At 32.9% G+C, this 144,179-nt stretch overlaps 13 protein-coding genes, 2 long non-coding RNA genes and 1 pseudogene across 22 annotated transcripts in view; 10 read left to right on the forward strand and 6 right to left on the reverse strand.

The window, feature by feature from the left end:
* Positions 1-2,206: 2,206 nt before the first annotated feature.
* Positions 2,207-3,586, forward strand: LOC132172406 (UPF0481 protein At3g47200-like). Its single transcript, XM_059583904.2, has one exon. The coding sequence runs from the start codon at positions 2,207-2,209 to the stop codon at positions 3,584-3,586; it is 1,380 nt and encodes a 459-aa protein (XP_059439887.2).
* A 4,029-nt stretch (positions 3,587-7,615) lies between these two features.
* Positions 7,616-9,016, forward strand: LOC132172400 (UPF0481 protein At3g47200-like). Its single transcript, XM_088512532.1, has one exon. The coding sequence runs from the start codon at positions 7,616-7,618 to the stop codon at positions 9,014-9,016; it is 1,401 nt and encodes a 466-aa protein (XP_088368658.1).
* A 5,292-nt stretch (positions 9,017-14,308) lies between these two features.
* On the forward strand, positions 14,309-15,670 carry LOC132172389 (UPF0481 protein At3g47200-like). The gene has a single exon (XM_059583881.2). The coding sequence runs from the start codon at positions 14,309-14,311 to the stop codon at positions 15,668-15,670; it is 1,362 nt and encodes a 453-aa protein (XP_059439864.2).
* A 10,677-nt stretch (positions 15,671-26,347) lies between these two features.
* On the forward strand, positions 26,348-27,847 carry LOC132172380 (UPF0481 protein At3g47200-like). The gene is made up of 2 exons (XM_088512533.1): positions 26,348-26,434; positions 26,501-27,847. The coding sequence occupies exons 1-2, from the start codon at positions 26,348-26,350 to the stop codon at positions 27,845-27,847; spliced, it is 1,434 nt and encodes a 477-aa protein (XP_088368659.1).
* A 6,924-nt stretch (positions 27,848-34,771) lies between these two features.
* On the forward strand, positions 34,772-38,412 carry LOC132163156 (uncharacterized). Of its 2 annotated transcripts, none has more exons than XR_009438274.2 (4): positions 34,772-35,256; positions 36,199-36,562; positions 37,392-37,699; positions 37,774-38,412. XR_009438274.2 is itself a non-coding variant. In XM_059573345.2 (4 exons), exons 2-4 carry the CDS (start codon positions 36,224-36,226, stop codon positions 38,194-38,196), a joined length of 822 nt encoding a protein of 273 aa, XP_059429328.2. In that variant the 5' UTR covers positions 34,772-35,256; positions 36,199-36,223; the 3' UTR covers positions 38,197-38,412. The 2 variants fall into 2 exon arrangements, 1 of the variants encoding a protein (XP_059429328.2); XM_059573345.2 differs by having other exon boundaries at positions 37,392-37,451.
* Positions 38,413-40,869: 2,457 nt separating this feature from the next.
* Positions 40,870-43,427, forward strand: LOC148587281 (uncharacterized). Its single transcript, XR_015911560.1, has 5 exons — positions 40,870-41,097; positions 41,539-41,653; positions 41,824-41,886; positions 42,848-42,981; positions 43,150-43,427. It is a non-coding gene; the product is annotated as an uncharacterized LOC148587281 (long non-coding RNA).
* Positions 43,428-49,293: 5,866 nt separating this feature from the next.
* Positions 49,294-52,329, forward strand: LOC132167423 (UPF0481 protein At3g47200). 2 transcript variants are annotated; one of them, XM_088513240.1, is made up of 3 exons: positions 49,294-49,424; positions 50,219-51,148; positions 51,590-52,329. In XM_088513240.1, the coding sequence occupies exons 2-3, from the start codon at positions 50,245-50,247 to the stop codon at positions 52,153-52,155; spliced, it is 1,470 nt and encodes a 489-aa protein (XP_088369366.1). In that variant the 5' UTR covers positions 49,294-49,424; positions 50,219-50,244; the 3' UTR covers positions 52,156-52,329. The 2 variants fall into 2 exon arrangements, with proteins under 2 accessions (XP_088369366.1, XP_059434374.1); XM_059578391.2 differs by having other exon boundaries at positions 49,295-49,424; positions 50,206-51,148.
* On the forward strand, positions 49,373-62,703 carry LOC132162644 (UPF0481 protein At3g47200-like). Of its 3 annotated transcripts, XM_088513242.1 has the most exons (4): positions 49,373-49,393; positions 59,977-60,002; positions 60,708-61,551; positions 62,005-62,703. In XM_088513242.1, exons 3-4 carry the CDS (start codon positions 60,747-60,749, stop codon positions 62,562-62,564), a joined length of 1,365 nt encoding a protein of 454 aa, XP_088369368.1. In that variant the 5' UTR covers positions 49,373-49,393; positions 59,977-60,002; positions 60,708-60,746; the 3' UTR covers positions 62,565-62,703. The 3 variants fall into 3 exon arrangements, with proteins under 3 accessions (XP_088369368.1, XP_088369367.1, XP_088369369.1); XM_088513241.1 differs by lacking the exon at positions 49,373-49,393 and having other exon boundaries at positions 59,799-60,002; XM_088513243.1 differs by lacking the exon at positions 49,373-49,393 and having other exon boundaries at positions 59,799-60,002; positions 60,721-61,551.
* A 2,985-nt stretch (positions 62,704-65,688) lies between these two features.
* On the forward strand, positions 65,689-67,316 carry LOC148587282 (uncharacterized). The gene is made up of 2 exons (XR_015911547.1): positions 65,689-66,209; positions 66,379-67,316. It is a non-coding gene; the product is annotated as an uncharacterized LOC148587282 (long non-coding RNA).
* Positions 67,317-72,115: 4,799 nt separating this feature from the next.
* Positions 72,116-85,830, reverse strand: LOC132172371 (uncharacterized). Of its 3 annotated transcripts, none has more exons than XM_088513246.1 (10): positions 85,698-85,830; positions 83,765-84,093; positions 83,400-83,684; positions 83,064-83,324; positions 81,493-81,906; positions 81,145-81,294; positions 80,782-80,883; positions 79,720-79,765; positions 74,402-74,792; positions 72,116-72,839 (listed from the first exon to the last, which is right to left on the reverse strand). In XM_088513246.1, the coding sequence occupies exons 2-10, from the start codon at positions 84,084-84,086 to the stop codon at positions 72,198-72,200; spliced, it is 2,613 nt and encodes an 870-aa protein (XP_088369372.1). In that variant the 5' UTR covers positions 84,087-84,093; positions 85,698-85,830; the 3' UTR covers positions 72,116-72,197. The 3 variants fall into 3 exon arrangements, with proteins under 3 accessions (XP_088369372.1, XP_088369373.1, XP_088369371.1); XM_088513247.1 differs by lacking the exon at positions 85,698-85,830 and having other exon boundaries at positions 72,116-72,355; positions 72,455-72,839; positions 83,765-84,148; XM_088513245.1 differs by lacking the exon at positions 85,698-85,830 and having other exon boundaries at positions 83,765-84,147.
* An 8,786-nt stretch (positions 85,831-94,616) lies between these two features.
* LOC132168224 (StAR lipid transfer-like protein) lies at positions 94,617-99,181 on the reverse strand. Its single transcript, XM_059579346.2, has 2 exons — positions 98,877-99,181; positions 94,617-94,832 (listed from the first exon to the last, which is right to left on the reverse strand). The coding sequence occupies exons 1-2, from the start codon at positions 99,090-99,092 to the stop codon at positions 94,758-94,760; spliced, it is 291 nt and encodes a 96-aa protein (XP_059435329.2). The 5' UTR covers positions 99,093-99,181; the 3' UTR covers positions 94,617-94,757.
* A 1,768-nt stretch (positions 99,182-100,949) lies between these two features.
* Positions 100,950-102,272, reverse strand: LOC132172361 (UPF0481 protein At3g47200-like; annotated as a pseudogene).
* Positions 102,273-107,255: 4,983 nt separating this feature from the next.
* LOC148587283 (UPF0481 protein At3g47200-like) lies at positions 107,256-109,220 on the reverse strand. Its single transcript, XM_088512534.1, has 2 exons — positions 109,169-109,220; positions 107,256-108,788 (listed from the first exon to the last, which is right to left on the reverse strand). The coding sequence occupies exons 1-2, from the start codon at positions 109,218-109,220 to the stop codon at positions 107,419-107,421; spliced, it is 1,422 nt and encodes a 473-aa protein (XP_088368660.1). The 3' UTR covers positions 107,256-107,418.
* A 6,947-nt stretch (positions 109,221-116,167) lies between these two features.
* LOC132165809 (UPF0481 protein At3g47200-like) lies at positions 116,168-117,690 on the reverse strand. The gene is made up of 2 exons (XM_088512535.1): positions 117,654-117,690; positions 116,168-117,519 (listed from the first exon to the last, which is right to left on the reverse strand). The coding sequence occupies exons 1-2, from the start codon at positions 117,688-117,690 to the stop codon at positions 116,186-116,188; spliced, it is 1,371 nt and encodes a 456-aa protein (XP_088368661.1). The 3' UTR covers positions 116,168-116,185.
* A 7,110-nt stretch (positions 117,691-124,800) lies between these two features.
* LOC132166948 (UPF0481 protein At3g47200-like) lies at positions 124,801-126,855 on the reverse strand. Its single transcript, XM_059577815.2, has 2 exons — positions 126,754-126,855; positions 124,801-126,296 (listed from the first exon to the last, which is right to left on the reverse strand). The coding sequence occupies exons 1-2, from the start codon at positions 126,779-126,781 to the stop codon at positions 124,966-124,968; spliced, it is 1,359 nt and encodes a 452-aa protein (XP_059433798.2). The 5' UTR covers positions 126,782-126,855; the 3' UTR covers positions 124,801-124,965.
* Positions 126,856-143,419: 16,564 nt separating this feature from the next.
* The window catches only part of LOC132172152 (secretory carrier-associated membrane protein 4-like), a 4,163-nt gene continuing 3,403 nt past the window's right edge, over positions 143,420-144,179 (forward strand). The window contains exon 1 of one of the 2 annotated variants that reach the window (XM_088513777.1): positions 143,420-143,617. The gene's annotated coding sequence lies outside the window, so the exon portion shown is untranslated. The remainder of the gene's footprint in view (positions 143,618-144,179) is intronic. The other variant, XM_088513778.1, reaches the window with a different exon arrangement.

Below are 144,179 nucleotides of genomic sequence, written 5' to 3' on the forward strand. Positions count from 1 at the left end.
CGAGTTGCGGCATTGCATTCGATAAATCAGACATGGAGTGATACACCGCCTGTTTGGTTGAGGGATATCATTAATTTGGAGCACACTGCTCTAGGAGAATAGGTGTAATTTTAATTTGAGACTCTGTCCCGGCTCCAATTTCGCAGAAACTAATGGGGACAATAGGAAGGTGTAGCCTTTGTGGTGGCGCTACCTATTGTCTGTCAAGGCCATTAGGGAGAAGTTGGAGTTTGTTTGGACGGATGGTTATCCAGTCTTGTATTCCTTCTATTATCATCGATTAATACAAGTGACTCTTTTATCAAAAACACGTGAAGTTCTTAATTTATATTTATATATAATATAAATAATATATAGTAGGAAAAATATAAATGATTTTGAGCTTTTTTTTTAGAAAAAAAAAAAAAGAAAAAATCAACTAAAACACTCGATTTTCTGTTTAATTACCTGATTAATTAATTCTTCTAAAGACAATGACTGAGTGAACATGTTTGCTAGACCTAGTGTATAAAATATACACGACTAGAGATACATAGAGAAAAATATATACTATTTTCCTTTATTTATAACTATAATAATACTATTAAGGAAAACTTAAATTAGCGCCCGAACTGCCATGCATGACTTTTGCAATGCTCCTCTCAAAGTTTAAAGGATTGCAATATAAGTTTTTAATGTATTAGCCCCTTTCAATCACTCATACCGTAAGTATTTTCTTGTGTATAGTAAACAATGTTACTCTAACTTTTCTTAAAAACCTCAGTTTATAGGAAAAGATGAATTTAATCATTTAATCAATGCTTTAACACTCATCCTCACATGCAGACTCAAACTCCATTTTATTATATGAGGCCCAACATATAAAACATTTAATTGAAATGAGAGGTAAATGATGAAGTCAAGATTTAAACTCAAGACCTTTGGCTCTGATACCACTTAACACAAAGGCCTAATCTCTTCCTATAAACTTAACTTTAGGAAAAGTGATGATTTAACACTGTATAATACTTACAGTTTTTATCTTTTCTTGTTTGATAAATCCAGTCTCATGAGATTCAGTGTTTTCAGCAGGAAAGAACCAATTCTATTGTAGTACTATTGATGATAAAAATGTTAAAGTAATGGTTAAGTGATTAAATTTTTCTCTTCCTATCAGTTTAAGCTTTTGAGATAATTAATAATTAACATGGTATAAAAGTCAAAGATCATGGGATCGAACATTGACTCCGTTAGTTCACCCCCATTTCAATTAAATATTTCACGTGTTGGACCTAGGTGCCCACACATATGAAAGTGTTAAAGTAATGGTTAAGTAATTAAATTTACCCCTCCGTCTCCGTTTAGAGTAAGACAAAATATCAACATTTTTTTATGATTAGAATTTTCTGCTCATTAAGAATGATCAGTTAGTTTTAAATTACCAATTGCTCTAATATATAGCAAGGTTTAAATATTTTTTTGTTTATTTGCGCCCAAAAGATGGTTCATATATAATATTAATTGGTAGACAGTTCATATATAAATAGTAGTACTATTGAAATCAGTTTGGTAAATTCCACAGGTTCTTGCATTAATACTCTCTCTCCCTCTCTCATTTTTGTTTTTGTGTTTCTTTTTTTTTTGGTCCTCTTAATTTCAAGTTCAAGGGTTAGGAGTTTTGCTTTTGGGTGGCTTTATATGAAAATTAATTAATGGCTTTATAAATAGGATATAAATTTCTTCTAAACCAGTCTAGAATAAATATTCTCTAATCCATTTAAAATAGTGTCAATTGTCTATAAACATTTAAAAAACACATTAAATTTAGTCTAAGTTAATAAACTACTATTAATGATGTTAAAATTTTTTGGAAATTGATCTTCTCTATTTCAAATCCTCTCATTTTCTTCCGGTTGGTGCATTTAGAAGGGTAGTGTTGTCCAAAAATTTTAACCTCAAAAAAATTTGGACAATTTTGCCATTCTAAATGCGGTAACCGGAAGAAATTGAGAGAATTCGAAATGGAGAGGATCCTTTTCCGATTAATTTTTTTAATGTGCTTTGACAAAATTAAAATAAAAAGTTCATAAGAAGTATATGGGGTGGATAAAGAAATCGTTGCTAATATTGCTGCCTATTGGCTGCAGATGATTGGATTCTATTATATTCCCACTGATTGTTGCTTGTTTGTCAATAGGGAAATACCAGAAATCGAGAGTTAGAAAATATGGCCTGCCTCGACGCTTGTGATTGCATTGAAATACAACATGTACTTGGAAGCAAAGATGTCGTCATTGATCTTCCACTGGTAATGGAGCCTGCTCTGTGGCCTGGGTGCTGTATTTACAGGGTTCCCAAGAAACTGCGCAAGGTAAATAAAGAAGCCTACACCCCTAAGTTTGTTTCAATAGGCCCTTTTCATCATGGCCGAAAGGAATTGAGGGACATGGAAATGTATAAACTGAGATATTTCAAGGATTTCTTGTATCGGACTAAGAAGTGCCAGGAGGATTTTCGAAATATCATTGCAGAAAACGAAGTACAAATCCGTCATAGCTATTCAGAGGGTTCTAGACTCGACAGTAAAGATTTTGTGAAAATGATTTTATTGGATGCCATCTTTATAATCGAGGTCTTACTGAGGAGATCAGGGAAAAATGACGAAAATGAGCTCTTCCGTGAAAAAAAAAATGATTACATATCAAGTCAACCATGGCTGGAAATTGGTATAGCACATGATTTAATATTACTTGAGAATCAAATTCCTTTTTTTGTTCTTGAGGAAATATATACGTTCGCCTTCAATGAGCGAATCCAGAACAAAAAAGCTACTTTTCTGGAGCTTTCACTCATTTACTTTACTGGTGAGAATCAACCATGGTTCAAAATCAAGGATGTAAAACACTTGACAGATTTGTTAAGATATTTTTTCTATTCAGCATCGGACCTGAAAGAAACTAGAGGAGAAGTGCGTAAACTATCTTGTGCCACAAAGCTTGACGAGGCAGGATTGAAATTCAAACCAATTAGAAATGGTCGCTTACTTGACATAAAATTCAAAGGGAATAAGTGCTTGAAATACTGGCCATGCTTCAATTTGTCATGGCTCTTGGCTTGCTTGCCATGCTTGAAACGCTTTTCCCATTTGGAGCGTATGCAGTGTATCTTGGAAGTTCCACCCTTTGAGATTGACGACAATACCGAAGTTCGTTTCCGAAACCTCATGGCCTTAGAGCAGTGTCATTATCCATTTCAAGCATACATTTGCAGCTATGTTTGGCTATTGGACGATCTAATCGACAGTGAAAAAGATGTGGATTTGCTTGCTGATAAAGAGGTAATTGTTAACAATATCGGTAGCAACACTGCAGTGGCGACTCTAATTAACAAGCTTTGCCTTGAGATTACGTTATCTGGATCCTGTTACTCCTCTAAATTTCAAGAGATTCATGAGTACCTTGATAATCCATGGAACCGTGCTATGGCAACCATGAAAAGTGTGTATTTTCGTGATTTTTGGAGAGGCACTGGATCTGTGGTTGGACTAATTCTCCTAGGTTTAACTTTCTGGAATTTCGTTAAGCCTTTTGTCATGAAGAAGATTTGAAGTATATATGTGTGTTTAGTGTTCATTGGAGTGCTTTACTTTTAGTTGCAATGGATGCATGTGAAATTTGTAATCTTGTTTTGCTTGTGATTTCTGAACTTTGTAAATGGTTTATGATATTTCAGCAATAAAAAGTGTGAAGTCTGTGTGTTTTCAGTTTTGTCATCCAACCAGCATCATATTTCCAAACGAATAATTCTATACTATAATTTAAAAGCCACATCATATTGGATCTAATTAAGGATGATTTAAAATTCACATCATCTTTCGAGATAAGAAGAATGAAAGTCCTACTTACCTTTTTTTTTTTCTTTTTTTTTTTTCTATTTTTTCTTTTTTAATCTTTAACAACTAATATATAATAAACGGCCTTTTGGCTAAGCACAAATATAATTACTCTCTTCATGAGCATTCACATTTTTAGCTATTTTGTTGAGCCAAATATCAAAAAAAAAATTGCATCTCATCCAGCTCAACGAAGCGGCCATCAAATTGTTGAGCAACTATAGTGCTCAGCAAACTTGTTGGGCACTGTAGCTCAACAATGTATATCATATATAAATAAAAAATTCCTTCTTTTATCTCTCCTCTAATAAAAAATTATTTTATCATCTCTCTTCTATAAAATGAAAAACCAACATTCTTCTGCTCCCCCTTTCTCTTCCAACATTATTTAAGAACCTTTATTGTTAATAACTTGCTATTGAATGCTTTATTTTAGAACAATATGATGGTTAATAAAAAACTTGGTATCAAATGCTTCATTTTTTTTTTTGCTTTCTTAAATATGACAATTAGAAAAAATACAAAATTTTTAAAAAATATGACAATTAGGAAAGTAATTTTTTTAAAAAATATATAATCATTAAAAAAAGACAAATTTAATTAGAAAAATATGACCGATAGGAAATGACAAAGTTTAAAAAATATGATTGTTGAAGAAAGAATATAGAGAATATATATTTAAATGGAATAGTGAAAATGAATAGCTAAAATGCTGAGCGGGATGTAGGTACTTTAAAAAAGTTGATAGTTAAAATAGAAAAGAGTGATATTTTGGCTAAATTTAGCTAAAATTTTATTGAGCCGGATGTGAATGCTCTATCTGGCTAAAGTTTCTTATATGTCAAAAAAAATCACATCATTGATGGTTGATCTGTTCTATGATCAAAAGAATATTACTCTCCTTATCTGAGAAGGAATCTAAAATGGGAAAAATACTTCCTTGTGAGTAATAGGAGTCTCTCTCTCACTTTTCTTTCATTCTCTTATTACCTCCAAACAAAGTCATCCTCAATAGAGGAACGAATCACGTAGCTTTTAGTAATAGGTGATTTTTTTTTTTTTTTTTTTTTCAAAATATATATGAAATAGCTAAGGTAAAATTATTAATTGGTTTTTGAAATTAGTCTTAGATTAATCGATTGGAAGGATCTAGAAATTCTAAAACTATGGCTTTTAAACAATTTCAAATGAAGAACAAAATAAAGATACAAACCATACATCTCTTCTAGCTTCAGAAACAAAAAAAAAAAAAAAAAAAAATCAGTAGATACTAGCAGAGTTACAACTTACAAATACTATCAGTAGCTGCACATGAAATGCTCTTCTTTCCAAAAATGGGTGCCGATGAATAAAGAGTCAACATCAAACGAAGTCACCATCAATAGAGTCAGGAAATGATCCCCTTTTAGCAATAGGTGAAAGCTTTGATCAAATAGATGAAGATGCTTCAAAAGAAATTCAAAACTTTTGGAACTTGTGAAATGCTTTTGTAAAACTATTTTTCCTGCCCAAATTAGTAGAAAGTGAGTCTTACATAACTACGTAAATACATTTGTTGATGGTTTTATTAAGGGAAGGGTTATGATTAACCCAATCCTAAATATTCCAAGGAATGATATTGAAACAATGGAGGATTTTGAGAATGACGTCAAACTTAATTGGATTGGTTTTCATACATGTTAGTCTAATTTTTAAGATCAACCAATTATAAATAAATAAAAAAAGTTCGTGTAGTCGTGATTTTCCTATTGAATTTTTTTTTTTCTTGCCGAAGAAACTGAAAAGAGATAAAGAGTGAGGAGCATGCGTAAGATTATTTACTAATTTACTATATATTTAGTTTTTATAAATCTTTCATAATCTCTGATTTTTAGAACTGTTGGAAATGAATTGCAGCTTCCACGCAAAGAAAGGAATATTAAATTCTTGCTTGAAAATGTTTTTGATTTTGTGAGAATGACGATATTGAAAGCATAACGTGTTTTGTGCTTGTTATTTGAGAGAGAGAGAGAGAGAGAGAGAGAGAAACTATTATAAATAGGAACAAGAGCTAGCGCCAAGGAAGTGAACAGGAGGGCACAGGAAGTGTGGGAAAGTCTATCAACGTGGCATTTAAGAGGTGCTCCAAATACGTATAGGCATTGCTTTAAAGCGAAATTGCAGGTTCTTTCCTCCATCAATCCACTTTATTTTGTTAGTTTGCTTAATTAATTATTATGTGGGTGTCAATTTAGTCCTCTATAATCTTTTAATTTGAATGAATATTTAGTCCATATATATTGCATTTATGACAAATCAAAGTGTCAATTCAACCATGATCCATATGGATCCTTATGTCTATGGACACTTAAAGTGTAACTTAGAAGAAATGGATGGAAAACTTAAAAAAAAAAAAAAAAAAAAAAAAAAAAGGCTACAAGTGAAAAAAATAATAGTCTTAGAAAAAATTGAAACTATAATGGAGATGACTTAGATCTACCACCGGAAGTAGCAACTTATGATAGCAGTTTGACCGTATGATCAAACGTGCGAGTAAGAAGGAGAGACAAAGATTTTCTTTATTTAAAATGAAATTGATAGTATGCATTTCGTGATAAAGATTTAATGTTGGTACATTTAACGATGTACATAATTCTACATAATTAAATTTTTTTAAAAGGTGTGACAACTTTTACTTTATATACAATGTTAGATGCACTTAATTTAAATCTTGACCAAGAAATGAATACTATCCATTTCATTTGAAATTGAGTGGATCTTATAGTATCTTCTCAATTTCAAATGAAATGAATAATAATCATTTTATAGTCAGGATAGTCAGGATTTAAGGTTAATACATTTAATGGTAGTGTATATGATTCTATATTATTTAAATTTTTTAAAAGGCATGACAATACTGGCTTTCTCTTAATAAATAATTTCAACATATGAAATATTTAATTTAAATGAAAGTTATAATATGAAATTAGAATTCAAACTCGAGATTTATGTTGTGATAGTAGGTTAAATAAAGAGAAAAGGAAGAGAAGAGAGTGACAATGAGTAGAAGGGTTTTAACCATTTTTAAACTTTTTCTAAAAGTGCGTTTTAGCTATTTTTAGAATAAAAAGTCAAATAAATACGTTTGGATTCTTTTACCAAACAAGCCAACTTTTCTGTCAGCACTTCTTATGTACTAAAAGTAACTTTTAATTAAGCACCCTAACGCAATCCCAAACACGCTTATAGATACCTATATACCTATAATTTAATGAACATATGTTTGGTATGTAGACAATGTATACAACATGACTAGTGATACGTACGGGGAAATATATTTTATATATAACTATAATAATAGTATTAAGTAGCAATGAACTAATGTAACACCTAATTATTTTTTAAAATTTAATCTAGATTTCTGTCTTTTAAAATATACATTTTTTTTTTTCAGTTTATAACAAATTGCTGTGGGTTGAATATGAAAATTTATGACTTTATAAATAGAGAGATAAAAACTTAGTTCAAAATTCAAGGATCTTGGTATATATTTAGTGGTTCTGCTTTCAGCTGTGGTAATATCTTATAGGAATCACTTGTATCATTAATAATGATGAGAAAAATATATATTTAAAGAATAATAGAAAAGGAAATAAACAATAGAAAAGGAAATACCCATTATATTGTAATTGATTTTCATACTCTGCAGCTGATATATTGCCACTGATTGTTGCTTATTTGTCACTAGGAAAACAAACTTGAGGGATGGAAAAGAAGGCTAATCATGATTCAATAATTTCCATTGGAAAAGAAGTTGAATGTATGGAATTTGTTATTAACATTCCCCCTGTGGATTGGCCGGAATGTTGTATCTACAGGGTTCCCAAACAATTGCGCAAGGTAAATAAAGATGCTTACACCCCTAAGATAATCTCAATAGGCCCCTTTCATCACCACCGAAAAGAACTGAGGGGCATGGAAATGCACAAACTGAGATATTTGAAGGATTTCTTTGATCGGACCGGGAAGAGCCAAGAGAATTTTTTAAAGATCATTAGAGAAAACGAAGTAAAAATCCGCCATTGCTATTCAGAAGACGGTAGGCTCAACAGTAAAGATTTTGTGAAAATGATTCTATTGGATGCCATCTTTATTATTGAGCTCTTCTTAAAGTGTGAAGACGAAGAAGAGGCTCAGAGAAAAGGAAAAAAAAGGGAAGAAGAAAAAGATTATATTCTACGTAAAATATGGTTGCAAAATGCTATATATAATGACTTGATATTACTTGAGAATCAGCTTCCTTTTTTTGTTCTGGATAAATTATATACGTCTGCCATGTGTGAGCACTCTTCAAGCCTCAGCCATCACCGAGAAGGCCACCAAATCAAGGACTATATTTCATTTCTTGAGCTTTCCCGCCGTTACTTTTCTTGCTATGATAAACGGCTAGATTCCATCATGGAAGTGGAAGTAAAACATTTCACAGATTTGCTAAGACACTTTTTCTGTTCACCAAATTTGAGACCTTTAAGATCTCTGCATCATGTATATAATGCAAGAAAGCTTGACGACGCAGGATTGAAATTCAAAGCAGTTGAACAAAGATGGTTACTTGAGATAAGATTATCAATGGATAAGTGCTTGAGACGCTTTCCTTTTTTGAATTCGTCATGGCTCTTGGCTTGTTTACCTTGCTTGAAAAGATTTAAGTGCTTGAAGGGTATGCAATGTTTCTTGGAAGTCCCACCATTGGAGGTAGAGGACCGTACTGAATGTCTTCTCCGAAACCTCATGGCCCTGGAGCAATGTCATTATCCATCTGAAGCTTTCATCTGCAATTATGTTTTACTATTGGACGAACTTATCGACACTAAAATAGATGTGGATTTACTTATTGATAAGAAAATCATTATCAACATGTTTGGTAGCAGCGATGCGGTGGCGACTCTAATCAACAAACTCTGCATTGAGATTGTTGTAGATGGATCATGTTACTCTAATCTATGTAAAGAAATTAATGATTACTGTGATAACAATTTGAACCGCATCATGGCAACCCTGAAAACCGCATATTTCCCTGATATTTTGAGAGGTACTGCAACTGTGGTTGGACTAATTGTCTTGGGTTTCAGTTTCTGGGGTTTCCTTAAGGATTTCGTGTCGTAGATTTGAAGTATATATGTGTGTTTAGTGTTCTTTGGAGTGCTTTGCTTTCAGTTGTAATGGGTGCATGGCATCTAAACTTTGCAATCCTCCCCTGGCTTTCTTAATAACTTGTAATCCTGAACTATGTAAGGGGTTTATGATATTTCAGCAATAAAAAGTGTGGGAAGTTTGTGTGTTTTAGCATTCATGGGCTGTCTGTATTTTGGGCAATAGAGTTAGTTTTATGCTTTGTGTTTACTATTGAAGTGTATCACGTTTATACCCATATAAGTTTTCTTATGCTGGTAGTGAGTATAGATTCTTTAATAAGAGTGTCAAATCTTCCTAGAGTCCATATATATTGGCTTAAATATTTAACTTGGCTCTTATTAAAATTAAGCTTGACCTCTCATTCATGTTTTAGTGATGCAGCGTAGGCTCGTGATGAACAAGAATTAACAGCAAGTAGAAGGGATAAATACTCTTATGATTTTGGGACTATCAACAAATCAAAAAAAAAAAAAATCTTCTTAAAACAATAGATACTATCTAAGGTTTAAGGAAAAACATAAAAGAAACTCAACTTTGAATATTCTTATTGAAGAAAACCATATAATAATAAAAGCTCCGTTTATGGAGGCTATAAGCATGTATTTATAGACCCTCAAAACCCTAAATTAACCTAATAAAACACGAAATAAAGTCAGTTTTCAACAAAACAAAGCTATAAACCATTGTCTCCAATTATGTGATTTTCGGCCCATGGTATAACTATGGGGCAAGAAAGCAACTCGCATGTATTTCAATAGTTTCTACCAATTATTGATCTTCAATTTGCCTTGCCGCACTCTAGTTTGCTTCAGTTCCTGCCACTATGCCGCAACTCTTCCCCGGAATGTGTTTACCACCAAAGAGACTCGTCGTTCATCAGGCACCCCTTTGAATTCAAGAACCTTTTCAACAATCACGACCCAATCCAGGTATTCTTCGGGTTGTAGATCCCTTTGGACTTTTGGAATATTGAGTTTGAACCCGTTCACCCACCGATTGGCATGAGCTTGCGAATGGTGCTGACGTCCATGCGTTCGGCACTCCGCAAAAGGGTTTTGGGATCCATTCTCATCGTGACCACCCATGTCGGATAATCGGGTAGTGAGGGCTTTAATTTGATCCCTCAGAGCCTCGAATTGCTCCTCCATGTATTGCCAACGTTCAGCGATAGATTTGCCTTCCGCCTCGACCTACCATGGTCTTAGTTGGCGACGACGATCGTTAGGCCCACCACCCATGTGCTGCAGATGAATCGTCGATTCCTCCTTATGTGTTGCATCCGTGCGCACGTGCACTTCGTTCATATATGCACAACAGTTGCCCCTTCTCATTCATGGAAAGTAACTTGGGTTCGGATACCAACTGATGTAATGTAGGCTCATGATGAACAATAATTAACAGCAAGTAGAAGAGATAAATACTATTACGATTGTGAGACTATCAACAAATCAAATAATCTTCTTAAAACAATAGATGTTATTTAAGGTTTAAGGAAAAACATAAAAGAAACTCAACTCTGAATATTCTTATTTAAGAAAACCATATAATAATTAAAAAGCTCTGTTTCTGGAGGCTATAAGTATATATTTATAGACCCTCAAAACCCTAAATCTAATAAAACACGAAATAAAGTCGGTTTTAAAGAAAACAAAGCTACACGTTCGAATGACACAAACCACCTTTCAAACGGGGACTGAACTAGAACATAAAAATACGAAAGTTAACATAAGCATTCGAACGGGCATCGAACGGAGCCTTCTGACCTCTCCGAATTACTCATAATAAAGCTAAGCGTTGGAACAGGCGTCATTGCCATCCAAACAGTCGGAATTAGCCAACTCTCGTAAAATATGACTTTGTAGATCTTTGCGTTAGTTTTCCAACGCCATAAATATTGCTCCAATCCAAAATCTGGATCTCTAGATATAGCATTTTTAGTAGAACTCGTCAGGTGCGAGTTTCTCCTTAATTATCGCTCTTCTTTATGGAATCCTTAGCTTTTCGGTCTACATCATTTAGCCTCTTAAAATTTTTTGGTTTCAAAAAACTAAGCAGGTAGGCTTTTCAAATGGTTAGGGATGTGTTTAAGATATATCACTTGAATTTTGAAGGTGATATTCAATTAACAAAATCTATGTTGAAGACTTGGCTTGGATCTCCTGAATCTCTCTTTCTTCAAACTTGGAGATGTACGTTCTCATGGAAAACAAAAAGTAACGAAACATGCGTTGTGTAACCCAATTAAATACGAAAATCGCCAAATAAAATAAAATAAAATATATAGAATGTGTTCGTCAATAAGAGAAAGCGCTTTAATTGTTAGCACTCCTGACATGTGAAAATTATAGTAGTTTTTGTTCCCTAATTAGTAAGACTCATATATGTTTGATAATTATTGGTTGTTTCTTTTTGGAACAAGATATTGCTACAAGCCTACAAGGAACATAGTGAAACTAATTAAAGAAAAGGAATATCAAAGCCAAATAAAGCTTATGTCATACTTCTTTCTTTTTCTTTTTTTGCCTCTTTCACTTTTCTGTCTCTCTCTTTTCTGCAAAAGCACAATGAGATATGTATTATGTACTTTTTATTACCTCCAAACGAAGTCATCCTCAATAGAGGCATGAAATCATGCACCTAGCTTTTAGCAATAGGTGAAAATTTTACCAAATTGAAAATGCTTCAAATAAATGCTTGTGTCAAATTATTTTTCATGCCCAAATTGATAGAAATTTAGTTGTACATATACATGTGTTGATGATTGTATTAAGGGAAGGGTTATGTTAACCCAATCTTAAATATTCCAAGGAACGAGATTGAAAAATATGAAGATTGTGAGAATCATGACGTCAAAATTGGAGTGGTTTTCATACATTTTAGTCTAAATTTTGAGATCAACGAAGTTACTAAAAAAAAAAAAAACAGCCAATCCCAAATTAAGATATTATTCTATTAATTATGGTTTGTGTGATATTATGATAATAATTCAAATCTCTTGCAACTTCATGCCAATTTTCGAGAAGCTAAGGCAATATGATATAGTTGAAAAAGATCAAACAATTTTGTTTTGACAGAAATAGATAAAAGGTGAGGAGCATATATAATATTATTTACTAATTTACTATATATGTAGTTTTTATAAATCTCTCATAAACCCTAATTTTTACTGCTGGAAATCAATGGTAGCTTCTTCGCAAAAGATGAGGAATATTAAATTCTTGCTTGGATTTTTTTTTTTGATTTTGTGAGAATGACGATATTGAAAGCATAACGTGTTTTATGCTTGTCATGACTTTTGAGAGAGAGAGAGAGAAAAATATATAAATATGAGCACAACAGAAGTGAGGGTACATTAAATATTATAGTGATCAGAAACTTATAAGATTTGCTATCAGCGTGGTATTTAAGAGGTGCTCCAAGCATTCTTTAAAGCAAAATTTCCAGGTTCTTTCCTCCATCGTTTCACTTTATTTTGTTATTATATTTTTTTCTCGTAAGTGCATTTTTTTTTTCAATATTGATCAGAAAGTTTACTGAATATTATTTTTAGGGACAAATACAAATATTACCTATAGCTATAGGGTTTGATGTAGGTGTCAATTTAGTCCTACACTTTTAATTTGAACGATTTAGTCCATACATATTGCATGCATTTATGAAAAATCAAAGTTTCATGAGTTAAATTTTTTTTTTTAATCTAATTAATGTTTTATTGAGTAAGTTGAGCATCCGGCCATCATAATTTATTTTCAATAAGTAATGCAACCATGATCCATGGATCCTTTACTTACCCATTTATTTTCAATAAGTGGCATTGAAAAATATTACCTATTTATAGTTGAATGAGGCCAAGAATACAATAAGTACGTAATCAATATGTAACCTATGAGAATTAGAAAAGTTACATAATCAATATGTAACATATAAGAATTATGAGAGTTATATAATCAACATGTAACTTATGAGAATCATGAGAGTTACATATATAATAAATATGTAACATATGAGAATTATGAGAGTTATAATAAATAGAGTAAAGTACTCCACATATCCCGACTCATCAAACTACCACTCAATTAACAATGTCTCACCCAAACTTTCAATTGTAACAATATTCCCTCCAAACTACCAAAACATTGTCAATATTGTCCCCCCCAAAACTATCAATAAGACAAAAATGCTCCTATAGATTTCTCAATAAGACAAAAATACCCCTATAAATTCAAAAAAAAAATGATTTTTTTAAAAACAAAAAATTTTAATTTAAAAATTATATTTTTTTAAACGAAAATTTTTAATTTTAATTTTAATTTTTTTAAAACGGAAATTTTTATTTTTTTTAAAAAAAAAATTATTTTACTAAACGAAAATTTTTTACTTCTTTTAAACGTAAATTTTTATTTTAAAAAAATTATAAAACAAAAAAAAAATTACCAAAAAAAAAAAATGGCCACTATTTGGATTTTTTGGATTTTTTTTTTTTTTTTTTTTGTTAGTTTTAAGTTTTTTCTAGAAGTTTTAGTATTTTTATTTTTATTTTACTAAGGATAATTTCATCATTGGGAAGAACATTGACAATTTTTGGCAGTTTAGAGGGAACATTGTCACAATTAAAAGTTTAGGGGGAATACTGTCAATTAGGTGGTAGTTTGAGGAGGGTATGTGAACTTTTTCCTAATAAATATGTAGTATATGAGAATTAGGAGAATAAATAATACATTAATTGAATTCAAAACAACTATTGTACGTTGTCTTCATATGTCTCAATATAGAGAGATAAGAACATTGATCAAAACTCAAGGATCTTAGAATCCAGTGGTTGTGCTTTCAACGATGGTAGGAATCAGTTGTATCATGTATCAATAATGATGAGAACAATATATTGAAGAAACTATTATTGTAATTGAATTCCATTCTGAACAAAAAGCTTTTATAAAATAAAAGAAAAAAGAAAAATAAATATCCAATGTTACATATTGTTATCATGCTGCATGCATGGATGTTCCAGTTTGGTTGAAATATTATTGTCGCGCCTCCAATTTCTTTTACAAAATGGGCCTATATTTCAAATCAGAAAGGAACAAAAAAAAAAAGGTTCATAATTAAGAAGTATGGGGGTATGGGATGGGGATTCAGAAATGGATGCTAATACTGCTGCCTATTGAAATAAGCTATTTGCAGCTGATTGGATTGTGTTATATTGTCACTAATTGTGGCTTATTTTGTCGATCACTAGGAAAACAAACTCGTGGGATTGAATATATGGACGCTAGTGAATTGGTGATTGACATTCCATCGGACTTGCCCCCTGCGGAGTGGCCGGAATGCTGTATCTATCGGGTTCCCAAGCTACTACGCAAGGTAAATGAAAAAGCCTACACCCCTAAGCTAGTCTCAATAGGCCCCTTTCATCACGGCAACGATGACTTGAAGGACATGGAAAAGCACAAACTGAGATATTTTAAGGATTTCTTTCAACGGACAACACTGAAGAAGAGCCAGAAGGATCTTGCAAGTATCATTGCAGCCAAGGAAGAGACAATCCGCCATTGCTATTCAGAAGACTGTGGACTTGAAAGTAAAGATTTCGTGAAAATGATTCTATTGGATGCCATATTTATAATTGAGCTCTTCTTGAGGTTGACTGAGAAAAGAGAAAATGATTACATTCCAAGTAAACCATGGCTGGAACATGGTATATATTATGACTTGATAGTACTTGAGAATCAGCTTCCTTTTTTTGTTCTTGAGGACTTGCATAAGTCTGCCTTCTTTGACTCTTCCAGCCTCAGCCATCGCCAAGGGGATACTCCATTTCGAGAGCTTTCCCTCCTTTACTTTTCTCGCAATGGTAAGCATAAAAACTCCGACATCTATGGGAATGTAAATCATTTCACAGATTTGCTAAGATACTTTTTCCTTCCACCAAAGCTGCTAAGAGACTCTTTCCTTCCACCAAAGCCGAGCCATCAAGGACCTTTGGATCATCTATATAGTGCCACAGAGCTTGACGAGGCAGGATTGAAATTCAAAGCAATTAAAGATGATAGATCTTTAGTTGACATAAAATTCCCTGAGAATAAGTTTTTGAAATGTTGTCCGTGCTTCAATTTGTCATGGCTCTTGGCTTGCTTGCCATGCTTGAAATGCTTTCCATGCTTGGAGGGTATGGAACGTTTCTTGCAAGTCCCATGCTTTGAGGTTGACGACAGTACTGAAGCTCTTTTACGAAATCTCATGGCCCTGGAGCAGTGCCATTATCCATTTCATGATTACATTTGTAGTTATGTGCTGCTATTGGACTTTCTTATCAACACCGAGAAAGATGTGGCTTTGCTTGTTGATAAGAAGGTCATTGTTAACCGGCTCGGTAGCAACACTGCAGTGGCGGATCTAATTAACAATCTCTGCACTGAGATAGAGGTAACTGGATCCTATTACTCTGATCTCTGCACAAATATTAATGTGTACCGTGATAACCCTTGGAACCACGTCATGGCATCTATGAAAAGTGTGTATTTCCCTGATTTTTGGAGAGGCACCGCAGCTGTGGTTGGACTAATTGTCCTGACTTTTACTTTTTGGGATTTCCTTAGGCCTTATTTGAAGAAGAAGAAGAAATGATTTACTGCATGCATGTGGTTTAATTTATTGGTCGTTGGAGTGCTTTTTTTATTTATTTTTATTATTCAATAAGGGAAAAGGGGGAGGAGTGATTTAATTTGATTAATTTAGTTGCAATGGATGCATGGCATTTGAACTTTGTAATCCAATTTGGCTTCTGGTCTTGAACTCTGTTTCAGCAATAAAATATGTGGAAAGTCGGTGTGTTTTAGCCAATAGCTTACTACTGAATTCTATCTATTATGCCAATATAAGTTTTTCTTATTATGCTGGTAGCTAGTGCCCATGTTATATATCTTGCATTTGTTATATAGCTATGAAATTTCATACAATATATTTTTAAGTATACATGTTTCTATTTTAGTAAAAGAATTAAAATGTAAACTTAATTCAAGAAACAAAATTTGATGTAAAAATAAAAAAATAAAAATTAGTAGACAGTTTTTCAAGGATTTAATCTTACTGGTATATATATACATGTTAATTAATTATTATCAGCAGCCAAATCTATTGGATCTCAATATTGTTTTAAAATTTTCCCTTTTTTCTCTGTTGGCAAAAAAAAAAAAAAAAATCCGTTTTTAATTAGTAATGAGTTGGTACGTGCGAGAGCATTTCATATAATAATTTTGAAATAAACCCAATATTCTAAAGCTTTGATTTATCTGAAATTTCACGATTTGAAATTTTAGTTTGTAGGGACTCTTTTGTCCACATCTATGTAATTACAATTTTGATGAGATTTCAAGTAACATTATGACAAAATGTATATATATATATATATATGTTTTTCAATATCATATATATCTTGAATGCGAAATAAAACAACTCAATTAAAATATTAGGCCAATCAACATGCATGTATATATGCATAAATATATGTCGCACAATGTTTAATTTGTTCCCTGATGGCTTATATATACACACTAAACTCTAAATAATCATAAAATTATGACAAAATAAAGACGAGAGATAATTGTATCTTAAAACCATGGCATTAATATAATATTGGTAATCACAAAACTTACTTTAATTTGTTCCCTGATGGCCAGGGCAGTTTCAAACAGTTGTCTTAACTTAAAAAAATAAAATAAAAATAGAAACGATTGTCTTCATATTAAGGTAGGGTAATGGAGAACAGTTTTGGTTTGTCATTATAACATGCATATGTGGGAAAATGGTAGAAAATGATTGTATAAATTATTTTATGCCTTATGAATATTATTTTTCTTGATAAACTGAAAATATTTTAAAGTCGATTAATATTTTATGTTGTGCCAACCCCTTAAAAATCAGAAAATTGTTTTTCAAAAAATATTTTACGCCAAAATAAACTGGGCTCAGGTGAGTTCAAGGTGAACTTCTAATCTCGAACCTCTAACAATGCTGCTCATGACTACCCGTTGGACTTTGAATGAATATGTTTCAAGTTCCCTTTCTTCTAGCTTGGTGCGCGCCGACCTGATCAGTGGATGTACGTATAGTTGTTGTAGCATAAGCTCCAAGCTTGTTTACAGCTGGTTGTTTTTCCTATTATTTTCTTTATTGTTAGTGAATCTTTCGCAAAAAGAGTTATCCAATGTTGTTTTCTGAAATCTAGTGAAATTTTCTTTGGAAAAGGATGGTACTTTACTCTTTTATCTTGCATACATAATTAGCTATATTGTTTTAGTTTTAGAATAGAATTTGACACCAATCTCAGATCTCGAAATCTTGTTGTAGCAAAGTAGATAGAGGAATCCTTGTTCAACGTGTAAGCCTATACTTTTTGTTCGAAGTGTCTTATTTTCTGCGGAAAAAAAGAAAGGATCCAATTGGTTGTTTGAAGACCATGCTTCCCTAGTCTATTTAAGGGCCCTTCATGCACAAGTTTTAGGGGGGACTTTAAGACATTGTTGTGTACGCTAAGAGAGGTTTCATTGAGCCTAGAGTTTTCATGTCTTTCCACTACTCTTAGAAATTTAGTTAGTTAAAACCAAACAACCTTTTCTTCATAAAAACCTTCAGCCACCTGAGTTACAAAATTGCAAGAGGAAGCTAAGCTGAGGTTTAACTTGTTATTCTACTACATACCAACCCAAGTTTCCCAGGTGCCATCGATTGTGCCAAGTCATACAATGCATGGTCATCATGGGTCTAACAACGGAGCATTTGGACCAAATCCGTACTTTCCAAACCACAAATTTTCCTTCTTCCTCCATTAGACAACTCATGGGCTTAACTCATTGGTTGCTACAGTATTTCTCAATATGTAGGGAACCAAAAGTGGTTTTCTATGCATTATTTTAATATAAACATTTCAATTTCTTCTCTCATCTTTTATCTTTTTGTCTTTAATTGAGAATTGTGTTGGAATTTTGTGAAAAAAGTGAGAGTATGTAGAGAATTTGAATTTTGTAAAGAAATAATATTTTAATAGAATAGGAAAAGATAAGAGAAGTTATTGTAAAATATATTTTCATAACAAAGCAAAAAGTAGTTCCCTAATTGGCAGGACTCATATAAGTTTGATGATTATTGGTTGTTTCTTTTTGGAACAAGATATTGCTACAAGCCTACAAGGAACATAGTGAAACTAATTAAAGAAATGGATTATCAAAGCCAAACAAAGCTTATGTCATACTTCTTTCTTTTCTTTTTTTGCCTCTTTCACTTTTCTGTCTTTCTCTTTTCTCCAAAAGCACAAATGTATTATGTACTTCTTATTACCTCCAAACGAAGTCATCCTCAATACAGGCATGAAATCATGAACCTTTTAGGAATAGGTGAAAATTTTACCAAATAGCCAAGATAAAATTTCTAGTTGGTTTTTGAAAGATGAAGATGCATGCTTCAAAGAAATGCTTTTGTAAAAAAAATTTTCATCCCCAAATTGATAGAAACTGAGTCTTCCATGTACATGTGTTGATGATTGTATTAAGGGAAGGGTTATATTCTGTGTGTTTTAGCATTCGTGGGCTGTCTGTATTTCAGGCAATAGCGTTAGTTTTATGCTTTGTGTTTACTATTAAAGTCTATCACGTTTATACCCATATATATCAGTTTTCTTATGTTGGTAGTGCGTATAGATTCTTTAATAAGAGTGTCAAATTTTCCTTGAGAAATAGCCTTCCAACTTGCACTAGATTTGTGATTTTTCTAAACTTTTGAAAGGTTAAAATCGACCCATTTTAACTACCTAGCTCTTTCAATTAGTTCTCTATTATTTTAAAAAATGTGTCATCATGCTATATATGCGTGTGGCTTAAATTATCCATTATACATCTATTTATTCATGTAAAAATAAAATTACGTTCTTAGATTTTTTTTAAAAAAAATCATCAAATCTCTAGCCGTGGAGACCCACAACCAACCGTAGAGACGCATGACTAGACCGTAATTGTGGATCTTTGGTCTTGGAGCTATATATGGAGACCCATGGCCAAGCCGGGGATCTCCTTGTGCATGGTATTTGTTTTAAAATTCTATTTTATCTACATAGGTATACTGGATAATTTGAGTCACGAGAAGGTCACTTGACTCATTTTCTGTCAATTTTAACAGAAGATGTTGATAAATGAAAGGACTTAGAAATTTGATGGGGTCGATAGTATTAACTTTTCAATGTTTAGGGGTGATTGGAAATAGGGTGTAAGTTTGAGAGGATTAAGTGCAATTTCCTTTTTCTCTTTTGTTCTCAAAATCAAATATGTAAAATTAAATTAGATCTTTGATTCATATATACAACTTTTTACATAATCTATCTATCTCAAAATTTATAGGAGATATTATATGTGCATAACTCAAGCTGTCAATTCACTTTAATATAGATTTAAGATTCTTACTACTTACGAATGATAAATTAAATCACCACAAGATAATTGTTAATTCTTGTGTTGGCTTAATTCAGTTCCAAAATGCAGAGACTACTGTTTACGGGCTCAAACATTGATATAGAATATTCAGAATCCGATCTCCACCATTCATAATGTAGATTCATGTGTTATGAACGTCCCCGCAAAATTTCAGCTCAATCGAACCAGAAACGCCCCTCGATCGGAGCTGTTGATCAAGGCTGAACAGCATTTCCAGAATACTGTTTCACCCGGTCCGGACACGCCTTCCCCGGGTCCGGACCGTACTTCTAGAAACTCCATTTTTGCTCCGCAAGGCCGTGTCCGGACAGCCCATTAACCTGTCCGGACACCCCGTACCTATTATGCCCAAAAATGTGTTTTTAGTGGGCCTAGGTCTAGGGTTTGATGTACTGATATATATACATCATTATAGAAGAGAAAGACACGAATTTTCACCCCTAGAGAGTTCGTGTGAGGTTGTGCTTGAGTGATTATTTTGTTGTGAGCCAAATTGATTCCTCTTAGAGAATTTTTGTTAGTTTTGATTGTGTGCTTAATTGAAGTCTACCGGAATGGTCCGATAAAGGAGAATTACGTTGAAGAAGATTGTGAGCGAGGAGACAAGTTGGAGGCTTGTCGATCTTATAGAGTCAAGGTCTTGCAAAGGGTTGTAAGTGTTCCTAGTGTCTGTAATCTCTGGATAATCTTTTGATAGTGATTTCCTGGGTTTGGCTGCCACTGAGAGGTTTTACTTTTAGAACGTTTTCTAAAAGGTTTCCTCTTCGTCACCAAAATCTTTGTGTGTGATTGTTCATATTTTGGTGATTGTTTGCTTTGATAAATATCCGTTAATTCCGCATAAAATTTTGATATTTATCTGTTTAGACTTTTTCAATAATGAAAAATAAATAATAAGATAAAGAGGTATATACATCATTATAGAAGAAAGAGGCACGAATTTTTGCCCTCAGAGAGTTCGTCGAAGGCTGTGCTAAAAGAGATCATATATGGTGAGCGTTAAATTGAATATCTTAGAGTTTTAGTTATTCCTTTGATAAATCTACGGTTGAGAAGTCTATTGGAAGGGTTCAGTAAAGGAGAATCACGTTAAAGAAGATTGTGAGAAAGGAGACGAGTTGTAGACTTGTCGATTTTATAGAACCAAGGTCTTGCAAAGTGTTATAAGTGTTCCTAGTGTCTGTAATTTCTGGATAATCTTTTGATAGTGATTTTCTGGGTTTGGCTTCCCCAGAGAGGTTTTACTTTTAGATCGGTTTCTAAAAGGTTTTCTCTTCGTAACCAAAATATCTATGTATGCCTCTTTATTGCTTTATATATTTTGGGTTATTGAATTGTTTATTACTTTATTAGCTGCCCCGAATAGGTTTTACTTTTAGATCGGTTTCTAAAAAGTTTCCTCTTCGTAACCAAAATATGTGTCTACCTCTTTATTGCTTTATATATTTTTGGTGATTGAATTATTTATTGCTTCATAGTATTAATTTCGCATAAATTGTGATAAACAAGTTTTTGGAGTCGGCATAGCATTTTTCATTTGTGACCATCGCAATCATGTTTGATTGGCGAGTCACTATAGAACGTACATCATTAATAGCGTAGGTCACCTAAGGTCGGATTTGGTCGGGTTACTAGTGTTATGAACGGTAACGTGCAATGTCTGAGGCATCGGTATTGTATTATAGGTCTTAAAGCAATTTGGATCAATAAAAATAAGATTAATCAATGATATTATTAGTGTGGTAATAGTATGATAACAATGTTGTTTAATGATTATATAAATATAATTGAAATAGAATGAGGTGAAGATAATGTGAATGGGATTAGAATAATACAATAGTAATAAGAAGTCTTAGTGTGGTAAATAATAGACTGTAAGAATAAGTTGTAGTTAAACTAAATAGAGGGATGTAATATCAAATTAAGAAAGAAGCAATTAAATGAGCAAGGGTAATAATGCGGTTTAGAAAGTTTGAGGGCTTTAATGGGCGATTCCCTCCGTCAATTACTAGGTAACTACACTGGAGGAATTGCCATTGACCTTACCAAAATACGTGAAATTAATCAACCTGATTTTGGGGACGTTACACATAGTGTTGTGTATAACTAAGAGAGGTTTCATTGCATGAGCCTAGAGTTTTCATGTCCTTCCACTCTTAGAAAATTGCTTAGTTAAAATCAAACAACCTTTTTTTCATAAAATCCTTCAGCCACCAGAGAGCTAAAATAGGCCATGGGAGGATTTATGAAAGCAATCTCTATTTTGGTGAAACCCACATGAACCACCCGTGCATGCTGCCATGTTTAAACTTACTATGTTGGCTTTGATACCATTTTTAACAGCCTAGAGAATCGCTAATTATATATGCATTATTACGCTAAAAATATTAGTCAAAGTTACGATTAGAATACACTAAAAGTCAATTATATAGTTTAGTCTCACACAGTATATATATAATCAATATTATAGAACTCTATAATTCATCCACTACTCAATGTGGGAGTTTTTCAATCTAGAATTTCATGCGCTTTCTTTTGATTTAATCGAGAAGGCTTCAATAAAATGCCTATCATATTATTTCTTCATTACATGCACCTTCTTTTTTTTAACCAATTCATGTTGTCAATGTAGAGCCCAAGAAACTCGACCCTACGCAAAGCACATTTTTAACATAGATATAAGAATTAACTACTTTGATATATATATATATATATAAAAGAAATGTTCTTTGACTAGCGATTAGGGTTTAGTATCTGGTATCTCACTTTTATATCATATATTGATCAGCTTAAAATAGGTTCTAATGTCTTATGCGTGGGACAATAAGGTTTGCTACCCCTAGACTTTTTTCTTTTGGTTGGTAGAAGCTTGCATGGAAAACAAAAAGTATCGAAACATGCATTGTGTAACCCAATTAAATACGAAAATCGCTAATATATATATATATATATATATATATATATATATATATATATCTTTGTTTCAAAACGGTGAAGATGGAAAGTCAGTAAATAAGATTTTTGTGTGTATTTGAATTGCAAGCTCATGTATACTTTAATTTGCTCAGCAGTTACAATGTTAAGCATATATACAAGAAGAGGCTTTCTCCTTAATTATGAACGTGTTCGTCCATTAAGAGAATAAAGCACTTTCTTTGCTAGCCTACGAGCTAATTATTCGATTCGCCTCTCTTCTGACCCGTGAAGAATCCTTATAGTAGTCTGTGTTCCCTAATTAGCAAGACTCATATACGTTTGATAAGTATTGGTTGTTTCTTTTTGGAACAAGATATTGCTACAAGCCTAAAAGGAACATAGTGAAACTAATTAAAGAAAAGCATTATCAAAGCCAAGCAAAGCTTATGTCATACTTCTTCTTTCTTTTCCCTTTTTTCCTCTTTCACTTTTCTGTCTTTCTCTTTTCTGCAAAAGCACAATGTGATATATATGTACTTCTTATTACCTCCAAACGAAGTCATCCTCATTAGAGGCATGAAATCACCTTTTAGCAATAGGTGAAAATTTTACCAAATAGCCAAGATAAGATTACTAGTTGGTTTTTGAAAGATGAAGACGCTTCAAAGAAATGCTTATGTAAAATTATTTTTCATGCCCAAATTGATTGAAACTGAGTCTTACATATACATGTGTTGATGATTGTATTAAGGGAAGGGCTATGTTTACCCAATCCTAAATATTCCAAGGAATGACATTGAAAAAAAAGGAGGATTATGAGAATCATGACGTCAAAATTGGAGTTGTTTTCATACATTTTAGCCTAAATTTTGAGATCAACCAAGTTGATTTTTTTTTTTTTTTTTTTTTTTTTTAAAAAAAAGCCCATCCTAAATTAAGATATTATTCTATTTATTACGGTTTGTGTGATATTATGATAATAATTCAAATCTCTAGCAACTTCATGCCAATTTTCGAGAAGGCACTATGATAGTCCTAATTTTCTTTTTGAAAAAGATCAAACGATTTGTTTTGACAGAATTGAAATAGATAAAAAGTGATGAGGAGCATATATAATATTATTTACTAATTTAATATATATGTATTTTTTATAAATCTTTCATAAACCCTAATTTTTACTGCTGGAAACCAATGGTAGCTTCTACGCAAAAGAAGAAATATTAAATTCTTGCTTGGAATTTTATTTTTATTTTGTGAGAATGACGATATATATTGAAAGCATAACGTGTTTTGTGCATGTCACTTTTGAGAGAGAGAGAGAATTATATAAATATGAGCGCACCGGAAGTGAGAGGGGAAAATTATAGTGATCAGAAACTAAGATTTGCTATCAGCGTGGCATTTAAGAGGTGCTCCGATCCAAGCATTCTTTAAAGCAAAATTCCCAGGTTCTTTCCTCACTTTATTTTCTTATTATTATTATTATTATTTTTGTAGGTACTTTATTTTGTTATTGATCAGAAATTTTACTGAATATTATTTTTAGGGACAAATCCAAATATTACCTATAGCTATAGGGTTTGATGTAGGTATCAATTTAGTCCTACACTTTTAATTTGAACGATTTAGTCCATACATATTGCATGCATTTATGAAAAATCAAGGTGTCATGAGTTAATTTTTTTTTTAATCTAATTAATGTTTTATTGAGTAAGTTGAGCATCCGGCCATCGTAATTTATTTTCAATAAGTAATGCAACCTGCATGATCCATGGATCCTTCTTTCTATGGATACGAAAGTGTTACTTAATTAAAAGAAATAAATGGAAAACTAATTAAAGGCAAAAAAAATAAAACGAGTTACAAGTGACAAAAAAAAAAAAAAACTTCAAAAATAGAATTTTCTATATTTTCAAATCGCAATTAGTAGTATGATCAACCGAGTAAGTAAGAAGGAGAGTAAGGGTGTAAGCCGCACTAGTACTATATGGGCGGAGACTAACCTTATTTTGCATCCGTATTCTACGAAGGGCAAATTTAGCAACTTCCACTCTTCCAGGGAGGGCAAAATCCTCCCAGAAGGGCACATGGTCCAGTTTTCATTGTACTAACAGCTGGTGATATCTGCTTTACATTTATTTTTATATTTTAATTTATCTGGGCCTTTTTCTTAATAAGTTTTATATGATCTTTTTTAGATGGGCTTATTAAGTTTTATATGATCTTTTTTAGATGGACTTAATCCAATTTTTAGATGAGATTTTTTAATCCAATTTTTAGATGAGATTTTTTAGATTAGCTTAATCCAATTTTTGGATGGGCATTTCCCTAGACGAAACGAAATCATTTTGAGATTAAATCCTAAAATGAGTCATTTTATAAGATTTGTATTTCTATGTAAATGGGTTGGTGAAGTAGATATTAATTATTTGCCTCCTAAGAGCACTAGGAGCAGCTTCCCTTTGATTTTTCCTAAGTTTAGGGAATAAAACTACTTTTTGCTTTCCTATCAAAATATATTTCAGAATAGCTTCCCTTACATTTTCCTATACCATTAAAATATTATTTCTTTACAAAATATAAGTTTCTTACCTACCCTCACATTTTTTACAAATTTCAACACAATCCTCAATGAAAGACAAAAAAATGAAAGAGGAGAGAAGAAAGAGAAATGTTTATATGAAAGTAATGTATATGCAACTACTTTTGGTTCCTTACACATTGAGAAATATTTTAGCTACTCAAGGGTATTGATTAAATTTAGGAAAACTGACGTGGGTGAGTTTTTGTGATTTTTTTGAAATTTTCCCTAAATATAAGGAAGGTAATGAGCTATAGGGTATAGCTGCTAGTGTTGTATCAGAAAGTTGAGTGAGTTGAGCGGGATATACATGTAGGCTCATGCATTATAGATATAGATAATTAGATACCTTTATGGACATGTTTGGTAGACATTGTAGACAACATGACTAGAGATATGAACAGCAAATATATTTTATTATAGTTATAATAATTGTATTAAACGGCAATGTACTAATGTAACACCTAATTCTTTTTAAAAATTAAATCTAGAAATATGTATTTTTAGTATTGGCCCTCATAGCCTGCTGGGATCCACCATTCAAGCATGGAAGTCTTTGTTTCATCCATCATGGGTGCTGAGAATTTTTTAGATTTAAATGTTCTTCCACCATTTGGTAATATATATAATATTGGCCTTAATCTTTATTTATGTTAAGTAGATTGATACTTTGGAGAGTTTTTTTAGTAAGCCCATAATATAGTATGTTGCGACACCACACAACCCAAAAACTAAAGTATATGAGTTTGAGCCCAACAATGTTATATTAATCACTCACACTCCATACATCTTTCTAATGCGGGACTTTACCTTTTTACACTCACAAATATATACTAAATAATTTATTCATTAATTTCAACACTATGAATGGAATTGACATGTAATTTTGTTAGCTACCCTAACTATACAAGAGCCAGCTTGTTGGAAAACTAAGGAATATTTTTTTTTATTTTTTTATTTTTATTTTTTAGTGAATATCAATTTCATTCCATACAAAGAATTACAATCTCACTCTAGCAAGACAAACCAAGCTGAAACGCTTACAATTGCTTAAGCTACATCAACAACCACCCATCTATATATACACAGGAAAACTTTGCTACAAAGATAAATAGTTATTACACATTGTTATAATATTAATCTAGTTGGGTTGAATTTTCACATCTCCAATTGTATTGCTAAAATTGCTCTATAGTCAACTTCTGTTTTTTAATAATTAAGAAATATGAAGTATATGGGCTTGAAATAAGCGTCAGCAGCTGATTGGATTCTATTATATTGCCACTGAATGTTGCTTATTTTTCACTAGGGAAACAAACTTGAGGGATGGAAAAGATGGATAATAATAGTGATTCCATAATTTCCATTGGAAAAGAAGTTGAATGCGAGGACTTATTTGCCATTAACATTCCAGTAGAGCGGCCACCTGCGGAGCAGCCTGAATGCAATGAATTATTTGACATTAACATTCTAGCAGAGTTGCCACCTGCGGAGTGGTCGGAATGCTGTATCTACCGGGTTCCCAATAAACTGCGCGAGGTAAATATAGAAGCTTACACCCCTAAGCTAGTCTCGATAGGCCCCTTTCATCACCGCGGAAAAGAATTGAGGTACACGGAAAAGAAAATGCATAAACTAAGATATTTGAAGGCTTTCTTAGATCGAACCGGGAAGAGCCACGAGGATCTTCTAAAGATCATTCAAGACGACGAAGAAAAAATCCGTCATTGCTATGCAGAAGACTGTGGACTCAAAAGTAATAATAATTTTGCGAAAATGATTCTGTTGGATGCCATCTTTATAATTGAGCTCTTCCGGAGGACCAAACCATGGCGGCCGGAAAATGGTGAAAATGATGAAAATGATGAGGGTGATTACATAGTAAATAAACCATGGCTAGCAAATGGTATACGACTTGACTTGATATTACTTGAGAATCAACTTCCTTTTTTTGTTCTTGAGAAATTATATATGTTCGCCGGTCCCGACTATCACAAAGCACAGAAAGGAGGCAAGAATAAAAAGGTTACTTTTTTGGAGCTTTCCATCAATTACTTTTCTGTTTACTATAGTAATCTTGCTGATAAGCAGCTGCCAAACGAGTTCAACATCGAGGAAGTCAAACACTTCACAGATTTGATAAGACATGTGTTATGCTCAGGACCAAGCCTGACTATGAAACATAAAGGAGATTTGGATAGTCGAATTTGTGCAACAAAGCTTGATGACGCTGGACTCAAATTCAAAGCAGTTCAAAATAGACACTTACTTGAGATAACAATGTACTCTAACTTGGGAGGTTGTCCGTGCTTCAATTTGTCATGGCTCTTGTCTTGGTTACCATTCTTGAACAAGCCATTTCCAAGGTTAGAGCGTATGCAGTGTATCTTGGAATTCCCACCCATTGTGATTGACAACACTACTGAAGCTTTTTTTCGAAACCTTATTGCCTTGGAGCAATGTCATTATCCGTCTAAAACTTACATCTGCAGTTATGTTGCGCTACTGGACTATCTAATCGACACTGAGAAAGATGTGGATTTGCTGGTTCAGAAAAAGGTGATTGTTAACAATATAGGTAGCAACCAAGCAGTGGCGGATGCAATTAACAAACTTTGCCTTGAGATTGTTGTAGATCAATCATGTTACTCCGATCTAGGTACAGATATTAATAAGTACAGTGAGAACCATTGGAACCGCATCATGGCAACCATGAAAAGTGAGTTTTACTGTAATTTTTGGAGAGGCACTGCAACAACAGTTGCACTTGTTATCATGCTCTACCAATTCTGGGGTTTCCTTCGGCCTTTTATCTTTAAGAAATGAAGCATCCATCTGGGATTAATTTGTGTCTGTTGAATTGCATCTAAACTTTAATTTTTAGTCCGATTTGGCTTGTAAGTTTTGATTTCCTCACCATCTTTCGAGGTTTTACCAATTATTTTCATTTTGTGTGTTACATATTGTTTCAACATAAGTGGAGAGTGTGTACTTTAATATGACTGAGATTGTAATCTAAGTCAAATATTAAATGTTAAAGTTTGATTGATTTAATTTTATTTTTACTTTAAGCCGAATTTGAACTTAATTATAATCGAGCAAATTTATATATTTAAAAATAATTTATTTATTTTTTGAACAAAATTAAGCTTCTTTAGAAATTGCTTGATTAACTTATTCATTTTTCATATAAAGTAAATATCGTCATTGTTTAGATTTTTTTTCTTAAATCCATATTGATCATTACTTATTTACTTTTTATTAAGATTGTGTCATTTGAATTAATTAAATAAAATAATTTTATTTATAAATTTATAGCTTTTTTTTTGTATTGAAAATTTATAACAATTAAATCTGCAGTCATAAGCCATATATGATTTTGTATAATGAATTGGACTATGTTTATTATATAATATATATTTCCTGTAACCTTTTTTATAATCTTAAACAATCCAATCTTGAGTTTATATAAGTATGTTTCAAATACATACATTATCCATCAATCAATTGATCCATCCATACATACATACATAGACATTGAATTGTCTTTTTTAACACCGAATTAGCCAATCCTAAGAACTAACAATATCTAGTAGCATCATGTGAAAAATCAAGATATTTTCCGCTTTCAGCTTGTTTTATAAGCCAGGACATTACACTCTTTGTATGGGTGTCTTCACATAATATAGGGGTAATTATCTTTTCTTCTCATCTACTACAACGCATTGTCACTTTGCCTCCATGAACTGACAATATTACTGCCCGACCCATCAAATTACCATTTTGTGACCAAAACCCCCATTTCATCAGTCAAAGAAGTTAACTCAGATGGGGAAAAACATAATTACCCCCATAAATAACGTTGAATCCTGTTACTTGTCTATGAATGGCAATCCATCCAAGAAGCACTCAAATGGCGTTTAAACGCAGAATCCCTAGCGTAAGGTATGATAAAGATTTCTTAACGATTCCATCTCTCTCTTTCTCGATCTCTCTCTCTCCAGCCATTTTTTGGTAATCAATTTAATTGCTTACAATACAAAGATGGAAACCATATTACGACTTGTACCTACAAATAAGACTTTTCAACTTTTATGTATTTCTTGGACATCAAAATAATATTCATTGTGGATTATTTATATTCATCATTACAAAATTTTGAACATTGTTTCTTCTTCATAAATCTCAACACGTAATAAAAGTTCATTTTTAACCATTTTTCTAACTTATATATGCAAGTATGCAACATTTCGTAAGTAACATCAATACATAAAGTAATATCAAACAAAATTTTTATCATTATCATAACCATATATTGACTGTCAGAATTTCTTTCTACATACCAAAAAAACGAAAAATATATATATAGATTGCCAACTACTTACTAAAAATAATAATTTAAATTGAATTTGAAGTAATAAGATCTCATGTTAGTGAATTCCAATGATAGAAATCGTGAATATTTTAAATCACCTTGTATATGAATTTGTAAATTGAATTGCAGGATATAAATTATGGTCATAGAAGTCACTTCTTTAGTACTCAACTAATTTTTTATAACTTAAGTATAACAAAATACCCATACCATAATTTTTTTTTTCAAAAATTGTAATCCTTTTGTTTCTAGTTGACATTTTACAAAATTCATTTTATTTCTACCTCTTCCAACAACCGCTATTTCATCTTACCCTGGCCTTAATCAATAAAAAATCATTACACTTAAAAAATCATTACACATAAACATTGGTTCTTTGGGTATAACAATTCTATCTGTTTGTTGTATACTCTATTTATAATTTAGATTTTTCGTTTTTAATAATTGTCATTAAACCCCTTAATTTGTGGTTGCATATTAAAATGAAATTGTAGTTTTCTTATTAAAAATAAATGAAAAGGAAAACATGCAAGTCACATATCATGATTAGCTATGCTAATCATGATATAATGCAACACCCTAAAACAATTTTGGCTTCAACATATATAGAAAATATTTTTCTTAAATATATGCTATTAGATAAAGAAGCATCATATTACAGTTATAATGGTTAATATGAATATAGGTGATTTTATGATTACTTGATGGCTTTGGAAATTCAGTAGCCATGCATGGTCGTACAATAAGAATAATAAGCTTTTATATTTTTTTGCTCATCAGTTGTGTATTAAGCATAATTTTTCTCGAATTAATTAGCATTTGTACTTACTTAAATGTTTTTCCATGTTCTTTAATTACTACTCACTTTATTTACTTAGGTTCACTTTACACAAAACGTATGCTTTGATTACATATTCATTTGGAGGCTTCTTAGGAAGGTGCGAGAGCAAGACTTGCTATAGTTGTCCTCAATTAATCATTGTTTCAAATAATATTGTTTTGATTTGTGGAATAATGTATATTAGGGATATTGTACTACCTTATTTGATGTCGTTATGTTTTATATTTTTTAGGTTGGACCATTTTGGACCCAAAATTATGTAATTTGGGAGTTAATTTTATATGAAATTCATTGATCTTATTTTATGTTTAGAGATTTTAGAGTTACCGGTTGGCTAGTCTATTGACACCTAAAAGTAATATACTTTTGAATATAGAATAGTACATGCAAATACATCTTATTATTACTCAAAACTATGTTATATATGAATCAATAATTAAATGTAATATTATATTTAAGAGAAAAATGCTAAATTTGTCTATATGGTTTGACCTGGTAACCAATAAATCCCTATAATTTCAAATAAACTTGTCAATCCCTACGGTTTGCCCCAGTAACTAAATGATCTCTCTCTACAATTTACAGTCATTATTGTGATGCTTCAGCTTTATAGGCAAGTCGAAAACAGATTATAATCATTATATCTTGATTTTCTATGTAACATTTTTTTTTTTTTAAGCAAATGCGGGAAAAGGTTACAAGGGATATGTAACATGACTACATAGAAATACAACTCATACAGCGGAAATAATCACTCATAATTTTTTATTTCTTCAAACCATATAATCAACATAAAAGTAATTTACTAGAGCTTCTAAAAAAATCTCAAGTTAAATAAATATTTGGAAAAAGTTTACCAGGTGAAAATGCAATTTTTATTAACCGCTTTTAAAGCAGTCAGTAAAAACTGCTGACCGCTTTTTATATATATATTAAACCCATCTTGGATTTGCTTAGCAAGATTAAACCCATTTCGGTAATCATGATCAACACCATCATTAGACAAAATGCCAGACGAAAATCCAAGTCCAAGAGCATTCATCTGGGGTTGGAGTTTTGGAGATCATACCCAGAAACAGTTTCACTGGAAACTCTTGGAATATTCAACCTGGGAAATGGAAGTGATCTCACATCAGAATTCAGAACCATAAAACAGAGGACTCATATGATTTGATGTGGAAGCAGGATTAAATGGAAGTGTCATTTATCTCAAATTTTGAGCATAGTTTTCTGTTTCTCATGGACAATCACTCACAAATACACGAAGTAAGGTTCTACTTTTGCTTCTTGGTCTTCTTCTTCACCACCTTTCTCTTCGTTTTCCCTTACTCTACGCACAGAAGATTGAAAACTGCTAAGCAAAAGCAAGAAGAGGAACACTTTTATCTAAAATAGTTAATCAGATTTATAAAAAATTCTTACATTGGATTACCTTAAAAAATGCAAAATTGATATTTGATTAAAAAATTAAAAAAAAATTAAATGTAGCAGCACTTTTCAAATGAATTATTTTATTTTTTATTATTTCTCTCACTTAGTTTTCTCCTTTTTCCTAAAACGTTTCCCAATTTTTCTCAATAACTTTTCCCAAAACTTTTTCAATTAAGAGTTAAAAAAAATATTTAAATGATATAGATAAAAATCTAGCTAATCGGATATAAGGTCTTTTAAAAATTCATTAGTTAAACTAGATAAAGTGAGTTTTGATGAGCTATTTTGCATAAAAAATTGGCTCCTCCACATGTGAATGCTCTAAGAGCACTCACAATGGCTTAGCCATTTTTTATTTTTATCTAAAATAGATAAGCAAAATACTACAAAAACTCTATACATTGGACTATGCATCTCAAATACAAATTATTTTTTCTTTATTTTTTTTGCATTTGTGAACAGTGCACCGCTACATGTAACAAAAACAGTTCATACATCCATCCCATTAATATAATATTTATCTCTTCACATCTCTTTTTTCCCAAAATTTTTCCATACTATTTCTCTCTACATCTCTTTTTTCCCAAAAGTTGAAAAATAATATATTTAGAAGAAATACAATCCTTATAAAAATAAAATAAAAATAAAATAAAATTTAAATGATATAGATAAAAAATAAAATAAAAAGTAGATAATCGGATGTATGGTATTTTCACTATAAGAAATTGAATCATTAGGGGCAACGACCTTATTAGCGTCCACTCAGGGCCGGTTCAATATACTTTGGGGCCTTAGGTGAAACTTTGAAATTGGGCCATTTTTTTTTTCTTTTTTTTTTTTGTAAGTAAAAATAAAATATTTAAATAATTTTTATTTTAATATTTTTATTATATTTTTATTTAAAAATCAGTCTTTTCGCTTTTTGGGATGCAAAATTACTGATTAAGTTTTTATATTCAAGATTTTCTAACATCATTTTTTTCAATTGATAATATGGCTAATCCATTTAATCTCTCTTGTGACATTGTTGATCTTAGGTAGGACTTTATCAATTTTAATTTTGAAAAATTTCTTTCTGTAAAAGCAACTATAACAAGTATTGTCAATAAAATTCCATAAGCGATAAAATTGTTTTATTTTTAATAATCTTATTCTAAATCAACCTAATTATTCATGTTAGTAATATGTTCATTGATTGTTTCATAACTTTTAAGTTTAGCACTAAGATTTTTTCAGTCATTAATTCATTCATTAGCTAGTTGCATTCTATTAAGTTTTGAATTAAACAAGTTGCAACAAAAACAAAATACGCTATCTAAATCTATTAAGTTTTGAATAGATTAGTCATTTTTTATTATGCTGCTCCTCATTTGATAATTTTTGTATATAATATGTATTAGAAAAATGCCTAGAGTTCTCATCTTTAGGAAAATTTATATTATTATATCTTATTGGACCATTTTCTACTAATAAATCTCTTAATTTTCCATCAATATATCTTTCATTGGCCTGGTCATTAATAGTTGTAACAACAGAGTTAGATACATCAATAGTATTTTCATTATCTTTTAATTTTTTTTTTTATGAATTTTTTGTTCATTTATGAGTTTTTTACCTAAATTATCCTCAATATTTTGTTTATTACTAATAACAAGTTTATTTAGATCCTCTTTAAGATTCAATCGGCTTTCCCACTTTTTTTTTTTTTTTTTTTTTTTTTAAGTTTTTCATATTCCAAATACATATTTTCTAGTAGACATGTTTGATTCAAAATATTAACAAATTAAAAAAACACGATTTACCAAAAAAAAAATTCTGATTTTAATAAAATAAATTATAAAAACAAAAGAATAGAACTTGATTTGTTAAAGGAACAATGGAACAAATTGAACAGTAGAACTTAGGCGGGAGAAAAATTTGAGCTTGAAGAAGAAGGTTTTGGAGAGGCAAGAAGCTGTTCTGTACAGAACTTTATCATTTTGAAGAAGATGAAGGTTTAAAACAACCTGTACAACAAGTCAACAATCACTATTATCTCTAGTCTAGAGACTTTAGAGTCTAGAGTTGTGCTTGTGTCGGTTGTCCGGCAACTTGTGCCTATGCCCCTAAACAAATAATATTTTATTCTCTTGTGCAGCTGTGCTCTACAGCCAAGAAAAGAATATAGGAGTTGTACCATTGTCGTATACCACTTACCCTAGAAATAAAAAAAAAAAAATTAAATTAAAAAAATTAAAAAAAATTGCAGGCTTTCAGCATAGAGACATGGGTGGCTTTGTTAGATTTTTTTTTTTTTTTTTAATTGTTCTTATTTTATCATGCGTCTTGTTAAATTTTGGGCCTTATTAAAATGAGGCTTTTTAAATTACTTATTTATTATGATTAAATGCCTTAAATTTTGATGAATTTTGTTTTTTGCTTTAAATTTTTTTGAGATTTTTTTTTAAAAAAAAAGAAAAAAATTTTGGGCTTTATTAAAATTTTTTTTTGGTCTTAATAATTTGGAGACCCTAAGCAACAGCCTAAGTTGCCTTACCTTTGAATCAGCCCAGCAAAGTGGACGCTAGTCAACTATAACGTCCAATATACTATAGAAGGTAATATGCTCACAGGAACTTATATCACCTGTGGCTTGAGGTAGGAAAACAATTAGGGGCAACAAAATAACTATTAGTGTAATAATTATACATCAACATCTCATAGCGCTGATATAAACCCATCAGCGTCGACCCATTGGAGTTGCTCAGAACTGTTAGTAAATAAATCATATTACCAAAGACTTGTGCGAAAAATTAGAAAAATGAAGAATAACAAAGATAAATAATCACACAAAACATAAAGATTTAAGTGATTTGATTTAACAAGCCTACTACATTCACCGGCAACGACGACATGGGGTGACAAAAGCCACCCTCATGTCTCAACTAAGGTGGCCGGTCACTTCTTACGGCAAAAATGGGGTGTTTGGCCACTTTATATGTTTTTATTATTTTATTTTTATTTTTTTTTTTAAATTTAAATAATATTTTATTATATTTTAATTAGTATCACAAGTAGCAACTTATAGCCAAAATTTAAAAAATTATTGATGGATAATTTCTCAGCCATTTGCCCGGATCCCGATCCATTCTTGAGATCTTGTTTCTTTCTTTTTCGCATTTTTCATTTTTTTTTTACCTATGCAACATCATTTCATTTCTGGTTAATAGCAGTAGTTTGAGTTGGAATTTTATGACTACTGTCAATCTGTCATGTTGAAGTGAAGAAGCATTAGGAGTTGAAACTGGATAATAAATATCTTTGCCTCCCAAGGCTCGAGAACAATTTATTGTAGATTGTATGAGGATGGACATGGGACTGGATTTGAATTTTGAAATGCTGAAACCGTGCGCAGGAACCACGTGATCGTGTGAGCTGCAAAAGTAGAATTCTTTGCCAGACACCTTTCAAACCCTGAACCCCCACGACAGATTTTCTTTCTCACTCTCTCTCGGCCGCACCTGCATTTTTCGCAAAATCTTTGGGTTCCTCGATTTCAACTGAATTCTTCTCCATTTTCAAGCATACTTCAATCTCATTTCATTCAAGGTATGATACCCATGATTTAATCTTGTCTCATTTCATGTTTTTGAGAAGATAACCTAGGGTTTTGAGGTTGGATTGATTTTTCAAAGTTCAAAATTTTGAGAGTCTTGTTAATTGTTATGCTTGATTCTGGTTGCGGTTGTGTTATACACATTGTTTGTGATGTATTTCGGTATGATTTTCCATTATCCATGAGTTTTTTTCACATGACTAAATAGTTGTGCACACCACATGTCTGACAAAATGCCTAAGTGTGAGGGACATAAGTGTTTGTTTTCATTTTTGGCCTTCCTCAAACTTAACACGCATCACATGTTTGATGTTAATATCTCAAACATTATAATGACAATTGCTCTTGTTTATTGTCATTATGGTTTAAGCTTTGATTGTTAGGGACATAAGCGTTTGTTTTCATTTTTGGCCTTCCTCAAACTTAACACGCATCACATGTTTGATGTTAATATCTCAAACATTATAATGACAATTGCTCTTGTTTATTGTCATTATGGTTTAAGCTTTGATTGTGAGGGACATAAGCGTTTGTTTTCATTTTTGGCCTTCCTCAAACTTAACACGCATCACATGTTTGATGTTAATATCTCAAACATTATAATGACAATTGCTCTTGTTTATTGTCATTATGGTTTAAGCTTTGATTGTGAGGGACATAAGCGTTTGTTTTTATTTTTGGCCTTCCTCAAACTTAACACACATCACATGTTTGATGTTAATATCTCAATGATGTGTAGTTGGTCAAATTTCCTTTGTTTTTATTGAAGTGATTATTGCTCACATGTCTAACGGTAATGAACATCAAGTGTTTGATGTAATGCTTTAGTGATATTTTTAAGCCTTGGTTTCACATGTTCTTTGTCGTTTCGCATACATAGTTACCTCATGAGATATTCTCTGCGATTTCCACTCATTTTGGGGTTAAGTGTGTAGGTACCATGGAAGGAACATCCAAGAAATGCTCTCTCGGTCACAGAAATACTACTCCAACACCTTCAAAACCAAAGAAGTGAAGAAGCTGTATGCAAATAGGTTCAAGCAGAGAGCTGTGCTTGCTGAGCGAGGAGTGACATGCGCAGATTTTTCCGGGGAATTTGCCGATAAGCGAGGATTGAGGGGATCCAAATACAGTGCACGGAGACCTTGCTTGAAAGGGCACCCAATTTCTACCGAAATCCCATATCTTATGTCTTCCGACAGTGCACAATGCTGTTCTTCCTCTAGTTCCCACTCCCCTACCCGCAAGAACCCTCGTAGGCAGACCCTCCTCAGCAGGCCAAGAACACGTTCTTCGAAGGTATACTTTCAAACCCTTTTACTCCTTGCTTCAATTGTAAACTGTTATTTATGCCCTTTTTTTTTTCTTTAATCTTTTTCTTTCTTTTGGGGTCTTAGTACCTCTTTTCAGGTTAGAGATTGTTTATTTTGATCATTTCTTTTATGCTTTGGAAAGATATTATTTTCAAGGTTTTAATGTCAATCTTGGTTTTTCTCTTAAGGAGTTCTATATAAGAGAATAAAAAGGAGAAGAAGAAAAACTAGATTGTTAGTGGTAGGTGAACTCGTCAATCCCTATGAACAGAGATCCAATTTAGGCATTAATAAACACTCTAAAAAGCGCATAGGAATAAGTGAGAATAGGGGGTAAGAGAGAGGATTGGGGAAAGTTTGTTCTTGCTGCATTTGATCGTCCAGAGAATGGTTGTCGAATGGACAACACTGACCTCTTCAGTGTTATTTGTAGCGGTCGAACAGCCAGAAAACGGTCAAGCGAACGGACAGCACTGTCCCCCTGTTAAGTGTTACAAATACTCCAAAAACATATGGGGATAACTTACAATAGATTTAATCACCGAATTTGGCCAATCAAATATTTAGACAAAAATATCGAACAAACATAAGTGATGTCTACGTATTACCATAAGTACAATATGTGCACTAAATAAACAGGTAACATTACAGTACTAACTTTTCCCACTATCAAGTTTGTTCATTCATGTGTTTTTTTGGATATTGTATATTCATTATTGTATTCTTGAATCTTTTAAATAAATGGTTCCTGAGTGGTAGTTTTCTTTTTAACATTCACTATACTTTGACTGACCTATTACATTCATGATATGCAGCCCTATTTCCTTAGAAGCAGCACTCAAAGGTATTGCATGCAGCAAACCAGCACTCTAAAGGTAAGACACAAAATATACCTTCTCTCTGGAATGACTGATTGTTCTTGATTGCATTGATTGCTGTACTCAGCCTCCGATTTTTTATATGCTCATAATGGTTGCAATGCCTACTACGTTTTCCATGTTACATGCCCAATGGTTATGTACGTTTCATTTTTTCGTACATAACGTGACAAATCCGGATTTGGGTGGATCCCATCATTAACACTGTTGATGGCACGCCAATTATGTGGGAGCGTATTAAATTGGTAATAGTTTCAACACTTTTAATTTGTACGATTCTAAGGCTGGTCTGACTACTTTCTAACAACTGGAATTTTAGGTAAAAAAAAGCTTGGGACGATCGGCTAGCAGGGACACAAGCAGTCATAGTGCCAAAAGTAAGGAAAAACGACCAATGTTCGATGAGTCGTCATTTAAGGGTAAGGCCGATGGTGACATTTCTATGGGGCCTAGTAGCAATATGCCCAAAGAAGTTCAAGAAATAGTAGAGGCAACGAAAGATCTCTCAAGTGTCGACTCTTACCACTATACCTTGCTTTCTTCGACCATACATAGCACATGCACATCGGCTAGGCCCATGGTTGTATGTATGAAACTTCTCAATAATGAGTTTGACAAGATATCAGTTGATACCTACTTTAAAGCAATACGGTCATTTTATTCTCAGCAGCAATTCCGATGGGATTTCATAAGGATGTCCGACGACCATAGGAGGTCGTGGTTATCGCAGTTGTTGCCTTAGAATATTGTTTTCTTTAACTTCTCTGTTGTTTTTTTTCTTTTTTTGTAATAGGTAAATTTAGCCACGTGTTTATAATTCAATCGCAGTTGTTGCCTTAGAATATCCGTTTATGTAAGCTGGTATCAGTTCCAAGAAACTAAACTTTTTGTTATATTCGTGACTTCAAACTACAACATATAGGCAGTGAAAGTGAATCTTAAAAGGAACAATCAAGTATCGCAAACCTCAATATTTTCATTTCTGAATTTGCTCTCCTTTATAAATGTTATAAGGGCAAAGCAAGGCTAAATCCTCAGATATGAATTCAGTTCCATCTATATCTATGAGAGTTTTATCATCTTTATCAAAGACATTATTGCCATCTCTGTCCTGAAATTCACCCAAAGAGGAAAAGAAAGAAAGAAAAAAATATATGTACAATGCATGTTCATGGAATTAGTAAAAAGAATTGAACATAACTACATTCACGGGAAGCAGGAAATCTCAATGGAAAAGTAATTCAAAGATCACACCTTGCAAAGTACATCTTCAATACTAGCAGAAGCTAAATCAACTTCTAGCTTTACGGTCTTGGACAAGATAAGAGAAAACCTAATTTCGGAATCAGGATAATTCACTAAGCCTTGAGGGAATGCTCAGATATGGTTCTGAAAAGGAGATGCTTTGAATTGTTTTACATACCTAGCCATAAAACGGGTCACATTAGACCAATAACCATATTAAGAAAGTATTAATTATGCTAGGTCTTTTAACAAGCCAAACTAATAAAAGAAAATTAGGTTTATCAATTTACATGTCGTTGGAAACCAAATTATGACTCAAATACGATAACAAGCAGTAGAAAAATATAGGATCTGACCCTTTGGCTGGGGGCTACAAAATTTGTATTGGTCACACTAGACCAATAAACATTCATTAAAAATTACTCAATGGCCAATGACATCGAAGACCGTTCCTCGGGCGGCGCATTCTCACCTTGCTGGATCTGGATTCCCTCCCATTACTAAGGCCTTGTTCGGTAAACAACATAAACTTTACAAGGCAGTGTTTATGTTTGATGAGGAAAAAAATGAATGTAATAATTAGTAAAAAAAAATAAAAAAGTAGTATTAAAAAGTAAAAAAAATTTATTTTGCAGTGATTTTTAAGTGGTTATCCTTCTTATCTGCAATCGTATATTCCCGTCAGGAAAAAAGTGGTCATCTCCTTTAGTTTTAGGATTCCTCTCTGCTTTCCATCTCTTCCTCTTCTCCTCTTCCCCAAGTCTAGCTTCTGTGACCATATCCATTTTCAGAGATTTGCTGCCTTGTCCTTCCTCTCTCTCTCTCTCTCATTAGTGTAAAGGATAAAAGTGTGATTTTACCTCTATAATTTCAAACGAAAGAGACTCGCTATAGCTCTTCTGTCATGTTTTACCAGAGAAATAAATAGAACTAACTACTCATATTGAATAATGTCCAGTTGTGTGGACGTGGTATGTTGCTGGCCGTTAATGTCAAAATTGTTGACACGCAGAAACTTATTAGGCACTTGATCCTTTACGAGTCTACAAAAATATCTCACTCTTAGAATTTTTATGGTGTTTTGCTTGCATTTTTTGATTGGTTGGATTCAACGATAATGACCGCAAATAATGCATTATGAATTTTGATTGACCAACTTTTAAGGACTGCCATTTAAGTCTGCACGGCATTGGTAAAATAAGCTTGGTAGTCTGTCAAGCCTATGCATTATGGGATGTGCACCACAGTGCATTGTCAAAATTCATAATGAATTGTGGAACTTTAATAATCAAAGCATCGAAGCATCTTAATAGTGTTCTTAGGATATATCCGAGAAAATGATAAAATTCCCATTATCTGAATGTCTCGAATAAATGGAATTGGAGGTAACTGTTAGGGATATTGTCTGTCTCCGGGAACTGGGTCATTAATCGGCCCAAGATGTAACAACTAAGTTGTAAGGAAACATGATCCGTAAGTATTAAGCCCAAAAGATATAGAGCATGTCCGGAAGATACACGCCATAGAAGATCATACACAGAATACGTATGATATATCCAAAAGTAGGATTATTGTGACTAATTTTAATTAAAAATTTGAAAAACGTTGATGATAGGTCATCAACGTCCACTAAAATAGTCCTGTATAAAAAAAATAAAATCGAAAATAAAATATCATTAGCGTCCACTAGCTAATAATCTTGTATAAAAAAATAAAAAATAAAAAAACAAAATTGAAAATAGAAGATCATTGGCGTTCATCCAAAAATGGACGCCGATGATAGGTCATAAGCGTCTATATTTGAAGTGGACACTAATGACTTATCATTAGCATCCATTGTTACTAGGCATTGATATTTGATAATCCCGTACAGAAATAAAAAAAATCAAAAAAAAGAAAAGAAAAAAAATCAGAAGTAGAAGATCATTACCTAAATTTGGATGCTGATGATAGGTCATTAGCGTCCAAATTTTCAGTGGACGCTAATAGTCCTATATAACAATATAAAAAAAAAAAAAAAATAAAAAAAAAAAAAAAATGAAAATATAAGATCATTAGTGTTCACCCAATTTTGGACGTTGATGATAAGTCATTAGCGCCATCTACTGTTAAAAATAATAAAAAAAATTAAAAATAAAATTTTAGAGTGGACTCTTATGATAGGTCTAATAGTCTTGGGATTCAAATTGTTCTGATTTGGGATTTAAATTTAGGGTTTAATTTGGGGATTTCCATTTTAGTTTAAGTCTTTTTATTCTTTATCTCGTCATCTCCTTTGTTTTCTTTCATGTTGGTAACATGCTGCGCAGAGAGGCTGTGAAAGACAGTTGAGGAGAGGAAGAGAGAGACCCAGAGACGGAGCTGTGAGAGAAATTGCAGAAAAATGGGTTCTTCAAAGGTATAAATCGTTCCCTTTGTTCTTAATTCTTGATTATAGTCGGGTTTTCTTGTGTTGATTTTAGTAGCCTTGGATTCTTGTGCATATTTGATTATAGGTCGTAATTGTGGAGGATTTTGTGTTGATTTTTGGCCTTAGCCGTTTGGTTATCAAAGGTTGGGAATTGTTGGATTTTAGAATGCAGTCTTGGTTGGATTACAAATCCAAATGTATGTATGCTCAGATAAGGACAGTTTTCCACTGCTAGAGTGTTTTACATCTATATCACATGTATTTTCACTCTTTTCTATTGATCTTGATTTACTTTATTGGTTTCTTGAGGGATCATCGGAGTATCTAGAGTTGGTGACAAATTATGGAGTAAATCAATGGTATCCTGGTATCACATCCATATAATTTTTGAAACCTCAAATATTCTGCATTGTTGTGTTTCTATTGCAGGTTGATCCTGTTTCAGCAGGGGTTCAATATGACAAAGAGTTTATTGTATGCTTTCTTGATCTTCTCTCTGGACTTGCAGAGGGTCTTGGGCCTTGGCAGTGGGATAGAGAGTCTGGTATTCTCCTTTTGCTGAAATTTCTTGATCAAGAAAATATATGAAATAAAGCGTGTTTGCTTTCTTAGCTGCCTGTTTTGGTGCTTTTGTTCTGAATTTTTTTTTTTAAATAAATTTGTTTTGTTAGAGCAACTTCATGCATATCAACATCCTTTGATGATTTTGATTAGGTATGCCCTGTTCATTTGCACCCCCGTTTGTCTGCAATTCTTGATGTTGCAGCAAAGCAACTGGTCAGTGAAACTTATCTCATAGCTTTTACTTTTGAGCTGTAGTCTTGGTAGTTTTTTTATCTACCTTACATATGTGCTGTACAGAACACTCCTAAACTGAAGGAAACTGTTTCGGTAGTAAATAATGCATGTTGGGCCATTGGGGAATGAAAAGCTTTTGAGGGAGGATTTTAATTTTATTGAAGTTCAACTATTATTTTTGGTTCTACTATGGAAATAGTAGCTTTTCATATGAAATTGTGAACTGCTAGATTGTAAATTGTTTGGAACTTCTTTTGGATGAGGGCTGCTTAGGTTGACTATTGCAGTATTGTATTGTTCATATGAGTTGATTTGTTTGTTTTCTTCTTTCTTTTTATGCGTAACAATGTATTGATCATATAAGTTGATTTGTTTGTTTGTTTTTTTTTTTTTAGCAAATGGTGGTTGGTTTATTACTTTTCCACCGTTTTGTTTCCAACTCTTGGTGTGCATGACGTTTCATGCATCAACAAGATCAATATTTTCTTTGCCTCGGTAATGCCTAGATGGGTTGTTGATCTTCTAGCTTGTTGGTGGTCTTTTGGAAGGTGAGGAAGTGCGGTGGTCTAGAAGATGGTGCCTATATGTCTGTTTTGGTGTTTATGGCAGGAAATGAACAATAGATGCTTTGAGGATTTAGAGAGGTCATTGGAGGACATATTATCCTCTTGTTTTTGTACTTTGTATCTATGGATTGTAGTACATTTGTCCCCGTTGTCGATTAGTTATGACGATTTTCTTGCTCGCTTTTCTTTTTCTAGTTAGGTGATCGTTTTGTATACTCCTTGTGTACTTTGGGGTGCTTTACGCTTTTAATAAAATTGGTTATTACTTATAAAAAAAAATATTTTCTTTGCCTCGTATTATAGTGATAGCAAATTCATAAATGTTCTTAATCATTTTTTGCCTCGGCATTCACTTGTGGTTTTTTTATTTGCAGCAAAATACGATGTTGCTATATCAACAGCATGTGCTGGACTTGATTATATTGTAGTGGAAACAACCAGTGTTGCCCAAAGATGTGTTGAGCTACTCCGGAGGGAGAATCTTGGTGTTGCAACTTTCATTATATTGGTAACTTTCAATTTCATATTATATAATATTCAGGAACTTATACTGTCCAAAAAGTTACCTTAATGTTTTTAGAACTTGAAAGACCTTGTTTACTTAGAAGTTGGGTGCTACATTGGTCTAGTTGGATCCTAGGACACATGACTGAAAAATATCAGAACTTGATGACAGGATTCTTTGGAGCTCTTGGATTGAAGCTTGGACAAAGCTGTGTGCATGATTTTGATTTCTCCAGTTTATATCACTTCAGTTTAGAATTACCAAAATATAGATCGTTCCTATACAATCGAATCTACCAACTTGTTTGAGATGGTAAAAAGCGACATTCTGCAAACTAAAGAAAATTTTTACATAGTGTGAGATCTATACGATTTACTCACTCTAGGTTCATGTTGCAAAATTTTGTTCTTAACATTCTGGAGATGTGCACTTATCAAAAAAAAAAAAAAAAAAAAAATTCTAAATTCTGTCTAAACTAAATGGGGTTAGCATTTAATTCCTCATTTTTTGTGTGGTGTAAGTATCATCATGGTGTTCCATCATTACCACTTTACATACTAATTTTTACCATCTCCTTGATATTATTATTGAATTTAGAGTAATTGAATATAGTGTTCACTTTTATACATGGGATTCCAATATATATATATTTGTATATCTGTAAGAGTAATTGAGTATAGTGTTTGATTTTTATTAGAATCATTTATATATCTTTTGAATATGGCCTCATTTTTTTAATTTTTTTTTTTAACAAAACATTATTAGTGTCGAATTGACCCTAATAATGTTTTATTTTTTTTTAGAATGTAAGACCCATTAGTGTTAAGGTGCAACCATTAGGTCCACTTTCGTTTGAACGCTGATGGTTGGTTTATTTTTTATTTTTTGGGACCATTAAATAGTTGCCATCCTTGTGTATTCTAGTTACAAGAGAATCCTCTAATTCCATACTTTCTCTTAATTTATATCGTATCTATACATTAGTCTATATAATCTTCTTGCCTCCTAAATATTCATCAAAACATATTGTTCTAATTCAATTCAATTTTATTCATCTTACTAGCAGCTGGTTAAGATGGTATTTCGAATGAGACACATTGGTTACATATCGTCTACACAGGTGTACTGAACGAGACACATTGACTTCTGTTGATGCATCATGTCCTGTAGTACCCCAAGTGTTTATTGAGGTTGTAGTTAGCTTAAGAAAGGCTAATGAGTCAGCAAATTGTAAGTTCATTAAGGGTTTTGACTGAACGTTTGAAGCTGTGTGATCGAACATTTGAGTCAAACTCTAGTGAAGAACGTTCGAATGTTTGTGTATGAATTACCAAACGTTTGATCAATCGATCTTAACTCTATCTCTTATCGTTTGAGCATGAAACATCGAACCAAAAGAGTATTTAACTGAGAAACATAATGCAATCTTGTTTTTTTAAAAAAGATAAGAGTAAAGGATTTTTTTTTTTTTTTTTTTTTTTTAGGAAAACTTCATTGACGTGCTTTTGATGTAAAACACCAATGTAAATTTAAGACACGAGAGACTTTGATAACGCCAGTTGGCTAGCAATTTCTCAAGCAGCCATTAATGAATGTTTTTGGAGGGATTGAGACTAGCTTTCCTTTAATCTTTCATTGATCAGGTGAACACGTTTAAAATGCCTTCTAAAAATCACAAATATTGAATTAAAAAAAAAAAAAAGATTACATTAAAAAACCCTGAGATGTTGAATCATGATTGCCATTTCCCAGCTACCAATTTCCATCTCCGTTGTGCTTGTCTCCATATATCAAGCCGGCGCCGGCGGTACCAGGTTTAGTTAATTAGCGTTAGATGACGTCATCGGAATGAGATCACCCCGGATACGTCATTCACGACATAATTAATACTATTATCAGCTTATAGGTTGTCGGTCAATTTCTAGCTACCTAACTTAATTTTTTTTTTTCCCCCTACCTAATTTAATTACGTGTGTCATCAATTTTCTTAGATTTTAGTAGAAGATCGTTTCACGATAAGGAAAAGATTGAAGAACAAATTTATTATTATTAAAATATAAATTAAATCATTAATTTCTTTTAATTGATTTAAATTTTTGAAACAATAAATAATTTAGTATGATATAAAGCACATATCATAATCTCAACTTAAATTTTCGGAATAAATAATAATTTGACAATCATCATATTAATGTTATTCAATATATAAAGTTTTATTTTTTTATTTTATTTTTTTAAAAAAAATAACTCATTCAAAGAGTTTAGTCATTTGATTTGAACTCTAATATTGTACAACAATATTATAAAAAGTTCCGTAGTATTTTTATCGCACTAGGCCGATAAATAAAATTTTGTGAAATGATACATATTTTAATAAAATGAAATACACATAATTATCTCCCAAATATGCTATTAGAATTTGGGTCATATGTATTTAGAGTAATTTGGCATCATCACTAACTATTATATGAAAGGGTTAAATTTACTTTATCCCCTGAAGTTTTAGCAATTTTTCAATTTGAATCCTAATGTTTAAAAGTTGACAATTTTAGGTTTTAGTGAGAATAATTACGTAATTTCATAGGTTTTAATGATAACAAAATTGAAATAGAGAGCATCAAAATTTCACGTGAGACGCACGTGGAATGATCTTCGTTCAATTTGACGGAAATTAGTAACGGAGGGTTTGAATTGAAAATTTTTAAAATATTAAGAGAGTACATTGTCAATTTTTAAATAATAAAATTCAAATTAAAAAACTCTTAAAATTTTAAGAATAAAGTAAATTTTTCCCTATATGAAATTTCGTTAGAGTATATGTTATTTAATTACAAATTTCATATATTTGAGACAAAGAGAGTGTCAATAATTATAAGTTCTATACTTTAATTGTTGCTTTATGTCAATCACATCTCTTTCTATCGAAACAACCCTTAAGAAAAAGATATACAACGTACAAAAAGTTGATTGCTGAATCAGATAGCACTGAAATTTGCTTTATTTGGTTGATGGGATACCATAATTTGATTAAATAAAACTGATGCAAGAACTAATAAAAATATTATTGTATTTGAAGAAAAATACTATTCTAATTGTTATCACAAATTATTTGAGTTTACTTGTATAATATGTCACATATATTTTAAACACATACCAATTTAATAAATTAAATTGATTTTCATACTCAGAAAATAAAAGGAAAGAAAAAAAAAATTATATCCATCAATTATATGCTCTTTAACATTCAATGCAGCATTCTGCCCACCTTTTGTGCTCCATATTGACTGGCATGTGGCTCATGAAAGTTAGATGGTGCTGAAGTGGGTAGAATTAAATCTCCACCATTAAAAAAAATTACACATAGATTATAGATTATAGATTATCATTAATAAAAAATTTTAAAAAAAAAATCAGTAAGTACAATTTTACAAAAAAAATACAAAACGGAAGTCTTCTATTCAAAGACTGATAAATAGTCATGTTTGCTGGAGTCTTCATTGACTAATGATAAAATTGAGAAGTGTTGAACATGTGATGTATTGTCGTATCCAAACAAAAGAGTCCTATTATTGTGTTTGGGTCAACTTCAATCAATATCAAACCAACTAGCCATATCACTATTTTCTGGATCATGCAATTGAATAAAAAATCTTCATGAGACCCCACTAAAATAAAAGTAAAGAATATATGTAAGAAACTATTCAAAAGATTTACATTAATTTAAGATATTTACATTAATTAGTGAAAGCAGGAATATTCTATAAGATTCAAATATTATGAATAAAAGCATGGTATTTTTCCATTTAAATTTGCTCTAATGATTGTTGAATAGCGGCCCTCGCCAAAGAGCTGTTGTATTTACTTCTATTTTGATGTGATTCACGTGTCATTAATAAAGGCTATTTAGTAACACCTTGGAAGCTAGGTGAGAAAAGACTAGGCCGGAGTGCTGATTGATGAAGGCTATTTGGAAAGTGCACACACATTCAACTTCTGCGTCTCATTCTTGCAAACGTTCGAGATTTTTTACACAAGAAAAGAGATAATAAAACAACCACTGTACGTGAGTATGGGTAAAACATTTTTTAAACGTATTTTTGCACCTAAAATAAAAACTTGAAGACTTGAATGTGAAAAAGGTATTAAAATAATTAATCAAATCTCATCAGATACATTATTGATTCATAGAAGTTTAATATATCAAATATATATATATAGTCTTACTGCATAGTGCTGATTTTTTGGTTGGTGCATGTCTTTTCAATGTATTGAAGTTTCCCGATGTAATATGATAATGAACTAACCTTAGTTTCATTCATGTGTCAATATATGGAACACATGGAATCTTTCTTGCTTTGCAAAAAGCAAATGTGATGTCTACTTCTTACTTCCAAATTCCAATAAATGGCCGGGATGAATTTTTATGTGCATGCCGGAGAGCTAAAGGAGTAATAGTAGAGTAATGTTAGGTACCATCCTTTTATTTTTATGAAATTTTTTTAAAGTTGATGTGTCTTTCAAAATTGTCATTAATCCAATTTAAGTATAATTTATTTAAAATTTAATAGTGATTTTAAAAGCCACATCAGCTTTATAAGGATTTTAAGAGAATAAGAAGATGATACTTAACATTACTTGTAATAGTAACGTACCTTGAAATCTCTCCTAATATTTAGGGTAGAGTAGTGATTAACTGAACACTGTCATGCATGAACAATGCGCACGCCAGTGTTCATATATTATAAAATATTATTAAAATATTGTTTAAACAGTAAATAATAATAATAATGATATAAAACACTGGCGTATACACTGTTCATGCACGCCAACGTGCAGTTAATTACTACTCTTTAAGGGATTGCACTAATTGTCAATTGTCATATCCTCGAATAATTACAAAAAAAATGAGAAATGTTTGTTTTTGGTTTTCCTATATTTCTTTGGAAAAATGTTAAACTTCATTTATAATCAGGAAACTAGTGCTGCTTGTTCTTAATAATGTAAAGTCAATGATACAATATTACAATTAAAAATCTCTTTAATCTAAATTAAATTCAAAACTTATTCAAGTGCTGCTTTGATTCAATCATGATCAACAAGTTTGCTTCTCGATCGCCTAGTCTTGTGGACAATATTATTCTTCCAACGTTGTATTTTATATTCAATACACCACGTGAATCCCCATTCAGCCATTTTAAATGAAGGGCTCCTTCATTCTGCAGATCTCATTTAATTTTCTGCGACAAAACAACATTAACGTACCTCGGTGAAAGTTCTGGCAGCCACGATTGATTGATGCTCAACAACCAAGAGAAGGTGAGCAGAGACACATGAATGGTTATAAACAGAGACACGTGACACATCATTTAAACTTTAAATGATCGTCAATGGGTAGGTGAAATATATCGCTTTAACCAAAAAAAAAAAAAAAAAGAAAAAAAATCATCCTAATTCACTTGTAAATTTAAATCATAAATCACTGCAACTGAAACTTATAAATTATACAAATATTTTTATTAAAAATTCATTTAATTAATTTACACCCACCCACCCCCCTACTGAGAAGAGGTGTTAGAGCTACCTCCAAACTCCATAAAAAATTGAGGGTAAAAAAAAGATTCTAAATATTTAAGTAGTTTATAAATTCGAGTTGCAAGAGAGTTATAGTTTCAAAGAGCTAGTAAAATTAGGATGATAGTTTGGAGAGTAAAATATATATTTTACCTAAAAAAAAGTACAAAACATAATGATGGAGAGGGGATGGTAAACTATTTAATTGAACTAACTTATTCTTTATATTTACTTATTTTACTTATTTTATTCTTTAAATAGCTTTTCGTATCATGTACTAAAAAAACAAAATGGAACAATTAAAACACATTACTTTAACGAAAATAAAATAATTGTAAAAAGTAAATGTAAAAACTAACATTACTTCTATCAAATTATGTGTCGTCATGTAATGATACGAGTTATTTTAATGAATTTGGTGAAGAAATAAACAGTTAAAAAGATAAGCATATGAGACAAAAAATGTCCATTTCTGATTAAACAACCATAAAAGTTGAACGAATTTGGCGTGGGTAAAAAAGAGAATATTGACTCTCGGGCTGAGTGCTGTGTTCTTATCATAATCCTTTTTCAACAATCTTTTATACAAGGGATGTGAAACAGTAGTTTTCAGTAAAGCTGTTTATATGGGATATTCATGGTCATGGTTGGTGGCCTTCTTTATTTTGATAAAGCATTATTACTTTAATCTTTTTATAATAGAGCGGGAGAGAGAGAGAGAGAGGGAAAGAGAGAGGACAGCAGATATTATTATCAGTGAGAAAAGGAGAGAAGAGACAGCAGATGAGTGTGGCATTTAAAAGGAGGAGAGGAGCTCTCTGCTCAAGCACTGAAGAGTAGTGAAGACCTTTCTTGGCAGCAGCTAGCATTTGCAGGTTCTTTATTCTTCATCTCTCATTTCATATATTCTACTCCTGGTTTTAGAACACATGTCTTCTCTCTTCAATCCTATACTTTTTGAATTCATATACTTGGATTGTTATATGAACTCTGTATTTATAGTCCTAGAAGACTAATTGCATGATTTTTATATGGTAGTGGGTTTATACCAAAATAAAGGTGAAAAATATGACCTTTAATAGGCACTAGAAGACTAATTGCATGATTTTTATGTTTATTTATTTATTTATTTTTGTTAGGGAGAGAAATACCAAGGGAAAACAAGAGAAAATTAATATAAATATTACGACACCACTTTTAGTCCAAAAATTTAAGTTAATTGGCTTAGATTCGCTTAAGCATATTAACTACTCTTATTTTTTATATTTTTAATTTGAAACATAAATTTCACAATTACATGCCCAACAATTTTAAATAATAATAGAGTACTCGGGTTAGCTACTATAACGGTAGGCTTGATCTTCACCATGGATATATCAAAATTGGAACCGTTGCAAATTGTGCATGCTATTGAAATTGCTTTGTGGTCAGAAAAAAAAAAAGCTTCGTAGATTTTGATTCAATTCTATGGCTAGTGATGGTTAATTGTTTGTCACAATATTTATAAAATATTTTATATATTAGAATTTATTTCGTACCTTATTTTGTATCTCATGGGCATTCACAATACTCATTCCATACATTTAAGTTGATGAAAAATAATAAATTTAATCATTTAATTAATACTTTAACAAGTACTTATGTTTCATTGTTTAGAATTTGTCACTAGGTAAAGGAATCTGAGGGAGAAAGAAGATGGCTTGCCAAGATGTAACTCATGTTCAGAAAAAGAATCCTAAATGCAAAGAGTTGGTGATTGACATCCCATATGTTCTTGAGCCACCGGCGTGGCCGCAGTGCTGCATCTACAGGGTTCCAAAGAAACTTCGCAAGGTAAACCAAGAAGCTTATACTCCTAAGTTAATCTCAATTGGCCCTCTCCATAATTACTGCAGGCAAGAATTCAGGGAAATGGAAATGCAGAAAGTGAGATATTTGAGGGAGTTCTGTTTTAGGACTGGGAGGAGCCAGGATGATCTTGCAAGCATCATTGAAAAGAAAGAAATAGAAATCCGCCATTGTTATGCAGAGACCTCAACACTCAGCAGTAAAGAGTTTGTAAACATGATTCTATTGGATGGCATATTTATACTTGAGCTCTTCTTGAGGACTTCTGAAAAGAAAGAACACGAAAAGAAAGAAATGGAAAAGAAAGAACACGAAAGGAAAGAATATGAAGATTATATATTAAGCAAACCTTGGCTGAGGGATGGTATACAGCATGACTTGCTTCTACTTGAAAATCAGCTTCCATATTTTGTTCTTAAAGATTTATATGAGTCTGGTGCTGAAGGCCAGCAAATGATCAAGAAAGTACACAAAGAAGACCTGAAAACAGTGCTCAAGGATATTCCCTTTCTTAAGCTTTGCCGCAAGTACTTTTCTAAATATGATCGGCAGCCCGATACCAACATTGTTATTGGGAAAGTAATTAAACATTTCACAGATTTGCTGAGGTATTTTTTCTATCCATCACACCTGGAGGAAAAAGAAAAGAGGGCCATTGATCGACTATGCAGTGCAACAAAGCTTGACGAGGCTGGGGTGAAGTTCAAGGAAGTTAAAGAAAGACACCTACTTGACATACAATTTCAAAAGGGTAATGTTACTCCCTCTTAATTAGTCAGGCCTAACACTTGTATTTGGGTATAACAATGTCGTTCTGCTCACAGAGATGGCTCTTAAAATATGTCTTGTGGGTGTGATTTTGAATGCTGAAGTTTTGGCTTTCTTATTTGACACTAATTGGTTTTTAAATAAGATTATCAAATGTCTGATCCAACAAATGGTATCAGAGTCAGGGTCATATATTCGAGTCACTAGAGCCTTTCACTTTAAGGGAGGAATTGTTGAGGAGCAATAGTGCCTTACTCACGTGGACGGTTCTTCTCTCACCGATGTGAGATAAATCCATAGAGTTAAAGTTTGAATTTAGAACTTTTTAGATCTCATACCATATTAAATTACTGTTTATTTCAAAACTTTTTTTTAAAAAAATAATAATAATAATTATTTAATTATTTAATTTATATTTTGTCAGATAAGTGCTTGGAGCAGTGTCCCTACTTGAATTGCTCATGGCTCTTGAATTGCCTACCATGCTTGAAATGCATATTCTTCTTGGAGCACATGCAACCCTTCTTGGAACTCCCTGCATTTGTAGTAAATCACGAAACCGACTGTGTTTTCCGAAACATCATGGCCTTGGAGCAGTGCCATTATCCGACAGAGGCATATATCTGCAATTACATTCTGCTGTTGGATTGCCTTATTAATACTGAAAAAGATGTGGATCTGCTGGTTGATAAAAAGGTTATTGTTAATCAGCTCGGCAACGATGAAGCACTGGCGAGACTTGTTAACAAGCTTGGCCATCAAATTGTAGCAGAAGATTCATGCTACTATGAACTGTGCCAAACGCTTAATAAGCACTACGACAACTTCTGGAATCGGAATATGGCAACCTTGACGACAACATATTTCCGAGACATTTGGAGAGGCACTGCAACGGTTGTTGGGATTATCTTCCTGTTATTAACTTTCTGGAATATCTTCCTCAGGCATTTCGTGAAAATGCCCAACAGCTCCTCTCGCTCTGGTAATTGAAGTTAGCTTTGCTTTTTGAGTTGTTTTTTGCTACTGTTTTTCTAATTTTCGAAGGTTGATCAAATGTTTGTTCCAAGCATCTATGGAGTGACACTATACTCACTGTTCACAAATAAGAAGGTTTTATCGTCTGTAATTGTACATCAAGTTTGGAAATAATAACGTATCTTTCATCAGACAAAACAGCCTTGTTTGTCGTATTTCTTGAGCATGTTACTTTCTCCAAAAAGTGGGAGCAACTTTGTCATATGGATCAACAGCTAATTAGATAAGGTTGCATTAGGGTAATTTATTATTATTATTTATTTATTTATTTTTCTACACAATAAAAAGTCAAAAAGAGAGAAATGACAGTGACTTAGATAAATAGGAGAGATGCTTAGAAACGGGATTCACTAACGTACCTCATCCACATAATTGCTTACGACGCTTAAGAATACACTCTGCTCTTTGGCCGATGTGGGACTAATTAATCACATTTCTTTTGCTGCACAACACTGGAAGAGTAGAAAATGAATAAAAAAGGTGCATTATTGAGCAATACTTGGTGACTGAGAGTTGCTGAACGTCATTATTGGTGCCATACATCTCATTTTCCAACTCAAAAAAAGGAGCACTTTAGGCTTAGCAATTAGGAGCGCACACCTGTACCTCAATCATTGAGGGCATGTCTTACTGGAGGGTGGCTAAGAGAACAGGACCATCCTCTCAATATTGCTCTGTGCTAATGTGTGTTTTTTGTTCTAAGCAAAAGTAAAAAACACACAAGAAACTAGGTGAGGATCACTGGGGATCCTTGAAGATATATGTCGCAGAAAAAAAAAATTTCGGAGGTAAAGCTAGAGAAAAGGGGATGATCCCGAGCTCAAGATCTTGCTTGTTGGCCTTCCGGGGTAATTAATGCATGCTAATGTCTATGAAAAATATTTATGATCATTTCCGTTTTTTTGCTGACCTTGAAAGGACATTGTTAATTTCGGGGGTGGTTAATTTTAGGGGTGGCCGATCCATCCTTGTAAAATTCAGAAATAGCCCAACCACCCCAAGCAACTGTTGGGGTCTCAAAATTGTATCTGTACTTAGTTCATATATGTATCCTAATGTGACGGGATAGCCCAGCCACCCCAAGCAACTGTTGGGGTACCAAAATTGTATCTGTACTTAAGTTCATATATGTATCCTAATGTGATGGGAGTGGTCGAACCACCCCCACATATGTTCACCTGCAACATCAGTGAAATTACAACAATTTTACAAGCAAATGTATGAGTCTACTGACCATTTATAATATGAGCCCCCTTTTTGAAATACCTCTAACTTGTGTTTATAATAACAACTATTAGTACAGAGTTTTTCGAAACAGAGTTTGACACAAAAATGTCATAGTTGATAGAAAAACCATAATATGGAGCAAAAAAACATTTCATAACATGATAATGGAAACAACATATAAAACATAATAAATCTTATGTGCACATGTAATAAAATGCTCACGCAACATTATTCACTTTCCTTTACACATTGACAAGTGTATCCATACTCCCGCTTGACCGTTAGAGTTTGCTAAGTATATTCCCCCCCTTAACCACCGGTTGTTACAATTTGTTCCCTTTATAACTCTGAGGTGTAAAGTGTATAGCTCCACTTCTCCGCTTAGTTATTACGAAACTTTATTTCTCTCTTCTTAACATAGGGGTGCTAGGCATATAACCCTCCCCTAACCACTAAGTTTTCACATGCAATATCATGAAATTTTTGAAAAATTGATTTCCTTCCAAATGTCAACTTTTTCATAAACAATATTTTACTTTAAAACATTTGAAACTATAATCAATCTCATATACAAAATAACCGGGCTCAAAAAATTCATAAACAATTCATGTTTTTGTAAAATGACGTGTAGTCAATAAGTTTATACTTACATCTTTAGCTTAATCTCCGGAATTGAACATCTGATTCCATACTTTTTCTTAATTTATATTGTATCCATACATTAGTCTATATAATCTTCTTGACTCCTAAATATTCATCAAAACAAATTGTTCTAATTCAATTTGATTGTATTCATCTTACTGGCAGCTCGTTCAAACGATATTACTCCGAACAAGACACACTGGTTACATATCGTCTACACAGTTGTATCGAACGAGAAACATTGACTTATATATGTTGATGCATTATGTCTTATAGTACCCCAAGTATTTTTAGTACCCCAAGTGTTTATTGAGGTTGTAGTTAGCTTAAGAAAGGCTAATGGGTTTGCAAATTGCAAGTTCATTAAGGGTTTTGATCCAACGTTCAAAGTTGCGTAATCGAACGTTCGAGTCAAACTCTAGTGAAGAACTTTTGAACGTTCGTGTATGAACTACCAAACGTTCAATATTAACGCTATCCCCTAACGTTCGAGCATGAAGCATTGAACCAAAATGCCTTCTAAAAGTTTAACAAAGTTCTTTCATTCAAATGAACACATTTAAAATGCCTTCTAAAAGTCACAAATATTGAATTTTTAAAAAAAAAAATTAAAAAAAAATCTTAATTAACATCTTAAAAATTTGACAAAGAAAATTACATTAAAAAACCGTGAGATGTTGAATCATGATTGCCATTTCCCAGCTACCAATTTCCATCTCCGTTGTGCTTGTCTCCATCAAGCCGGCGCCGGTGGTACCAGGCCAGTTTAGTTGATTAGCATTAGATGACGTGATCGGAATGAGATCACCCTGGATACGTCATTCACGACATAATACTATTATCAGCTTATGGGTTGTCGGTCAATTTCTACCTAACTTTGGTCTATCACCAATTTTGGGTGTGTTTGAGGAAACCATCTCATTTTATGAAGAAATAAAATTAACTCTGTTAATTTTAGACTCTCACGCCTTCAATCTTATATTATATATAAGATTGTGAAATAATAGACTATCACTGAAACCCTATTGTAAGGTTTCCTCTTATAATAGTTCTCATTTAGATTAGAATTTCTATAAGCAAGAAAGATTCCATGTGTTCCACAGTTTGCTCTCACTTCAACGATGATAAGATTGAAGAACAAATTTATTATTATTAGAATATAAATTAAATAATTAAAAAAAAATTATTAATTTAAATTTTTAAAATAAATAATGATTTAACATGATAACAACTTAAGCTTTCGGAATAAATAGTTATTTGACAATCATCATATTAATGTTATTCAATATATAAAGTTTTATTTTTTATTTTTTATTTTCTATTCAATATATAACCCATTCAAAGAGTTTAGTCATTTGATATCAAAGAGAATTTTTTTTTTTTTTTTAAAAAAAAAAAAAAAAAAGCACTAATATTGTACAACAATATTATAAAAAGTTTTGTAGTATTTTTGTCCCACTAGGCCGATAAATAAAAATTTGTGAAATGATACATATTTTAATAAAATAAAATACACATATGGGTCATATGTACTTAGAGTAATTTGGCATCATCACTAAGTATTATATGAAATTTCGTTAGTGTATATGTTATTTAATTACAAATTTCATATATTTGAGACACAGAGTGTCAATATTTATAAGTTCTATACATTAATTGTTGCTTTATGTCAATTGTTGCTTTATGTCAACCACATCCCTTTCTATCGAAACAAAAAAAAAAAAAAACATTTTGATTAAATAAAATTGACGCATGAACTAATTAAAAATATATATATTTTATATACATGTTAATTTAATAAATTAAATTAAAAAAAAAAATTCTTATTAAATTTGAAGAAAAATACCATTCTAATTGTTATCACAAATTAGTTGAGTTTACTCATATAACGTATAATATATAACATATATTTTAAACAGATGTCAATTTAATAAATAAAATTAATTTTCATGCTCGGAAAATAAAAAGAAAGAGAAACAAAAATTCTATCCATCAATTATATGCTCTTTCACATTCAATGCAGCATTATGCCCATCTTTTGTGCTCCATGTTGACTGGCATGTGGCTCATGAAAGTTAGGTGGCGCTCATAAGGTGGGTGGAATTAAATCTCGGCCGTTGAAACATCGTTTAAGTTAAATCTTATCAGATATATTTTTTTAAAAGAAAATATTGTAGATTATCATTAATAAAAAAATAAAATAAAATAAAAATCAGTAAGTACAATTTTACAAAAAAATACAAAACAAAAATCTTCTATTCAAAGACCGATAAATAGTCATCTTTGCTGGAGTCTTCATTGAGTAATAATAAAATTGAGAAATTTTAAACATGTGATGATGTATATATTGTCATACCCAAACAAAAGAGTCATATAAAAAAGGACTTCTGATGGACTCCAAAAATGTTTCTGAGGCAATTATTGTGTTTGTGTCAACTTCAATCAATACCAAACCAACTGGCAACATCACTATAGGGAAAATCTTCATTGTACCGCATTAAAATAAAAGTAAAGAACAAGAAACTATTCAAAAAATTTACATTAATTTTAAGATATTTACTTATGTATCTCTTTTTATTTTTAATTAGTGAAAACATAAATACTCTAGAGCATCTCTAAAAGTCACTTTAAAATAGAAGTTTTGTTTAAAGTTAGCTAGTATAACTATTTTTGGAGCTCTAGTAGACACTTTTAAACTAAAGCTTTCCTAAAATTTACTATAGTAAACTTTCATATTTGAAAATTCAATGTAGCAATTTGTTAAATTTTTTTATTCTTTTTTCTCTCTCATTTCTCTCCCTTTCTCTTTCTGTTCAATGTAGCCAAATTTTTTTATGGCATTCAAAATCGCACCCTACAAGGTATTTAAGAGCCGTCCAAGTGAGCAGAACAACGACATTGTTGAATCTCAACAAAAATAATATTTTATTAAAGTAGAGAGTTAGAATAGATATTCTGTTAAAGTGTGTAATGAGAAACTAATAGCTAAAGTAAAGTGGTATTTTTAATAGACAACCTTTATTGGAGATACTATTAAAATATTATGAATAAAAGCATGATATTCTTCGATTTAGACTGTTGGATAGCGGCCTTCGCCAAACGAGTTGCTGTATTTACTTCCATTTTGACGTGATTCACATGTCATTAATAAAGGCTATTTAACGCCTTGGAATCATCAATTAGATTACTATACCGACTTTATGATTTTTTTTCTGCTTAATTTGGATGAGCACATCGTTTCCATAACTTTTCCCTCCCGATCTCTAACAATTATGCCCACACTATTATTATTATTATTATTATTATTTGTCAATCGCCACATTTCAGTTAATTTTGATCACACCACATCGGAAACCATCTAAATGTACAAGTGTTTGGGCTACGCGCCGGACTTCTCTTAACCTTTTGTTCTGCTGCATAAAATTCTTTCATTGCTTCCATCACATTTCAAACAACTTGGCCGGGATGGAAGAATTATTCACCAAACACCACTGAATTTTTACGAAGCCAAATTTTACTAACAAGAAAATAGATAATAAAACAACCACTATGAGTATGGGTAAAACATTTTTTTAAAATATTTTTGCACCCAAGATAAAAACTTGAAGACTTAAATGTGAAAATGTTATTAAAATAATTAATCAAATCTCATCATACACATTGATTCATAGAAGTTTAATATATCAAATATATACATATAGTCTTACTGCATAGTGCTGATTTTTTGGTTGGTGCATGTCTTTTCAACGTATTGAAGTTTCCCGATTGATGTAATATGATAATGAACTCACCTTTGTTTCATTTATGTGTCAATATATGGAACACATGGAATCTTTCTTGCTTTGCAAAAAGCAAATGCGTTAGCGGATGCTTACTAATTAAAAGAAGACCAATTAAATTTAAACAATTGCAACCTACCTTGAAATCTCCACTCATATTTAGAGTATGACACTAATTGTCACATCATCGGTTAATTTCAAAGAAAAAGAAAAATATTTGATTTTGGTTTTTCTATGTCTTTTGTCCATTTTCGTATAAGAGATATGCAAATTTATCATTAAATTTGTAGAACTTATGTATGGATATGGATGTCACATATTCATACACATCTAAAAAAAAAAAAAATCTAATTTTTACTTATCACCTATACAGTCCGCCTCGACCATCACAACCACTTCATCTCCTCCTCCCAGTCCTTCAGAGTTCAATCATTTGTGATTTTTTGAAAAAATGTTAAACTTCATTTATAATCATGAAACTAAGGGGGTGTTTGTTAAACCCCTTGGCACTGTTCATTTTTCACCGCACTGTTCATGGATAAAAAGAGTAAAAAAAAATTAATAATGATTGATATGGAAAAATGAAAAAATGGTATTGGAAAGTAAAAAATTTTGTTTTGTAGTGATTTTTTTATTTGAATAGTAATAAAAAGTAAATGATGTGATATAAAAAGTGAATGATTTGATATAAAAGTGAAAATGTTTTTTTTTTGAAAAAAATGAAGTGAATAGTGTAGAATGAACAGTACCAAAGAGTTTAACAAACAAAGCCTAGAGCTTCTTGTTGTTCTTAATAATGCAAAGTCAATATACAATATTACAATTAAAAATCTCTTTAATCTAAATTAAATTCATAACTTATTTAAGTGCTGCTTTGATTCAATGATGATCAACAAGGTTGCTTTCTCGCCTAGTATTGTGCACAATATTATTCTTCCAACGTTGTGTTATGTTCAATACACCACGTGAATCCCCCCCATTCAGCCATTTTAAATAAAGTGCTCCTTCATTCTGCAGATCTCATTTATTTTTCTGCGACAAAACAACATTAACCTACCTTGGTGAAAGTTCTGGCAGCCACGATTGATTGATGCTCAACAACCAAGAGAAGGTGAGCAGAGACACATGAATGGTTATAAACAGAGACACGTGACACATCATTTAAACTTTAAATGATCGTCGATGGGTAGATGAAATATATAGCTTTAACAAAAAAAAATAAAAATGAATCATCTTAATTTACTTGTAAATTTAAATCATAAATCTCTGCAACTGAAACTTATAAATTATACAACTATTTTTATTAAAAATTCATTTAATTAATTTACATCTCGCAAAAAAAAAAATCAAAATATTTAAGTAGATTATAAATTCGATCGCGTAAAATTAGAATGATAGTTTGAAGAGTTTAAAAAAAGTACAAAACATAAAGATGGCGAGGCAAAGGATGGCAAATTACTATTTAATTGAGTTAATTTATTTTTTACATTTATTTATTACACTTATTTTATATTGACTAACATAATATTTTTTAAATAACTTTTTATGATATGTGCTAAAACAACAAAATAGAACACTAAAAAACACATTACTTTAACTAATATAAAATAATTGTAAAAAATATGTGTAAAAACTAACATTACCTATCAAATTATGTGTCGTCATGTAATGATACGAGTTATCTTAATGAATTTGGTGAAGAGATAAACAGTTAAAAGATAAGCATATGAGACCAAAAAAAAAAAAGTCCATTTCCGATTAAACAACCATAAAAGTTGAACGAATTTGGCGTGGGTAAAAAAGAGAATATTGACTTTCGGGCTGAGTGCTGTGTTCATATCATAATTTTTCAACAATCTTTTACACAATGGATGGGAAACAGTAGTTTTCAGTGAAGCTGTTTATATGGGATATTCATGGTCATGGTTGGTGGCCTTCTTTATTTTGATAAAGCATTATGTACTTTAATCTTTTTATAATAGAGCGGGAGAGAGAGAGAGAGGGGGAAAGAGAGAGGACAGCAGATATTATTATCAGTGAGAAAAAGAGAGAAGAGACAGCAGATGAGTGTGGCATTTAAAAGGAGGAGAGGAGCTCTCCTGTGCTCAAGCACTGAAGAGAAGTGAAGACCTTTCTTGGCAGCAGCATTTGCAGGTTCTTTATTCTACATCTTTTTTTTTTTTTTTTTTTTTTTTTTTTCCATATATTCTACTGCTCGTGTTATAACAGATGACGGAAATTTTGTGTTATAGTAGTGAGTTTATACCAAAATAAAGGTTAAAAAGATGACATTTAATAGGCACTAGAAGACTAATTACATAATTTTTATGTGTTTTTTTTAATAATAATCGAGTACTCATGATGATGTGTGCTACTTTTACACTCGACCCGACCTTCACCATGGATTTTGATTCTTTTCTATCGCTAGTGATGGTTAATTGTTAGTGTTACATTATTTAGAAAATATTTTCTATATTAGGGTTCATTTTTTATCTTATATTTAGTCTAGGTTTATTTGGTTAATATTCTTAACATTTTTATAAATAAAACTAGTTTAATCGGAGCATTTTGGCATAAGTAGGTAAAATCGTTATTGAAAAAGTATAAATTTTTACTTTAATTATTATTTTTTCATACATATTCTAACTTATGCTTTACTTTACTCTATATTTTCTTTAAATATTATTTTATTACTATTATATTTGAATGAAAAACTACAAAATGACAATATCCCATATATGAAAAAAATTGCTAATAATAGTCGAATCTAAGTATATTATGAAGGATTTGCTGGAAGCTTTAATACAATTTAATATATATACTTGAATATACCCAACACTTTATCGTTTATCTCCCCAGAATCTTTCCATAGGAAAAGGAACCTGAGGAAGAAAGAAGATGGCCTGCGAAGATGCAAGTGATGATCAAAAAAAGGGTCTTAAATGCGAAGATTTTGTGATTGATATCCCATCAGATCTGGAGCCTGCCGAGTGGCCGGAGTGCTGCATCTACAGGGTTCCAAAGAAACTTCGCAAAGTAAACAAAGATGCCTATACCCCTAAGTTAATTTCAATAGGCCCCCTTCATCACCGCAGGCAAGAATGCAGGGACATGGAAAAGCAAAAACTGAGATATTTGAAGGCCTTCTGTTATAGGACTGGGAAGAGCCAGGAGTATCTTGCAAGCCTCATTGAAAAGAAAGAAGTAAATATCCGTCATTGCTATGCGGATTCCTCAAAACTCAGCAGAGAAGAGTTCATAAAAATGGTTATGTTGGATGGTATCTTTATAATTGAGCTCTTCTGGAGGAATTCTCAAGAGGAAGAATCTGAAAAGGATTATATTTTGAGCAAGCCTTGGCTGAGGGATGGTATACAGCATGACTTGCTTCTTCTTGAGAATCAGCTTCCTTATTTTATTCTTGAGGATTTATATATGTCTGTCTGCCATGGCTCTTCCTTTCTTTTTCTTTGCCGCAACTACTTTTATAAATATGATCAGCAGCCAAAAACCGTCATGGTTATTGGGAAAGCAATTAAACATTTCACCGATTTGCTGAGATATTTTTTCTATCCATTAGAACTGGAGAAGAAAGATAAGAAGGCCATTGATCGACTATGCAGTGCCACAAAGCTTGACGAGGCTGGGGTGAAGTTCAAAGAAGTTAAAGAAAGACACCTACTTGACATTAAATTCCAAAAGGGTAATGTTACTCTCTCTCTCTTAATTAGTGAGGCCTAACATGTATGTTAAGTTGCAACAGTGTCGTTTCGCTTACGGAAACTGCTCTTAATTAAAACATGTCTTGCGGGTGTGCTTTCGAATGCTCTAAAATTAAAGTTTTGGCTTTTTCTTAGTGGACATTAATTGGTTTTCAAATGTCTGATTCAATAAATAGTATCAGAGTTAGCGTTATGGATTCGAGTTACGGGAGCCTCACGTTAAGGGAGCAATTGTTGAGAAGCAATTGTGCCCTGTACACACGGACGTCTATTCTTTGACTGATGAGATGTGAATTGATAGAGTTTAAGTTTGAATTTAGGACTTTTGAGCTCTGATACCATGTTAAATTATCGTTTATGTCAAAACCTTTTTTTAAAAAAAAAAAAAAATTAATTAATTAATTAATTTAATTATTTAATTTACATTTTAACAGATAAGTGCTTGGAACATTGTCCTTACTTGAATTGCTCATGGCTCTTGAATTGCCTACCATGCTTGAAATGCATAATCTTCTTGGAGCACATGCAACCCTTCTTGGAACTCCCTGCATTTGTAGTAGATCACGAAACCAACTGTGTTTTCCGAAACATCATGGCCTTGGAGCAGTGTCATTATCCGAAAGAGGCATACATCTGCAATTACATTCTGCTGTTGGATTGCCTTATCAACACTGAAAAAGATGTGGATCTACTAGTTGATAAAAAGGTTATTGTTAATCAGCTCGGTAGCGATGAAGCACTGGCAAGACTTGTTAACAAACTTGGTCATCATATTGTAGCAGAAGATTCATGCTACTATGAACTGTGCCAAACGCTTAATGAGCACTACGACAACTTCTGGAATCGGAATATGGCAACCTTGACGACAACATATTTCCGAGACATTTGGAGAGGCACTGCAACGATTGTTGGGATTATCTTCCTGTTATTAACTTTCTGGAATATCTTCCTCAGGCATTTCGTGAAAATGCCCAACAGCTTCTCTCGCTCGTAATTGAAGTTGGTTTTGCCTTTTGAGTTGTTTTTTACTACTGTTTTTCTAATTTTCGAAGGTGGATCAAACGTTTGTTCTAGCATCTATGGAGTGCCTATATATTCACTGTTCACAAATAAGAAGGTTTTATTAACTGTAATTTTACATCAAATGTGGAAATAATAACGTAAGATCGATTTTCATCTTTCATAAGACAAAACAGCCTTATTTGGCGTTTTTCTTGAGCATGTTACTTTCTCCAAAAAAGTGAGAACAACTAATTATTGGGAAACTTTTGTCATATGGATCAACAGCTAATTAGATAAGGTGCCTTTAGTGTAATTTATATTATTATTATTTATTTATTTTTCTACACAATGAAAAGTCAGAAAGAGAGAAGTGACACTGATAGAGACGAATAGGAGAGATGCTTAGAAGCGGGATTCACTGACTTACATCATCCAAATAATTGCTTAAGAACACACTCTGCCCTTTGGCTGACGTGAGACTATTTACATTTCTTTTTCCGCACAACACTGGGTGTGTAAAAAAGAAAAAAAAAAAACTGGAATAGAAAAAGAGAGACACAAAAGCGAGACCCACTAATGCCTCGAGGGTAACTTTATTTGAATCATTTGATCAACTCTGATAGGAAGATGCATTATTGGGCAATATATGGCGACTGAGAGTTGGTGTACGTCATTATTGGTGCCATCTCATTTTCCAACTCAAAAAGAGGAGCAACTTTAGGCTTACCAATTAGGATGTCAAACTTATATCTCTATCATTATCTTATTATTTTTGCATTATTGTTTTTTTCAATCTTTACTATCTTATTATCTTCCCATTATTGTTTCTTTCAATCTTCACCAAACACTACTAAATTTTTAGTAAGCCAAATTTTATTTGCAACTTCTGCGTCTCATTCTTTCTAACGTGCGAGATTTTTTACGAAAAAAAAGAGATAATAAAACAACTGCCATGAGTATGGGTAAAACATTTTTAAAAAATATTTTTGCACCCAAAATAAAAACTTGAAGAGTTAAATGTGAAAAAGTTATTAAAATAATTAATCAAATCGATCTCATCATACACATTGATTCATAGAACTGTAATATATATATATAGTCTTACTGCATAGTGCTGATTTTTTGGTTGGTGCGTGTCATTTCAACGTATTGAAGTTTCCCGATCGATGTAATATGATAATGAACTCACCGTTGTTTCATTCATGTGTCAATATATGGAACACATGGAATCTTTCTTGCTTTGCAAAAAGCAAATGTGTCGTCTGCTTCTTACTTCCAAAAAATGGTATGAACTTTCTGTTACCAAAAAAAAAAAAAAAAAATGGTATGAACTTTTACATGTATGTTAGAGCTAAAGAAGGTAATATTTATTAGTGGATGATTACTAAAAGAAGACCAAATTTAAACAATAGTAACCTACCTTGAAATCTCTCCTAATATTTAGAGTTGTTAAATTACCACTTATTCCAAAAGCTTACGTTTATAGGAAGACGTAAATTTAATCACTTAATCATTAGTTTAACACTCCTCCCACGTGTGGGCTCAAACTTCTTTTTAATAGGTGAGGCCCAATACGTAAAATATTTAATTTAAATAAGAGTAAATTGAAGGAGTCAAAGTTTAATCTCAAGACCCTTGGCTCTGATACCATGTTAAATCAACAGTTAAAAAAAAAATTAAGGATAATTTCGGTAAAAAAAAATTTAAAATATTTTAGTAGTTGATAAATTCCAAGTGAGTTGTAGTTTGAAAAACATGTAAAATTTGGGTGATAATTTAAAGGGTAAAATATATATTTTACCAAAAAAAAAGTACAAAACATAAAAAGGAGGTCGGGAGGGGGTGATAAGCTATTTATTTGAGTTAACTTATTTATTACACTTATTTTATAGGGGTTGACATCACATATTTTAAATAACTTTTGATGCCATGTATTAGAACAACAAAATAAAACACTTATAAAACACATTACTTCAACGAATGTAAAATAATTGTAAAAAATGAGTGTGACAACTAACCTTACTTCTATCAAACTATGTGTTGTCATGTAATGATATGAGTTATTTTAATGAATTTGGTGAAGAATTAAACAGTTACAATAAGATAAGCATATGAGACAAAAATGTCCAATTCTGATTAAACAACCATAAAAGTTGAACGAATTTGGCATGGGTAAAAAAGAAAATACTGACTTTCGGGCTGAGTGCTGTGATCTTATCTTAATTTTTCAACAATCGGTCAAATATTCAGCAATTCTTTACACAATGGATGGGAAGCAGTAGTTTCCAGTAAAGCTAGCTCTTTATATGGGATATTCATGGTGGCTTTCTTTACTTTTCGTAAAGCATTGTGTACTTTAATCTTTTTATAATAGAGCGGGAGAGAGAGAGGGGAAAAGAGAGAGGACAGCAGATATTATTATCAGTGAGAAAAAGAGAGAAGAGACAGCAGATGAGTGTGACATTTAAAAGGAGGAGAGGAGCTCTCCTCTCCTGTGCTCAAGCACTGAAGAGTAATGAAGACCTTTCTTGGCAGCAGCATTTGCAGGTTCTTTATTCTTCATCTTTCATTTCATATATTCTACTCCTGGTTTTAGAACACACATATGTCTTCTCTCTTCAATCCTATACTTTTTGAACTCATAGACTTTGATGTTATATGAACTCTGTATTTGTAGTCCTAGAAGACTAATTGCATGATTTTTATATTGTAGTGGGTTTATACCAAAATAAAGGTGCAAAAGATGACCTTTAATAGGCACTAGAAGACTAGCTAATTGCATGATTTTTAAGTGTTTTTTTTTATAAACAATAATAGAGTACTCAGGTGTGCTACTATGTCTATAACACTAGGTTTGATCTTCACCAAACCTAGATATATCAAAATTTTGATCTTCACCATGGATATATCAAAATTGGAAACCGTTGCGAATTGTGCATGCTATTGAAATTGCTTTGTGCTAAAAAAAAAAAAAAAAAAATTTAGACCTTTGAATTACTGTAGAGATTGAGAAGACTTTTCTCAAAATTCAAACACTCCCAATTTACACATCTGAATGAGTAATGCTTGGCGCAATGGAAAAATCCAGAGGAAATCCGGAGCTACCTACGTGGCCGTAGTTAAGCCAACTACAGTTAGGTTTTTTTATTATTTTGTTTTTTAAAGAAAGGATACTCAGAAGACGCTCTCTCTCCTTCCCTCCCTCCCTCGCTCTCAGACGCTCTCTCTCTCCCTCACAGATGCTCTCTCTCTTTCCCTCTTTGAGCTCTCTCTCTCAGACGGTGACGGTGAAACTCACTGGTGTCGGTTGACTGGGTTCGGAAACGAAAGTGGTTTGGGTCCGATGGAGGTTTTGCTTAGAAGGCGCCGGCGGTTTGGCTCTCTCTATCACAGATGCTCTCTCTCTCTCTCTCTCTTTGAGCTCTCTCTCTCTCAGACGGTGTTAGTGATACTCACCAGCGTCGGTTGACTGGGTTCGGAAACGAAGTTGGTTTGGGTCCGACGGAGGTTTTGCTCTGAAGACGCCGGTGGTTTGTCTCTGGTAACAATGATGGTTTGGGTTCGGTGGGGGTTTTGCTTAGAAGACGCCGGCGATTTGGCTCTAGCTCTCTCTCAGACCACTCTGTTAGATCTGGAGGTTAGGGTCCGTTAGGGGATATCGGACAGTCACTTTCCTTTTTCCATGTTTCCTTTTGGTTTTAGTTTTCCGATTTCTCTTTATTATCCTTTGAGCTTTAAATAGAGGCTGTTTACTTCTCCAGTGTGAACTTTGGTTTATGCTGCTTACTTATCCTACTTTATTGCAGGTGGGGATGAAGGGCGAGCAGCTGGTTTGTCTTCAATGGATTCTTCACGGCGGAGAATATCAGGACCAGCTTTAAACCTTTGAAATTTTTCGAGGCAGAGAAGTCCAGTTGCTATTGTCTGTTAAAAGAAGTTGTTTGATTATATGCAGATCTTCTGTGGCTACAATTTGATGTCTCCTAGTTTCTCAATTATTTTTTGTTTTCTCATCAAACGTTTTCAAGATTTTTTTTTTGTTGATGATTAGATTGCTGTCAACGTAGGAGATTGAGATCCCAATCTTCGTAGCTTTTGTGCATGCCTATTTGCTCGTTTTAGATCTAAATAAATGAACCAAATGATATTAGATCTAAATAAATTAACCAAAATGACCATGTTTGGATAGAATGGAATTATAGTTTCAGTCCCTTGAAAAGTTGAAAACACCAACAAAGAAGGAAGATAAAAAAAGCGATAGATTTTGTTGATTTCTCTGTTTGAGTTTTAGAGTTGTACCAGCAAAAGTCATTTGCTTAGCTAGCCTTTGGTTTGCTCTCTAGTGTTTAAAAACTTGGTTTTGATCTAGATGTTTGTTGGTTGCTCTGTTTTTGGCTTACTCTTGATTTGGTAAGTTTTTTTTTTCCCTGGGTTTTTGTTTTGATTTTCTTATACTACTGCGTGTTTTGCAAGTCATTGACTTGTTTGCAGAGATATTGACAGAAGTACTTAGAAGAGAGAAGACAACACATTTTGCAGAGATATGGAGTATTCAGAAGAGAGAAGCCAAATCCTAAAGCATTTAGAAAGAAGAGAATGCAACATTTTTTTATTTTTTTTATTTTTTATGTAATACTTATTGAGAGGTCATATTTGTAGTGGAATGGAGGTCAATTCTTGATCCAAATTTCATCCATATACAACATGCCCAACAACTTTCTAATGAATCTCTTCATTGTGTTGTTATTGACTAATTGCTTGAAATGCCAATCTTTGTAATCTGATGCATGCCAATTCCCATTAATGTACGAAGTGCACGTTTCAAATTCATTATTGACTTGATTTTTAGTTAAATTCAGAGCATAATATCAGATTGAATTTCGGCATAGACTTTTGCTACAAAGGTTCCATTCCCTCTACAAGTTTGCTGAGATACAAGCAACAAAATAAGTCACATAACTCAATCCTTATAATCCTCACAAATTAGAATTTTCAAATGGGAAATGTCAATTGGATTTGTTAGGATCATTACATTTGATTGAAACAAGTGGGGACATTCATTGATACAGCTTGTCTCAGCTGAGTCCGTTGTGAAGCTCTACCTTTGATCCCACTTCAACCTGAAAAACACACCTAAGACATCATCTATAAACACACCCAAGATTATATTTTGAGTCACTTGAATCACACTTCCTTAAATGTGAAGTGATAAAATTTTTTTTTTTAGTGATAAGGCTCTATGCACAAATAAATCACATTCATTTGTCAAATGCTTTTGTGCAATGCAATGGATATCAATAGGTGGAATCAAGATGCAAAAAAGTCAAAATTACTATAACCCCACAAGACATTGTACTTCAATGCAGCAAGGAACAAATATCAACGTGTTGAATCAAAATATCTAATTAACATCTCTATATGAGAACTACATCTACATGTTACAAGTTTCAACATGGAAAAGAATCACTCCTTTGAATATAAAGTTTTCCTGTTAGAATGAAGGAATAACCTAAAAAAACAAACATGGAAGGTAAAAGACAATTAGGTACATAGTGTAACAGAAAATTGTTTTCTCCTTTGCTATTGCTTGGGTTGCCTTTCCAATAACCACGGTGTGTCAATACTTCCATCTCTTCTACCTCCAGCAAAATAAGTGCTTTTTTTTTTTCTTTTTTTTTTTTCTTTTTTTGTAAAATTTCACGTTAAGCAAACTGCAAACACCTGCTCACAGTGGTGTAGCAACATTTATATATAATAGACACAAATGCTTGAAACCAAAGGGAATGGAGAAAGAATTGATCCAAAGGAGAATTAGTGGGAAACCTCACTTCAGTAAACTGAAGGCAGGGGAGAACACTTACCAAAACATCAAATTTCATTTCAAAATCATAACTTAAAAGCCCTAAAATTCTTACCCATTTTCGAAATCAAACAAAGCAGCCACCAATTGTAGATAAACAAACAAATCCAAACCCAAATTAAAACAAAAACCGAAGCAAACCCATTTAGGCAATTAAATCATAAATAAAGAAAAACCTAATCTTCATATAAAGGAAAAACCCATTTTCTTGCATTTACATGGGGAAAAAACTTGGTGGTTGAAGTGAGTTGGGTTGATTTTCTGTGGGTTTGTTTTGATCTTTCCTTTGATTTTTTTTGTGAACTGAATGGGAAGCAAAAACTTTTCCTTTGGACCAAAATTTTCCAACCAATTCAGTGAAGCAAAATAGAACTAGTGGAGCAAAAGAAACCCAGCCCCCCAAACTTGCCCATTCGGCCATGGCAGAAAGAACAGAAAGTTTCTCCCCATGCCCAATCGGTGCTCAACCGAAATACAAAGGAAAAAGCAAACCATAACTAACTAAAATTTCATATCCATTTTCAATTTAGCAAACAACCCAAAGAAAACCTATTCAGTTCTTATAAAAAATCAAAGGAAAGATCAAAACAAAACCCACAGAAAATCAACCCAACTCACTTCAACCACCAATTTTTCGCCCATTCAAACAAAGCATAATAATATGATAACTTCAACAATTAAAAGAGAAGATAAGCTCACCCAGCAAAACCTCCGTCGAACCCAAACCCACCTTCGTTTCCGAACCCAGTCAACCGACGCCGGTGAGTTTCACCGTCACCGTCACCGTTTGAGAGAGAGACCTCAAAGAGGGAAAGAGAAAGAGAGCATCTGTGAGGGAGAGAGAGAGCCAAACCGCCGGCGTCTTCTGAGCAAAACCTCAGTCGCACCCAAACCACTTTCGTTTCCGAACCCAGTGAACCAACGCCAGTAAGTTTCACCGTCACCGTTTGAGAGAGAGAGAGGGAAAAAGAGGGAAAAGAGAGAGAGAGAGAGAGAGAGAGAGAGAGAGAGAGAGAGACAGAGCATCTGTGAGGGAGAGAGCATCTGAGAGCGACGGAAGGAGGGAAGGAAGGAGAGAGAACGTCTTCCGAGTGTCTTTTCATTGAAAAACAAAATAATAAAAAAACCTAACTGTAGTTGGTTTAACTATAGCCACGTAGGCAACTCCGGATTTCCCTCGGATTTTCCCATTGCGCCAAGCATTACTCTAGCGGTTAATACGGTTAAGCGGTTATAGCGGTTAGCGGTTAGAGGGCAGTTTTTAACCGCCCGCCTTTGTACCCCTAGAGCCAACCATCCATGGACCGAGGCAATAATATTTTAGCCCATTTATATGTTTTTTTTTTTTTTTTTAATCGGCACTGTATTGACTATACTTAGATGACTGTTAAGGCCATTGTATTTTATTTCCTTGTTTTAATTTTGTTTTATTCTTTGTTTTCATGTATTCCTCATAGAGTAATGCTTGGGTTTACCGCCCTCTAACCGCTAACCGCTATAACTGCTAAACCGTATTAACCGCTATAACCGCCTAGCAGTTAGCGGTTATTGGGTTTACTAACCGTAACCGCTAACCGTCTTTTTATATAATATATTTTTATAATTATAATTATAAAAATATTTATATATATAACATAATCACTTGATCATTAAATCACAATTTTTTTAAAAAATAATTAAATCATTATTTTAGTATTAATATATTATCACTATAATTTATATGATTATATTATATCACATGAGATTGATCATTAAATCATTTGATTATATAATAACCAATTATACATATATAATATGACATAACTCATAAGTATACCAATTCATACTAATACAACAATTAAATATCTAGAGATTTATTTCCAATATATATTATAAACTTATAAGTCTATATATTTTATAAGTCTATATAAGTCTACATATGCATATGAATAATATAAATGTATAATATCAATACTTAATCATATGATTCAATGACAATTCAAATACTTTATTCAAGACTTCAAGTGAATCATATTATTAATATACAATGATGATATGATTCGTATAATATCAAATTAAGTAATTGACATTAGATTAAACAATGACCAATGTGTTACTTATAAACACAATTTAAGTATTAATGTATTATCATTATAATTTTAGTAATTTATATATTATCACTATAATTTATATGATTATATCACATGATGACTTGATCATTAAATCATATGATTATATAATAAGCCCAAATATTTGGGTCAAATATTTTTTATTTTTTTGTTTGACCCAAATATTTGGGTAAAACATTTGCAGATGAATTTGTAGTCAAAACAAAAACAAGAACAAATGTACAAATTTAGGATTGTGATCCTAAATTTTGGGTCAAATATTTTTGATTTTTCAATATGGGCTCTTTTTATAGAAATTGGGCCAAAGAAGATATTAAAAATACAAGAAAAAAAAATAAGGGTAAAAAATAAGCCCAAAAAGCCAAAAAAAAAAAAAAAAAACACAATTTTAAAAAAGCGGTTAGCGGGCGGTTATCTATTTCGCTAACCGCTAACCGGCGGTTACGGTTAGTGAAATCTACTAACCGCTAAGTCGGTTTCGGTTAGCGGTTATTGCCACTAACTGCTAACCGTAACCGCCTTTGCACCCCTAGTTGGCTACTAAGCCAAGAAAAGGGTTGTACAAAAAAAATAAGGGTTAAATACTAAATACCCCCATGGGGTTTCATTACTTTATTTTTTTCCTCTAAGGGTTTGATTTTTATCACAGGAGGTTCCTGTGGTTTTGATAATAGACAAAGTTAGTCTTCCGTCAGTTGACTTAACGGAATTCCATGTGGACCAATCAAATGTTGACACGTGGCACCTACTTAAATTTTTTTTTAATTAAATTTTTTTTTAAAAAAAAAAAAGAAAAAAAATTGGGGGTGGTTCGGCCACCCCTATCTGGCCAAGGGCCACCCCCAATTTTTTTTTTTTTTTTAAAAAAAAAAATTTAAGTAGGTGCCACGTGTAAACATTTGATTGGTCCACGTAGAATTTCATTTAGTCAACTAACGGTCAACTGACAGAGGACTAACTTGGTATATTATCAAAGCCACAGGGATCTCCTGTGATAAAAATCAAACCCTAAGGGGGAAAAAATAAAGTAATGAAACCACATAGAAGTATTTAGTATTTAACCCAAAAAATAAAGAAAAAGAAAAGGGTTGTTAAATCCCAACAATTAAATTGAGATATATAGTTGAGTATCATTTTGCTTTCTATAACAGTTTAAGGATTTAATCTTTTTTTTTTTTCTTCAAAATATTAAATTCAATTAATTTCATTTGCGTTAAGTCAAATACTATATTTCACGAAAAAATTTGACAGGAAATAGTTCAGATCTTCAAATATTTTCTTCATTTCTACTTCGAATTAAGATATGGAATTTATTCTTTTATATTAACCAATAGTTATTATTTATTTATTCTAATAACCTTTGTGGCCTAATGAAACTCCTTTTTTCTTTTGAAGGTAAAGTCCCAGGAATAGGTCGAAACTTATTTAGAGGAAATATATTGGATTAAGAAGTAGTATATCTTTTGTCAAAGTGACCAAAAAATTTAGAAAAAAAAAAAATATAGAAAGTGTAAAACAATCTAATGGATTAGCCATGAGCAACATGAGCCAGTCATCCGTCTAAGAAAATGAAAATAGAAAAATCATCACCTCCAATTGTTCGTCAAACATTACTGAACCCCAGTAAGGGTTTATATTTTTAACCATATGTATTCTTTCAGGAGCAGCATGACGATAAGGAGGTACATAATTTCGAGCGCTTCATTATTTTCTTATTGACGACACCTGGTCCGAAAGTTGAAATGGCCATCTCGACAAGAAGTGGGAATTGCATCCACACGAACAGGGAGACAGGAACACTTGCCAAACAAATGGCTGTAATGTAAATCCATGAATATTCATGTAATATAATTAAAAGAGCAGCAGAAAATGCTATCATCATGGTTGCTATTGAGAAGAAGAGAGTGGAAAGACCTATTATCATCTTGGATGGCAAGGATTTCAGGAAATCTTCTTCTAAGTAACGTGACGTAAGAATTCCCAAAAACATTAAGACTGAGGTTGAAGAAGAAAAGAGCGATATGGAATCGGATATTATGAAGAGCATAAACAGTTTGTCCTTCAAGAACATTGGGTATCCTGTATTTTGGTTATTACCGCCTGGAACGGTAAAGGCTGCAGCAAACATAATGGTGACAATAAGAGCGCCTACTACTGTACAAGAAGTTGCTGTGCTCTTCATCCATTTCTCTCCCTCTTTCACCAATTCTTTGTGGCTCTCCGTAAACAATTCTCTAGGAGTTTTACCATCTTTGTTTTTTTCTTCCTTCATGTAGCGAGGGGCAATGCTCTCCACCGCCTACATTTGTTAAACTAATCTTATAAATAAAGGCTACCAAAATATAAATAAAATTTCACGTGAGTCAATATTCATTTCATATTATGAGCGAGAATTTTATTCCTCAATGGAAGGAATAAATATAGTACTATATTAATTGAAGGTCCTTAACATAACCTATAAATAAAGAACTTTTGTATGAGAATAAATGCATAATTAGACATAATGAAAAAACTTGTCTCTAAAATTTAACTTCAGCATTTATGTTGCTAGGGATTTTGGTTTCAAATCAAGAAACAGCATGAACAAAAATGAGTAAAGGTATGTCTAAATTATTCTCCACTGCATATTCATATGAATTTATGTTTTAATAAGATGTATCACCTTCATTCACTCTCAACCGATCTCCCCCGCCCAATAACCCATTCTCTCTCCCCTCTACAACGTCGCTCAAAGTACAACTGAGTAAAGGTATGTACTACCATTCAAAGTCCTAATGTTTCCAAATCACAAATTTACTTTCCTACGTGCACCCCACATGCGTTTGTGGCATTCTATCTTGTTTCCGAATCAGATTGGGTGGAGTGGATTGGATTTTGAAGCCATTGTATGTGTATGTACTAAGTTTCATAGTTGATGTTTATATATATTAGTGTGCAGTTTTAGAAAGTTCCAAAACAATTTGTTGGAAAACTTCACTTAACTTCTCAAACTTCCATCATTTTTACAATGTCTCCCAAAATTCAAAAACTCATAATTTTGTAAAACAAACTTTAAAAAATTTGCAATCTCGCTCATCTGTTAAATACTAACGGATGGATGCGAAATTTTCAAAATGTCTTTTTATTAATAAAATTTTAATTATAATTTAAGAGTAATTTTGTAATTTTATGCAGTTTATAGGAGTATAACAACAATTTTAGTGTTTGACGTTGTAATTTAACCCCAAATCGAAATGCGAGGGGTGAGATTGCAAAAAATTAAAAATTTGAGAAATTTCAACTTGATGAAAAATATTGCAAAAGTGATAAAAGCTTAGGATTGTTAAGTGAAATTTTCTATAATTTGTTCTTTTACGGTATAATGCAAATATGACCAACTTAACTAGGTCGTGGCAAATGTTGAGCTAATCTAAAATTCCTTGTGGTGCTGGGAGATGTAGCATATTATGATACTTGGGATTTAGCTAAGTTGTGAAGATTTTGTACGAGCATTTGCTAAGTCAAATTTTAGTTGTATTTTAGGCCAAACTACGTAATAATTGTAATATAAATAAAATTAGTGAGCTCTAATAATTAGTCATTTTGAGGCATCACGTAGATGTGTTTAACGGAGTCATCATATATGGTTTTAGAATCAATATAGTAATGCTCTATGGACAATGGTACTGTACCGCATCATATTTAGCATGAACCTTTAAAATGGCCTCAAGCATTTGTATGGGAGAGATAATGATACCTTGGATTAGATTGTACGGGTTTTGTATTTAGGGGTACATTAATATTGACTTGTCCTATGTATACCACAAACAAGATTAATATAAAGTGAAAATGTACAAGAAAATTATAAAGTGAGGGAAGTACCTTATACCATTGTAGTTCGCTTTGCATTTGAAAAGCTGCACCAGCGGTACGATTAACCAAAGTGGAAGGTGGTAGCTTTCCCGTCATCTGTAATATGTTATTGCCTTGTTTATCATAGCCATATACTAGATTATTATTATTCTCAACCCTACACATAAGGCTAAATATTTCAGCTTGACGATGAAGGATAGCTGCCCATAATGCATTTGGAAAACGTCCATCACCACTCTCGCTCCAGTTAAGTACTTGTGGACTTTCTTTGGCTATTTTATCAACAAATTTTAAAATCCCATTCTCGATAACATAGAAGATGGCATCAGAACCTTTACTGTCCTTCCATTTTTTATGACTTGACTTTGAAAACTGCTTGCACATGCTGCCCAGAAGTTCATTGCACCACAAAAAAAACAAGGTTTAGCGACATGGTTATTTGGGGCATTTTTGGCCAAAAAAATGTCCCTATTGATTTCGCAACGCTTGATTAGGGGCACTTGGGACACGTCGGTTTTTATGGCGACTAGAATTTAAGATTGAGACGTTTTTTTTACTAAAGAGCGCCTCAAAAAGGGGATGTTTGGAACAAAGCGCCCCCTTTTTTAAAAGGGGGCGCTTAGTTGTGAAAAATGCCCCCTTTTTTAAATAGGGACGCTTCCTAGGCAAGCGCCCCCTTTTTTAAATGGGGGCGCTTCCTAGGCAAGCGCCTCCTTTTTTAAATGGGGGCGCTTTCTAGGCAAGCGCCCCCGTTTTTAAATGGGGGCGCTTCCCCTCATTCTAAAATTGGGGCGCTTGATTAGGAAGCGCCCCCGTTTTTAAATGGGGGCGCTTCCTAGGCAAACGCCCCCATTTAAAAAAGGGGGCGCTTCCTAATCAAGCGCCCCAATTTTAGAATGAGGTCGCTTCCTAGGCAAGCGCCCCCTTTTTTAAAAGGGGTCGCTTGCCTAGGAAGCGCCCATTTTTTAAATGGGGGCGCTTGCCTAGGAAGCGCCCCTTTTTTAAATGGGGGCACTTGCCTAGGAAGCGCCCTCATTATAAAAATGGAGCGCTCAGGTGGGCAAGGGGGCGCTTGCGTGTAAAGGGCCCCTATTTCTAATGGGAGCACTTCCACACCGCATAGCGCCTCCAATAATTAATATATAAAGAAAATATTTTTCCCATGCAATCCATATATATTTTTTTTATTCTCCTGATATACAATACGCAATACAATATTGTATTGCGTATTTTCTCCATAAATATTGAATTAATCCATAAATATTTTCTCCATTCATCAATCTCAAACAATCTTTTATATATATATATCTCACAATACATATTTAATCCATATATACAATCTCATATCTCATAAGACATCTAAATCCAAAATGATGATGTCATAAACACAAAGAGTACCACATCTTAAAGAGTTAACAAAAATTGTACCATACATATGAAATAAAATAACCAAAACGATATCATAAACACAAAGTGTACCACCTCTTAAAAGAGTTCACAAAAATTATATATTGCTCGTAAACGGCCAGTGTATTCTACATTCTCCATGACCTTGGCATAAGCGTCATCAGTTGCCCAATTTATTCATCCATGTGTCAAGCTTGAGCTTACTGCAATGTCTTGTGAACTCAGAGCCCTCATCTTCTCCTATATTTATATAGAATATGGAATAGTGTTACGCATGAACTAATCGACTCATAAAGACTTACAATATTATAGTGTTTTTGAAAAAATAAACACATGCATACACAAATTAAATATACAAGTTAATCACATACAACTTTGTCCTCAATGTCTGTATTGAGGAAACTGCTATGTTACATGGTGAAATGCTTAGAATTTAATTTTTTGGAGCAGATAACTTTTTGGGAGGCATGTCTTACTCTTACTGATTATTATTTAAGACACCTTTTCCTTAGATTGCAACATTGATGATTAGCTAAGAGTTTAGATTTGCTTTATTTGGTTTTGACTCTAAAATAAATTTTCTTTACTGTTTTACCTAGTGCCCATAAACAAATTTCAAAATGATACAATAGTCAAAATTTAGCAGTAGAATGGGACTTCAATGGAGTAGATCACTATTGATGATGCTATATATTTTTCTACCCTTTCAACACATCCGTGCAAAGTATTTTCCCCTAATGAAAATATTATTTGATCTCAAATTTCTACCTAGTATGTGTGAGAAGATTTTTATTAGTTGAAAGTGGCACCTTAATTATCATGAGAAAAATACTTTAAAACTTATTTTTTTTCGAAAATCAGATGATTGACTAATAATTTCCTGATGATAAGATAAATTTTATGGCAAAGATAAGATCTATCTGGTGGATAAGACAATTAAAATTCAAAAAATGACACCAATCTCGACGAGTAATTTTTGATAGTAAAGCAGACTATTCTGGTACTATCAATGAAGAGGAAAAACAAGGAAACATGCTAATAAAGGATAAGGAAAAACAATAAAAAAAAAAAAAATTTTTTAAAAAAGAAGAAGGTATTACGAACGAACTGTACAGTGAAATCAAAACTGAATTAAATTTGAAAGAACACTACAAGACAACCACGGAGATTCTTCAAAATTGTGATTGCTGCATTCAACAAACCAACTACACCCTAAAAGCAGAGAAAAATTTGCTGAATTTAAAATCTCTAATTCTCCTAAAAATTATAATACATCAAAAATTTGACTATTAGAATCCCAAATCGACAACTTAAAGAGACAGCAGATACAAAGAAAAACAGAGACAGAGAGAGACTCACTAGTACAAGAACGTAGAGAGAGGCAGGCTGGTTTCGACTGGAGAAGATGGCCTGTGGGTTGGCCAACCGTGCGGGTCACTGGGCGCCAGAGAGAAAGATAGGAAAATCGAGATTGAGAGAGGGGCAACTGGCGCTGTAGAGAGAGATATGGATCGATATATATTGAGGGAGAGGGGAGAGGCTAGGGATCAAAAATATATATCAGGATATATATATATATATCCTGATGCAAAGAGGGGGGACTGGCGGGCCGCGCGGGGAGAGGTTAGGGAAAATATATATTGAGGGAGAAATTAAGTCTTAGAGCGGGAGCTGAGGAATCAAAAGGAAAATTAAGTTCCCGCTCGCAAAAACAAAAAATATAAATATATTAAAATTAAAAAACACTTATAAATTTATTTATAAAAATAAAAAGTAAATACAAAAATTAAAATACATTTAAAAGAGACTTAAACTAAAAAATATATAAATGCAAAATCAGTTAATGTGGTTGTCTAGATTAAAAATTCATCTATGTGATATAAAAACAAAAATAATACTAATTCAGAAATTATCGGGATAGGCCACAATAATAATTTAATTCCTGTAATCAATTAAATTCTGTCAAAGTAGTTAACGGATTCCATTAGTGTATCACATCATTACCAATCGATACATGTCATTCTTATTTAAAAGTAAATAAATATATTAAATATATAAATTAATTTTAATATTAAAAAAAAAATGAGGGCAGGGATCGGAGGGGGTGGCCAACGAGCCACCCCCAGAAATGGCCGGAAGTGGCGTGCGGCCACCCCTAGCCACCATGGGGTGGCCCGCATCCCACCCCTTAGGTGGGGGTGGCCTTTGGGCCATCGTTGATTAATTTGGTTGGGGGTTGGGGGTGGTGCACGGCCACCCCCAGCAAAATCTGGGAGTGGCTCGATGGCCACCCCAGCTGCGGAGTGACACGCAAGGCACCCCAAGGTGGCCAAGGGTGGCTGCGCGCCACCCCAATGGGTCGGGGGTGGCAGCGAGCCACCAGGATGGCTCCTTGGCCACCCCTTCCCCCAAAGGGGGTGGCTACCAACCGGCAACCAACCCATATTTTTTTTCAAAAAATAATAATAATTTGTAAATTTTATGGGTGTTAATTATTATTTCCCCCCAATGAACTACGACCACTCGATTACCATATACCCCTATATACTACCAACTTTACATTACAACCCCGACCATCAAATTAAACTATATCCTTTCGCTACTAAAACCCACATTCCGTCGGTTAAGGTTGTTTAGTTGGACGGGATCAACCGGCCATCACGTACGTGCGACTAGTTCATAGGTAGGGATTCGGTGGTGAGTGGGTGAGCGTTGGGTTAGAATTAATGAAAAATTTCATAAGATTTATTTGAATTAAAGATACTGTACAGGGAGAGGGAAAATATTGAAGGGAAAAGTATTAGGTGAGAGCTAAGGAATCATAGGTGAGCTTAATTTTTCCTAGGGAAAATTAAACTCGCGCACTAACAAAAATAATTTCAGTGCGCCTACTATCCAGGTGCCCTTATTTAAGTGCGCCGGCTGGCAAGCATCCCTAATTAGGGGCGCCTGCCAGCTAGGCACCCTTAACAAAGGGTGCCTAGTTGGCAGGCGCCTCTAATTAAGGGTGCCTAGATGGCAAACTCCCCTAATTAAGGGTGCTTGCCAGCCAGGTGCACTTAATTAAGGGCACCTAGCTGGCAGGCGCCCCTAATTAAGGGCTCCTAAATGGCAAGCGCCCCTAATTAAGGGCACCTAGATGGCAAGCGCCCCTAATTTAGGGCGCTTGCCAGCCAGGTGCACTTAATTAAGGGTGCCTAGCTGGCAGGCGCCCCTAATTAAGGGCGCTTGGATAACAGGCGTTTCGAATTAAGAGCGCTTGCAAGCCAGGTGCCCATAATTAGGGGCGCTTGCTAGCCAAGCGCACTTAATTAAGGGCGCTTGCCAGCCAAATGCACTTAATTAAGTGCACCTAGATGGCAGGTGTCCCTAATTAAGGGCGCCTGGATAGTAGGCGTCCCGAATTAAGGGTGCTTGCCAGCCAGGCACACTTAATTAAGGGCGCCTGAATAGTAAGCGTCCCGAATTAAGGGCGCCTGGATAGTAGGCGTCCCGAATTAAGGGCGCTTCCCAACTAGGCGCCGTTAATTAGGGGCGCTTCCCAGCCAGGCGCACTTAATTAAGGGCGCCTATTTAGCAGTCGGCCCTAATTAAGGGCGCCTGGATAGCAGGCGTCTCGAATTAGGGGCGCTTGCCAGCCAGACGCACTTAATTAGGGGCGCCTACCAGCTAGGCGCCCCTAATTAAGGGCGCCTAGATAGCAGGCGTCCTGAATTAAGGGCGGTTGCCAGCCAAGCGCACTTTATTAACTAAATTGGGGCATGTCTTATTGGAATGTCCCGAATTAAGGAGACGTTTTTCTGCGCAGGCGTTGCTAATTTTATTTTGTGTCGTTTACACAATAAAACGTCCCTATAAGGGGATGTTTTATTAAACCGCCTCTATTCCAAGCGTTACTAAACCTTGTTTTTTTTGTAGTGTTGGCTTGGACATGGATCAACTTCATGTCATATAAATCCTTGATTCCTTTGTCAATAATGAAATCAATGCCAATTTAACTATATTAAACTATAAATAAAATAGACAAATAAAAAAATTCAAAAAATTAATAAAAAAATTAATCAAGTGGATGCAATTCCCTTTCTTTGTATTTGCTCAAAAAAAAAAAAAATGTATGCCAATTTAACGGTCTCAGTGGAAGTTAGTTAGAGGGGAAATCAAATATTCGATGAATAAGAATAGAAGAAAAAAAAAAAAAAATTAGTTGAATTCCAGCTTGCAAAGTCACATCTTCTGACCAATTTCACTTTCCAATGCATCATTCATTTGAATCATTTCCTTACTTTAATTTTCCTTCTCAATGCATCGATCACAGAGTTTATCTCTTCTATCTCGTATCTTTCTTCTCAACTCTACAGTCTACACTACATCATCTACAAGACTACAACACACACCTTTATTATTATATATCTACGCTTGCGCACGCACGTAGAAGACCTTTCATTAATTAAAAATTGTTACATGGATTAAAATATTTATTGATTTATTGTATAGTGAAAGCAAGAGGAAAAGGCCTTTTTTATTCTTTTTTTTTTTTCTTTGAAATCCTTAATTTCACGAAAAGCAAAGGACAATAATTAAAGAAGCTCTCTTTTATTAATAAAATGGTTAAATTTCTTATGAAGTTAATTAAGTTGAATTCAGTCATCTAATTAATATTCTAATAAAAGTTACTTAAAAGGAACTATGATTAAAGTAATTTATGCATTTATATTGCCAACAAAGAAAGAAAGATAACTATTCAATTATTCTTAAGTCTGATAGAAGTGAATCATGGTTTTTTATTTTTTTTTGACATGTCTGCATAAGAGGGGGATGAAGATTTGAACTAGTGATCTCCGCTTCATTAGGCGTGGACCCAGCTGATTGAGCTACTTCTTGGAGAAAGTGAATCTTGGTTTTAATTATCATTTAAAGTAATTATGACGAGAAAAAAAATTAAGTTCCTTAGGGAATTAAAGAAAGTTTAGGCACCAACATACCTGATCCGAGAATTTTTACTGGATCACTTTGGCGTTTTTCCTCACTTTGATTAATGTCCAAACGAATTTCCTTGATGGCACGAGTGGGTTGAATGTATATACCTTCCAACCAAAAATATCAATGAATCTCAAGTAAGACAGTATTACAGTTCATATGTGTCTCGCATGAGCAATTTAATTTCTTTAGAGCAACACAATAGATTAAATAAATAACTAATAAATCTCTTAAATTTGGCCTTGCCCTATTGTCTATGTATATACTACCTCTCAAGGCGGAGTAGCTTGTCTACTCGGTACTTTGATGAGGCTAATTAAACCCAATAAAGTTTAAAGAAAAGCAAAGACAAAAGAGATTGTACTAACACTTGTAGATCCATCGTTTCCAAAACACCATCCGATTTTCACTCGGGAATGCAAAAGGACTAGAAACCAATGCATACAAAGGGCTGCGATCGTATATGTCCCTAGCAAGAGCCAAACTTGGACAACGCTCAATTAATTCCAAAGCAATATCTGTGGTGTTGAAAAAAAATAAATAAATAAAAAGAACAAAAAGGGAAGTATATATATTGAAAAGATTTTGAAATATCAACCGAAATAGTGGGAGTATATAGCTCCCACTATTTGATAATAGTATTTTAATGTTACCTCATCCATCCATGCCTGTAGTTAGACCAAAGTCCAACATATAATTAGACCAAGAGTTGTTACCTAAATTTTCGACGTATATAGCTCGGCAACAAATTGTAGCACCATTCTTGCGTTTTTCTGGCGTTAGATCTTCCTCTAGAGTGCGAGAATAGAAATAGCGAGCCAATTTTTTACCTCTGTAAATTGCATCAACTACAGCTGTATCCCCATATTTATCTGTTACTTCCAATTCTTGTTCCGACATTATCGCCACTAACTTCTCCACTATATGCTTATGCTTAGCTTTAACAGCAGCGTGAAGAGCCGTCCCGCCTTCTTTTGTGATTTTCAAACCTGCAGAACCGGGATGGCGCATCAGGAATTCCTCTACAGCGTTCCAATTACCACTTCGCACAACCTCTTGGAAGGACTCTTTGAAGGCCTCATGGTTCCAGTTTTGCGCAGCCTTTTGGAAGGCATTAATTTGGCTCCATTCTGAGATTAATATGTAAAAGGTGATTAATTAGAATTAGAAGCAACAAGAAGCATGCTATTGCCACGTCAAGCCATCTGATCACATGTCTGCCTACAACTTCTTTATAACAATATAGGAAACTTAATTGGAGGGAAAATTCTTATTATATTTTATCTGGACTATAATTTTTGCAGAAACTCTTGTACTAATTAATTCAAAGTTTATATATATAAAAACTCATGAGCTCACTAATTATATTTTACTAGATAATTATTCAATACCCGACCATAAAATCAGGGAGAAACAATTGTAATAAATATTTTAATAAAAAATAATTACAAAATTGTAAAATAGTATTTTTAAAATGCGAAGAGTGTAAAGCCAGTGATAGAATACAAGATGTAACAACAAAGAATCAATATAATGGCAAAAAGTGATCAACTAAACCAGATTATGAGCTTAAAACAAATTGTTTACAAAAACTTTATAGCAAGTTGCTTAGAGGCGCCACTTAAGGCCCTCAAACAGCCCAAAACACTACAAAATCTCTTTCATTAACCATGATATCACAATATCACATCATGGTTAATTATATATGTTAAATTACCATCGTATCTAAGCCCACGGTTAATAAAATCATCTTCTCTTCTAGTTCCAGTACATAGGAGTTTGTTTGCCAACCCTTTCTCTTTTCTCTCTTTCTAAAAAACTAAAAAAATTAATAAACAATTTTTTTTTTCACAATACACTAAAAAAGAAAACTCAAAACTTCATTTATCTTTATATCTCATCAAAATACTTTTTCAGGCAAAACACAAAAAACACCTCATATTATCCTCATTTCATCCCCAAAACTAATGTGACATGCATGGCTCTCATAATAATTAGTGCATAAAAATTGATTTTTTAGTTGGAGAACCACCCTACATAAATTTAGAGGATGAGAAAGTGATAATGAGATGACTAATAGAATTACTCTATGAAATACCACCAAAGCTTTCTTTGACTAACTTTTGACGGGTTACAGTTTCAGGGAGAACTTCCAAAATTTCGGTAGTTCTTTTTATTTTGTTCCTTTTTAACCCTTTGAAATTTTTTTTAATATGTATTCTCTAGCAAATTTCAATCTTATTACACATTAAAAATGTTTGAGCATGTGCATTGGAGAGAGAGAGACCTGCCAAAGTATCCCAAGCATCTTGTGCTGTACTAATCTTTTTAATAGTAGAAAATGCGTCTGTTCCACATGAAATCTGGATAACATGTAAGGCCATGAAGTTCTTTTTGCTCCAATCCTTAATAGCAGCTTTATCATCTTCTTGTCTAGAAGGTTTGTTGGTTTCTTCAACTATGTCCCAAAGATCATGGGCCATCAAATGGTCTTTTACTTGAACACTCCAATTTGCATAATTATCTTTCTCAAGTGCTTGAAGAACATCTGCATATTCAAAGTCGTCTTTGTTTGAGCATGCATGTGCATTAAAGAGAGAGAGAGAGAGAGAGAGAGAGAGACCTGAGCTAGTTGAGAGGTACTTTTTTTTTAAAGTATTCCATGCAACTTTAGCCGAACGAATCTCCCAAATCTCAAGTAATGTGTTCGGCTCGCATGAATTCTTGATCACATGTAAAGCCTTGGAATTCTTCTTACTCCAAGCATGGAAAACAATGTAGTCATCTTCTTGGTTAGGAGGTTCGGTGGTTGCTTCAACTATGTCCCAAAGATCATGGGCCATCAAATGGTCTTGTACGTGAACACTCCAATCCGCATAATTATCCTCATTAAGAACTTGAAGAAAATCTGCACTCAAAGCGGTCTTTGTTTTGAGTATGCATGTGCATTAATGTGAGAGAAAGAGAGAGATAGACAAAGAGAGAGACCTGATCTAGTATCTATAGGGAGGTATTTTTCTGCCAAAGTATTCCATGCAACTTTAGCGGAACTAATTTCCTTAATCTCAGATAATGTGTCTGGCTTGCATGAATTCTTGATCACATATAAAGCCATGGAATTCTTGTCGCTCCAAGCCTTGAAAGCAGCTTCATCATCTTCTTGCTTAGGAAGTTCTGCGGTTGCTTCAACTGTATCCCAAATATCTCGAGCCACCAAATAGGTTTGTACTCGAATACTCCAATCCACATAATTATCTGATCCACAAAGATATTCAAGAACAGCTGCATGCAATGTATCCTTTACTTTCATGTTTAATCTGTCAGTCCCCATATCCAAATAGTGTTAGGATCGAATGAATTAAAGACAATAAGAGGAAGATTGATGATAAAATATTTGTTGGGAAATACCACCTTCAAACCGTTACATGAAATGTCCTTATGGGTGAAAAGAAATATTTCTCATATATTTCGTTCTTCCTTTTTTAAGCTTTAACTCAAATTCTGGGGCAAAAAAAATCTAATAAATATAGAGTACAAAGGGTCAAAAAAGGGGAGCCATTATGCTTGCCTCTCGGACAACAATCACTTTTTCTTTAGGAGTCTGCTTGCGTCGGAGACCAAAGAACCAAAAGCATTTTTCTTCTTCTTTCTATAAGTAATTAACTTAAGTACTACTCAAGCTAGTGCAAAAATTTTATATCACGTTTGAATGAGATATTTAAGTTCAAAGTATAAATGAAAGTAATCATTTTTAAAATTAATATTATATTTTTTTCTTAAGGTCAAGAAAAATAGTTACTTTAAAATTTTCATAAAAACTTAAGCAGCTAAAACTCTAAATTCAAATTCTATATGAAAACAAATCCTACCAACGTAACCATTCTCATGGAAATTAACATTATTGTTCACATTCTCATCACTACTTTTGTTGCTCTTCTAAAAATAGTGGATTTTTTAATTATTTTCTCCTTACCTACTAAACCAAAAACCTTATAATGAGATACTTTAATTATACAAACTTAAAATTTCGCCAATCAAATCAAATTTTCTTATTTACAGGCAAGACAGAGAACACACATTTTCCTTTCTCTCTCCCTCTTATCCTGTCAAACGTCCTTCTCTCCTGAAACAAGAAGCCACTTCCCATTCCTTCTCCGGCAAACAAAATTATGCTTTATGTGTGAAATTTCAAGGAAACTTGAGAGCAAGAAATTTGAAGGGACCGAATGCATTTGAGGTACTCCTCTTTCTCTCATCGAGGAAAGTGAGTAGTTAATTACCTTCTTTACACATATCCTTTTGCTCCAAGACAAAGCAAAATCACACAAACCCTCTTTCCTCCTTCCAGATGCCATAAGCACACAAAGTGGATTTCTTGCTCTAAAGTTTTCTCTTGAAATTTCACCACTCCTCTAAGCTTAATTTTTCTGCTGGACAAGTAATACTGGGAAGTGTCTTGTCCGTAAGGGAAGAAGAAGAAAGACTTCTGAGTTAAAAACGACTAGTTTGGGTTAAAAGAAAATTGATTAAATCTGAGCCTCCAATATTTTAACAGTATCTGTGCTGTAGTGGGATTTGTAGGGAATTCTCATACTAGAAATTAAACAAATGATTTTGCCCACAAAAATAAAAGACATAGGGTGATTTATCTTTCCCATGGTAACTCTAGGAAAACCAACCGTCATATGCCTAGAAACACAACGACTTTGTAAAATAAAATTGCATCATCTCTCCCTTGGAAACTCTATAACTCCCATATAAAAATAAATAAAATAAAAAAATAAAAAACAGCAACCGTACGAACCAAAAAACACAAATCTTATTTATGTTTTAGTAATTTATGTTTTATGACTTTCATCGGCAAATTATAAAAATTACTCTCTAAAATGCGGCAGTCAAGATGTAAGAGTTGCAGAACCACCTGTAGAAGCTCGCCCGCTTCACCACCAGCAAGCTCTAGTCTCCAACCTCTTTCTGCCTCTCCGTTCGACAAGCTCTCGCACCGTTGACCCAAGTTGAAATATAGAGTGACAAACAACACCTGCAGTGAGGTATTATTGAACACCAGTACTGTAATGGGGTGTGATAGACTCCAGACAATGGATGAAAATATGAAAAAGACAAAGTCACCCCCTTTTCTTATAATTTTGAACCCATTCCAAAGAACACGTGGTGTTGTCAGAGATAAGAAGAAAAGCTATGGCTTTGTTTTATTTGTTTTTCAGTCAATGTGAATTTACTGACCTTTTTTTTCTAAAAAAAAAAAACAAAAAAAACAGTAAATCAGGTTCAATTATTTTAAAAACAGTAAATTGATCTAAATTTCCTTAATAAAGTATATGTTTGATAATATTGAGTTATTTCAGAGGTTAATAATATGTGATTGTGTGTACTTTGATGTTTTGTGAATATTAGGGATCTACAGGTATGATTAGCCTAATAATCAAAGAATATATATGAAGAGATTAGAGAATTCACATCCGGCTCAGCAACTTTTTGGTTAAGTTTTAGCCAAAACATTACCTTTATCTATTTTAACTACCCACTTTTTAAGATACATGTGGCTCAACATTTTAACATATCACTTTTATTATCTCATTTAATTATTCTTTACCTACCATTGAAATATTATTTCTCTATTCTATTTTTTTATTATTTCTTTCTTTATTTTTTATCCTTCAAACGGTCATCAACGTAGCATCATAGAAAAAGTGGAGAAAGAATGAAAGATGGCCTATTTTTTATTGAGGAGAGAGAAGATAAAATTATATTTTAATTAAGGGAGAAATAGTGGACGAATATTATATTATATATTATATGCATTGTTGAGGCAGTTGCTGATTATTGTTGCTCCTCAACAACTGTTGGGCCATTTTAGCCAGCCCAACGGTTCTCAGCATTTCGGCTCAACAAAATTGCCAATTTTGTTGATGCTACTCTTAGTATTAGCAGAGTCTAAGATAAGACAATAGTAAGAATGGGAGGAAGAAGAGATATGGCAGACGTGTGAGAAATGAGAAACGAGATAAAAAGTAGAAAAATAAAATAAAGAAATGAAAGATTAAGTGAGTGGGAGAAATGATGGAATAAAAAGAAATAAAAAGAAAAGAAATGAGAAGTGGGGAAATGGGGGAGGCAATTGGCGTGAGTTAAGGAGAAAAGAAGAGTTTTGTCTGTTTTGAGATAAGACAATAGTAAGAATGGGAGGAAGAAGAGATAAGGCATGCGTGTGAGAAATGAGAAACGAGACAAAAAAATAAATAAATAAATAAAGAAAAAAAAATAAAGAAATAAAAGATTAGGTGAGTGGGAGAAAAGATGGAATAAAAAAAATAATGCTATAAGTCTTTTTAGAGTAATTCTAAATGTGAAAATCACCGTTAAATTTAAGATGTGATTTATTGACTTTTGATCTATTGGTGATTTTAAAAGTCACATTACATTTGGGATGACTCTAAGAAGACTCTAAGAAGACTTATAACATTACTCATAAAAAAAAAAAAAAAAAATGTAAAAGAGTAATGCTATAAGTCTTCCTAGAGTCCTCCTAGAGTTATCACAAATGTGATGTGGCTTTTAAAATTACCGTTAAATTTTAGATGTGATTTATTGATTTTTGATCTATTTGTAATTTTAAAACTCACATTACATTTGGGATGAGTCTAAAATGACTCTAAAAAGACTTATAACATTACTCATAAAAAAAAAAAAAAAAATTTAAAAAAAAAAAAGAAAAAAAAAAAAGAAAGAAAAGAAATGGTTTAATGGGGAAGTGGGGGAGGCAATTGGCGTGAGTTAAAAGAGAAAAGAAGAGGAAAAGAGGAAGAAAAAAAAAAAGGAAAGGAAAAAAAATAGAAATATTCAGATTATGCTTAGGTGCTGTTAAAAAAAAAAAAATACTATAGCATAAATATACATATTATAGTTTTTTAAGGGTTTAGATTGAATTTGACTTTATCTTTCATTCTCATGGAACACTTAAAATTCAATCTAGACCCTTAAAAATCTACATGCATAGGTATTGTAGTTTGTTTTAGAGCAATTAAGCTAAATATAAAATATTCAATTTTATTAATATTAGTCATTTTAGGTTTTATTTATATCCTGATAGAGCATTATAGAAATATTATAGATTAAGAGCAACTTGCTTATTAGTAAGCAATATATTAATAGAATTTGCACGTTTGTAATGAGTAGATTAAGAGAAACTTGCATGTATTATTTAATACATATTCTTTAATGATGATTTGACAACTAGAAAGAGTCTTTCTTTAATTGTTTCTTGAAGACTTTAGATTCGAAACCTATGGCCTTAAAAGAAGGGCCTTCACAGTAGGTTATGTATTTGCCCAACATGGCATTGTTCATATGAGTAGCTTAAATGATCAGAAACACTCAGAGTTTCTCTCTACCCTAATTTCTCAGTGATAATAGGTACTTTCTTCCTCCTGAGCGTATATATATATATATATATATATATATAATAATAATAATGATATTAAAAATTACTCTTATATTTATTTTGCATTACTCTAAAAATGATGTAATTTTTAAAATTACTATTGAGCTTGTGATTGATTATTATTAAATTTTAATCAAATAATAATTGTAAAGACACTTTATTCATGGAGTGATACAAGAGGAACATAAGAATGACTTCTATATATATATGGTTCATGTGGTCTTTTCCGGTCGTTTTGAGGCCTCGCACAAAGAAAAATCATGCTTTTGCAAAACAAATTTTCCAAATTAAATATATCTAGACTTATAAGAACCAAAGTCTTACAGTTTTCTTTTTAAGTTTGTGGAAAGCATAAAACTAAGTTAGATTTATGGTGAAAAATTCATTTTATCAAATTTAGAGAATTATTTTTAAAATGAGTTAAACATCAATTTTTTCATACATTTTTATACTTTAGTTAAATATTATTATTATTTTATTAGTTTTACACGAATCAAGAGAGATGAGAGTAAAAAATAAGCTTAAAATATTATATAACTTTAGTTTTTTGGCTCTTGAAATGCAAGAAACATCTATAACAAGAGTTAAATATAAAGTAAAGGAACGAGCTTTTAAATTGGTGTTTTCATGAGTTTTGTTAATTTTTTAGAGAAAAACTAAATATAAAGAGCCAATCATAAATGCTAAGAGATGCCGAAACAAGGTATTTTCACTCTTTTTAATTTATGGAATCCTACATACTTCAAATTGATGAAGATTCATTGAGGAAGGATATTATTATTTTGCATACTCCAAATTCTTTTTTGTTAAATACCTGAGAAATATGGGATTCCTAAAAAAGAATAGTGAAACAGTAGAAAATGGTGAGATATTGATTTTGTAAACTTTACAATATGTGAGAGATCTGGACTTATTGACAAGCGGCCGGAAGGCCGTGGTGTGAACGTACTCAAAGGTGGCCCATATTATATATTTTTTAATTTTGTCTTTTTCTTTTTCTTTAGAAATTTTTGCTATTCCCACCATCGTTGACAATGCAACCTTGGTCGGCTCCGACTTAAGATTCCATCTCCGCAAAAATTTCTTAAAAAAAAAAAAAAAAAAAAATTGGAAAATGTTAAACCTATAGCTATAAACAAGTGCCGATTTCACAGGAATACTGACAATTTTGTTTGATGATAAAAAATGTTCTCGATTTGTGTGAACTTTGACCATAAGCATGCTTTCTCTCTGATTTTAAAATATTTCTGACTCACAAAATATATATATATATTTCTGACGTTCCCTTCCTTCTTTATTTTTTCTGATGGGAGACCAAGCATGGAGCCATGGAGGCTTCTCGATGTCCCATGCGTGCTGCTTTTTTTAAAAAAAACAAAAACAAATATATTTTTTAAATTTAATATTGTTTAATTTTTTTAATATAAAAAAATTTAAAATTAAAAAAAAAGGAAGAAAAATGAAAATAACTATCCTTTTAAATTGGATTTTCGTTTTTTTATAAACTTTTCGCTTTTTCTATGTTCAGTTATTATTTATCAAAAATATATTATTGTTGAGTGGGTGAATGGTTGCTTGCTCAATTGCATAACTACAAGGTTGTTCAATTGCGTACGTTAAATATGTTTGTAATTCCTTTCCTTCTAACTGATGGCAGAGTTGTTTTGTTTTTTTTGTTGGTCCATTTTCATGCATAATATAAGGTTGTCATAATTTTATTTTACTGGTAATAGGATGGCATCACAATATGAAAAGCACTGAAAAGCTTTCTTCTCAAGAAAAGTTTATTATCCAGCTACGAGTTATGCCGCTTGAAGTTCACGGAGGACTAGATTATAGATTTAGTATTATTTCTTCATGACGATTGACGCACCAAATGGAAATGAATAAGAGTATTTTTTGGAGCTGCACTTGATATCAACAAATGTCGTATAAAGAAAGACAAATTTTTACCATATAGTCTATTAATTTGTCTTCCCATTTTAGTAGATTAAGAACAAAACCATATGCTTTCTTTTGTTGTTAAAATATGTGTGCACAATCAAGATTAAATCTTAGATAGAGTTCTTTTGGTTGTACATTCTATCGAATCTCTTTTGTAATGTTTTCCGATGAATTTAAATGTGCTCATGTAAGGATTTTGATATTAAATTTTTGTTAGAAATAATTTTATATTTGATTGAGTTTTTAATATTAAATATTACATAGATATATTTTTTATTATCAAACACAGAATCAAGCATGTGCCTTGATTTGCGTTTCAACTAGTATATATATATATATATGTTTTGAGGCCTCGCGCAAAGGAAAATCATGCTTTTGCAAAACGAATTTTCCAAATTGAATATTTGAGAGATCTGGACTCATCGACAAGCGGCCGGAAGACATGGTGCGAACTCAAAGGTGACCCATATATATATATTTTTTAAATTTTTTTTTAAGAAATTTTTTCTATTCCCACCACCGTTAACAATGCAAACTTGGTCAGCTGTGACTTAGATTCCATCTCGGCAAAAATTTCTAAGGAAAAAGACAAAATAAATAAAAAATAAAAAAAGAACATGGAAAATAGTGTTTGAAAGGGTGGAAAAGTGGTCAAAACTAATCTTCTTCATCGAACCACGATGCAGCATGTGCTGCCTCCGCCATATCGGGAGTTTGAAGTTTGGTTGATGGAGAAGAACCGGGTAAAACAACTGACATAGCTAGAAAAGTGTTAAAATTCTATAATATTGTTTCTCCTTGTAGTTTTGTTTTTATTCGCGGACAAAAAAGAAAGAAAGAAAAGGTATTTTATTTTATCTTTGTCCACTAATTCAGAAATATATATAAAGTACTTTTTTAATGAGTTTTTAAAATTCTGATATATATTAACGGTACTCAAGTGGGGTAGTTAAAAATCGATCCGCATCCGCTATTTATCTGTGATCTGTCTACATGGGTTACGGGAAGATTTTCTACTCCTAATTCCAGTCAGGCATATACCATATTTTCTATGATAGCATAATATAGGTAGACCGCATTCGCATACCCGTATATAAATATATATTAAAAATAATAATTATATTTTATTAAACTAAAATGTCGTTTTAGGAAAAGGAGTACGACAACCACTGGCTTTTATTAACAAATTGATATTGCATATGCACAACATAGAAGTTTATGGGTATTATAGTTTTTTTTTTCGTATTAGAATTCAATTTATAAACATTTGTATTGTCTAATGCTTACAATTCAATTTGTATTTTCATATTATTTACAAATGTATTTAGTTCATAAATTGGATTAGTCCCATCTAAAAAGCTCATGAAAAGTTTTCGAAAAGAACAAAAAAAAAGAAAAAATCATATAAATTAAGTTTATAGTTAAATAATAATATTAATAATAAATAAATAAATAAATTCGCCAAAAAAGTTCATTTAAGTATTGCCATAAAAACCATATTTTATTTTCACAAATGCCGAGATTGCCGGATCACTTGCGTAGCCGGCCAGTCGGCTAACAAAGAGACCATGGACAAAGACCATGGCCTTTCTTTTATGGGTCAATACTAGGTTTAAATAAAGACTCTTAATTTCCTACAATATTAATTTCGTCAATATCAAAATATTGATCCTTGTCAAAAAAAAAAATATATATATATATATAGTACAAGCAAGTTGCTCTTGATCTACTAAACACTAATGAGCAAATTCTATTAATATATTGCTTAGTAATAAGAAAGTTGCACCTTTTCTTCTTAGGGTAAGCAATTTGCACTTAATATTCATATTGATCCAACTCCTTTTACTGTCCCTTCGAACAAATAACATATTTGAGATCTACGTTTGCTTCTCAATATCGTTCCACCATCTTATTGACCATACTTTGACTCGAGCATTCTACTAAAACAACTCCAACGGTTGATCGGCCGAGGCTTTGCACGTGTATTAGTCAATGCATTCAACCACTTCTGAGCTTGAAAATAATCAGGATTGCTAGCTACTATTTTCACTAATCTTTAATTACGCGACGTAAATTAATATAACAACTATTGCACAATATTTCTCTCTCTCTCTCTTTTTTTTGTTAAATTGGCTGAAAAAGAGAAAGCATACAGGAAATATCTCACTCATATGTTCATCATGGACAAAGAGATCATAGCTTCATCTGGATCAGAGAGAAGCAGAGACAGTTCATAATAATAGAAAACATATTCTGCTAGTTTCTCAAAGCAAAGAAATAGAAAAGAGTAAGCATGGGTGTGTTTTTGCATATTTATGATAACTGTTTTTTTCTCTAAAATTGGATTTGTTTTCATAAAGACCTTCAAAGAAAGACAGCCAGACAAAGGCAGACACTTTCTCGTAAAATACAAAATTTCAGAGCCTACGAAACAATCATCTCTTTGGGGAAGCCACTCTCTACCCTAGGCAGAGAAAAGAAAAAACTCTGCACATGATTAACAATATGTGCATACACAGACAAATGGAAAAAGAAAAATACTTATAGACAAACTAAATATTTTCCTTTTATATAAGTAATTCAATTTCATTACAATCATATAGGGACACAACTAAAATACACAGAAAGTATACAAGAGAGAACCATAATTATTAAGGAGTAAAAAAAAAATAAAATTATAGAAATTAAGTATTTTTAGAAAAGTGAGGAATATTATACACTGCCATCTAAGGATAAAGAGATTTGAACATAACAATTAAGTGTCGGTAGGGGCATTTTCACTTACTAATTTGTAAATGTCGGTTGAGTCGATTAATTAACCGACTTCATACAGACAATAAATAGTTTTGACTTTTTCGGTTAATCGGTAAGTCGGTTAAGTCAGTTACAAATTTTTATGTTAACATTTATAAATTTTCTTGTAACTACAAAATCAGTAAATAATATGTTTTATAAATGAAAAAAAAAAAGAAAAAAAAGAAAAGAAAGTAAATTCATGGAACATGGACCAAAATGAAAATCACATATTAGGTGGACAAACACAATAAGAAAAAAAATTTCAGATAAAATTCAAAATTTTCTTGAAAAATCGGCTAAGTCGGTTAACCGATAAAAACAAATTTCTACCGCCTACCAAACTGATGTCAAAACAGTATTTTTATTCCGTCTACCGACTGTCGGAAGTCAGTTGTCAATCAGCAACAATTTGGTGGCGGTCGATAGGTCGTCAACGGTTAATCTGCCCACATCTAGCAGGTTAAGAGTGTTAGACAATCTTAAAGGGAAGTGCCTTTGATAAATCACGTTCAATTAGTTTTTTTATAATGTATGTTAGAAATATGCATTGGATATGAAAAACTTTAAAAATAAAAGAAAAGAAAATTTTAATTGAATCTAGAAAAGTGTCAGACAAATTTATTACTAGCAAAATAACCTTAAATCTTAAAGAAAAAAAAAAATCATCTTAAATTAAATTACTATAAAAAATCAGTCCTAAGAACTAGGTTCCTTAAGCCCAAATAAAATAGTGAAACTTGCTTATTACTAATTAATCAATATATTAATAGTTCCTGCTCATTATTCATGAATCATGCATGTTTACTACTAGATTAAAAGCAAGAACTTGCTTGTTACTCTTCAAATACTCAATAGATATCTTACCACCGGTAATTTGACAACTACTTTAAGTCTTTATCAATATTAAGTGCAAATTGCTTACAGAGTTACAGGCTTACAGCTAAGAAGAAATAGTGTAGATTATATAACAGTAACTTGCTTATTACTAAGCAATATATTAATAGAATTTATACGTTAGCGCTTCGTAGATCAAGAGCAACTTGCTTGTACTATTTAATACATATGTTTTTTATCGATGATTTGACAACTAGCAAGAGTCTTTCTTTAATTGTTTGTACTCTAGATTTGAAACTTATTGACCATAAAAAAGGTACAAGATTATTTTTTAATTATATTGAAAGAATATTTTTGTCTATTTTACTTTTTAAAGGGATAAAAATATTATTTTAATATAACTAATTGAATATTATCTAGTTCGAGTAAAATTGAGAAGATCTTAATTTGTAAAAGAAGGGCCTTCACAACGGGTTATGTATTTGCGCAACATAGCCTTGTCGGCTTGAGTAGCTAAAAATTGGTTTGCAATAGATCTCGAGATGTTGGTAATTGCATGTGGAAAGAAAAATTGGTTTGCATAGTAACAAATAAAGGAAAAAGGTTTTCTATATCAAACAAACAAAAAAAGGGGAAAATAAAATATGTCCATGCTTTTGCAGTGTCATATGATAATCTGGCCTTCTTTTGAGTATTGTGAATTTGTGTGTAGTCCTCGAATTTTAAAATCCTCACTTAAAGAGATTACTTTAATGATAAAAATTATTTTCATATTCATATTAGGTAAGGATATTTATTTATGAAGAATTTATGAGTTTATATGAATATACATAAAGACCTTCAAAGAAAGATAGCCAGACGAAGGCAGACTCTTTCTCGTAAAATAAAAGTTCAGAGCCTACAAAGTAACAATGATCGTCAAATTTATGCATATGAAAAATATACTTATTCTTCTCCTGTCCTTGGACGAACCCTAAGTGCCCTTCTTATATTTGCACCCACTTCCAAGAGGTCTTCCACCTATACAAGATATGCAACCAACGAGTAAATTACCAAAGGGTTCGAAAGCAATTTCAAAAGAATAAAAATGTCTACTTTCTTTTTCTTTTTCTTTTTCTTTTTTAATCTTTTTTGTGAGTGGATAACTATGTTTACTTATATATAATCATAGAAACAATTCTCTTTGGGGAAGCCACTCTCTAACCCAGACAGAGAAGAAAAAACTCTGCACATGAACGTGGATACACAGACAAATGGAAAAAGAAAAATACTCATGAACAAACTAAATATTTTTCTTTTATATAAGTAATTCAATTTCATTAAAATCACAAAAGGACACAACCTAAATACACAGAAAATATATAAGAGAGAACCCCAATTAAGGATTAAAAGAAGAACAAAAGTCTAGAAATTAAGTATTTTTAGAAAAGCGAGGAATATTGTACTCCATCATCCAAGCATAAAGAAATTTGAACATAACAACTTTTAACTTTGATACCAATCTCTAACAATCTTTGAAAATGCTCGCACTCTGTTCTCCAAATGCACCCCCCATTAAGCATAGAAGAGCCATCCAAATGCACCCCCCATTAAGCATAGAAGAGCCATCCTCTCTTCTAAAATACACCAACTTCTCAACTAACCTCTACAGCTATCCAACAACTTTGCCACCTTTCCAAGCATGACCCATTCTACAGCTAAAAGATGGAAGATTGAAACTCACAATTCTCTAGCCACTTTACGGTGGGAGAAAAAGGAGATCTATAGTCTCCCAGCTCCTCTTGCACATTCAACACCAATCCACAATCATGACATATCTTTCCTCAAGTTATCCAAAGGTAAAATCTTTCCTAACACTATCGTCTACACAAAGAACACGTCTCTGGAAGGACTCCTAATTCTCCAAATGCTCTTCCAAGAAAATAGAAAGCCAACAGAATTGCAAAGGGAATGATAGAAAGATCTAACCTTGAACTTCCACCTTTTGGAAGGGATCCAACATATTTTATGCACACCACCTTGTCTAAACTTAAGAGAATACAAAAGATCAAAGAACAAAGTAAGCAAGTCCTTCACCTAATCACGCACTGGTATGTCGGAAGAAATGTTCCACTGAAGATTGTTGATAAAGAATTGCACATGATCCATCACCAAAGCCTCCTTATAGCAAGCAATACTAAACAATTCCAAAAAAGAAGCTTTTAGGGGATGATCCCTACACCACAAATCATGCAAAAACCTTATCTTAGACCTATCTCTTACCTCATATCTGACAAATCTAAAAAACAACCCCCATCCCCTCCTAATGTTTTTCCACACCCCCACCCCAAAAGGACCACAACCTCCTTAGAGCACCATCCTTCCCTCATACTATCATATTTAGTTTTTACTACCGATTTACAAAGTCTCTCTTTTCTTGGCAAAACGACATAATCACTTCTCCAAGAGAGCTCTATTAAGCTGAATTAGATTTTGACCCCCAATCCACCAGAGAAAATGGAAAACAAATCTTAGACCAAGTGACTAGATGGAATTTGAACTCATCACCAGCTCCAACCCACAGAAAATCTTTCTGAAGTTTCTTAATCATGTTAGCAACTTCTATGGGAATGGGAAAAAGGGATAGATACTAATTGAGCAAATTGGAAAAGAGTGTTTTTAATCGGTGTCGAGCTACCACCCTTCGAACAATAAACTCTCCTCCAACTAGCCAATTGATATTTCATTTTTTCAACAATGCCATCCCATTGACTTAGCCTTATACGAGGCCCCCAAAGGGAGACCTAAATACTTCATAGGTAAAGAAAACACCTTACAACCAAGGATACGAGTCAAACCTCCGACATCATCCATTGTGCCAACATGGACTAATTGTGATTTAGATAAATTAATCCTCAACCCTGAGACAGCTTCAAAACATAAGAAGAGACAACGCAAATGACAGAAATGGGCTGGTTTTGCCTCATAAAAGATCAAAGTATCATTTGCAAACACAAGATGAGACACTAGGAGCTCATCAATATTCCTTGACCCCACCGAAAAACTTGATAAAAGCTTCCTATCTACTAAATCAAACAACATTCTACTCAAAGACTCCATTTACCCTCTCCATATTCTCCTCTACCCAGGCCTCCTTTCCACATGCAATATTGAATAAGGCAGGAAACAAATTCTGTAGTGATGCCTCCCCACACCACACATCCTTCCAAAACAACACACGAGACCCGTTTCCTACCTCAAATCGCACATGTTGCTGAAACTCATCCCACCCCTTTCGGATACTTTTCCACAATCCCACCCCATATGACCCTCCTACCTCCTTGGTACACCAATCACCCCTCATCACCTCATATTTTGTCTCCACTAATTTCCTCCACCATGCATCTCTTTCATATGCAAATCTCCACAACCATTTACCCAATAAAACATTGTAGAAATACAATGCTAATCTCTCAATTTCTCCCCAAAGCCATATTGTCTCAATAGATACAACAGGAAATGCTAGTTAACATGATCGTAAGAGTTTTTTAGCTCCAATTTATAGAGCATACCAGGTTCCCTTGATCTAATTCGGTTATCAAGATATTCATTAGCTACAAGTAGCAAATTTTCACTTGAAATAATAGTGTTTACTTTCATGTTCAGCAATAGACTGATTGTTATTGTTAATCTTTTTTCTTCTTTCTTTTTTACATTTTTACACTGTTTAGTGATTAGCAATAAAATCTTCAAACATCTAGAAATGAAAATAATTATCCATTTCAAACAGTCAAATAATGAGTGGCTATAAAACCCTATAAAATTAGTGATAAGGAAGTGGGAAAGATACACAACGTTTTAAAAATGAAAAAGGGTCCAGACTTTCCGAGTACCAAAGCTGATAAATTGTTGCCATTTTTTTATTTATTTATTTTTATTTAAAAAGAAGCAGCTTAGTAAAGAATATCAAAACTAGGATTTGGGTGGCTGGGTAGACGAGCGGTTGAGAGTTGGACTAAAAGAGTAGACTGTTGGGGGTAACAAAAGGAGGCATAGTTACTTGACTGTAACTGCAGGGAGGTCAGAAGGAGAAGAGGAAAAAGAAGATAAGCAATTTAAAAGCTCATTTATCATTTCTACCAAAAGTAAGAATATCAAAGCAACGAACCCAAGAAGCAATGAGAACATAGTCCCTTCTATGTAATGTTTCACCAATGATGTATGGCACAGTTTGTATCTAGAGCCTAGAGCGAAAAGCTCCATTTAAGAGGACCAGAATCTGGAACAAATCAAGGTAAAGTGTATCACACGTGTGTTTGAAAACTTCTAATGTTCTAATGTTATCAAGGCACCCGAATTGAAATCATACTTAAATGGCCAAAAAACCAAAATGAGGGTAAAGGACCCTACTCAACATCAAACAAGCAGATTTAACCTTATAACAAATTTAACAACATAACCGATAGATCATTCATGTTACCATCATCACTAGCTAGTGATTAACAATTACTAGTTCAAACAACAGGCAGACCCCAGACAACTGATTCTTTTTCCACATTATATGTGGCAAAAAAATCTGCTTTGTTCAATGCCCATCATAACAAGGATACCTTATCACCAGGGTGAAATGGGACTAAAATTTGCAACAGATGACATCAATACATCTAAATAATGGTTTTTTTTCTTTCAAATTACTTGATGATCAACACACTCAAGTTAAAAAGAATTGACGCAGAACACACAAACCCATTTAGTTTTTGCTCTCCCTCTCAGGTTGGGTTTCCATGACATGAATTTTGAAGGACACTCATTGAAGATTGTTCAAGACATGTCCTGTCCAAAGGTACAATTTCAAAGCGCATGGGCAACAGTTGAGGATGCTAATACTAGGGCACATTTCTAATCAAAAGAGCCAATATACAATGCCACAAGCCCACAAGACAACACGAACTAAGGTTGATTTTATGCTTTGTCCTTCAAAGAACAGAAATTTAAGTCACTGAGGCACCCCTGACTTTCTACTTGAAAATACCAATATGCTTCCATTTTGCAGAGATAGAGAGAGAGGAAGAAAGAGAAGCGCACCTTGTAGATTCCGGAGGCATGTAGAACGGATACGGAGGCGGAGACACCGGCGCCGACGAAGAGGGAGGCAACGGCGAAGGCTTTTAAGGGCATGAGGCGTGATTCCCCGGCGCAGCCTCTTCTGTACGACAAAACGCCCCAACCCAACTGGGCACCGCTGGCCAGAGCCCACCACCAGTGGCTGAAGGCCCTGCCACTTTCCTTCTCCTCCTCCATCCTGAGGGATCGTACTCCGCCTCCCTCGGTCGTCAGTCTCGAGCTATGTAGGCCAGCTCGCTCTTCTTGCTTCCCCCAACCCCTCTGATTGTTGTTCTTTCTTCGTATGGGCTTCGCTTGTCCTCTTTTACGTGTATTGGGCTTCCTCTGTTATTGGGCTTTTTCTTACTTTGATGTGATTCTAACGTGGCATGGAAGACACTTGGCACAAACTAGATGGCATTGACGTGGCGAGCTGTTAAATTTTTGGACGGAATGACCAAAACAAATAATGGAAATTGATATTACAAAAAACAGGGTTGAGTGGTACTTAAAATATCGCGTGGTGTTAAAAATGTAAACATTTATATAAAATAATAAAAAGAGACAAAAAATGGAAAAGAAAAAAAAAATCCCAATTATTAGCAATGACTATGTCTAGTAGTCAATGATATGTATACCTTATTATAAGTTATCAACATTGATAATATATATATTAATCACGACTAATCAAAGTTGTTGCTAATAAGTTATAATTATTGTCGAATCATATATCAATGATTACTTTTTGTAATAATAGTGATGACTTTCCTTCATCGTTAATAAGATTTATATCAACAATGACATAAGTATTAAACATATATACAATTAGTTTATACTCAAAAAAGCTTAATTTGTAGTAAAACATAACTTGTACCCCAACAAACAACTCGTATTTCTTTTACTACAATAGCTCCAAAGCTCTGGCTAATTTTCTATTCAGAGTCTGATTGGAATTGCGTTTGAGATATAGAGTTTTTAAATCAAAAAAAGTTTTTGGGCAAAAGCTTCATTTTTAAGATTTTGCTAAAAGTACGTTTTGACAATTTTGAGACTTTTTAGACCCTTAAAAGCGCTTTTAATTTTTTTATCAAACAAGTATTTTTTTCTTCAAATGAGCTTTTTGAGTGTTAAAAGCATTTTTAGGACCCTCAAACACAATCCCAAACAAGCTCTTAGTCTTTTATACAACATGAAACTCTAGTGGCTTGAAGGTTTTTGTGTGGTTTAAAGAAACTCCAAGTGAGGTAAGGCATTCAAAGCATAGGGATGCAATAGCTCTTTCTTAACTCACAAAATAATGGCCTCAGGCCCTCAAGCATACGTCTACAAAGCATGCATAAGAATGCTTATATAGGTCTCTCGAGAAAAACTGAGGTTTTGGTGAATGTCGGTTTCTAAAAACAATTAGAAGTAGAGGCGTCCAAATCAAGTCCAAACTTAACAAATAAAGCTAGACTTAAAGTCACTTTATTTTTGGCAATGAATGGTCTAACATAAAACCTAACAAAAGGCCCTCTTGATTCCTTTGAAGGAACTTTTGTTAAAAGTAAGAAATTAAATTACTAAAAAAATTACGAAAATTTATATCAACTATTTTGATATAAAAAAAGTTACTTTAAAATGACAAAAATAACTTTACGTATCCATTATTATCATTTAATGCTTCTAAAAGCTTTCTTTTTTCTTTCTTTTTTTTTTTAACCAAAGATATATATCAAATTCAAAGAACTTTACACGTGTAATTACCAAATCGCTAAAGATTTTATTAGAACGTTTTGGCAAAGCTCAACACACAAAACTCATAAAAAATAAAAAATAAAATAAAAAAACCGCTATTACCCACGACAATCTCAAGCAGGCCAAAATACTGACACTCCATAGGTGCTACAACAGTGTCACGAACTTCCCACATTTTGAAAACTATTTGGTAAAACCTACTAAAACAGGGAGGATATCACAAGCAAAATAGGATTACAAAGTTGAGATGCCATCCATTACAAGTTACAACTAAAAACAAAGAACTCCAGCGAACGATAAACAACAAATACTTCAAATCTATATGGCAAAAGGCCTAAGGAAACTCCAGAAAGTGAAACCTAGGACAATAAGTCCCACTACTGATGCAGTATCTCTCCAAAAATCACGAAAATACAAACTGGTTAAGGTTGCCAAGATATGGTTCAAAGGGTAATCGTAGTGCTTATTAAGCTCTTGACCGAGATCATAATAACATGATTTATCTGCTACAGTCTGATAGCTGAGTTTGTTAATTAAAGTTGCCACTGTAGCGTTGCTACCGAGGTGGTTAATAATAATCTTTTTAACGACAAGTAAATCCACATCTTTTTCAGTGTCGATAAGATAGTCCAATTGCAAATGTAAGCATTAAATCGATAATGACACTGCTTCAAGGCCATGAGGTTTTGGAAAAGAGTTTCAGTATTTTCGTTAATCCCAAAGGGTGGGACTTCCAAGATACACTGCATTCGCTCCAAGCATGGAAAGCATTTAAAGCATGGCAAGCAAGCAAGGAAGCACGAGAAATCGAAGAATGGAAAGTGTTTCAAGCACCTATTCTCAGGGAGTTTTATCTCAAGTAAGCGTCGATGATCTTCAACTGCTTTGAATTCAATTCTGCCATGTCAAGCTTTGTGGCACAATATAGATTATCCAGATATCCTGTAGGTTTCAAGTCTGGTACTAAACAAAACAAATATCTTATCAAATCTGTAAAGTGCTTTACTTCCCCGATGTTGAACTTTGGCTGCTGAATACCATAAGAAGGAAAATAATCGAGGGAAAGCTCAAGAAAAGTAGTAGTAGAGTCGGTGACGGAGAATGTATATAATTTCTCAAGAACAAAAAAAGGAAGTTGATTCTCAAGCAATATCAAGTCATGTCGTATACCATTTGCCAACCATGGTTTATTTGCTATGTAATCATTTTCATCATATTTATTCCTCCAGAAGAGCTCAATTATAAATACGGCATCCAATAGAATCATTTTCACGAAATCTTTACTATTGAGTACTCTACATTCTTCAGAATAGCAATGGCGGATTTTTACTTCGTTATCGTTAATGATCTTTCGAAGATCCTCGTGGTTCTTCCGAGTCCGATAACAGAATTCCCTCAAATATCTTAGTTTTTCTATTTCCATATTCCTCAATTCTGCTAGGTGGTGATGAAATGGGCCAATTGAAACTAGCTTAGGAATGTAGGCTTCTTTGTTTACCTCATAAAGTTTCTTGGGAATCTTGTAGATACAACACTCAGGCCACTGATAGGCTCCAAGGCTAGTGGAATGTCAATAACAAAATCCTCACATTCAGGTTCTTTTCCAATGGAATCACTAGCCATCTTTTCCACCCCTTATGTTTCTTTTCCTAGTGACAAAGAAGCAACAATCAGTGGTAATATAATAAAGATTCAATCTAATTTTGAACTTAAAAGTAAAAATGTAAAATTTAGGGTCCAAATTTTTTTTATTTATTACCTTAGTAATTGATTAGAGAAAAGATAAGAATGGTTGAAGAACCTCTTGTTCACTCAAAAATAAGGTATATTTTTAATGACAAACATGCTTGAATAGATTAGTTTTTATTTAGCAATACCTAATTAAGTACATGATTGTAAAAGCATCATTGGGAAAACCAAAAGTACAAATATATTATTTTACCTCCCCTATATAAAGATAAATTGAAATTTTGACTATGTAATAAATCCATTTCAGTGACTTGTGTGTATATTAATAAAAATAAGGTAAAACATTGTAGAATTATCTTGGGTTTAATCTTTTATCAAATCACTCCTTATGAATTTAATTTTTTTTTAGCATTTTATTTTGAATGTTGGACTTGTGCTGCATGATTTCTATATTTTGAACGTTTGGAATAATTTCTATATTATGCATGTGTGTGGACATTAGGACATGTGTATCATAATTAACATGCCTGTGTAAAAGAATTTTAAACACTTAAACATGCATAATAGAGTGAAGGGAGGAAGAAAGAAACCTGCAAATTTTGCTTGCAAGAAATGCTTGGATATTGCTTGAGAGCACCAGAATTCTTCCTCTTGATGCCAACACTCAGGCTTTCTGCCTCTCCCTTACACCTCTTTATTGCCAAAATTCAAAAACCAAACGAATTAATCACAGCCTTATCCATAAAAAAACAATTAAAAAAAAGCAAAGAAATTAAATTCATTAGCCGCCTTTGCTGGCTCGTGTCACACGTGGGGACCTCAATCCAGCCAATTGGCTGAGTGTGACACGAGCGTCGCAGGGGACCTCAATCCCCAAGAGCCTACCCTCAAATTCAATATTCTCTCCTCCACCCATTTTCATATTCATCCTTTTGATTACTTTTTTTTTTTTTGGTGCATTTAAATATTAGAAGAAATAATTTTTTTGATTAATGGGGGTGTTAATTAGGAGAATAAATTGGTTAATTGAAATAAAAATGTAAGGATTTCATGATTTAAGTGAAGAATTAGTGGAGTACCCCAAATATAACACGATTTGGTGGGCCCAACAAAAGGTCCATCGCCCCAGTGGCGGATTTACACAGGGGCGACCTGGGGGCAGGCGCCCCTGGTAAATTTTTTTTAAAAAAAATCCATTAAGGATTTTCAATCAAAATTTGAAGAGTGCCCCTAGTAAAAAAAATTATCAGGGCACCTTGGCCTTCTTTTTGTGTTCAAATGGTCCATATGTGGAGAAATTAGGATATTTTTTATTAAAGAGAGAGAGAATAAAGTTATATTTTATCAATGGAGAGAGAGTAAATAATAGTTTATTATTAAAAAAAGATAGTGGGTGAATTTTTTAGTGTTTCTAGTCATAGTTTATAGATAAATGTGGTTTTTTTTTGGCTAAATTTAGACTCTAGTCTCTTTTATGTAAGCTTAGACTCTAATATAATTTATGCTTTGAGATTTTAAGCTTTTCTAAAAAATAGCCGTATGCTAATAGCCCACTAAAAATACTCATTTTTCTTAGAGACTAGTAGTCATTTAATTGTGCTTAGTTTATTTCGTAAGTAGTTTAAATTATTATGTGTTTGTGATCTCGTTAGATGAAGATTTTTAATAGTTACTTTGATTTTTTTTTTTTTTTGTGGGTAATTTGATGAGTTTGATTTGATTTGTGATACATATATTATGGTATAATTTATTTTTTGATTGTATTTACCGTATTATAAAAAATATATATAATACATAAAGAGAAAAAAAAAAAAAATTTTTTACGCCCCTGGTAACTCCAATTCCTAGATCCGCCACTGCATCGCCCGAAAGCAGGCCTAGCCTCGGTCCCAGACCCGATGCTCAATATTGAGCAGCACGCATACTAGAATCATTCCCTTTGTTTAGGCATACACTTGTGGGACTTTGAAGATACATTGCACACTCTCCGAGCAAGGAAAGGATTTGAAGCAAGAGAAAAGCCATGAAAGATTGAAGCATGGATAGCTATCCAAGCACTTTATCTTTAGAGAATTCTATGTCAAGTAAAGATGTCTTTGCGAAATGTGTTTCAAATTCCAATCCTTCAAACAACTTTGTGGCTGTATATCTTAGATATTGTTTGGTAGGTTTTGGATTTGGTTTTAGGTCTGTGGGACAATAAAACATCCTCTGCAAATCAGTGAAATGGTTTACTTTCTTCTCCATGGATATTCGGTTCTTGTCGAAGAAGAAGAATTGACATGCAAGCTCAAGAAAGGGAGTAAGTTCTTCTCCATTGAAGGCAAACTTATAGAGCTTTTTGAGAAACTTATAAGGAAGCTGATTCTCAAGTCATATCAAGTCTTGCTTTATGATCTAGTACCAAATATTTTCATTTGTAAGTTCGTCACATTGTTTTAGCATTCTATGCATGGCATATTCTAATGGAGTATGCTCTTTAGCATCGGATTGTTTTAGCATTCGATGCATTACTTGGAAACCAATTTTTGAAAATAAATTAATTTGGGTAAGTGTAGCATTTTCCTTTCAGCAATTAAAATTTTATGATAGGTATATTAGCACTATATCTGATGACATATCCTAATGTCATTCTTAGTGTGTTGTTCATCATTAGATTATTATTTAAATGGTTAAATTTATAATTTTTATTATTATTAATTTAACATTGTATTAGAGTAAAAGTGTTGACTTCAAATAGTGTCTCGGTAATTAATTACCTCTCATTTATCAATTCATTATAAGAGCTCAAATTTTTATTTCCTACCTAACAACCTTAGTTTTGTTTGTATGCATCTCACAAATGAGACGAACATCGTGACTTTGATTGACCTTTTCATGTCACAAGAACATTAAATGCCTGAGGAAGACAGCACAGTTTCCTTCGTACGTAGGACCTTTCACATTTGTTTTCACTCCACAAAAGATAATGTGAACCAAAAATTGTAAACCTTCCAAAATTTTGTGAGTCTCACACTTGGCTATCTCCAAAAGAGATAAGATTAAGACTAAACATCACATCATGCTACCTCTTTCTATTTACTCATGGAGAGTCATTTCAACACAAGATTAAGAATGTATTTATACTAATTTGAAGTTTTGACAAATAGTAATTAATTATTTTTTAAGATAGACAAAAAAAAAAAGAAGGTAATTTTTGTTAAAAATATTAACAAAACTTGTTAATGTGCTTCATCAACATCAATCAGGGTGGTCAAATTAAGGGGATGACCAAACCACCCCATGGCCATAGGGGTGATTCAACGATCCGCTCAATTTATTTATTTATTTTCTAATAGGGTTGTTTGGCCACTTCATTTTTCATATTAATGAATTTTATAAACTTTTCTAGAGGCAAAAACTAATTTATTATTTTTATTTTACCTACCAAGCGATTAATTACTTCTTAAAATTCGAGTAACTATTTGTCTAAACTTCAAATTATTCACCACAATCAAAAATGCATTTATCCATAAGAAATAACATGAATTGGTTCTATCTCTCGTACAAGAACTAATGATGTTATAGTCTATATGTGGCTCTATATATATTCGCGCTTAGAGCACTAGCAGTACACGCTTAACGATTTTTTTCTAAATTTAGAGAACTAAATTATTATTTTTGTTTCTCTATTCAAATATAGTAAACAATAAATTTCCCGAGTCTTTACATGTATCAGTAAAATAATATATTTTCTTTTATTTGTTTTCTTTATTCTAGAAACGTCGTTTCTTTTCTTCTCTCATATCTTCATCGATGCATCTTAGATCTAGACTGGGGAGGAAATTAGAGGGTTTGTAACTGGAGGGAAGCTGCACACATTTTAAAATTTTCCCTTGTACGTGGGAAAGGAATTAAAGCCGAACTCCTATGTGAAAAAAAGAAGAAAAAAGAAGGTAAAGTCTACTTATTTTCCTCAAACTACCACTTTAATGACAATTTACCCCCAAAGTTATCAATTGCGATAATTTACCTTTCAAACTATCAAAACAATGATAATGTACTCCGAATTTTAACAAAATGATGAAATTACCCTTATTAAAATAAAAATAAAAATACTAAAATTTATTTATTTTTTTTCAAAATTTTAAGGGTATTTTTGTTTTATTGAAAATTCTATAGGGGTAATTTCGTCATTTTGTTAGCATTGGGGGTACATTGTCATTGTTTTGGTAGTTTGGAGGGTAAATTGTCGTAATTGATAGTTTGAGGGGTAGATTGTCAATGGGGCGGTAGTTTGAGGAGGTTAAGTGGACTTTAAAAAAAAAGAAAAAAAAAGAAAAGATTTTTAACTTCCTCGGGTTAAGAAATATATATTAATAGAGAACATGCCAATTTCAGGCAATTTAAGGCTTTTATGGGAAAAATTTGAGCTTTGAACAAAGAATTCATAAATAGGATATGATTTGATTGATAATATTTTAAATCACTACTTATTTCAAAAAAATTAATTAATAAAAATTATGAATTTTAAGTATTTAATTAATAGTTTAATAGGAACACAAGAAGAATGAGATTTAAAAGTGCAGATTAAATCTCAGAATGAGGTTTCAATAAATGCAATTTTAAAAATCGCGTTTCTAAAAATAGTGTTTTTAAAATCTCTAATTTTTAAAATCGTAAAGGCATTTAGTAAAATATGTTAAAAAATATTTTTTTATTAAATATTTGTTACGCGAATTCATGATTTTGGTTTAAATTTGTATTTTTTCAAATAAGCACCCCCTAGACTGCTTATTGAAATCGCAGATTGTTTTCCTATTTTTAAATTAAGTACTTTTTAAATCGCAATACCAAACGTCATACATTTTGCGATATTTTTTAAAAACACAGATTATTCTTGCGAGATTACAATTTCAAACACACCCTAAGATATGTCATAGGAGATATATAGTGCTGAAATACGTACAGACTCCATGGATACAAACTTTCAAATGAAAATAAAGCACACACTATTAAGACAAGAGCATATACAAGTTAAAAACGATTACAAAGTTGAGATACAAATCCATTAAAGCTAAAAGCAAACCACCCCAACAAACACTAAAGCACACGTGTTTCAATTCTTCATGACAAAAGGCCTAAGGAAGTTCCCGAAAGCGATACCCAAGACAAAAATTCCAGCAATAGTTGCAGTGCCTCTCCAAAAATCTTTAAAATACACACTTGTCAGGGATGCCACGAGACGGTTCCAAGAGTTATCACAGTGGTCATTGAGCTGTTGATAGAGTTTGTGGTAACAGGATTCACGTTCAACAATCTCGTGGCCAAGTGTGTTGATCAAAGTAGTCACTGCTTTGCTGCTACCGCGCCTATTCACAATCACTTTTTTTTCAACGAGCAAACACACATCTTCTTTAGTGGTGATAAGATAATCCATCAGCAAAACATAATTGCAGATGTATGTGTCGAATGGATAATGACACTGCTCCAGGGCCATGAGATTTCGGAAAAGAGGTTCCGTTTGCTCATCTATCACAAGTGTTGGGACTTTCAAGATACATCGCACCCTCTTTGAGCATTGAAGGGATTTCAAGCATGGTAAGCAAGAGAAGAGCCATGAGAGATTCAAGCATGGATGGCGTACCAAGTGCTTATCCTTTGCAAATTCTATGTCAAGTAATGATTTCTGAGAGGAATCTATGTCATCTAATGCTTCGAATTCCAATCCTGTCTCGTACAGCTTTGTGGCGGTATATCTTAGATGTTTGGTAGGTTTGGGATTAGGTTTTGGGTACGTAGGAGAGTAAAAAATTCTTTGCAAATCAGTGAAATGCTTTACTTCCTTATCGATGGGTATTTGGTGCTTACCGGAGAAGAAGAATTGACAGGCAAGCTTAAGAAAGGGAGTAGCTTCTTCTCCATCAAAGGCAAACTTATAGAGCTTTTGAAGAAACCTAAACGGAAGCTGATTCTCCAATAATATCAAGTCTTGCTTTATGTGTGATTCAAGCCACGCATTACTTAATATATAATCTAGTTTTTCATATTTTTCGCGTTCAAAATTCCTTAGGAAAAGTTCAATGATAAAGATGGCATCCAATAAAATCTTTGCAACAAACTCACTACTGTCGAGTTCAAAGCTGGTATCTGAATAGCTACGAGCTATTTTTTCTTTGTTTCCTTCAATTATGCTTTCAAGATCCTTCTTGCTCTTCCCGGTCCTAGAACAGAACTTTTTCAAATATATCTGTTTTTGTATTTTCACACCCCACAATTCTTCAACGTCGTGATGAAATGGGCCTATTGAAACCAACTTAGGAGTGTAGGCTTCATCTTTTACCTTACGAAGATTCTTGGGAACCCTGTAGATGCAGCACTCTGACCATAGTTCAGATTCCTCCAATAATGAAATGTCAATGATTGACTCCTCGTGGATTCCTTTGCCTAGTGAGAAAGCAACAATCACCGGTAATATATAGAATGAAACTGCAAGTTTTTTTTTTTTTTTTTTTTTGTGTGAAAGCAATTGGAATGGGGAAATTGAACAATAACAATCAATTAATGTTTTACTATTTGAAGTTTTCAGACAATTACGCAGGATATATATATATATATATATATATATATATATATACACACACCAAGATCCTTAGGTTTTGACATGTTATATCATGATCTAAGCTTTCATTTCTTTGTTTAAAGTCATCAATTGGATGTGAGTTTGAACTGAAAACATAAATTTGTAAATTTAGAAATCCAGTGTATGAATATATAAACTCAACCATATCATTAAATGAACTTTTAACACATCTTATGAAGAAGTACAAAAGAAATGAGTGAAATATATAGATGGTGAGAAATTAAACCTGCAAATATCGCTGGCAAGAAAGGCACATGTATTGCTTTTGAGAGCTCCATAATTCCTCCTCTTCAATTCCAAACACTCAGGGTCACTTAATTTGTTATTGATAACATGTCCAGTGTCCTCTATCTCCTCCGATCCTCTTGCACACGTATATATTATCACATGATGTACTTTGTGGTCTTTTCCCATCACGGTAGCAAACAATAATGATAGTTGGTTGGGACTATTATATCAGTCTTATTTAATAGATGTTTCTTGCTTTCTTTTCTCAAAATAAAAACTTTAATAAACAATTCAAACACAATATTATTTGGCTGTGATGTCATTGTAAGGTCTCATACAAATACATCATGCTTTCACAAAATGAATAGTTCAAGATAGCCCTTATCAGTAAGTCTCTAGCTAATTTATGAGCTTAGTATTAGAAATGTCAATAGGGTTATCATACTAATTAAACTGATTTTTCAGTTATTGAATTAATTTCCGACTGCAAACAAAAAAAGAGCAATGTTATTTTAGTACTAATAACCTTTGTTTTGTTGGCATGCATCTCATAAATGAGATGATCAAATATGACCTTTTGATTGATCGTTTCATGCGCTTTCACTTTTGTTTTCACTCCGCAAAAAATTGTAAACCTTCCAAAATCATTTCAGTCTCACACTTAGCAATCTCCTAAAGAGATAAGATCAAGACAAAACATCACATCATGCTACCTCTTTCTATTCACTCATCGAGAGTTATTTCAAACCAGAATAAGAAATGCATTTTTAGTGCATGGAATTTGAAGTTTTGACAAATAAATCTCTAAACTTTAAAAAGTAATTAATTAATTTTTAAAATAAGTGAAAAAGAATAAATTAGTCATCTGTGTACTTCTTCTACACGAATTAGGGTAGTCAACGGGTGTGGCCAAACTATCCACATAACCATTAGGGGTGGTTCGACTACCTCTTCAAATTATTTATTTATTTACCGTTTACGGGTGGCCGAGCGACCCTTAGATATGCTCAGAATGGGTGGTTGAACAACCCCTAAAGTCATGGGGTGGTTTGGTCACCTGCATTTATCATATTAATTATGAATTCTATAAACTTTTCTAATGGCATGAACTAATTTATTCTTTTTTGTTTAATAAAGCGTGATTAATTACTTTTTAAAACTCGATAAGCTATTTAACTAAGAATCAGATAGGAGAGAGACAGGCATGAAGGGGAGAGGAGCTGCTTCGAGAGGAAGAAGAAGAGAATGGGAGACGTGAGAACAGAGAAGAGTGAGCATGCGTTTTTTTTTTTTGGATTATAATAATTCATTGGGTAGCTACAGTGCTATACATTGGGTTGTACTTGAGCTACCCAATAGTTTTGGAAACCTATAGAATAACTACTGGAGAGCTGTTTTTTCGTAGTTTTGATTTGTTTTTTTTGTTTTTTTTTTTTAAAAAAGATTTCTCCCGTATTTAGGTAAGAAGACAAGCATATAGTTTAGGAAACCTATATATGGGGGCATCTACTGCAATTTCCTTTCTGTTTTGCACCTTTTTTTTTTTTTTTTTTTTTTTAGGTAAGGAAATAAGCTTGAGGGTATTTGTGGCTAGTAGAGGTGAAAATGCGGGTGGATAATAATTGTCAGCATCCGCTATCCACACTTATATGCAATTTGCTATATCCGCAGATGTAGCAAAAACTAATATCCGCAAAATGAAAATGCGGATAGCGGTTTTAGAGTATGCAAATACAGATAATATCCGCATCCACATTTCTTTATATATATATATATATATATATATATATATATATATATATATATAAATTTATGTTTCTTATATTTGCTGGATTATGTTGTTCGATTTCACTTTTAAGAAACTCTTATGATTTGTTTTGATTTAATTGCCTTATATGTTATTCCTTTATTATTATTATTATTATTATTATTTAAAATTTTTTTTTTCGTCACCAACTATAGATTTACTGGAAGCAAAATATTAAATAATATATGTGATGAAAATTTATTGGCAAAATGATAAGCAAGTGTGATATGAATAATAGTGTTCAAATATAAATAATGTCCTGTATTTACTAGAAGTTATAATTAGTGAATGACAACTTCACGGTTTAGAACGCTCATTACCTCAAATGCGGATAGCAGATAATATCCGCATTTATTATTTGCATTAATAGCGCGGATGCGGATAGTAATCATATAATACGGATGCGGATGCAGATATCAAAAATCATTATCCGCATTTTGCAGATGCGAATGCGGATATTGCTATTATCCACATCCGCATTTTCTCCTCTATTGGTTAGTACTCTTAAATCATCATCCATGCATCTTAATTAGATCTAGACAGAAAAGGAGAGGAAATTGGAGGGTTTGTAACTTGAGTGAAGCCCCACACATTTTAAAATGCTCCCTTTTCACGTGGGAACGGAATTAAAGCAGCACAAAAAAAAAAAAAAAACTCAATGACTTTAACTTCCTCTAGCTAAGAAATATATAATTGTAAGAATTTAGGAGACAATTATCATACAAACATAAAATAAAATACTAACGATGACGGTGAAGAATGTCCATGAAGAAGAAAAAGAAGATGACGGTGCTTAGATCAATAATTTGGTAGAATTAGGTTTTTTTAAAAATATTTTACCTGATCTGTTTAACGTGGAAAAAACTTGAGGTGAGAGTATTAGTTGGCATAATATTATGACGTGGAAAATTCAGGTGTGCTTTTTAAAAGTCATAAACAAAACATGACATGTGTCATAATTTTATTGGATGTGACGTGACACATTAACGGAATCCGTTCAGTCAATTGATGAAATTTAACTGCAGAGACTAAATTGTTTTTTTTTTGCATACTACAAGGACTTCTAAGTTCGTTTTGATACCACCAGGAGTAAATTGTAAATCAGGTAAATTGCAAATTGTAAATTGTAAATCAGGTAAATTATATTTTTTCCTAAAATAAAATATTAACCCCTGGCCATTGTTGTTTAAGTACTTGAATTGAATAATTCAGACTTGAATGTTTGTTGAATTCACAATCCTAGAACCCTTAATTTACAATCCTAGAACCCTCACTTTATTGGAGAATGATAGATAAGGATTTTTGGCCTATCTGTTTTTCACATTAAAGATGTGATTGATGGATATCACAGGCTTATTTATAGGCCAAGACCCTTATCTAATTAATCAAACGTTGCTTCCTTCCATCAAGGGAGACTACTTTTGGTGAAATGAAATAACATTTCACATTTAGTAGTTATATGTATATTAATTACCCGAAAGTTTAATTTAAATAAAAACTCTATTAATATTATATGTTGTATACATATAGGGAAATGCTAAACATCCCAAATTTTATTCCCAAAAGTTGATTCTCAAATGATGTGTCACCATCCCATAAGTTGGTGACACACCTTCCAAAATAATAAATCTCATGAGATGGTGACACATCATCTGGAAACTAACTTTTGGGACGAAAATTTGGGATGTGTAGCACTCTCATATTGATATATGTGACATGTGTGCCACCTTAGAGGATTTATTCTAACAATAATAACTTATATATATAAAATAGGGAAGATGCCAATTTAAAACTATTTCAATTTAAGGCTTTCAAGATATGGGAAAAATTTGAGCTCTAAACTAACAAATTAAGAATTCATAAATAGGAGGTAAATTACGGACTAATAATTACCTTAGGATTACTGCTTTTTTGAAATTTTAAATAAATTACAGCACATGGCAATGGTTACTAATAATTACCTCAACAACGCAGAAAAAACACATGCATATATTGTAGATATTTTAACCTCAAGATTTACAGGAACATTAAAAGCTTGGTGAGAAAAATACCTCATTGAAGAAAATGGTAATGAAATAAAATATGCAATTCAAAAAAATAAAGAAGGAATCCCAATATACGATGAAGCACACAACAAAGGAATCCCTAATGAGATTAATGTTTTAATTTACACTAAATAATGAAACATTTCATAGGAATCCCTAGTAATATTGTAGCTAGAATTCATGTTCAATTAAGTAACCTTAGGTGTTCAACCCTGAGTGATTTCAGATGGTATAAAAATGTTTTTATGTTATGAGCAATGCTACGAAAAGACTGTAAAAATGCTTTCTGGAAAGAAAAATTCATCAATGGTTAACCCAATCTATTTGCTCACAAAATCCGTGAAGATTGAAGTAATGAAACCAGAATTATAGAATATGATAATCTCACACATAGAGACACCATAAGCACCATCAATAAGATAGCTAGGATTAAAAATGTGCATAGATATGGAAATAAATAAATATACAAACAAAGGCAAAATAATAGCAAAATATGAAATTGAAAATTTTTGTCATCCAGAAGATAAGATAAAGAAAATTATGTAAAATCACGAAAAAGCTATAGTAGAAAATATAGAAAAAATAAAAACATTGAACCAAAGGAATATTATAAAAAGAATAATAAAAAGGCAAGAAAATATTACAAAATTAATAAAAACGAAAAATATGCTAAAGCATGAGAATTAGAAGAGAAATGGTTGAGTTATAAGCTAAAGCATCGAACTTTCTTAAGCCCAAAAATTTCAATGACAATAATAAGCAATAACACTAATAATACACTAAAAATAATAATATTATCTCCCCAATAACCAAAATTTAACATTTTAAATAATTTAAAGATTTGTTATTACCATTTGGATTAGGTATTAATTAAAGATTAATTATGATCTTCCACATACATATATGAAGAGGTGAAATTTGCCTCATTAATTATGAGGATGCAAATATATATGAATTAGGATTTGATATGGAGAGGAGTGGGTTAAGTCAAAATTGGAGACAAAATTGTCTCGATTTAAAATGATGATTTTGTCCCAATATTAATATTTGTGGGCCTATATAACAAAAGCAATGGAGTGTTGAAATAACACTCTCCATCCTCCAACAAACCAACAAGTAGATGATAAACGCATGGTCTCTAGTAATTCTCCAATGAGTTGAGAGCAGACACCACTCAAATGTGAATGTTGCGTAAGGCATGACATCATCTGCTCTTTCAATGTCAACAACCAACCATCTATACTGCATCTCCCCATCAATGAACCATCACATGCATATGTGGGGATTCAACTTTAAAGGATGGACTTAATTAAGTAGCTAGTAATATTAGAGATCGAGAGAATAAAGAATAAGTGCATGTGATGGACTTAACCATTTCTCTTCTAATTCTCACGCTAATTTTTAATGAATACATTATAATTTAATTTCTATTTTTTATAATGAATAAGTTATAATATCCCCAAATGTTTTTTTTTTTTTTTTGACAAAAATCCCCAAATGTTTATATCATTTTTACCACGGTTTTGTGTTTACGTTTAAGGATGGACTTCAAATACTGTCTACATAATTAATTACCTCTCATTTATCAATTCATTTTAAGAGCTCAAATTTTTATTTCCCACCTAACAACCTTTGTTTTGTTTGCATGCATCTCATAAATGAGACGAACATGACATTTTGATTGATCTTTTCATGTGACATTTGTTTTCACTCCACAAAAAAATGTGAATCAAAAGTTGTAAAACTTCTAAAATTGTGAGTCTCACAATTGGCTATCTCCCAAAGAGATAAGATTAAGACTAAACATCACATCATGCTACCTCTTTCCATTTACTCATGGAGAGTTATTTCAACGCAAGATTAAGAAATGTATTTTTAGTCCATGTAATTTGAAGTTTTGACAAATAGTAATTAATTATTTTTTAAGATAGAAAAAAAAAAAAAATTAGTAATTTTTGTTAAAAATATTGACAAAAGCTGTTAATGTGCTTCATCAACATCTATAAGGGCAGTCAAAGGGGTGACCAAACCACCTCAGGGCCATAGGGGTAGTTTAGCAATCTCCTCCTGAATTTATTTATTTATTTGTCATTTAGGAGCGGCTGAACCACTCCCAAAGTCATAGGGTTGTTTGTCCACCTTCATTTATCATATTAATGAATTTTATAAACTTTTCTAGAGGCAAAAACAAATTTATTATTTTTTGTTTAACCTATAGAGTAATTAATTACTTTTTAAAATTCGATGAACTATTTGTCAAGACTTCAAATTATTCACCATGATCAAAAATGCATTTATCGATAAGAAATGACATGAATTGGTTCCATCTCTCGTACAAGAACATATGATGTTAAAGTGTATATATGACTATATCTGCGCTTAGAACACTAGCAATACACGCTTAACGAATTTTTCAAAATTTAGAGAACTAAATTATTATTTTTTGTTTCTCTATTCAAATATACTACACAATAAATTTCCTTAGTCTTTTCCTATATTAGTAAAATAATATATTTTCTTTATTCTAGAAACATCGTCTCTTTTCTCTCAATCTCTCTCATATGTCCATCCATGCATCTTAATCTAGACTGGGGAGGAAATTGGAGGGTTTGTAACCGGAGGGAAACCGCACACATTTTAAAATGGTCCTTTGTATGTGGGAAAGGAATTCAAGCAGCAATCCTATGTGTGAAAAAAATAAAAAATTCTCAACTTCCTCGATCGGGTTAAGAAATAAATTTAATAGGGAACATGCAGGCAAAGCTATTTCAATTTAAGGCAATTTAAGGCTTTCAAGCTATGGGAAAAATTTGAGCTCTAAACAAAGAATTCATAAATAGGAGGTAAATTATGGACCTACGATTTAATTGATAATATGTTAAATCACTATTATCAATTTATTTAAAAAAATTTAGTTGATAAAAATTATGAATTTAAGTATTTAATTAATAGTTTAATAGGAAACACCAGAAGAATGATATTAAGATGTCATATATATATATATATGAAATACAGACACAGACTCCATGGATACAAACTTTCAAATGAAAATATTCCTGTTAAAACCTAGTAAGACAAGTTAAAAAAGGTTACAAAGTGGAGATACAAATCCATTAGAGCTAAAAGCAAATTACTCCAACAAACACTAATTCACACATATGTTTCAATTCTTCATGACAAAAGGCCTAAGGAAGTTCACAAAAGTGACACCCAAGACAAAAATTCCAGCAATAGTTGCACTCCCTCTCCAAAAATCTTTAAAATACACACTTGTCAGGGATGCCGTGAGATCGTTCCAAGAGCTATCACAATGGTCATTGAGCTGTTGATAGAGTTCGTGGTAACAGGATTCACATTCAACAATCTCATGGCCAAGTTTGTTGATCAGAGTAGTCACTTCTTTGCTACTACCACGCCTGTTGACAATCACCTTTTTTTCAACGAGCAAACGCACATCATCTTTAGTGGTAATAAGATAATCCATCAGCAAAACATAATTGCAGATGTATGTGTCTGATGGATAATGACACTGCTTCAGGGCCATGAGGTTTCGGAAAAGAGCTTCCGTTTGCTCATCTATCACAAGTTGTGGGACTTTCAAACTACATTGCAAATGCTTTGAGCTTTGACGGGATTTCAAGCATGGTAAGCAAGAGAAGAGCCATGTGAGATTCAACCATGGATGGCGTTCCAAGCGCTTATCCTTTGCAAATTCTATGTCAAGTAATGATTTCTGAGAGGAATCTATGTCAACTAATGCTTCGAATTCCAATCCTGTCTCGTACAGCTTTGTGGCGGTATATCTTAGATATTTGGCAGGTTTGGGATTAGGTTTTGGGGTCGTAAGAGAGTAAAACATTCTTTGCAAATCAGTGAAATGCTTTACTTCCTTATCCATGGGTATTTGGTGCTTACCGGAGAAGAAGAACTCACAGGCAAGCTTAAGAAAGGGAGGACCTTCTTCTCTATTGACAGCAAACTCATATAACTTTTGGAGGATCTTAAACGGAAGCTGATTCTCTAGTAATATCAAGTCCTGCTTTATATGTGATTCTAGCCATGGGTTACTTAATATATAATCATTTACATATTTTCCAGGATTTTGGGCCTTTTGGCGTTTAAAATTCCTCCACAAGAGCTCAATAATAAAGATAGCATCCAATAGAATTATTTTCACAAACTCTTTGTTGCTGATGAGTTCAAAGGTCTCTGAATAGTAATGGCGGATTTTTTCCTCTTTTTTCTCAATGAAGCTTGCAAGATCCTTCTGGCTCTTCCCAGTCCGCGAACAGAATTTCTTTAAATATTTCAGTTTTTGCATTTGCACGCCCCTCGATTCTTGAAGGTTGTGATGAAATGGGCCGATTGAAACTGACTTAGGAGTGTAGGCGATTGGGTTTACCATGCGAAGTTTCTTGGGAACCTTGTAAATGCAGCACACAGGCGATTCCTCAATCGGTGGAATGTCAATGATTGACTCCTCGCACCCCAGTGCACCTACAAAGCTTATTTATTTCAATCTCATATACCTATAATGATCATTTTATTTATATCACAGTTTTTAACTCTAGGGAAATTTTATCAAGAAAAATGTTACATACACTCTCACTCTCACTCCCACTCTCACATACCCAAGTATACAGTGTCTACTATGGTATTAAAAATCATTGTTAAATTTTGGATGAATTTATATTATCGAATTTTAGATTCAATAGTAATTTTCACACAAACACGTACAAGATACCAAGATATCTTTTGTTTAAAGTGATCAATTGGATATCTGAATTTGAACTAAATTAAACATAAATTTGTAAATTTAGAAATCCAGTTTATGAATAAAATACAATTAATGCAGGCCCTTGCATGCTTTAGGAAATCCATTGTACGTATGATCAATAAAATCAACTACTTCATTAAAGGATTTTTTAACACATCTTATCAAAAAGTACATAATGAAGTGAACATAGACGGAAAGGAACCTGCTAATTTCGATAGCGAGCAATAATCCATATTTTATAGCTTGAGAGCTCCAGAAATCCTTCTCTTCAATTCCAACACGTAGGGTTTCTCTTGCTTAATTTCTTCTTCTTGCACCCATGCATATATATAGCTGGTGCCTGGTGGCACTGTGAAATCTCACATCAATTACATCATGCTTTCGCAAAATGAATGGGTCAAAATATCCCTTCTCGATCAACTAATAACGCTCAAGTCCTTAAATTTATTAATTAGGTTACTGATATTTCTACGAGTAATACTATGCTTAGGATTTTTATCTGCTTTTATTCTCTAAAGGTGACGTGGGCTTTTGTTAGGACTATCACATCAGTATGGGGCTGATGGTTAAGACGGTCACATCAGTATTATTTAATAGTTGTCTTTTATTTTTTATTTTCAGAATAAAAACATTAATAAACAATTTAAACACAATATTTAGCTGTGATGTTATTTTAAGGTCTCATACAAATACATCATGCTTTCACAAAATGAATGGTTCAAGATATCCCTTATCACTAAGCTAGTCTCTAATTTATGAGCATAGTATTAGACATGTCAATAGGGTTTTCAAACTAATTAAACTGATTTTTCAGTTATTTAATTAATTTCTGTCTGGAAAAAAAAAAGAAAAAAAAAAAAAGAGTAGTGTTATTTTAGTACCAACAACCTTTGTTTTGTTTGCATGCATCTCATAAATGAGACGATCCAACATGACCTTTTGATTGATCTTTTCATGTGACCTTTCACATTTGTTTTCAATCCAAAAATAAATGTGAATCAAAAATTGTAAACCTTCCAAAATCGTGTCAGTCTCACGCTTATAAGCTATCTCCCAAAGAGATAAGATCAAGACTAAACATCACATCATGCTACCTCTTTCTATTCACTCATGGAGAGTTATTTCAAAGCCATAATAAAATCAACTACTTCGTTTAAAGGAATTTTTAACGCTCCTTATCAAAAAGTAGATAATGAAGTGAACATAGACGGAAATGAACCTGCTAATTAATTTCGCTAGAGAGAAATCCATATTTATAGCTTGAGAGCTCCAGAAATCCTCTTCAATTCCAACACTTAGGGTTTCTCTTGCTTAATTTCTTCTTCTTGCACCCATATATATATATAGCTGGTGGCACTGTGGGATCTTACATCAAGCACATCATGCTTTAGCAAAATGAATGGTTCAAATATCCCTTCTCAACTAATAACGCTCAAAGTCCTTAAATTTATTAATTAGGTTACTAATATTTTTATGAGTAGGATTTTTATCTGCTTTTATTCTCTAAAGGTGACGTGGGCTTTTGTTAGTCTACATGGAGCCTAATTTTGTATTCGACTCAATTCGGACCCGATCAATACAGTTTGATGTTAGAAGCCCTACAATTTAAATGAGATTTTTTTTTTTTAGATTTAGTCCATAGAACGGAGCCCTGGCTTAGGATAAATTTCCTAACACTTTTAGGGGAATAAAAGAAGAATAAAAGTCCTAGGCAGAGCATTACTAGATCTACTTCTATATCTTGTAAAAAGAAGAACTATCAATTCCCATCAACAGATTAAATTGTGAAAGCTCCATTGCTAATTAGATAAAAACAGAAAAAGAAAAAAATCAAATCTAATCTAAGTAGATGTAAGTCCATCTATCACATTAAAGGTCAACAGAGGGCCAGATTATCATATGAATCACGTATATATCTTCATCTCTCTCAATCATCACATGTGAGTGACGTATGCAGACCTTACGTAATTGTAAGAGGCAGGATTTTTTTATTTTTTTATTTTATTTTTTTAAGAGCAGAATTTGCAATGAAGACAGTTCAGGTCTTTCTTAATTGAAAACCTTCCAAAATCCAAAAAATTAGTCACTTTGACACAGTCGATGAATCATATATATATATATATATATATATATATGAATCGGGTTTAATCAATAATTTTATCTCGAATCAAATTGGTATAAATTGTTAAATTTGACTTTATTTGTCTAAATCCTTTTGAACTCGTTTATGTATGGTGTGTATTGAGCGCTACTTTTTTTTTCGTGCAATGAGTGCCAGTTCACTTTTTTGGTTGTTAATTAAGGATTTTTCTTGTGCTTTTCTAATAGCATAGGTAAAATTGAAATTTCTTTTTAATAGAAAACACATATCAATTTTGAAACCTTTTCTAAAAGTGCACTTTGCCCATTATCTATTCTTCTTGTAACTTACTTCTCGGCTGCCCCTTCATGAGGCCTAAGATTTTTATTTATAATCATTTCAATACTAGTAATAATAATAAGTATTATTATTTTTAATAAAAAGTGTCAAATTTTGAATTAGGTGAGACAACTTGACCAAGAGATGAGAAGGTTGGGCCGGTGGTCCAGAAATGTGTATATTTAAAACTACGTAAGGTGAGTAGATGCATTATCGTCAGCAGTGGCGAATCTACGCAGGACCAAGAGTTGGAAAATTGATAATGAGTTGGTGGTAGCATTAATTGCAAGGTGAGGTGTTGATTGATGAGAGATATAGGTGAGGTGGCTCGTGGCTTGCGAAAGAAAAGCAATTTATAATTTTTCAGTTATTTAATTAATTTCTGTCTGAAAACCAAAAGAAAAGAGTAGTGTTAGTACCAACAACCTTTGTTTTGTTTGCATGCATCTCATAAATGAGGCGATCGAACATGACCTTTCGATTGATCTTTTAATGTGACCTTTCACATTTATTTTCACTCCACAAAAAAATGTGAATAAAAAATTGTAAACCTTTCAAAATCGTGTCAGTCTCACACTTTGCTATCTCTCAAAGAGATAAGATCTAGACTAATCATCACATCATGCTACCTCTTTCTATTCACTGATGGAGAGTTATTTCAAAGCCAGAATAAGAAATGCATTTTTAGTCCCCCGAATTTGAAGTTTTGACAAATAACACTCTAAATTTTAGAAAGTGGTTATTAGTTTTAAAGATAAGCGAAAAAAAAAAAAATTAGTCATTTTTGTTAGAAAAATTGATAAAATCTGTTAATAATGTACCGCATTAACACGAATTAAGACAGTCAAAAGGTGCTGCCAAACTATCCCATAACTATTAGGATAGTTCGGCTACCTCTTCAATTTATTTATTTATTTACCGCTTAGGGTGGCAGAGCCTACTTTTTTTTTCGTGCAATGAATGCGGGTTCACTTTTTTGGTTATTAACTTACTGCTCGGCTGCCCCTTCATGAGGCCTGAGATTTTTATTTATAATCATTTCAATACTAGTAATAATAATTAGCATTATTATTTTTAATAAAAAGTGTCAAATTCTGAATTAGGTGAGACAACTTGACCAAGAGATGAGAAGGTTGGGCCGGTGGTCCAGAAATGTGTATATTTAAAACTACGTAAGGTGAGTAGATGCATTATCGTAAGCAGTGGCGGATCTACGCATGATCGAGAATTGGAAAATTGATAAAATAGAGTAGGTGGAAGCATTAATTGCATGGTGAGGTGTTGATTGAAGAGAGATATAGGTGAGGCGGCTCGTGGCTTGAGAAAGAAAAGCAATTTGTAGTCTGTGAGTAAGGCATGTAAAGCAGGCTTCAATCACTTGTTTTTTTTAACCTATTTTTTATTGGGTTTTTGTCAATTATATAAGTAAACTTAGGTAGAGAATTGTCTTAATATATTGAAAAAATGCCATGTGTTGTAGTTAATGTATTGTTTCTCTATGCACCCGAACACCTACTAAAGTTTATTACTGCAATTAAATTTTTTTTTTTATTGAAAATAAAAATCACATTAACCATTTATTTTGTTATAATGAAAAAAAAAAAAAAAAAAAACATCAAATAAATGATAGTCATATAACCTTCGTAAAGTTTAAATTTTTAATATTGTGTTATCATTTTTTAAATTGTATTTATCATTTTTTTTTTTTTTTATGTTATGTTATAAAAAATAAAATATTATTTTATTATGTTAATGTCGCCCTACTAAAATCAATTCGCCGTAAGGAAGAGGTAGAAACCCTGAGGGTTGGCAACGAATAGTGCTATATATCAAGCAATTGCAATACAAGCATTTCTTGCCGGCGAAATTGCAAGTTTTTACATTAAATAAATTCAAGCATTCATAAGTTCACAAGAAATAATATATATATACTTCTTTTTTTTAACAAACCGGCATTCATAAAATATAAAGTGGTTACAGAACAAACATGAAGTTAAAGCCGATGAAAGCAATGGCGCAATATGATAGGTACAACCATCGAAAATACGAATACCTTTATCAAACATCTAAATAGGCTTCCTAAGAAGTAGTGGAGATTTAGATGAAAAAAAAAAAAAAAAATGGTTACCTTCACAGGCAGTGAGTCTAAAGCCCAACCGGTTAGGGTTAACAAAAACCACATATAGACAAACAACTAACACCTTAAAGAACTGAGAAGTGACCAAAAAGAAAAAAAGATCCACTTCACAGACAAAGAGTCTAAAGCCCAACCGGATCGGGTTAAACAATAAGCAACAGTACAACAAAAAATTACAAAAAGTTACACAAAATAACAGGAAAAATTCAAAAAACAGCGGCTATGATGGAGGAAGGCGTCGGGGGGAAGCTACTCGGCGCGTGAGTCAGCTCCACTAGCGAGAGCGTGTGGTCCACGTGCAGGCGTGTGGGGGTTGGTAGGGGCGGCAAAAAGCTACGCCGGTGACAAAGGAGGAGGGGGCGTGTTTTATGCTGGGGATATGAAGAGAAGGAGATCGAGCTTTGAAAAAGTCGATCTTCAAGCCTACACATATCTGGCCGGCGAAGTGTTGGAGGAGACAATTCACGACAGGGATGGAATGGGCGGAGAGGGATGGATATTGCGACTACTATTTCGCGAGTGTTAGGGATAAATCGTCATAGACAATAGATAGATCTAAAAAAAACTCTAGAGAGAAAAGAGTTCTCTCACAAAGAGAGAAACTCATAACAAAAGGAAGGCAAAGAAAGAAAAGGGAAACCAGAAGGGGGTGGGAGGAGGAGGGAAGCCAAAAGGTTTGCCCTCCTCCTCAAGGTCTCTCGTATGGGTTGGAAATCAGGAGAGAGAAGAGAGTTTTCGCTAGGCAAATCGTGAATTATTGACTTTTTCATGAAATAATATAAATTTTCATTTGTTATGTCAATATAATCATAAAATAATAACAACATTATATACATATAAGATTGATTAGAGATTAATATTATCAACCCTTTTCCTTATTCAATTAGAAAAAAAAAAAAAATATATATATATATATATATATATATATATATACTTGGTTGAGGTACATAAATTTTGTTCTCTTCGAAGTGTTTCATGCCATTGTCCTCCGGAGATTTCCCATGGTATATCCCAACCAATGTGATGTGTTATCCTCAAGATATAGCTGCCTAGCCATTTGGGTTGTTTGTTCCAATAGTCCGCATTATATTATAGAACAAATAAATGAATAATCTATCAAAGAAACGTCTTTTAGTTTTGGCAAAATACACTTGCCCCTTCCACTTTACACCATATTTGTAATGATTTTAACTGCTTAACTCTTTAACTTAGTCCTCACTAATAGAATTTTTTTATTAAATTCGACAAAAAATGTATCATGTGTGATACATGTGACCAAAATTGTCCATTATATCTATATTAAAGATGTAAAATAAAATGAACCTTAGAATTTCTAAAAGGAACACAAGCAAGCTACCATGTAAAATATATATATTTTTCAATCGAATCTTTTCTTTTTAAAAAAAAGATTTTTTTGTCTCATGGTTGGTAGCCGAGGAATGCTTCTCTTCATTCCCAAGACCATCTACTCACCAACTCATGTGAGTGCATCTTGACTTTTTTAAAAAAAAAAATAAATAAATTAAGACACATAGATGGTGAGTAGATGGCACGGTGCAGAGAATGCAAAAGAGCATATCTCTTCGGTAGCCTGCTCTTGTTCCCTCACGACACTTTAATTATTGGCTTAGCCATACACGTCATCACTCGTCTCTAGTGATTCACTTGGCATATATTGTCGAACGAAAAAGTTATTATTTTGTTATTATTTCACATCCTCATTGCAAGTCCCGACAAAACTTTCCAATCTGGTTTACTTCCCAAAAGAAAGTTATAAATAATTAAAAAACTATTTGGGAAAGCAAAGTATTTAAAAATTTCTGTTATGTTACACACACATTATTATTAATTTATGATTTTCAAAAATAATAATTATGATTTCTTCACGTCATATTGCTATAATAAATTAATCTAATTTTTTATATCTCCAAAATTTTAGTCCGTGTATAACCCTCCCTCATTTTCATCTCTTAGTTGTTTCACAAAATGCGACCGTCAAATTCTCGCAAAATGTTCTCAAACCATGGCGAGAGAGATAAAATGAGGGAGGGTTACGCATGAAATAAAATTTTTAGGGTATAAGAGATTAAGTTAATTCACTGTAACAGTATGATGTGACAAACTAACAGATTTTATTAAATTACTTAACGAAAATTATTTTATGGAATTTTGGCCTATTCTGAGGACTAATAAATTATTTTTTATACCATATTGAGTGATTTGTAATTTTAGGACACCTACAGGAACCTATAAATTATCTTTTTATACCACATAGAGTTATTTATAATTTAGGTCAATTACAATAACAATTTTATCATTTATCTCATAAATTTGTGAATTTAATCATTGAACTAATAATGTAATAGACAAAACACAAAGAATGACGTTAATTAGGATAGGTCATAAGATACAGTACTAATAATATAACATAAAATTATAATTATTTCTGAAATACGTACTTCATTAGGATATGTCATAAGATACTAAAACAATGTGACAAACTTACAAATGAAAATCACAAGCTAAAAATTATTAATTACAAAGTTCATATGCAATCCTTTAGAGCAAAAAGCAAAGCACTCCCACAAACACAAAATCACAGATGTTTCATTAATGCTTCATGAGAAAAGGCCTAAGGAAGTTGCCGAAAGTAAAAAGCAGGACCAGAATTCCAGCAATAGTTGCGGTGCCTCTCCAAAAATCACGAAAATACACACTTGTCAGAGACGCCACGAGACGGTTCCAATAGTTGTCACAATGGTCATTAAGCCGTTTATAGAGATCATGGTAACAAGATTCAGGTTCAACAATCATGTGGCCAAGTTTGTTGATCAGAGTAGTCACTTCTGTGCTGCTACCGCGCCTGTTGACAATCACCTTCTTCTCAACAAGCAAACACACATCTGATTTGGTGGTAATAAGACAATCCATTAGCAAAACATAATTGCAAATGTATGTCTTTGATGGATAATGACACTGCTCCAAGGCCATGAGGTTTCGAAACAGAGCTTCAGTTTGATCGTCTATCACAAGTTGTGGGACTTTCAAGATACATTGCACACTCTTGAAGCAACGGAAGGATCTCAAGTATGGTAAGCAAGAGAAGAGCCATGAGAGATTGAAGCATGGATAGCGTTCCAAGCACTTATCCTTAGAGAACTCTATGTCAAGCAAAGATTTCTTACAGAAATCTATGTCTTCTAATGCTTTGAACTCCAATCCTGCCTCATCAAGCTTTGTGGCTGTATATCTTAGATGTTCAGTTCGTTTTTGGGGATGAGCTTTTGGATTTGTAGGACAATAAAACATTCTATGCAAATCAGTGAAATGTTTTACTTCCTCATCCATAGGTATTCTGTGCTTACCCGAGAAGAAGAACTGACAGGCAAGCTTAAGAAAGGGAGTAGCTTCATTTCCATCAAAGGCAAACTTATAGAGCTTTTGAAGAAACCTAAGCGGAAGCTGATTCTCCAATAATATCAAGTCTTGCTTTATGTGTGATTCTATCCACGCATTACTTAATATATAATCTAATTTTTCAATTTTTTCGCGCTCAAAATTCCTTAGGAAAAGCTCAATGATAAAGATGGCATCCAATAAAATCTTTGCAACAAACTCTTTACTGTTGAGTTTAAAACTGGTCTCTGAATAGCTACGAGCTATTTGTTCTTTGTTGCTTTCAATTATGCTTTCAATATCCTTTTCGCTCTTCCTGGTCCTAGAACAGAATTTCTTCAAATATATCTGTTTTTGTATTTTCACACCCCACAATTCTTCTAGATCATGATGAAATGGGCCTATTGAAACTAACTTAGGAGTGTAGGCATCTTCTTTTACCTCACGAAGTTTCTTGGGAACCCTGTAGATGCAGCACTCTGACCATAATTCAGATTCCTCCAATAATGAAATGTCAATGATTGACTCCTCGTGGGTTCCTTTTCCTTGTGAGAAATAAGCAAAAATCAGTGGTAATAAAATGAAACTGCAAAGCTTATTTCAACCCCATATACTTATAATCTTTTATTTATTTATTTCAGTTTTTCAGTACTCTAGGGGAATTCTGTCAAAGCAATTATTAAATGGGGAAATTCAACTGTAACAATCAATTTATTGCTATTCCAAGTTTTCAGACGAACACAGGATACCAAGATCCTTTAGTTTTGACAAGTTATATATCTTGATCTAAGTCTTCATCAATTGCCTCTGAGTTTGAACTAAAAACTTAAATTTAGAAATTTAGAAATCCAGTGTATGAATATATAAAATGCAGGCAGTCCCTTGATTTAATTAGGAAATCCCTGAGTATGAATATATGAACTCAACCATATCATTAAAGGAACTTTTAAAACATCTTAGGAAAAACTACAAAAGAAATGAGTGAAATAGATGGTAAGAAACCTGCAAATATAGTTGAGAAGCAAGGCATATGTATTGCTTTTGAGAGCTCCAGAATTCCTCCTCTCCAATTCCAAACACTCAGGGTTTCTCACTTAATTTGTTACTGATAATATGTCCTCTCCTCCTCTTGTACCGGTATATATAATAACATGATGTACTTATTGATCTTTTTTTGTCACTACGAGGTCTCACACAAACGAGACTTTTAGAATTACTCTACAAATTTAATCTAAGAAAAAAAATTACAAACTAATCCTTAAAAGAATGTGTCTGTTAATTTCTTTCAAGAGATTAAATTATAAAATAATTCTAAAAATTTTTCTTATATTTTTCAAAAAAATTATATAACTTTTAAAATCACTTTTAATTAATCATTATTAAATTTAGGAAATGTGTATTTATTGTATCATCTCTCTTCTCTCTCTTTGTTTTTTTATTTTTTTTATTATTATTTATTTCTAATTATAATACCATATATGTTGGTCCATCTATCACATTTATTAATGGTCCATTCTGCAGTGAAAGTAGGTTGCAATGATCAATAGAGTGGGCAGATTATTGTACGAAGCACGTTTCTTTATCTCTCTCAATATGTGTGACGTAAGCATATCTTACGTAATTTGTTTTGTTTTTTTCCATCAAGAAAGTGGAGCCTTTTCCTAAAGGCTACATAGGAGGATGAAGGACCACTCACGTGTTTCACCGATTGCAAAAATGTTCAACCTAACAAATAATTCTATTGTGGCAGTCAATATATTAATCTTTTTCAGAAATAATGAACTCTTATATGTAGGATTTATTTAATAAAAAAATCGTGTTTAATCAATCTTTCTATCTTCAATGTTAGACAATTTGTTTTTTTTTTTTTTAGTGAAAATTTTCAGCTTTTCATTAATATCAAAATAGCATAACTTTTTGGACACATACAATATCATAAATAAAATACGAGTATTCTTCCATTCAAATTTGCTCTTAAGATTGAAAAATTTCCTTCTTTGCTAGCCTATGAGCAGCCAGCCATGTTTGCATCCTTGATCTTAACGTGTGTGATACTCCATGATCGGAAATAGTGAAGTAACATCTTTGTACCCTCAATCAATTGGCTATATTAGCTCCATGATTGTCTTTACATCCTCAAAGCAATTACATCCATTGCATCTATCTCCAACATTATATTCATGATTTTCTAGAAATAGTCCATCAAAATTAGGTCTTGGTGTGAAGACCTCAAAAAGTGCAATAAAATCCATGTTTTGGTCAAGAATGCCAGTTGAGTTCAACTAATTAATTGGAGCCTGTCTACAAGAACATGCATGGAAAATACTAGAAAATGACATTTACCAAGTCACAGAAAACACATAACACCAACGTACCCACTTTGAATGAGAAACTTAGACACTCCAAATAATAGAATTAGTAACAAAAATGTTTCCTATTTTCAGTGGCGGAGCCTCGTTGCCCCTTGGGGTGCCACGGCACCCCCAAGGATTTTTAAATTTTTTTTTTTTTTTTTTTTTTTTTTTTTTTTTTAACCCAAGGCACTCTAAAAAAAAAAAAAATTACAATTTTATCTACCCATTACCCAAGACACAGCAACCCTTCCCCCGCACCCCAATTAATCCACGGCAATTTGAGCACATATTTATAAACTTTTATAGATATTTTTTGTGATGCGTATATTATGTGAATTATCAAATTTTTAGGGTGGAAAAAATTTTTATGACGTCAAAAAAATTTTAACGGCATCCCCAATATAAAATGGCCGACTCCGCTACTGCCTATTTTTCATTTTTCTATGAACCCTTATCCAATCCCATGGTGTGCATCCACCAAAATTGGCCACCATCGATCAACCAACAGAATATCTAATATTATCTCTTTTCCCTGTGTAAAGACAAGGATAAAAAACACAGGAAAAAAGGTTTCCACTATACCAAATGATGTGTCCTTTCATTTTTTAAGTTTGTTTTTGTCGAAATATGATCAGTTTCTTTGAGTCCAGTAATTCAGTCACGTGGAGTGGAGTCCACCGCAATTGGCTTCATTGAACCAAGCAACGGAATCTGAAGCTATCACTTTTCATTATGTAAAGAAAAGTTAACAAAGCCAAAAAAATTAAAAAATTAAAAAATAGGGAGATTTTGTAATGATACCGAAGATTTTGTAATGATATGAAGAGATTTTCTAAAGTTGTTTATCCCTAATAAAAATAAAAAATTCTAGACTCCTAACTATTTTATAGGATTTTTTTTTTTTTTTTACTAGTGTCGGTATATAATTAAAACTGATGACAAAATACCATTAATGGTGGTGGGTCAATGGTTTCATGAAAATTCTCAAACATTGGGCACATAGTAAAATGTGAGTTCAAATCTTACAATGAGAATCTCCACACAAACTTAATTGGTGTTAGCCACTTTAAATTTCACTGATGTCTTGTTGAGACTGAACGCTTGCAATTACCCACAGATCTCATTGGTTCTAAGAGGATAGATACTACTACTATCACGTCATGTAGAATAGTTACAATTATTTATTGTTTTTTCCTACCATTTTCAATTAGAAGAAACAAATAGGATGTTAAAATAATTTTTTTAGTGACTAATATTTCTCTAATCATATGCTCACGTATATCAAAAAATTGTAAAATAATTATACTTCTCTTATTTATGAGGTTGCAAATATTTGATGTCGAAATTACACTCTCCAGCTAACCAACCAACTTGTTGTAACTAGGTCAATAAAGAGCTGCCGAATATTCCGATACCAAAAAGTTATCTCGTACATTGACATAAGACATGCATACATCACTCTGTTTATTTGACTGTTGGAGTTGGAGGTATTGAGTATTGCTTTGTTTTGGCAAAAGCTTTTTATCTTTTATTTATTGTTCACGTACGGTACTTTTTTTAAAACAATTTTTATATCTCTTTCTTAATCCGTTCATACAAGAGAAAGGTATTTCGTTTTTATCTTTTATTTATTGTTCACGTTACTTTTTTAAAACAATTTTTATATTTCTTTCTCAATCCGTTCATACAAAAGAATGGTACTTCGTTAATGGGTTTTCTGGGTTATTCATTTCGTCATTTTTTTTTAATTATTTATTTATGGAGTATAATCTGGAGCTTTTCAATGACACCAAATATAGTAAGAGAATTGGAGTAGTTGGGATTGCAATGAAGGGTCTTAGATCCGGAAAAGAATCATCTCCATTTCATTTCAAATAGATAATATCCACTTAGATAAAAGAGTAATAAAATTATGATAAAATTGTCTCCAACTTTAAGAGGTTAGACAATTTGAACCCACCATTTTGCTTAAATAATTCATCTCTATTTCAAATGAAAGGGAGATGATCCTTTTCTGATTGGGAAAAGAATGGTGGCAGGGGCATGAGGAAACTTGAATGATAGAGAGTTCTAAGAGGACGAGAAAGCAAATGTATTGTGGCTATGTGATTGAAGAGAAGGAAATTTCCAAATGCTTTGTGGGGGGGTGTTTTAGGTTTAGTGACATGCTTTGTGGGGGCGGTTTAGGCTTAAAAAAAGTCCCAATACATTTATAAATGCTTGAATAGATTATAGGGGCACTTGACGAATGACTCAAATCATAGCGACTGAATTCAAATTTAGATGCATTTGTACAATGAAAAACGCCTCAGATTGGGGGCATTTTAGGCCAAAAGGTGGCACTTGGCACTGTGCAAGTGCCCCATTTTGGAAAAGGGGATGCTTGCGATGTACAAGCGCCCCTACTCTTTTATAAAACCTTCAAAAAAAAAAAATTAAATTTATTTATACAAAAATTAAAAAATGTATATATAATAAATAAATAAATAAATTCTTTCTTTTAAAAAAAAAGGCCAACCACCCCCACCACACGGGTGGCCCACGAGCCACCCCAGAGGTGGCCAGAGCCACCGCTGGCAACCTTTGGGTTGGCTCGCGGGCCTCCCCAAATCTGCATGGGGGTGGCCCGAAAGGCCACGCCCACCTTAGGGGTGCCTCGCGGGCTACCCCTCACAATTTTTTATTTTTTTTAAAAAGATAAAAATAAAAATAAAAATAAAGTAAATTTGAATTTTTAGTGTGTGGGTGAGTGAGAAATTGTAATGTTTTTTAGTGTGCATGATGTTACTCATAAGTGACTTTGAGAGGCAAATTTTTAAAAATTATTAGGGACGTTTCACTTTAAAGTAGGGACGCTTTACTGTTCAAGCATCCCTACCTAGTTGAAAAAGGTGACACTTTTTTTTTTTTGGTAATAAGGGGACGTTTTACGGTACAAGCGCCCCTACTTTTTAGAGGGGCCTTTTAGGGGTTGTTCTACTGCTCAAACGTCCCCACTCTTTAGTGAAGGCGTTTGTACATGCATGGGGGCGTTTGTCTAAAATGGACCTATCGAAGGCGCACTAATTCACTAAACCTTGTTTTATTTAGTAGTGAAAGTAGCTCTCCACAAGGACAACCTTTGACTAAAAAATTTTGGGTTAAATGATCTTGCATATGTGCGGCAGCTTTCCACAACGACAACGTTTGGCTAAAAAATCTTGGATTAAATTTGGACCCTTGTTTTTTGAACATCAATTGTGCGGTAGTATATATTCCACTTTTTAATACTATTAAAAAAAAAAAAAAAATTGTTAGATTCTCTCGTGTTGTTCTCCTGATCTTAGGTGGATATTAATTATTTTTTAAAAAAGTAAAAAAGAAAATTACACTTATTTTTCTCACCCGATTTTTTGAAATTAATATCCACTTAAGATCAAAAGAGCACCTAACATTTTCTATAAAAAAATTACTAAAAAAAAAATTTCATATAAAAAATTTAAAATTTTATATTACATTAATCATCATTTATTATAATAATATAATAAAAAAGAAAAAACCATTTGCCAAACCAGGTCAGTTGCTCATCACTACTGTTGATAGCTTTTTTGTCACTGATAATATGTCCTCTCCTCCTCTTGCACCCGTGAATATTATATAACATGATGTACTTTGTGGTCTTTTCCTGTCACTGTGGCAAACAATGACCGTAGTTAATTGGGACCATTACATCAATATTATTTGATAATTGTCTTTTATTTTTACTTCTCAAAATAAAAATATTAATAAACAATTCAAATACAATATTTGAATGTAATGTCATTGTAAGGTCTCACACAAATTTTTAATTGTCTGACTCTTTCACTTAGTCTTCACTACTAGAATATCTTAATGATAAATGCTACAGGAATTAACTTTTTACTAACAGATGAGCACTAATATAATGTAGAGCTTATTTACTGGTATTCTTAGCATAAATGTTTTCATTTTTTCATGCAAAAAATTCAAAACTTTATATCAGATTAATCATTTTTTATAATAGTAATATAATAAAAAAGAAAAAACTATTTGCCAAACAAGGCCAGCTGCTCATCATTACTGTTGATAGTTTTTTGGTCACCGATAATATGTCCTCTTGCACCCGTATACACACACACATATATATATATATATATATATATATATATATATTATAACATGATGTACTCAAACAATGACCATAGTTGATTAGGTCCTTTTGTTTTTTCTTCTCAAAATAAAAATACTAATAAACAATTCCAACACAATATTTGAATGTGATGTCATTGTAAGGTCTTACACAAATTTTTAACTGCCTAACTCTTTCGCTTTGTCTTTACTACTAGAATATTTTAAAGAGAAATGTTAAAGGTACTAATTTTTTTACTAAGAAATGGGTACTAATATAATGTGAAGCTTATTTATTGGTATTCATAGTATTTTTCTTTATTAATTATTTTGATCATCACCAATAAATATGCTCCACATCATGTTAGTAAAAGGGTAAAATCCTCTTAATCCCCTCAAACTACCACCCCAATGACAATCTCCCACTTCAAACTATTAATTGCAACAATTTACCCCACAAACTATCAAAACAATGACAATGTATCCCTAATACTAGTAAAATAACAAAATTACCCTCACTAATTTTTTTTTTTTTTTTAAAAAAAACTCAAACTTATAAAAAATAAAAAATAATAAGAAAACTAAAAATTGAAAACTAAACCAGGGGTGTCGGACCACTCCTAAGTAACTGGGGATGGTCCAACCACCCACCGGCCACTCCCAAAAGGGCCAAGGGGGTGGCCGGCTACCCCCATTAGGCGAGCCATCCCAAAAGGGCTACGGGTGAGGAAACGGCCCATTTGGAGACAGTTTGCGGTGGTGATCGTCGCCGTTGAAAAATTTCGAGGAGGACGAGGAAGTGAAGGAGGTAAGGCCGACATGGCAGCAATCGGCGGTCAAACCAAAAAGCGTTGATTTTGTGGCCGCCATCGGTGGTCCCCCTTTGTTTATCATAGTTGCTTTAATTTTGTGCTTTTTTTTTTTTTTTTTTTAGTCACAGTTTTAGTTCTTGTTTGGTGGGGGTGGTTTCTTTGAGGCATTGAGAATACAGCGATGGTTTCTTGAAATGGAACAAAGGGGGATGAAATCTTCAATTTACCCATGTTTTCAAGGATTAACGTCAGCGCAAACAACTTTAGCGGTGAGATCCCATCTTCTATATCTTGCTGTACTTCTCTTTCCTCCAGCGATTTCAGCCTAAATAATCTCTCCGGAGAAATCCCACTCCTCTGCAACTTTCAAACTGCATACGTGTGAAATTTGGGGCAAAGGGGTGGCCAGCCACCCCCATTAGGCCATCGAGCCACCCCCATTCCGGCACCAATAAACCTTTTTAATATTTTAATATTTGTTTTTTAAATTTTAAATATATTTAATTATTTTTTTCAAATTTTAAGGGATATGTTTGTCTTATTGAAAATTTTATAGGGGTAGCTGTGTCATTTTACTAGCATTGGGGAGTATATTGTCATTGTTTTGGTAGTTTTTGTGATAAATTGTCACAATTGATAGTTTGAGAGAAAATTGTCATTGAAGTAATAGTTTGAGAGAGTTAAAAAGATTTTACTATAATAAAAATGTTAGTACCCATGCATAAATGTGTCACATTGGACGGACACAGACGCGCGCGCGCGCGCACACACACACACACACACACACACACACACACACACACACATATATATATATATATATATATATATATAATGTTAGGGACCATTTTTTTATTATCTTTTTATTTTCCTAAAGTTGATGTGGTTTTCAAAATGACCATTGGATCAAAATTCAAGTATGCTTCATCTAGAATTTAATGGTGATTTTAAAAGTCACATTAGCTTTAACATAATAAAAAGAAGATTAAAAAATGGTCTCTAGCATTACTATATATATATATATATATATATATATATATATAGCCATGGCCCAATCTCCTTTTACCCACAACCAGACCGTGGCCATGGGTCTCTGGCCCATGGAGCTAGGAGACCCATGGCCAAGCCGAGGGTCTCCTTCTACGGTTTGTTATTAAAAAACTTTTTTATTTATAGAGGTATAATGGATCATTTGAGTCACGTTAAACTTACATAACTCAATTTTCGTCTACATTAGAAATGTTGATAGAAGTAGCTGTTAGTTCTTGTGTTGGCTTAATTCAGTTTCAAAATGCAGATGTAACTGTTCATGGCTCAAACACTGATATAGAATGCTCAGAATCCAATCTCCACCGTTCATAATGTAGATTCATGTGTTATGAACGTCCCTGCAAAATTTCAGCTCAATCGGACCACAAACGCCCATCGATCGGAGCTGTTGATGAAGACTGGACAGGCAGGGTCCGGACCGCAATTCCCCGGGTCCGGACCTCATTTCCAGAAACTAAAATCTTGCTCCGCGAAGCCGTGTCCGGACCGCCCATTAACATGTCCGGACACCCCGTAAGTTTTAGGCCCAAAAACATGATTTTAAGTGGGTTAGGTCTAGGGTTTTGTCGGGGGTATATATACATCATTATAGAAGAGAGAAACACAAATTTTCACCCCCAGAGAGTTCGTCGGAGGCTGTGCTAAGAGAGATCAAATGTGGTGAGCGTTAAAGTGAATCTCTTAGAGGTTTAATTATTCCTTTGATAAATCTACGGTTGAGAAGTCTATCGGAAGGGTCCGGTAAAGGAGAATCACGTTGAAGAAGATTGTGAGCGTGGAGACGAGTTGTAGGCTTGTCGATCTTACAGAGTCAAGGTCTTGCAAAGGGTTGTAAGTATTCCTAGTGTCTGTAATCTCTAGATAATCTTTTGATAGTGATTTCCTGGGTTTGGCTGCCCCGGAGAGGTTTTACTTTTAGAACGTTTTCTAAAAGGTTTCCTCTTCGTAACCAAAATATCTGTGTCTGCCTCTTTATTGCTTTATATATTTTGGGTGATTGAATTGTTTATTGCTTCATAATATTAATTCCGCATAAATTGTGATAAACAAGTTTTTGGAGTCGGTTAAGCGTTTTTCAATTGGTATCAGAGCGGGTTCACTCTGTTTGGATTAAATTCTTGAGTGAGATCTGTTGACTCCTGTTTGCTATGAATACTTCTCAAGGGGAATATGATCTTATAAACTCCTTCAACAATTTGTTGGAAAAATTCACTCTTTTGAGACATCAATACACAAATTGTTTTGGGGAGTTTCAAGATCTTAAACATGTGAATGAATCTATTGTTACTAAATTGTCTGAATCACATGCTTTAATTGATTCTTTAAAATCTGAAAATTATGTTTTAGGTTCTAAAGTTGATTTGTTAGAGAATAAATTAAAAGAGTCAGAAACTCAATTGGAAAAATTCTCTAGCAATTCCCTTGAGAATATGTTACATACTCAGAATTCTGATTGTGATAAATCTGAGTTAAGTTTTGATTGTCATGTTGCTTTGTCTTCTAACAATGATTCTACTTCCAAGATAATTGTTGTTAAATCAGAAAAAGTAGAAGACTCTGTGGTTAAAAGAAAAACAGAAGCTGCCTCGACCTCACAAGGTAAGAAAGTTAAGAAAATTCATATTGAATCTTATGTATCTTACCCCAAATATAGAGTCGTCCATCCTCCTAGGAATCTACCTCCTAAAAGGTTTATCCCTACTTGTCATCATTGTGGAAAAGTTGGTCACATTCGACCCAACTGTTTTAAATTGAAACCTCATGTGCATAAAAATAAAAATTCTGTTTCTAGGAAAGATTATAAGGGTTTGGTAATGATGATGGGAGGTGTGTCTAGAGTAGACAAGTTTGAAAAGGTTCACGTCTCTACACCTTTATTCAAGAAGGTTTGGGTTAGGAAGGATTATACCATTCACCCAATGAGGGGGAGGAGGAGTGGTAGTGATCTCACCTAAAGTTAGGTGAGTCAATAACATGTTTAGGATTGATTGTTTTGCTTATTTTTGAATATCCTAGAGCGTGTTATTTTTCATTGCTTTGCATTTTTTTTTGTTTTTGCTTTATTGTTTATGCACTGCATTGTTTTTGTTGTTACACTTTCTGTATGAAGAGTATATACATGATTGTTTTGAGATTCATATTTTGAGGCATATTCATAAAGGATTTTTCAAGAAATTCATATATCATGATCTTTGAAAAGCTTATAGATGAGATGTTGTGTGCGGACCACCAAGATTTTTGTCTACTTGCTAATCAAATGTTCAAGAATGTGTAATGTCTTGTGAAGATCTAGAAGTAGTTATTAAACCAAATCATTATTTTGTAGTGGGACCTATAAGATGTGATGAAAGTTTAATGCTAAAGGACATTCATGTCTTGCCTGTTGTAATCTCAATTCAAGCATGTTGTTTTGTTTTGCATTGCATTTTTCTTTGTTTTGCAATTGTTTTTTCTTTTGTGTGCATTTTTTTTGTGAAAAATTTCAAAAAGACAAAAATATGTTACTTTGATTGTTTCCTTTTCTTTCTTTTGTCTTATGCACCTAAATAGTCCATTAATTTCTCATGTTACTTTTTATGGATTTAATTCCTTACATCTTGGAATGTTCTTAATATGCATGAGATGAAAATTTGTGTCAATGGACTTGTTTTTGTGGTTACCTAAAGCCTGAGCTTATGTGGTACATTTTGCCTATGCTTTATCTTTTGTGCACATTTAAGCTTAAATTGAGGTTTTGTTTCACTTTATTTGTGAGGTCTGTTAGGTAACCATATGAGGTTTTTAACTAGTCATATTTTTCAAATTGACCATATGCTAGTTGAACCTAGGGCTTAAAAATTCCTGCTTTCTCTTTTGTGATAAGCACCAAAAGTTTAAGGACACTTTCTCAAAGAGAAAAATAAACAAAATAGTGAAACAAATAAAATCAAAAGATCATATTCCAAAAGGAATTTATTTCACTGTGTCAAACTTGTGCAAAATATTTTACAAAGAGAATTGTATAGGATGAGAGTGGCTAGGCCCTAGTATGATAAGGTTTGACTTTTGATTTGATATACTTGTCAAAACCTCATGGTGGTGAAACTTTCTCCTCATTTTGTAAATTGAAAATTTTTCTCTTTGGATGGCTTACCCACACACCACACAAGCATAGGTTGAATGGAACATTTTCTTGGCTTGGGTTAAGCAATATGAATTTCTAGCCATTTCTAGTCTCATGTATATTTTGCATATTTGGAGCATGTTTGGATATTCATTGTGCAATACATGAGTCATTGATGTGTTATCATGTGTGTTCATTTAACTTTTAAGAGGGAGAAACATGCTTTTCATTTCCAGTTTCCTGTTGTTAATTGAGTCATACATTGAGGGGGAGTTTTGCTGATGTTTCTTTATAATCACGCATTCTACGTCATTTTTTTATCATGAGTTTTATTTATGTCTTCTTGTTCCACATATGCCTTGATGTATTTTGTGAAGTGTTTCAGGAAACATGAAGACCTTTTGTCATTCTGTGACAAAAAGGGGGAGTAAATATGGGGAGATGATGGGATTGGCTCGACATTTTGGTTTTGTCACTGAATTGCCAAAGGGGGAGTTTGTTAGTTCTTGTGTTGGCTTAATTCAGTTTCAAAATGCAGATGTAACTGTTCATGGCTCAAACACTGATATAGAATGCTCAGAATCCAATCTCCACCGTTCATAATGTAGATTCATGTGTTATGAACGTCCCTGCAAAATTTCAGCTCAATCGGACCACAAACGCCCATCGATCGGAGCTGTTGATGAAGACTGGACAGGCAGGGTCCGGACCGCAATTCCCCGGGTCCGGACCTCATTTCCAGAAACTAAAATCTTGCTCCGCGAAGCCGTGTCCGGACCGCCCATTAACATGTCCGGACACCCCGTAAGTTTTAGGCCCAAAAACATGATTTTAAGTGGGTTAGGTCTAGGGTTTTGTCGGGGGTATATATACATCATTATAGAAGAGAGAAACACGAATTTTCACCCCCAGAGAGTTCGTCGGAGGCTGTGCTAAGAGAGATCAAATGTGGTGAGCGTTAAAGTGATTCTCTTAGAGGTTTAATTATTCCTTTGATAAATCTACGGTTGAGAAGTCTATCGGAAGGGTCCGGTAAAGGAGAATCACGTTGAAGAAGATTGTGAGCGCGGAGACGAGTTGTAGGCTTGTCGATCTTACAGAGTCAAGGTCTTGCAAAGGGTTGTAAGTGTTCCTAGTGTCTGTAATCTCTAAATAATCTTTTGATAGTGATTTCCTGGGTTTGGCTGCCCCGGAGAGGTTTTACTTTTAGAACGTTTTCTAAAAGGTTTCCTCTTCGTAACCAAAATATCTGTATCTGCCTCTTTATTGCTTTATATATTTTGGGTGATTGAATTGTTTATTGCTTCATAATATTAATTCGGCATAAATTGTGATAAACAAGTTTTTGGAGTCGGTTAAGCGTTTTTCAGTAGCAAAGCGAAAGGACCTGGTAATTTGAAGGGGCAGATTGTAATTTTTTAAAATTTGGGGTTGATTGCAAGTAAGTTCGAGGACCTGACAAGACTACCAAATTCGCAAGAGCAAGATTGTCGGTGACTCTTCCACGAGCCATCGAAACTATAAGCTTAATTCAACTTTCCAATCTGGTTTCCTTCAAACAAAGTTCTAAATAATTAAATAACTATATGGGAAAACAAAGTATTTAGAAGACCAACTAAATCAATATTATACTCTAAGAAAGATAGAGAAGGCATAAATGTAAAATTGTAATAGTCGACAAAGAAATAATATAAGAAGGACTAGAATTTTAATTAAGTCCTCCTAAATGTGATGTGAATTTTAAAACCCTTTTAGATCTAGTCTCCTCAACTGGTTTCGCTCAGCCACGCGACGGCTAGTGCGCTTCGCCTCCGTTGCCTCTGCTGTTGTTGCTGTTTGCTGTTTTTTTTTTTTTTTTTAATTTTTTTTTATTGTGTTTTTGTTGTTTTTTAAATAAGTGTTTCAATTCTCCCTAGATCTGCTTTAATGAGCGATCTTCGGGGTAAAGGTTTTTGTCCTAGCCATTAGGTCGAGGAGGATTAGTTTCAGTGTAAGGATTTTGCTTTTATGACCGGAAAAATAAAAGATGGGAATATGAGCTACCTATGTATTAGATTGAGTCTGCCTGCAGCAGATATGTTCCATAACTGAAGTTTGGACATGGGATAGCGGATGTTGTAGTCATAGATAAGATTTTATTGTAAAATTTTTATGTTTGTCTCTATGACATTGCAACCTCATAGTTTAAGGGTTTTATGCTCTTGATCTTTTTTCAATGAATGAATACGAAATACTCCCCTAAAAAAAAAAAAAAGAAGACATGATCATTATTGAATGTTGATCTATTGGTGATTTTAAAAATCACATCATATTTGGAAAGACTATAGTCCTCCTTATAGCATTATTCGTCAACAAAACATACAAAGATGATATTGAAGGGCATAAATAAATGTAGCAGCCATGCATAAAAGTGAGACCATTTCTTTTTTGGACAATTATTAGTTTCCATTATAGTACACTTAATTAGCTTGTTGAGGCAATACCTACGTATAGCATGAATGTTTTCTTGCTTCCCAAGGGACTATACAGGGAGATTAACTCCCTTATGCAAAAATTTTGGTGGGGACAAAAAGATAGGGAGCACCGGATCCATTGGATGAGTTGGGAGCGCATGGGGTTTTCGAAAAATAAAGGTGGTATGGGCTTTCGAGATTTAGGGTGTTTTAATAAAGTCTTGTTGGCTAACACTACAAGAAATTTGGTCATTAGCAACCAAATTATTAGCGGCGACCCAAAAGTTGCCGTTAATGAGGGGTCATTAGCGGCAACTTTAAAAAGTTGCCGCTAATCGCCTCTCATTAGCGGCGACATTGAAGTCGCCGCTACTAGCGGACGCTAAATACCATTATATTTGATATTCAGCAACAACATCAATAGCGGCAACAATTGTTGCCGCTATTTACTACTCATTAGCGGCGGCATCCTAATGTTGCCGCTATTAGGTATACAATAGCGGCAACAAACGTTGCCGCTATTAGGTATACAATAGCGGCAACAAACGTTGCCGCTATTTAAACACAATTAGCGGCATCGGCCAATTGCCGCTATTATGAGCTTAACAGCGGCGACTTCCAAAAGTTGCCGCTATTTATGGGTCAATAGCGGCAACTTTCGAAGTTGCCGCTAATGGACCTGAGCTAAAAAAATAATAAACAATAGGCCTTAACAGCGGCAACATATAGTTGCCGCTATTGGCCCCCCAATAGCGGCCACTTTAAAAGTTGCCGCTATTAAGTGCCTAATAGCGGCAACTTTTAAAGTTGCCGCTAATAGACTTGAGCTAAAAAAATAATAAACAATAGGCCTTATTAGCGGCAACTATATGTTGCCGCTATTGACCCCCCAATAGCGGCAACTTTAAAAGTTGCCGCTAATGGACCTGAGCAAAAAAAAAAAAAAAAAAAAAGGCCTTATTAGCGGCAACGTATAGTTGCCGCTATTAACCCCCCAATAGCAGCAACTGTAAAAGTTGCCGCTATTAAGTGCCTAATAGCGGCAACTTTAAAAGTTGCCGCTAATGGACTTAAGCTAAAATAATAATAAACAATAGGCCTTATTAGCGGCTACTATATGTTGCCGCTATTGACCCCCAATAGCGGCAACTTTAAAAAGTTGCCGCTATTAGGCTCTTAATAGTGGTAACTTTAAAAGGTGCCGCTACTGGACTTGAGCAAAAAAAAAAAAGCCTTATTAGCGGCAACGTATAGTTGCCGCTATTAACCTCCCAATAGCGGCAACCGTAAAAGTTGCCGCTATTAAGTGTCTAATAGCGGCAACTTTAAAAGTCGCCGCTAATGGACTTGAGCAAAAAAAAAAAAAAAAGCCTTATTAGCGGCAACGTATAGTGGCCGCTATTAACCCCCAATAGAGGCAACTGTAAAAGTTGCCGCTATTAAGTGCCTAATAGCGGCAACTTTAAAAGTCGCCGCTAATGGACTTGAGATAAAAAAATAATAAACAATAGGCCTTATTAGCGGCAACTTTAAAAGTTGCCGCTAATGGACCTGAAAAAAAAAAAAAAAAGAAAAAAAAAAAGAAGAAAAGGCCTTATTAGCGGCAACGTACGGTTGCCGCTATTAACCCCCCAATAGCGGCAACTGTAAAAGTTGCCGCTATTAAGTGCCTAATAGCAACAACTTTAAATGTTGCCGCTAATGGACTTGAGCTAAAAAAATAATAAACAATAGGCCTTATTAGCGGCAACTATATGTTGCCGCTATTGACCCCCCAATAGCGGCGACTTTAAAAAGTCGCCGCTATTAGGCACTTAATAGCGGCAACATATAGTTGCCGCTATTGACCCTTGAAAAAAAAAATTTTAAAAAAATAAATAAATATTGGGGTGATGCTATTTACCCTACATATATAATAGGAAAAAAATTATTTCTCAAAAATTCACCTTCGATAATATGTCATTATTTCTTTTATATTAATTGTTGGTCAATTTTTTCTATTTTTCTATTCTTATTTTATAAAAAAAAAAAAAAAAAAAAAAATTATTTTTTTCTTTTAAATAAAACAAATTTTCCTATTAAATTAAAACACTTAGAAAAATTAATTTTTTTTTATAATATTGTTGAAGTTTTCTATGTCTTATTCCTATTTAAATGTTTGATTGATCGTGATAGGATCAAATATTCGATCAAAAATCCAATCGATCCTAGTGAATTTGTTTGATTAATTGTGATAGGATCAAATGTTCGATCAAACATCCGATCAATCCTAATGAATTAGTTCGATTGAACGTGATAGGATCAAACATCCGATCGATCCTAATGAATTAGTTTGATTGATCATGATAGATTAAACATCCGATCGATCCTAGTGAATTATTTTGATTGATCGAGATAGGATCAATGATCGATCGAACATCCGATGGATCCTACTGAATTAATTCGATTGATCGTGATAGGATCAAATGATCGATAAAACATCCGATCGATCCTACTGAATTAATTTGATTGATCGTGATAGGATCAAGTGATCGATCAAGATTCTATCGATCCTAATGAATTAGTTTGATGGAGATCGATCTTAATGAATTAGTTCGATTGAACGTGATAGGATCAAATGATCGATTAAACATCCGATCGATCCTAATGAATTAGTTCGATTGATCATGATAGATTAAACATCCGATCGATCCTAGTGAATTAGTTCGATTGATCGAGATAGGATCAAATGATTGATAACTTGATCTGATGGATCCTACTGAATTAATTTGATTGATCGTGATAGGATCAAATGATTGATCAAACATCCGATCGATCCTACTGAATTAATTTGATTGATCGTGATAGGATCAAGTGATCGATTAAACATTCGATCGATCCTAATGAATTAGTTCGATCTTAATGAATTAGTTCGATTGATCGTGATAGGATCAAATGATCGATCAAACATCCGATCGATCCTAATGAATTAGTTCGATTGAGATCGATCTTAATGAATTAGTTCGATTGATCGTGATAGGATCAAATGATCGATCAAACATCCGATCGATCCTAATGAATTAGTTCGATTGATTGTAATAGGATCAAATGATCAATCAAATGTTGAATCGAAAATTCGATCGATCAAACATCCAATCGAGCCTAGTGAGTTAGTTCGATTGATCGTGATAAGATCAAACATCTCATCGAAAATCCAATCGATCCTAGTGAATTAGTACGATTGATCGTAATAGAATCAATTGATCGATCAAACATCCAATTGATCTTAGTAAATTAGTTATATTGATCATGATAAGATCAATTGATTGATCAAACTGGATACAATTGAAAGTTCAATTGAACTATAAGCTTTTTATATTATCTTAGTGCATTAGTTATATTAATCTTATATTATCTTTGGATTTTGTATTGATCTTATAATTAATTATAAGATAAATATCAACTTAATGATCTTTATCATAAAGATTTATTAAATGGAAATTATTAGTTAATATTATAATAATAAAAAAAACAAATTACAAGAGAAAATAAATAAAAACAAAAATAAATAAAATAAATAAAAATTAAAAAATTGTAAGTATAATATATATATATATATATATATATATATATATATATATATATATATATATATATTTTTTAAAAAAAAATTACCCTCAATAGCGGCGACTCTGGGGTCGCCGCTATTTGAGGCAGTGCGAAAAAGAAAGCGCCATCCAGTGGCGGGGTTTCTGAAATTTTCGGACAAAAAATTTCATAAACCGCGTCTTTTTTCCCCAAACATTCAAAACACCAAAATCCCTAACACCCCTCTCACTCACCTCCCTCATCACTCTCACTCTCGATCTCTCTCCCGCTGCTCTCCCTCCCTCCCATGATGGATCCGATGGCTTTCAAGCCTGAAAACGCTGCGTTTGGAGCTCTGGTTTTCGAGTGAGCTTTGTGAGTGGAGTTCGTAAAGATAGAGAGGTAAGAGTGTGAAAAAGTTTGCGTCTTGTGTTTGTTTGGTTTCTAAGAAATCAAACAAACACAAGACGATTTCAGTTGTTTAGAAATGATGTCCTCCTATTTCAGTTGTGCATTTATATATTACTATTTTCACTCGTTTGTTAGGTGTTATGTTTCATAATTTAGGCATGTTCATTTGTAGTGATCAATGTAAATAGTTTCTTTTTAACAATTGAGTAGATAATAACTTACCCAAGGTACTTATTGGTCTCCTTGCATGTTTCCAAGGTGATTCTGTCCATATGTTGACTTTAGCTAGCTTTTTTTATAGAATACTCGGAGACTTCAGGGTGCGGAATTGGAATATCTAATTGGTTATGGATATCTTGTGGTTTTGCTTTGATACTTACTACTTTTGAACTGGTCTTAAAGGTCCTTGATTTGGAGTTCTTTTTGGGTTTATAAAGGGGAAATCGTGTATGGTCTTAATTATATTGTTTTGATACGTCCTTTTAAACCTTACAAAAAATGATCTTGGAACTCTTTTTAACCCGGATCTCCTAATTTGGAGAGGTAAAATCTT

The sequence above is a fragment of the Corylus avellana genome, chromosome 2 (assembly GCF_965113065.1).
Source record: "Corylus avellana chromosome 2, dhCorAvel1.hap1.2, whole genome shotgun sequence".
NCBI classification, from domain to species: Eukaryota; Viridiplantae; Streptophyta; class Magnoliopsida; order Fagales; family Betulaceae; genus Corylus; species Corylus avellana.

Coding starts and splice junctions, on each gene's coding strand:
- LOC132172406 (XM_059583904.2), top strand. CDS start 2,207: ATGGCCTGCCTCGACGCTTGTGATTGCATTGAAATACAACATGTACTT.
- LOC132172400 (XM_088512532.1), top strand. CDS start 7,616: ATGGAAAAGAAGGCTAATCATGATTCAATAATTTCCATTGGAAAAGAA.
- LOC132172389 (XM_059583881.2), top strand. CDS start 14,309: ATGGACGCTAGTGAATTGGTGATTGACATTCCATCGGACTTGCCCCCT.
- LOC132172380 (XM_088512533.1), top strand. CDS start 26,348: ATGGAAAAGATGGATAATAATAGTGATTCCATAATTTCCATTGGAAAA. Junction 26,435..26,500: donor TATTTGCCATTAACATTCCA/GTAGAGCGGCCA, acceptor ATTCTAGCAGAG/TTGCCACCTGCGGAGTGGTC.
- LOC132163156 (XM_059573345.2), top strand. CDS start 36,224: ATGCTCTCTCGGTCACAGAAATACTACTCCAACACCTTCAAAACCAAA. Junction 36,563..37,391: donor CAAGAACACGTTCTTCGAAG/GTATACTTTCAA, acceptor CATGATATGCAG/CCCTATTTCCTTAGAAGCAG. Junction 37,452..37,773: donor AGCAAACCAGCACTCTAAAG/GTAAGACACAAA, acceptor CTGGAATTTTAG/GTAAAAAAAAGCTTGGGACG.
- LOC132167423 (XM_088513240.1), top strand. CDS start 50,245: ATGGCTTGCCAAGATGTAACTCATGTTCAGAAAAAGAATCCTAAATGC. Junction 51,149..51,589: donor TGACATACAATTTCAAAAGG/GTAATGTTACTC, acceptor ATATTTTGTCAG/ATAAGTGCTTGGAGCAGTGT.
- LOC132162644 (XM_088513242.1), top strand. CDS start 60,747: ATGGCCTGCGAAGATGCAAGTGATGATCAAAAAAAGGGTCTTAAATGC. Junction 61,552..62,004: donor TGACATTAAATTCCAAAAGG/GTAATGTTACTC, acceptor ACATTTTAACAG/ATAAGTGCTTGGAACATTGT.
- LOC132172371 (XM_088513245.1), bottom strand. CDS start 84,107: ATGGGGACTGACAGATTAAACATGAAAGTAAAGGATACATTGCATGCA. Junction 83,685..83,764: donor CCCTATAGATACTAGATCAG/GTCTCTCTCTTT, acceptor CTTTGAGTGCAG/ATTTTCTTCAAGTTCTTAAT. Junction 79,766..80,781: donor AGTAAAAATTCTCGGATCAG/GTATGTTGGTGC, acceptor TTATTGACAAAG/GAATCAAGGATTTATATGAC.
- LOC132168224 (XM_059579346.2), bottom strand. CDS start 99,092: ATGGAGGAGGAGAAGGAAAGTGGCAGGGCCTTCAGCCACTGGTGGTGG. Junction 94,833..98,876: donor ATGCCTCCGGAATCTACAAG/GTGCGCTTCTCT, acceptor TATCTTGTATAG/GTGGAAGACCTCTTGGAAGT.
- LOC148587283 (XM_088512534.1), bottom strand. CDS start 109,220: ATGGAGCTCTCAAAAGCAATACATGTGCCTTTCTTGCCAGCGATATTT. Junction 108,789..109,168: donor CTTGCCAGCGATATTTGCAG/GTTTAATTTCTC, acceptor AAAAACTTGCAG/TTTCATTCTATATATTACCG.
- LOC132165809 (XM_088512535.1), bottom strand. CDS start 117,690: ATGATTTTTAATACCATAGTAGACACTGTATACTTGG. Junction 117,520..117,653: donor AGTAGACACTGTATACTTGG/GTATGTGAGAGT, acceptor TAAGCTTTGTAG/GTGCACTGGGGTGCGAGGAG.
- LOC132166948 (XM_059577815.2), bottom strand. CDS start 126,781: ATGCCTTGCTTCTCAACTATATTTGCAG. Junction 126,297..126,753: donor CTTCTCAACTATATTTGCAG/GTTTCTTACCAT, acceptor ATTTCTCACAAG/GAAAAGGAACCCACGAGGAG.